General features: G+C 42.6%; 10 protein-coding genes, 1 long non-coding RNA gene and 1 pseudogene across 12 annotated transcripts; 11 read left to right on the top strand and 1 right to left on the bottom strand.

Moving 5' to 3' along the window:
- Window positions 1-4,720: 4,720 nt before the first annotated feature.
- On the top strand, window positions 4,721-6,058 carry LOC100346338 (olfactory receptor 7E178). Its single transcript, XM_089316015.1, has one exon. It carries the CDS (start codon window positions 4,867-4,869, stop codon window positions 5,806-5,808), a length of 942 nt encoding a protein of 313 aa, XP_089172141.1. The 5' UTR covers window positions 4,721-4,866; the 3' UTR covers window positions 5,809-6,058.
- Window positions 6,059-8,101: 2,043 nt separating this feature from the next.
- On the top strand, window positions 8,102-13,384 carry LOC149121547 (olfactory receptor 7E178-like). Its single transcript, XM_089315589.1, has 2 exons — window positions 8,102-8,114; window positions 12,333-13,384. The coding sequence occupies exons 1-2, from the start codon at window positions 8,102-8,104 to the stop codon at window positions 13,382-13,384; spliced, it is 1,065 nt and encodes a 354-aa protein (XP_089171715.1).
- Window positions 13,385-43,671: 30,287 nt separating this feature from the next.
- Window positions 43,672-44,560, top strand: LOC100340560 (olfactory receptor 7E178-like). The gene is given in 2 exon segments (XM_089315588.1): window positions 43,672-43,874; window positions 43,876-44,560. Coding segments are annotated over 2 exon segments (888 nt in total).
- Window positions 44,561-52,922: 8,362 nt separating this feature from the next.
- Window positions 52,923-53,959, top strand: LOC127486340 (olfactory receptor 7E178-like; annotated as a pseudogene).
- A 5,380-nt stretch (window positions 53,960-59,339) lies between these two features.
- On the top strand, window positions 59,340-60,226 carry LOC100340817 (olfactory receptor 7E24-like). Its single transcript, XM_089315587.1, has 2 exons — window positions 59,340-59,662; window positions 60,100-60,226. Exons 1-2 carry the CDS (start codon window positions 59,340-59,342, stop codon window positions 60,224-60,226), a joined length of 450 nt encoding a protein of 149 aa, XP_089171713.1.
- Window positions 60,227-70,346: 10,120 nt separating this feature from the next.
- LOC149121546 (olfactory receptor 7E24-like) lies at window positions 70,347-71,327 on the top strand. The gene has a single exon (XM_089315585.1). The coding sequence runs from the start codon at window positions 70,347-70,349 to the stop codon at window positions 71,325-71,327; it is 981 nt and encodes a 326-aa protein (XP_089171711.1).
- Window positions 71,328-73,755: 2,428 nt separating this feature from the next.
- LOC138845763 (olfactory receptor 7E178-like) lies at window positions 73,756-74,334 on the top strand. Its single transcript, XM_089315584.1, has one exon. It carries the CDS (start codon window positions 73,756-73,758, stop codon window positions 74,332-74,334), a length of 579 nt encoding a protein of 192 aa, XP_089171710.1.
- Window positions 74,335-79,505: 5,171 nt separating this feature from the next.
- On the bottom strand, window positions 79,506-133,531 carry LOC127489333 (uncharacterized). Of its 2 annotated transcripts, none has more exons than XR_016222961.1 (3): window positions 133,136-133,531; window positions 85,739-85,819; window positions 79,506-79,689 (listed from the first exon to the last, which is right to left on the bottom strand). It is a non-coding gene; the product is annotated as an uncharacterized LOC127489333 (long non-coding RNA). The 2 variants fall into 2 exon arrangements; XR_016222962.1 differs by having other exon boundaries at window positions 85,739-85,816.
- On the top strand, window positions 83,080-84,057 carry LOC127486339 (olfactory receptor 7E178-like). The gene has a single exon (XM_051830184.3). It carries the CDS (start codon window positions 83,080-83,082, stop codon window positions 84,055-84,057), a length of 978 nt encoding a protein of 325 aa, XP_051686144.3.
- LOC149121545 (olfactory receptor 7E178-like) lies at window positions 87,182-91,363 on the top strand. The gene is made up of 3 exons (XM_089316280.1): window positions 87,182-87,283; window positions 88,315-88,334; window positions 90,313-91,363. The coding sequence occupies exons 1-3, from the start codon at window positions 87,182-87,184 to the stop codon at window positions 91,361-91,363; spliced, it is 1,173 nt and encodes a 390-aa protein (XP_089172406.1).
- LOC100346416 (olfactory receptor 7E178-like) lies at window positions 117,643-121,863 on the top strand. Its single transcript, XM_089316279.1, has 4 exons — window positions 117,643-117,725; window positions 117,806-117,944; window positions 118,329-118,432; window positions 120,855-121,863. Exons 1-4 carry the CDS (start codon window positions 117,643-117,645, stop codon window positions 121,861-121,863), a joined length of 1,335 nt encoding a protein of 444 aa, XP_089172405.1.
- Window positions 133,532-143,027: 9,496 nt separating the features above from the next.
- LOC149121544 (olfactory receptor 7C1-like) lies at window positions 143,028-143,968 on the top strand. The gene has a single exon (XM_089316014.1). It carries the CDS (start codon window positions 143,033-143,035, stop codon window positions 143,966-143,968), a length of 936 nt encoding a protein of 311 aa, XP_089172140.1. The 5' UTR covers window positions 143,028-143,032.
- The last annotated feature ends 211 nt before the right edge of the window (window positions 143,969-144,179 follow it).

Below are 144,179 nucleotides of genomic sequence, written 5' to 3'. Positions count from 1 at the left end.
TTCAGCTGAAAGGCAGCTGGGTCATTTCATAATCTTGGTGCATACAGATGTTAGCACTTAAAGTGTTCAAGATCACACGAGCATCAGTATCAGGCTGTGCTTTTAGGCTATCAGAATTCTGCTCCTAGGGGTGAGCATTTAGCACAGCGATGCCTGAATCCTGTGCTGAGGTGCTAGGTTTGTGTTCCATCTCTGCTTCTTCAATCAACTTCCTGAAAATGCACTTGATGGGAGGCAGCAGATGATGGCTCAAGTATTTGGGTTCCTTCTACTTATGTGGGAGACCCACACTAACTTCTATGCCTTGGGTTAGTCCTGGCCCTGCCCTAGCTATTGGGGACACCTGGGGAGTAGACTACAAGATGGGTTTTATCATTGTCTGATAATTTATCATTATCTTACCTTTGTCTCTCTCTGCCTTGCAGATAAATAAAACGGAATGAAAAATTTTAAAAGGACTGCTGGTCCCAGTCCAAGAAAAATCATATATGTGTATCCATTACCAGACTCATCTTTTTTGGGAAGTCAAGGCCCAACTGTGTTCTGAACAGTCCTGAGGAGACAGTCAGCCCTCTCTACTCACTGGGCATGGAGCGGAAATGCATTCTCACTTGCCCATCATGGGCCGCAGCAAGAGAGCCCTACCCAGTGAATTTTGTGGGATGCAGAGGCTGCAGGAGGGATTGCTGGGATCATTGTTCCCTCATATGTGGGCCAGCAGGGTAGTTGGGACAGCTAGATGAATGAGCTCCAAATTTTATAATCCAGGTGACAAGAACCAGTGGAAATTCTGCTTTCCTTTTACCCTGGTTCCTTACAGAGTGACTCAGTGCATTTACACAACTATTTACCATACAACAGGAACAATAGAAGACATTGTTATACATATGCAATTTTTAAATTTCATGCAAAATGTATATTATGAACATTTCTTTTAATTGTGTTTTTCTTCCCCCCCCCCCAGATTTATTTATTTATATGAAAGGCAGAGTTACAAAGAGGCAGAGGCAGAGGCAGAGGCAGAGAGAGGTCACTCTCCAAATGGCTGCAATGGGCGGAGTTGTGGTGATCCGAAGCCAGGAGCCAGGAGCTTCCTCTGGGTCTCCCATGTGGGTGCAGGGGCCCAGGCACTTGGGCCATCTTCCACTGCTTTCCCAGGCATTAGCAGAGAGCTGGATAGGAAGTGGAGCAGCCAGGACTCGAACCAGTGCCATATGGGATGCTGGCACTGAAGGTGGCAGTTTTACCCGCTATTCCACAGTGCCCACCCCTTAATTACATTTTTTTCTAAAAACTTTTTGAAGTACCCTTTTTTTTGCTGCTTCTAAAGTACTGAGGTGTGTTACCAAATAAACATGGAAACATCAATAATTTATGTCAATGTAATTTTATAAGAGACACTCTTAGACATACTCATTCAAATCAGTAAGAAGCCATAAGTTGCCAAGACACAAAATACCAACCCAAGCAAGTGCTTAGGAAATGAACATAGGAAGCTTGTCTATAGAGACTAATGAGGACCTAGAATCAGATTCTTGGCAAAGAAGAGTGAATTCTCCTTAGATACCACCCTTAATACAATGAATTTACAGGCAGAACAATCACACGCTGAGTTGTGGAATTCAAAATGGGAGTCTGAATTTTACATAAAAATCATGTAACTTATCAGCAGCAAGGAGCACAGGTGAACTTTCACTCTGAAAAGTTTCCAGGTACACTTAACTTTTCCTCTTCCATTAATATCAGCAAGGCCTCAGAGACTGGGATAACATGGAGTATGGCTAATGAGGAGCTCTGTGCACTGAGCCCCCAGGGTCTTCCAAGTATAAATAATGAGCCAGCACCTTTAGACCTTGACTTTGCCAGGGGAATTCTAGTAGCTCCATGCTGATTCCTACCACAGGGAGCATCAGCATCAGGAGGGCACGGCCTGACTGTCCCCTTTCCAGTCCTGAGTAAAGGACGCAAGTCTCCCATTGCACTCCCTGAAGAAGAGGAGCAGGGGACCCATCACCCTTGGTCATGCTTCAGAGACTCAACCCAGCCTGGTATGTGCAGAGGGAGACAGTGCAAGGATCTGGGAATGTCGGGACCATTGTTTCCTCATCACTAGGATGAAGTGATTGCTGTGAAAGACAGACGGGAAGCAACCAACAGGCTACGTTTCAGCTCAGGAAGTTGTGAGGTTTATGCTCTTGGTTCTCAAGGGGGTCAGACAATGGTTTTCTTTCCTCTCACACCGATTGTTCTTCCCACCAGCATCTCCTTCATGATGGCAGCAAATGAGTCTGTACAAATTACCCCTGAACACCCCAACGTGAACATGAGTTTCAGGATGAGGATATCAGTAACCAAAGCATCACAGGCCCTAAGTGCCATTGTCTGAACTCTACGTCCTGAATAGCTTGTTTCATTTCATCACATAGCCCACATTTTTGTTTTATAGAGGAGGAGAGGGGCTACACACTCTCATAGAATTCACATCAGGTTGTCAGGTAGCAGCAGCAGCGGGCAATTCTGAATCAGGTGGTCTGATTTCAGACACAAGGAACGTGGCCAGTATTCCCCTGTGACGACCCAAGAAGTCATTTCCCTTTTCTGTCCTTCCAGGGAGAGACTTCCTGTTTGCTGTGCTCTTCTTTTGGGGTTTCTTTGTAGACCATGGTGGGCAGCAGCCAGGGAAGGGTGCTGAGTTCAAAGGCAAAGATCACAGATAAACAGGCACAGGATAACTCAGGGAAGATCTTTCTCTTGAGAGTTCACTTCAGCTTTCAACTTCCTCCAGTTCTCGTTATTCTTGCCACTTACTATCAATATGAGACATTAAGATGAGGGGTTAGGTCCCATTTCCCATGCAGAGTCTGTGAAGAGATTGACAACCAACTTCAAAGGTACCTGATGTTGTAACTTAGGGAACTCTGCTTAATACATTCTGATGGTTGGGAGATAATGGAGATGCATCAGATCCAATGACCATGCAGTTTTGAATCCTGACCAATCCACTGATTATTCCTGTGCATAGAGGATGTTCCCAGGATCTTTGACACGGGCATTGTACCTGAGTTGATACCTCATTAAGTAATGAATGGATTTATAGAAGCTTCTTATGTGATGTATATGCAATAGATGAATCAAAAGTGGACAAAAGAAAATTTAGATATTGTTATTCCCATTTTAAGGTTGATCTTCATTTCACTCACTAAAATATAAGCTGCTTGACCTTGCTCATTCCTATTTCTGTAGCAGGACTTGTTACTGCTATCCTTGTACTAGAACTTTAAAACATTCATGGAAAAATGGAATGAAAAATTAGAATTTATTTTGGCCCCAATTTTTTTATTTTTATTATTTTATTTTATTTTTATTTAGTAAATATAAATTTTCAAATTACAGTTTATGGATTACAATGCCCCCCCCATAATTTCCCTCACACTCGCACCCCTCCCATCTCCCTCTCCATTCCATTCACATCAAGATTCATTTTCAATTACTTTTATATACAGAAGATCGATTTAGTATATATTAAGCAAAGATTTCACAGTTTGCATCCACACAGAAACACAAAGTGTAAAATACTGTTTTAGTACTAGTTATTACCTTACTTCACATTGGACAACACATTAAGGATGGATCCCACATGAGGAGTAAGTACACATTGACTCCTGTTGTTGACTTAACAATTTGACACTCTTGTTTACAGCGTCAGTAATCTCCCTAGGCTCTAGTCATGAGTTGCCAAGGCTATGGAAGCCTTTTGAGTTTGCTGATTCAATCTTTTTCTCACTGGCTGATAGTCAAAGTGGAAGTTCTCTCCTCCCTTCAGGAAAGGTACCTCCTTCTTTGATTGCCCCGTTCTTGCACTGGGATCTCACTCACAGAGATCTTTCATTTAGGTCTTCTTTTTTTTTTTTTCCCCAGAGTGTCTTGGCTTTCCATGCCTAAAATAAATCATGACAAGTTTTTCATAATATACATTTCCCCATATTACGACAAGACTTTTATACCCCAAAGTTCAATTCTATTAAAATTAATTGATAGTTTTAATTCCATTCCTACAAAACCTTTTAGAGTACAAATATACCCTCGTAAACATATAAGCAGTGTATTTTGGGAATAATGACATCCCCCCCCACCTTTTTTGGTTCTTCAGACCCTATTATTTGCTTGGCACAGAGGAGGCATAAAAAAAAAAAATCTCTGTTTCATATTGAATAGAGCCTCCCTGGGCTCACAATCTCTGACTTTCAAATAAAAATTTAAAAAACAGATCATGAAAAAGCTGTAAGAAGATTGAGTTCATCACTGTCAAAAAATTATTATGGGGGCTGGCACTGCAGTGTACCGGGTAAAAGCCACTGCCTGCAGTGTTGCCATCCCATATGGGCACCAGTTCAAGTTCCGGCTGTTCCACTTCTGATACAACTCTCTGCTATGGCCTGGTAAAGCAGTAGAAGATGGTCCAAGTGCTTGGGACCCTGCACTTGCATGGGAGACCTGGAAAAAGCTCCAAGCTCCTGGCTTCGGATTCGTGTAGCTCTGGCTGTCGTAGCCATCTGGGGAACAACTGGTGGATGGAAGACCTCTCTTTTTTCTCTCTGTCTCTGCCTCTCTATAACTTTGCCTTTCAAATAAACAAATAAATCTTTAAAAAATTGTATTTCACCAAAATTTGTCTCTTTAATTCAATTATTCTAAGAATCTTAGAGTTACCCATGTGCTATACACATAACTGGTTGAACTGAAAATAATAAAATGTGCTGATTGCCTGCTTGTGTGCTTCCTTTTATCAACACTGTTTTCTTTTCCAATAGGATTCCAGGACATATAGAAACACAAAATATCACACGTGTCACAGAATTCCATCTCATGGGCTTCTCAGAAGATCTACAACTGCAGTCCTTCCTCTTTGGGCTGTTCCTGTCCATGTACCTGGTCACGGTGCTCGGGAACCTGCTCCTCATCCTGGCCGTCAGCTCAGACTCCCACCTCCACACCCCCATGTACTTCTTCCTCGTCAACCTGTCCTTGGCTGATGTGGGTTTCACCTCCACCACGGTTCCCAAGGTGATTGTGGACATCCACACTCACAGCACAGTCATCTCCTATGTGGGCTGCCTGACACAGTTGTCTCTCTCTCTCATTTTTGCATGCATGGATGATTTGCTTCTGACCATGATGGCATATGACAGGTTTGTTGCCATCTGTCACCCCCTGCATTACCAGGCCATCATGAATCTTGGCTGCTGTAGCTTCTTAGTTTTGGTGTCCTTTGTGGCCAGCCTTTTGGATTCTCTGTTGAATAATCTGATGGTGTTAAAAGTTACCTGCTTCAAGCAAGTAGAAATTGCTAGTTTCTTCTGTGACCCTTCTGAACTTCTCAGTCTTGCCTGCTCTGACTCCTTCACCAATGTCATAGTCAGGTATCTTGTTGGCATCATATATGGTTTTTTCCCTATCTCAGGGATCCTCTTCTCTTACTATAAAATCATTTCTTGCATTCTGAGAGTCCCATCACCAGGTGGGAGGTACAGAGCCTTCTCCACCTGTGGCTCTCACCTGTTGGTTGTTTGCTTATTTTATGGAACAGCCATTGGGGTGTATTTCAGCTCAGCTTTCTCAGTGTCTACTGGAAAGGGTGCCTTGGCCTCAGTGGTGTACACTGTGGTCACCCCCATGCTCAACCCCTTTATCTACAGCCTGAGGAACAGGGACATCAAGAGGGCCCTGTGGAGGCTCCTCAGGAAAACAGGCTCATCTCAGTCCCTACACCATGCGTCTGGACTCTTGGTGGGAGCTGCAGCAAAATGAAGCTCTCGACCTACAAATCTCACTTTTCTCCATACATGATGTGTGAGGCTGGTGCTCTGCAGATTTTGTGTTGGTTATTGTTTCTTTTGGTCCTTTTAATGAGGCATATTATAGATTTTTTATACATTTTTCATACATAACCAGAGACTGGGAGGAATGAAGTGACAAAAGGCTTTTGGAGAAAACTAAGAGAAGCTGTGTGTGGATCCATAATTGTGACTAAGACATTAATGAACTATTAATACAGGAAATGATGAGCTGAGGGGTGTAGGGGAATTCTTCGTATGACTACCTCACAATTTATGTTGTATAAATTTAAACCTATTCTGAAATAAAATGTTAAAAATACAGAACTGTCAATAAAACTTATTTGAAAAGTTAAAAAAAAGCCACTGATTCTTCTTGATACCTGCTGAACACTCCACTGAATATCCCAATAAAGGTATGGTGTTCTTCATCTTCTATATTTCTGCTCATTTTTCCTTTTAGAGTTTATGTCTCTGTATTTTTATTACCATTTTGCTAGTTCATCATTTTCCTGATTGCTTTTTTTTATGTTTCATCTGTGTTATCTGTTAGCATACTGATAACCTTTAAGTGGTTATTGTGAGCTTGCTGTGGGATGATCAAATATCTTCATTCCTTTAGGAAGATGTACTACTTTATCTCTGGAGATGCAGTTTGTTAATTTGATTAGGTGATATTTCCTTGATTATATGCATTCTCGTACTCTCCATGGATATTTGAGCATTGGGGAAAAACATCTCCCAGTCCTTATGTATGAGCTTCCAACAGGGAAAGACCTTCACAACAAATGTCTAAAGATTGTGGGTGACACCCAAAACTTCCCTGGGCTTCTGTGTGAGATTTGTGCAATGAAAGGGGTTAGCCTTTGTTCTCCAGAGCTCATCGCCTCAACCTCCCCCTAGTGTCTGTTTGTGGTACTGCACTACCTCCGAGGGAAGTTAGCACTATTTAATGCCATTACCATGCGAGCTCCAAGGCAGGCAAGGTATGAACCAGTTCCTCAGGCAGCCCTGAGAAGACAGAACTTTGGATGAATGCTCCACCTTCTCTTTCCCTTCCATGAGAGATTGGAACTCCCTCCTAGGAGTTGGGATTCTTCTCATTCTGCTATGCTGTTTCTGGGACAGGGAGCTCTGTAGTGGGAAAATGCAACAAATGTGTTTTTTTTTTCAACTTTTATTTAATGAATATAATTTTCCAAAGTACAGCTTATGGATTACAATGGCTTCCCCCCCATAACTTCCCTCCCACCCACAACCCTCCCATCTCCCCTTACTCTCCCCTTCTATTCACATCAAGATTCATTTTCAATTCTCTTTATATACAGAAGTTCAATGTAGCATATATTAAGTAAAGCTTTCAACAGTTTGCACAGAAACACAAAGTGTAAAGCTTTCAACATTTTACACAGAAACACAAAGTGTGAAATACTGCTTGAGTACTAGTTATAGCATTAACTCACAATGTACAGCACATTAAGTATCCTACATGAGGAGTAAGTGCACAGTGACTCCTGTTGTTGACTTAACAAATTGACACTCTTGTGTATGGTGTCAATAATCACCCCCTAGGCTCCAGTCATGGGTTTCCAAGGCTATGGAGGCCTTCCGAGTTCACCGACTCTCATCGTATTTAGACAAGGTCATAGTCAAAGTGGAAGTTCTCTCCTTCCTTCAGAGAAAGGTACCTCCTTTGATGACCTGTTCTTTCCACTGGGATCTCACTCACAGAGATCTTTCCCTTAGGTCATTTTTTTTTGCCAGAATGTCTTGGCTTTCCATGCCTGGAAAACTCTCATGGGCTTTTCAGCCAGTTCTGATTGCCTTAAGGGCTGATTCTGAGGCCAGAGTGCTGAACAAACATATTTTGATACACTTCTCCCTGGCTTTGCACTCATCTAGGCTGACACAATCTCTGAACTCTTTGTGGAGTTCTAACAAAGGCAATTTGGTCCAAAATGTTGGTAAATCCAATCCCAATGAGGGAAATGAAGACCTAGAGTTTCCTATTCCATCACCTTCTTGATGTCACTAATCTCCAAAGTATACTGCATTAAAGTCGTAATGACATAATAACACACATTAAAAACCTAAGGAAAATACATTCTGGTGTGCAAGGATCACTTACGTGGAGAACAAACATCAGAGGCCCCTGTACTGGCAGCATTTGTTGAATGGCTACATCTGTTTGTGACATCATAGGGAGATGCTGCTGGAAGAAGAGAAATCATGGTTATTTCTTTGGACTACATGACTGATGATACACCATGGAGCAGTATGGTAAACTGTGTAACTACAAGATGCAGAGATACACCCACCCAACTGACAGTTCTGCAGGAAGATGTGGCTGAGAGCACGTCATTTTACATGCTGGCGTGAAGACCTAAAGATGCACAGTCTTGTGGTGTTTACACATCAATGTCAGAGACCCACTGTTCAGGGCTAAAGTGCCCAAGAAATTCTGAGAAAATATCCTGTGCAATCTTAATGTTAGTGCACGGGGCAAGCATTTGGCATGGCAGTTGAGATGCCACTGGGGATGCAGGCATCTTAGTTTTGAGTGCCTGGGTTTGAGTCCTTGCTCTGCTTCCAGTTTTACTTCTTGTTACTGTTCAATACTGATGCCTGGGAAGCATCAGATGATGGCTCAAGTACTTCTGGCTCTGCCACCTACATGGCAGACCCAGGATGAATCATCAGTTCCTGGCTTTGCCTGACTCAGCACTGGGTTTTGTGGGCTTCTGGGGAGTGAATGAGTCAATAGAAAATTTCCCCCTTTGTCTTTCTGTTCTTGTTTGTCATTCAAATACAAAGAATGACTTCTTTTTGACTTTTATTTAATGAATATAAATTTCCAAAGTACAGAATATGGATTACAATGGCTTCCCCCCATACTGTCCCTCCCACCTGTAACCCTCCTCTTTCCCACTCCCTCTCCCCTTCCATTCACATCAAGATTCATTTTCTATTCTCTTTATATACAGAAGATCAGTTTAGCATACATTAAGTAAAGATTTCAACAGTTTGTTCCCACACAGAAACATAAAGTGTAAAATACTGTTTGAGTACTAGTTATAGCATTAAATCTCAATGTACAGCACACTAAGGACAGAGACCCTACATGAGGAGTAAGTGCACAGTGACTCCTGTTGTTGACTTAACAAATTGACACTCTTGTTTATGGCCTCAGTAATCACCCTAGGCTCTTGTCATGAGCTGCCAAGGCTATGGAAGCCCCCTGAGTTCACTGACTCTGATCATTTTTAGACAAGACCATGGTCAAAGTGGACGCTCTCTTCCCCCTTCAGAGAAAGGTACCTCCTTCTTTGATGACCCATTCTTTCCACTGGGATCTCACTCGTGGAGATCTTTCATTTAGGCTTTTTTTCCTCACAGGGTGTCTTGGCTTTCCATGCCTGAAATACCCTCATGGGAATTTCAGCCAGATCCGAATGCCTTAAGGGCTGATTATGAGGCCAGAGTACTGTTAGGACTTTTGCCATTCTATGGGTCTGCTGTATATCTCACTTCCCATGTTGGATCATTATCTCCCTTTTTTATTTTATCAGCTAGTATTTGCAGACACTATTGTTGTTTATGTGATCCCTTTGATTCTTAGTCCTATCATTATGATCAATTGTGAACAGAAATTGATCACTGGGACTAGTGAGATGGCATTGGTACATGCCACCTCGATGGGATTCAATTCGAATCCCCTGGTATGTTTCTAACTCTACTGTTTGAGGTAAGTCAGCTTGAGCATGTCCCGAATTGCACATCTCTTCCCTCTCTTATTCCCACTCTTATATTTAACAGTGATCACTTTTCAGTTAAGTTTCAGCACTTAAGAAGAATTGTGTATTGATTACAGTATTCAACCAAAAGTATTAAGTAGAACAAACAAAAAAAAATACTAAAAGGGATAACATATTAACCTGCTCATCAACAGTCAGGGTGAGGGCTGATCAAGTCACTGTTTCTCATAGTGTTCATTTCACTTTAACAGGTTTCCTTTTTGGTGCTCAGTTAGTTGTCACCTATCAAGGAGAACAAGTGGTATTTGTCCCTTTGGGATTGGCTTATTTCACTCAACATAATGTTTTCCAAATTCCTAACAGGGATCACTTTTCAGTTAAAATTTAAACACCTAAGAATAATTGTGTGTTAATTACAGCGTTCAACCAATGATACTAGAACAAAAAAAAATACTAAAATGGATAAAGTATTACATTGTACATCAACCGTCAGGAAAAGAGCTGATCAAGTCACTGTTTCTCACAGTGTCCATTTCACTTCAACAAGTTTCCCCTTTGGTGCTCAGATAGTTGTCGCCAATCAGGGAGAACATATGATATTTGTCCCTTTGGGACTGGCTTAATTCACTCAGCATGATGTTTTCCAAATTACTCCATCTTGTTGCAAATGACTGGGTTTCGTTGTTTTTGACTGCTGTATAGTATTCTATAGAGTACATGTCCCATAATTTCTTTATCCAGTCTACTGTTGATGGACATTTGGGTTGGTTCCAGGTCTTAGCTATTGTGAATTGAGCTGCAATAAACATTAATGTGCAGAGAGCTTGTTTGTTTGACAATATAATTTCCTTTGGGTAAATTCCAAGGAGTAGGATGGCTGGGTTAAATGGTAGGGTTATATTCAGGTTTCTGAGGAATCTCCAAACTGACTTCCACAGTGGCTTGACAAGTTTGCATTCCCACCAACAGTGGGTTAGTGTCCCTTTTTCCCCACATCCTCTCCAGCATCTATTGTTGGTAGATTTCTGAATGTGAGCCATTCTAACCGGGGTGAGGTGAAACCTCATTGTGGTTTTGATTTGCATTTCCCTGATTGCTAGTGATCTTGAACATTTTTTCATGTGTCTGTTGGCCATTTGGATTTCCTCTTTTGAAAAATGTCTATTGAGGTCCTTGGCCCATCTCTTAAGTGGGTTGTTTGTTTTGTTTTTTTGTGGAGTTTCTTGATTTCTTTGTAGATTCTGGTTATTAACCCTTTATCAGTTGCATAGTTTGCAAATATTTTTTCCCATTCTGTCGGTTGTCTCTTCACTTTCCTGACTGTTTCTTTTGCAGTACAGAAGCTTCTCAATTTGATGCAATCCCAAATGTTAATTTTGGCTTTGACTGCCTGTGCTTCTGGGGTGTTTTCCAAGAAGTCATTGTCGGTACCTATATCTTGCAGGGTTTTTCCAATGCTCTCTAATAATTTGATGGTGTCAGGTCATAGATTTAAATCTTTAATCCATGTTGAGTGGATTTTTGTGTAAGGTGAAAGATAGGGGTCTTGCTTCATGATTCTGCACGTGGAAATCCAATTTTCCCAGCACCATTTATTGAATAGACTGTCCTTACTCCAGGGATTGGTTTTGGACCCTTGATCAAATATGAGTTGGCTGTAGATGTTTGGATTGATTTCTGGTGTTTCAATTCTGTTCCATTGGTCTATCCATCTGTTTCTGTACCAGTACCATGCTGTTTTGATTACAACTGCCCTGTAGTATGTCCTGAAGTCTGGTATTGTGATGCCTCCAGCTTTGTTTTTGTTGTACAAGATTGCTTTAGCTATTCGAGGTCTCTTGTGCCTCCATATGAATTTCAGCACCATTTTTTCCAGATCTGAGAAGAAGGTCTTCGGTATCTTGATTGGTATTGCATTGAATCTATAAATTGCTTTTGGGAGAATGGACATTTTGATGATATTGATTCTTCCAATCCATGAGCATGGAAGATTTTTCCATTTTTTGGTATCCTCTTCTAATTCTTTCTTTAAGGTTTTGTAATTTTCATCGTAGAGATCTTTAACGTCCTTGGTTAAGTTTATTGCAAGGTATTTGATTGTTTTTGTAGCTATTGTGAATGGGATTGATCTTAGTTCTTCCTCAGCCATGGCATTGTCTGTGTATACAAAGGCTGTTGATTTTTGTGCATTGATTTTATACCCTGCTACTTTGCCAAACTCCTCTATGAGTTCCAATAGTCTCTTAGTAGAGTTCTTTGGGTCCCCTAAATAAAGAATCATATCGTCTGCAAAGAAGGATAGTTTGAGTTCTTCCTTCCCAATTTGTATCCCTTTAATTTCTTTTTCTTGCCTAATAGCTCTGGCTAGAACTTCCAGAACTATATTGAATAGCAGTGGTGAGAGTGGGCATCCCTGTCTGGTACCAGATCTCAGTGGAAATGCTTCCAACTTTTCCCCATTCAATAGGATGCTGGCCATGGGTTTTTCATAGATTGCTTTGATTGTATTGAGGAATGTTCCTTCCAAACCCAGTTTGCTTAGAGTTTTCATCATGAACGGGTGTTGTATTTTATCAAATGCTTTCTCGGCGTCTATTGAGATAATCATATGGTTTTTCTTCTGCAGTCTGTTAATGTGGTGTATCACATTGATTGATTAGCGAACACTGTGTGTGTACCAGTATAAACCTTAGAGTTACTCTTGAACTATCTGCATGACTAGTTTAATTGAAAACATATACAGAGTGCTGGGTGCCTGTTCATCAGTTTCCTTTTACCAACACTATTTTCTTTTCCAGAAGGAATGCAGGTTATATTGAAACACAAAATCTTACACGTGTCTCAGAATTCCATCTCTTGGGATTCTCGGAGGATCCAGACCTACAGCCCCTCATTTTTGTGCTGTTCCTGTACATGTATTTGGTCACAGTGCTTGGGAATCTGCTCATCATCCTGGCTGTCACCTCAGACTCCCACCTCCACAGCCCCATGTACTTCTTCCTCTGCAACCTATCCTTGGCTGATGTGGGTCTCACCTCCACCACGGTTCCCAAGGTGATTGTGGACATCCACACTCACAGCATAGTCATCTCCTATGTGGGCTGCCTGACACAGATGTCTTTTTCCATCATCTTTGAATGCGTGGATGATTTGATTCTGACAGTGATGGCCTATGACAGGTTTGTTGCCATCTGCCACCCTCTTCATTACCAGGTCATCATGAACCCCCAATGCTGTGGCTTCTTAGTTTCAGTGTCAGTTGTGGCCAGCCTTTTAGATTCCCTGCTGCACAGTTTGATGGTCTTGCAAGTTACCTGCTTCAAGGATGTTGACATTTCCAGTTTCTTCTGTGACCCTTCTCAGCTTCTCAACCTCACCTACCTTGACACAATCATTCATGACATATTTGTATGTTTTGTTGGTGTCGTATATGCTTTTCTCCCTATGTCAGCACTCTTCTTCTCTTATTATAAAATTGTTTCCTCCATTCTGAGGGTCCCATCACCAGGTGGGAAGTACAAAGCCTTCTCTACTTGTGGCTCTCACGTGTCAGTCATTTGCTTATTTTATGGAACAGGCCTTGGGGTCTATCTCAGTTCAACTTTCTCACTTTCTCCGGTGCAGGATGCCTGGGCTTCAGTGGGGTACACTCTTGTCACCCCCATGCTCAATCCCTTTATCTACAGCCTGAGGAACAGGGCCATCAAGAGGGCCATCTGGAGGCTCCTCAGCAACACAGTCTCAGTGCCATCCATTTGGAGTACTGGTTGGAAAAGCAGAAAAACTGAGTCCTAGAACTACACATCTCACCTCCCTCATTCCATGGCATTTGAGGCTCTTTTCTCTCCATACATGTGCCTTAAAGTGGCCTCTTTTGGTGTTTTTGTTGGAGAGCATTATAGAATTTTTGTTCATGTTAACCACAGGATGTCTGAATCCTATGATACTATAGGTTCCTGTTGCTAATGCAGACATCCTAGACTGATGAACAACTCTTTTTTTTTAAATTTTTTATTTGACAGGAAACTTATAGACAGAGAGGGAGAGAGGGGGAGAGGGAGATAGGGAGAGAGGGAGAGAGGAGAGAGAGAGAAAGGTCTTCCTTCCATTGGTTCACTCCCCAAATGGCCACTATGGCTGGTGATGCGCCTATCTGAAGCCAGGTACCAGGAGCTTCCTCCCGGTCTCCCATAAGGGTGCAGGGCCCAAGCACTTGGGCCATCTTCCACTGCTTTCCCAGGCCACAGCTGAGAGCTGGATTGGAAGAGGAGCAATCCAGACTAGTACTGGCACCCATATGGGATGCCAGTGCTGCAGGAGGAGGATTAACCAAGTGAGCCATGGCGCTGGCTTCATTTCTTTTTTAAGATTTATTTACTTGGAAGTCAGAGTTACACAAAGAGAGGAGAGGCAGGAAAGAGAGGGGGGGGAGAGAGAGAGGTGTCTTTCATCTGCTGGTTCACTCCCCAGTTGGCCACATGGCCAGAGCTGTGTCAATCCAAAGCCGGGAGCCAGGAGCTTCTTCCAGGTCTCCCACATGGGTGCAGGGGCCCAAGCACCTGTGCCATCCTCCACTGCTTTCCAAGGCCATAGCAGAGAGCTGGATTGGAAGTGGAGCAGCTGGGACTAGAACTGGTGCCCACATGGGATGCTGGCACTCCAGGTAGCGGCTTTACCTGCTATGCCACATTGCCAGCCCCTCCTTTTGTGTTTTCAACGTTTCCATATTTTCCAAAATTCATATGTATCTTACACATATGTGTGTCACCCTTCATTATCTGTGAGAATGTGTGCAGTGCTGCTTACTTTTAGGGAACACCAGGGAGCTTTAGCAATACTCAGGCCTGGACCTCTCCACCAGAGATTCTGATTTCTTCAAGTGTATGAAGACCGAGAAGAGAATTTCTAAGGATCCTAAGTGTATGATGAAAACTGACAACAATTCTTTAGGAGCTTCATTGTAGGTGATGAGCTACTTTTCTCTCACTGTTTCAGGATTTTCTTTCTTTGTGTGACTTTGCACAGTTTGATTATAATTTGTTTTGGTGTTAAGTCTTTTGGATTTATTATAATTGGAGTTCATTGAGCTTCTTGAATGTTTGTCTGCTTCCTACTTCAAATTTGGGAAGTTTTACATTTTAGTCATTATTTCATCATGTTGGTTCTCTGCCACATGCTCTCCATCTTCTTATTGTGGAACTCCCAGAACGTATACTTGGTCTGCCCATAGTATCCCTTAAATCTCTCTGCCTCTTTACTTCTCTTCATTCTTTTTTCCTCCATTCTTTTGATAATAGTTGGAAAAAAAAACAACTCAGTCTGAAAAAGTTTTGATTAGCTGAGTCTAGCAGTGAGTGTAAACTAAACACGTTTTGGAGTTAAAAACAGGGGAAGCTGGGTATGATTCATTAATTGGGACAAAGTGTGGGGAGCAATTCGGACTATACTGTTACTGGAATTAAGATTTATTCTATGCATCTGCTCTCCCACAATATGGCGCTGGGAGAGAAGTAAACAGCTTCTACCCAGCTGCCTCTCACCAACTTGACAAGCTGCAGGAGCTGCTCCTGATTGGAGGAGAGCGGCGTGCTCGGCGTGTGGGCAGCCGAGTTGGGATTGGTGGAGAGGACTATATAGGAGGAGAGAGACGGCATGGTGGTGTGGGTTGGTTGGAGAGTGCATTGGAGAGTTCGCGGGGAAGTTCGTTACTTCGTTCTTTCTCATTTCTCTACTCATTCTTGCTTTGGAAGTTTGCTGTTTACTTATTCTTACTTTACTATAGAAAGGACTTGTAAAAAAAGGGAACAACAAGCGCCCGGTCCGGTGCGGCTCCTCCGCGTGCGGAGGAGCAGCAAGTGGTGCCGTGACTCGGATAGGAAACCTAGGAGGGAAAGACCGGGAAGAAGTGGGAAATTACCGGAGAGAGAGACTAGTAAAGAGCCTAGGGGAAGGCTGGACGGAAAGAGTGCCGGTGAAAAGCTAGTTAGAACCTAGGAAAAAAGCCGCGGGGGAAGAAAATTAGAAGCTAGGAAGGAGGTATTAACTGGGAACGTCTGGGAGACTCAGTCTTCCATTACGCCCACTGCTCCAACATGTCACAGACGGTACAGACAATGGAGTTCTTTGGCTACTCTTTGCCCACTGGCTACCTCTTCCTCCTGCTGGGCACCATCCTCTGTTTCTCCCTAAAGATCATCCATGGGCTAAATATGGTTTCTCTCTCTCTCTCTTCCTACTTCCCACCTCCTCGCAGCTTTTCCTCTAAGCAAGCGAAACGAGGGGGGAGGAAAATTCATGCATTCGTAAGAGCAATCGTAGAGACGTCCCCCTGGTTTCTACAGCAGTGGAGGCAGGTGGGACGGAAAATGCGCGAGGCTGGGGAATCGATAGAAGTGCTGAAGCTGTGGCAACTCGTTGATCAGGTGCTTCAGAACCCCACGGAAGGGATCGAGTTGTTGCTTAATGAGAGGAGTGAATTGCAGGAAGAATTATGGCAGGGCAGCCAGGCGAGCAACTATTGTAACGAACAAGTGAGAAGAAAATCAAAGAATGATTTAGAGAGCCAGGAAGCTTATGGGGGGGAGAAGGAAGCTGAGGAGGGAACCTCGCCCCCGAGAGAGATGCCTGGCCATACAAGGCTGGCAAATTCAACCATAAAGGATGAATCACCACCCCGGTATCGCCCATTGGTACTACCAAAGTTTCCCCCTGTAAAGAAAAGCCCCTTTTTTCCATATGAGATTGAAGAAGAGTGGGAGGAAGAAGAAGGAGTGATGGAGGGAGTAGGTATGCAGGAGGAGCTAGAAAGGCCAAGAACCGAAAACAAGCAAAGGGGAGCTGTTTATAGAAAACCTGCTTGGGAGCAGTACCAGGAACCAGGCCAGGTGTTTCCTGTAATTCAGGATCCACAGGGAAACAGGGGATGGACGCCTCTTGACCATAAATTACTTAAAGAGTTGCAGCAATCAGTACAATTGTATGGGCCCCATGCAAGTTACACTCAGGCAATCCTTGATAACATTGGGCAGCAAGGCCTAATACCTGAGGATTGGAGAAACTTAGTAAAGGCGGTGTTAGGCGGGGGTGACTTCCTCTTGTGGTTAGCTGCTTATAAAGAATTTGCACGAGAATATTAAAAGCAGAACTATCAAACAGGGAATCAAGCATGGGATGAGGAAATGTTAAATGGAGAAGGGCGATTTGCCAGTCCCGATGAGCAGGCCCGATTACCAACAGCTGTCCTCTTACAGGTGAGAGAGATAGCAAGAAGAGCCTGGAAGGTGATACCCAGAAAAGGAGAAGTAAGACACAGCCTAACTAAGATAGTACAGGGCCCTACCGAACCTTACGCTGATTTCGTGAACAGATTAATGGAAGCAGCAGGAAACATTTTCGAAACCGTGGAAGAAGCAATGCCCTTAGTCAAAAGATTGGCGTATGAACAGGCCAATAAAACATGTCGGGAAGCTCTTAGACCATGGCAGCATAAGGACATCCCTACCTTTTTGAAAATCTGTAGGGATGTCATGGATGATGTAGTTTCTGGATCACATGCTGCAGTAGCAGTAACCCGACAATTTAGACAGAACATGAGGGGACGTATATGCTTTAGATGTGGTTGAGAAGGGCATCTAATGAGGGAATGTAGGGCCAGATTTCCAGCCCGAGATCGGCAGGGCATAGAGAACTCGAGAAGACCAGGCCTTTGCCCACGCTGTAGAAGAGGGAATCATTGGGTCAGTGAATGTTACTTTAAAATAAACAGCGCAGGCAATCCCCTGAGGATGCCAAATGAGCCAGGCCCCATAAGAAGATCAGGTGTATATGGTCAACAGCAAAAAAACGGAATGTGGGCCCCTGCACCCCGGGGCCAAAACAATCGGTGGGTGCCACGGTCCCAAAACCAAATATTTACCGCGCAGAGTTACGAGCCACCGAATATTCGGTACTAACACCTCAAATGGGGCCACAAGCAATAGAGGTGAGGGCAGAAACAATTTCAGCGGAGCATAACGGACTTGGAATAATCGTAGGAAAAGAAACAAATGCTTTGAGAGGCCTAATGGTCATCACCGGAGTCATTCAATTACCTTTTGATAAGTTAAAAGTGCTAATACAATCTACAAAGGGTATTATTCAAATCAAACCAGAAGAACCTGTGGCTCAAATACTGATCATGATTGGAGCGCAGGATGTTCATGGACCCCAAGGGGAGAAATTTGCAGCCTTGTCCCTATCTCTAGCAGATCGACCTCTGTGGACCTTAACCATTAGAGGAAAGTCGATTCAGGGCCTGCTAGACACAGGTGCGGATGTAAGTATAATTTCGGAAAATGATTGGCCGAAGTCATGGCCCCTTCAGCTAGGAGATAATACTTTAGTAGGCCTAGGTGCAGCCATGACACCATCAAGGAGTGCTCAGGTGCTTCATTGGCAGGATCAAGAAGGGAACAAGGGAAATGTGCAACCTTATGTTAGTGCACTCCCCATCACATTATGGGGAAGAGACATTTTAGAACAATTGGGACTGACGTTAACAAATGAGGATCAATTGGAGAGTTCTACAGAACGGCGTATTATGTATAAAAAGGGATATCAGGAGAGAGGATTAGGCTCCAGAGAAGGCAGAAGGGACCTAGCCCAGCCCAAAGGCGATTTTAAAAGACAGGACACGGGTTTTTCATGGGGGCCACTGAGATGCAGCCGCTGCCATTGTCATGGCTGGACAACAAGCCAAAGTGGATACCACAGTGGCCCCTTACCCAGGAAAAGCTGGCTGCAGTAAATGATATAGTATCACAACAATTAGAGGCAGGCCATTTGCAACCATCAACCTCCCCATGGAATACGCCAATATTCGTGATAAAGAAAAAATCAGGGAAATACCGGTTGTTGCATGATTTACGGGCTGTTAATCAGCAGATGCAACCCATGGGGGCATTGCAACCCGGACTCCCGGTTCCTACTATGATCCCAAAGCATTGGCCACTAATAGTACTCGATCTGAAGGACTGCTTTTTTAGCATACCTCTACATGAACAAGACACTCAGAGGTTTGCTTTCACCGTACCTTCCATTAATCATCAAGGTCCCGACAAAAGATATGAATGGAAGGTGCTTCCCCAAGGAATGACTAACAGTCCTGCCATATGCCAGCTATATGTTGACCAGGCAGTAGAGCCGGTTCGACAACAGTGCCCAAAAGTACAAATTTTACACTACATGGATGACTTGTTAATAACGGCTGAAAGTGAAAGTCACCTAATGGAAGCATATAAGCTGCTGCTATTATATTTGGAAAGAGTTGGGTTACAAGTAGCGCCAGAGAAGATACAAAAAGGGGAAGTAGTACAGTACTTAGGACTTAAAGTAACTTCTGAAAAGGTAACCCCATTAGAATTTGAAATTGCAATAGATGGGTTACAGACCCTTAATGACTTCCAAAAATTATGTGGCAATTTAAATTGGTTGAGGCCCTATTGTAAATTAACTACCGAAGATATGATGCCATTATTCAATATTTTAGAAGGAGATGCCCAGCTTGATTCCCCTCGTAGATTGACAATAGAAGCCCGCTTGGCGTTACAGAAAATTGAAAAACAAATTAAAGCAATGCAGATGGAAAGATGTGATCCACAAAAAGCCCTAGAAATATTAATTTTTATGGAACAGCTGTATCCCTTCGCAGTCATTTGGCAAGGAGGACCCTTGTTGTTTGTATACCCACATTCACATGCACCACGTGTACTATACACCCAAGGCATTGCGGTGGCTGATTTAATATTAACAGCAATAAAAAAGGCGACAGAAATGGCGGGGAAGACTCCAAAGCGATGTGTAGTTCCCTTTGCTCAAGAGGCAGTAGAAGCCTTTACAAGGGAATGCTGGCAATGGGCATACATAGTTCTCATTCTACAAATAGAGATTGACAATCACTACCCTCGCCATCCATTTGTTAACTTCTGCACACAGGTTTCAATAAAACGGGTGCAGAAGGTGCGAAGGGATCCAATTCAAGGGGCAGTTACCGTATTTACGGATGGAGCTAAAGGCGGAACAGGAGCAGCTATATTTAACAATCAATGATATTTTGTTTTAACAGCATCCCCTTCTCCACAACATGCAGAATTAGCTATTATCGCACCAGTATTACGCAGAGAGAGCGCACCCATGAATATTTTGTCTGATAGTGCATATGTGGTGAATGCAGTTCAGATGCTCGCTACACAGTGCCTTATTCTTAAATCCTCCTCAGTCTATTCTTATCTAAGTGAAATTCAGGGGTTATTAAATCAAAGAGAGCATGCTATTTACATAGGCCACATAAGAGCTCATTCTAATTTACCTGGCCCACTTACTCGAGGAAACATGATGGCAGATCACTATTCAAGATTCTTGCTTGCATGCACCGCTTTGGAACAAGCTAAAGAATATCACTCTAAATGGCATGTTAACACCCACACTTTAAGTTTTAAATTTAATATTCCCCGCAAGCAAGCAGAAGATATCATTAGATCCTGTGAAAAGTGCGTTGTTACCATAGTTCCAAAGATTCCTGCGGGAGCCAATCCCCGTGGCCTTAAACCAGGACATATCTGGCAGATGGACGTTACACATATCCCCTCTTTTGGGCGACAAAGCTGTGTTCACGTCACTGTAGATACATACTCAGGTGTAATTATGGCCACAGCCATGAATAAAGAAGGAGTACAACAAGTAATCCAACACTGCTTGCAGGCTTTTGCAGCCTGGGGAGTTCCTCATGTGATCAAAACGGATAACGGCCCAGCGTATACATCAAAGCGTTTTGCTGCATTTTTGAAAGAATTCGGAATCTCCCATATTACTGGTATTCCATACAATCCACAGGGGCAAGCTGTGGTAGAACGCGCTCACTTATATTTAAAAAATTTAATAATTAAACAAAAAGGGGGAATAGGGGAAATGGCCACATCCAACAAGGACGTCTTGGCCCTAGCTCTTTATACAATTAATTTTTTGAACAAGAAAAAGAACGGTAAAACACCTGCAGAAATGCATACTCAATCAGCTGATAAGGAATCAATACAGTGGGTAATGTGGAAGGATTTACAGGACAACCAATGGAAAGGCCCGTTCCCCTTACTCAGAAGAGTACGAGGCGCCGTTTGTTTTTTTCCACAGGGTGCGGCACAACCAATATGGACCCCTGAGAGAAGAATTCGGTTGATAAACCTGCCAGCAGAAGATCTAGAAGAAGAAAACTCCATTTGAGGAAGAAAACAATGAATAACCAATCCCTGAGATCTCTGGAATACGGGACATTTTTCAACAAACTCTGAAGTAGCACGACAAACAAGAGTCAATAGCATGAAGATCACACTGAACTTTACACAGGCGCGTATCAACGCCAAAAAATAAAAAGAAAGGGGGATCTGTGGGGAGCAATTCGGACTATACTGTTACTGGAATTAAGATTTATTCTATGCATCTGCTCTCCCACAATATGGTGCTGGGAGAGAAGTAAACAGCTTCTACCCAGCTGCCTCTCACCAACTTGACAAGCTGCAGGAGCTGCTCCTGATTGGAGGAGAGCGGCGTGCTCGGCGTGTGGGCAGCCGAGTTGGGATTGGTGGAGAGGACTATATAGGAGGAGAGAGACGGCATGGTGGTGTGGGTTGGTTGGAGAGTGCATTGGAGAGTTCGCGGGGAAGTTCGTTACTTCGTTCTTTCTCATTTCTCTACTCATTCTTGCTTTGGAAGTTTGCTGTTTAATTATTCTTACTTTACTATAGAAAGGACTTGTAAAAAAAGGGAACAACAAGCGCCCGGTCCGGTGCGGCTCCTCCGCGTGCGGAGGAGCAGCACAAAGCAACTAATATGAGATGTTAGTGAAGGAAAAGGCATGAGGGGCATATGGGCATTACTACCTCATAATTTGTTTTGTACATTTAAATCTATTCAGATATAAAAACTTTAAAGGTATAACTGTCAGTAAAAATAATTTGGATGGTAAAAAATTGCCAGAACCTTTCTTCTCCTTGATACAGTCTGCTGTTGAACATTGTATTTCTTTACTCCCATTTAGTTATTCTTTATCTCCAGTATTTGTTTTTTTATAGTTTATGTCTCTTTATTATCATTTTGTTCATACATAGTTTTCATGATTTGTCTGTGTTATCTCTTAACATGCTGACAATATTTAAGATGGTTATTTTGAACTTGCTGTGGGATAATCAAATATCTCCATTTCTTTAAAGAAGGGTAGGTGGTTTATTTCTGCAGATGAAATTTGTTCCTTCATGCCTTATTTGTTTCTATGCATTGCTTGTGTTCTCTGCTGAGACTGGAGTCTTAGAAAAATCAGGAGGGGCTGGCACTGTGGTGTAATGGGTAAAGCAGCCACCTGCAGTGCCAGCATCCCATATGGGTGCCAGTTCAAGTCCTGGCTGCTTCACTTCTGATCCAGCTCTCTGCTATGGCTTGGAAAAACAGAAGATGGTCTCTCATGTGTGTGGGAGACCTGGAAGAAGTTCCTGGCATCGGATCGGCACAGCTCCAGCCAGTGCAGCCAATCAGGGAGTGAATCAGTGGATGGAAGACCTCTCTCTCTCTTTCTCTGTGTCTCCTCTCTCTGTGTCACTCTTTCAAATAAAATAAATCTTTTAAAAAAAAGAAAAGAAAAATGAGGCTGTCCAGTTCCTTTCAGATTGGCCTCATGAAGGGAAAGACCTTTACTGGTAGACATGTTGGACATCCTGGGGAACCCTCAAGCCTTCTCTGGGGAGGCATCATCTGTGGGCTTGTGTGTGTATGTGGTTTTGCAGTTAGAGAGTTTTGCCATTGTCCTCAAGAGTGCATCATTTTGGCCGGTGCTGTGGCTCACTAGGCTAATCCTCCGCCTAGCGGCGCCGGCACACCGGGTTCTAGTCCCGGTTGGGGTGCTGGATTCTGTCCCGGTTGCCCCTCTTCCAGGCCAGCTCTCTGCTGTGGCCAGGGAGTGCAGTGGAGGATGGACCAGGTGCTTGGGCCCTGCACCCCATGGGAGACCAGGAAAAGCACCTGGCTCCTGGCTCCTGCCATCGGATCAGCGCGGTGCACCGGCTGCAGCGTGCCGGCCGCGGTGGCCATTGGAGGGTGAACCAACGGCAAAGGAAGACCTTTCTCTCTGTCTCTCTCTCTCTCACTGTCCACTCTGCCTGTCAAAAAATAAAAATATAAAAAAAAAAGAGTGCATCATTTCCTCCTCCACTTGGTGTCTGCCTGTGGCACTGCAATTCCTCTGGGGGTTGTTCCTAGGTGCCCTTCCTTGTTCACTGTTTCCCATGTAGCACTGTCATTACCAAAAGTGCCCAAGTCAGGCCAGGTATCAACTCCTTCCTTAGGCATTTCTGAGAAGACAGGACTTTGAACACTCCACCTGCTCTTTCTCTTCCACGAGAGATGTTAGGTGTTGAGGATTTTCTCTCTGCCATACTGCCTCTGGGGCAGGGAGGGCCTGGTTGTACACATGCAGCGAGCTCTCTTACAAACTTGGACGCAGCTCTTGCTGGTTTTGTGCACACCTAGGGTGATGCAGTCTCTTAGCTGGTTTGTTAGAGGCCAGACACAGGCGTTTTGTCCCTGTATATTAAGTCTTGCCATCATGTGGGAAATGAAGACCTTGGCTTCCTATTCTGTATGTCACTGATATCACTGTGGCCAAATGCATATTTTTCAATCTTAATGAGCTGACAACACTCATTAAAAATCCAAAGAAAATGCATTATGGAGTGAAATGGGTACTACCTTGGTTATCAGAAAAAAGAAATTGCTGGGAACATTTGTTGTGGGCATTTGGGCAGTGATCCAGCAATCTTTCCCTGTTTGTCTCATCTCTCTGCATTTCAAGTGAATACAAATAAATCAAAAGACTACTAGTCTCAGCACACAGAAGACTGTACCTGTGTGTTCTCCTTCCAGAATCATGTGTGTTAGAGCAGGCAGGGCTGCACGTCATCCAACAGTCCCGAGGAGAGAGCCTCAGCCCTCTATGCTCATTTGGCATGAATGGGAAATGGACCCTCACTCTCTACTCATGCCCCACAGCAAGGAAGCCCATACTGTGAGTTCTGTAAGAGAGCTTGCAAGACGGACTATTGGAAGCATGGGTAGAATTCTGAACTCAGTGAAAATTCTGCTTTCCTTTTATAGTGCTGCTTTCAAGAGTAACTCATCATGTTTACATAACTATTTACTGCATCACAAGGTTAAATGCAGATATGTTTACATGTATGGGGTCCTTCAAAAAAACAAAGAAATACCTATTTTGATCTTTTCTTTCAATTCTATTTCCTATGAACTTTTAAAAATTATTCCTTGTCTTTCTTTCAGCTGTTCCTAAGTAACTAATCATAAGGTGCTAAATAAATATGTAATAATAGTCTTACAATACATCAAAATAATTCAGTAAAGACACAATTTAGAAGAAGACTCATTTAAAAGATTAAAATATAGATAAGTGGGACTGACATTGTAGCACAGTGGGTTAAGCTGCTGCCTGTGACACCAGCATCCCACATGTGAGACTCTGAGTTCCAGCTGCTCCATTTCTGAGCCAGCTAAGGCACCTGGAGAAGTAGCAGAAGATGGCTCAGAAACTTGGATATTTAAGAAGCTCCTGGCTCCTGGCTCTGGCTTGGTCCATCCCCAACCACTGTGGCCATTTTGGGGGTGAACCAATGGATGGAAGATCAATCGCTCTTTGTCTCTTCCTCTCTTTGTCACTCTTCCTTCCTAAGTAAATAAATAAATCTATTAAAATTAAAAACAAATCTATTTAAAATGCCCATAAATCTCCAATCCATAAAATACCAACCCAAGCAAGGGCTTAGGAACTGAAAACAGGAACCCATCTTGGGAGAATAATGTTAACTTCAAAGTGCCTTATTTCCAATCATTGACAAATGCAGAACATAGTAATGCTATATTTATAGGTGTTGATTTCATCACTATGTGTTTGCAGCTAAGATACTGTTTATCAAAATGTGAAACCCACCAAAGACAAGGTGAGGAGTTACATATTGAATGATTGTATAGGACAAACAGGATTTGGCCCATAGCTTGGCAGTGAAGATGTCCATCTCCCCCACTGTGGAGTACTGAGGTTTGATTCCTGGCTCTGATTATTGACTGCAGCTTCCTGCTAATGCATACAATGGAACGTAGCAGGGATGGGCGAAATAACTGGGTTGCTGCCACACATGTGGGAAATAAATCTGCATTGAGTTCCAAGTCCTAGATCTGTCTTGGACCAGCCACAGACACTGCAGCTTTGGGGGGAATGAACCAGTGGATGAGAGTTTTCTCAGGCCCTGTCTCTGCCCCTCAAAAAAGCAGATAAACAATATCTGAATGAGCACTTACATCTACACAGCATGGAACAGAAAAAACCAAGTACAAATGAACTTGGATGACAATGGACACAAACATTTCCTAATTGTGAACCATCTACTTCAATTTAGTGTTTAGAAAAAGCACTGGCAGCTCTTATAGAATATTTATAAACATTCTGAATCAAGGGAATATGCACCATTGTTTAGAAAATTAAGGTGTTTTGCTGCTAATTTCCTTTATGTTCATATATTTGTCAGTTCCAAATGTTCTTGGTTGCCTAACATTGTTCAGTTGAGTTTCTCTGAAGCAGGTTGAGTATAAAAGGAGCTGAATAACACAGAAGCCAATCATGGATGATCCCTAAGAAGACTGAGTTTGAAATCACTGAGAGAGGTAACAGACGTCGAACACTCCAAAGTGTAAATACGAGCAGGTCTTCAAAAACTGTGGGGGCAGGTGCTATTGTGTAGTAGGGTAAGTCTCCACCTGTAGAGCTGGCATCCTATATGGGTGCTGGTTAGTGTCCTGGCTGCTCAACTTTTGATCTAGCTCTCTGCCTATGGCCTGGAAAAGCAGTGGAGGATGACCCAAGTGCTTGGGCCCCTGCTACCCTCATGGGAGATCTGGAAGAAGCCCTTGGCTCCTTGCTTCAGATCAGCTCAGCTCTGGCTGCTGTGGCCATTTGGGGAGTAAACCAGAGGATAACAGATCTTTCTCTCTGTCTCTCCCTCTGTGTCTGTGATTGTACCTCTCAAATAAATAAAATCTGTTTTAAAATGGGGCTGGCACTGTGGTGCAGGAGGTTAATGCCCTGGCCTGAAGCACCGGCATCCCATATGGACGCTGGTTCAAGACCCAGCTGCTCCACTTCCAATCCAGCTCTCTGCTATGGCCTGGGAAAGCAGTAGAAGATGGTCCCGGTCCTTGAGCCCCTGTACCTGGTGGAAGACTAGGAAGAAGCCGCTGGCTCCTGGATTCAGATCAGCACAGCTCCGGCTGTTGTGGCCGATTGGGGAGCGAACCATAGGATTGAAGACACCTTTCTCTCTCTCTCTCTCTCTCTCTCTCTCTGCCTCTCCTCTCTGTGTAACTCTTTTTTTAAAAAACTTTTATTTAATGAATATAAATTTCCAAAGTACAGCTTATGGATTACAATGGCTTCCCTCCCATACCGTCCCTCCCACCCGCAACCCTCCCCTTTCCACTCCTTCTCCCCTTCCGTTCACATCAAGATTCATTTTCGATTCTCTTAATATACAGATCCGTTTAGCATACATTAAGTAAAGATTTCAACAGTTTGCTCCCACACAAACATAAAGTGAAAAATAATAGATGATTTTTTAAATGATGATGAAATCAGATCAGACCTATTGTCATGTTTAATCCCAGTGAGAGTCAAGTTGGGAATTGATAGTTTCTTTCTTTCTTTCTTTTTTTTTTTTTTTTTACAGAAGATAAGTTTAGTTTGCATTAAGTAAAGATTTCAACAGTTTGCACCCCCATAGAAACACAAAGTGAAATATATTGTTTGAGTACTCGTTATAGCATTAAATCTCAATGCACAGCACACTAAGGACAAAGATCCTACATGAGGAGTAAGTGCACAGTGACTCCTGTTGTTGACTTAACAAATTGACACTCTTGGTTATTTCATCAGTAATCGCCCTAGGCTCTTGTCATGAGCTGCAAAGGCTGTAACTCTTTCAAATAAATAAATTAATTAAAAAAACTTTGTGGAAGATACATATCATGAATCAAAATAGGAATTTCAAAATCACACTGCAGCAAGAAAACTTTTCATTTCATTTATTCCACACACCTACGAGTTACCTTTGTGTTATACCCATGACCAGCTGAAATGAAAATATATACAAGTGCTATGTGACCATTCATCTGCATCATTTTACCAACACTGTTTTCTTTTCCAGAAGGAGTATGGGTTACATTGGAAAACAAAATCTCACACATGTCTCAGATTTCCATCTCATGGGCTTCACAGAGGATTGAGACTTGCAGCCCCTCAGTGTCTTTTGCTGTTCCTATCTATGTACCTGATCACAGTGCTTGGGAACCTGCTCATCATCCTGGCCATCAGCTCAGACTCCCACCTGCACACCCCCATGTACTTCTTCCTTTGTAGCCTCTTCTTGGCTAACGTGGGTTTCAGCTCCTCCACAGTTCCTAAGATGATTGTGGGTGTTCACACTCACAGCACAGTCAACTCCTATGTGGGCGGCCTGACACAGACATCTTTCTTCATCATCTAAGGTTGCATGGATGATTTGATTTTGACTGTCATGGCCTATGACCAGTTTGTCACCATCGGTCACCCATTGCCTTACCAGGTCATCATGAACCCCCAACGCTGTGGCTTCTTAGTTTCAGGGTCAGTTGTGGCCAGCCTTTTGGATTCCCTGCTGCACAGTTTGATGGTCTTGCAAGTTACCTGCTTCAAGGATGTTGAAATTTCTCTTTTCTCTGTGACCCTTCTCACCTTCTCAACCTCACCTGCCTTGACACCATCACCCATTTGTTTATTTTGCTGGTATCATGTAGGTTTTTTTTTCCCCTCAGGGATCCTTTACTCTTACTATGAACATGTTTCCTACATTCTGAGAGTCCCATCACTAGGTGGGAAGTCCAAAGTCTTCTCCACCTGTGACTCTCACCTGTTGGTTGTTTCCTTGCTTTATGGAACAGGCCTTGGCGTGTATCTGATTTCAGTTTTGTCACTTTCTCTCTGGCAGTGTGCAGTGGCCTCAGTGGTGTACAGTGTGGTCACTCCCACAGTCTGAGGAGCAGGGACACCGAGAGCACTATGCAGAGGCTCCTCAATAAAAGTCTAATTTCAGTCCCTGTGCCCTCCATTGGATGGGAGTTTGGACAAGGCAGTAAAACTAGACATCTAGGGACTGGTGCTGTGGTACAGCGGGTTAATGCCCTGGCCTGAAGTGTCGGCACCTCATATGGGCACCATTTCTAGACCCAGCTGCTCCTCTTCTGATCGAGTTCTCTGCTACGGCCTGAGAAAGCAGAAGATGGTCCAAGTCCTTGGGTCTCTGCACCCGCATGGGAGAACTGGAAGAAAATCTCGGCTCCTGGCTTTGGATCAGCACAGATCTGGCCGTTGCAGCCAATGGGAAGTTAACCATAGGATGGAAGACCTCTCTCTCTGTCTCCCTCTCTCTCTCGGCCTCTCCTTTCTCTGTTTAACTCTTTCAAATAAATAAATAAAAAATAAATCTTAAAAAAAAACTTTGCACATCTTAACCAGTTCATGCCTGAGTTTTTTTTTTTTATATTATGGAGCCTTCTTCAGTATGTAATTAATAATCCAGGTATCCTGGATAAACAATTTTTTGTATCCTTAATGCTTGCCTCTTTACCATAATTCATATGTGCTTTCCATACACAGTTTTTATCTATTTTCTTTATCTGTGCTAGTGTCTGTGGGGATGCACATTGCTGCTCATCTTTAGGGAATCACCCAGGGAGCTTTAACAAATCCAGGCCTGTGTCTCACCACCAGAGATTCTCATTTATTGAACTGGTGTTAAGACTGAGTTAAGAATTTTTAAAGCACTGTAGGTATGTGCTGAAAACTATGCTGATAAAAAAACTCTGTTGTTGGTTTTTAAGCAGCTTCATTTTATGTAATGTCGCTTTTCACTCACTGCTTTCAGATTTTCACCTTTTTTTTGACTTTGGACAGTCTCTTCACTCTCCTGACTGTTTCTTTTGCAGTACAGAAACTTCTCAATTTGATGCAATCCCAATAGTTGATTTTGGCTTTGACTGCCTGTGCCTCCCGGGTCTTTTCCAGAAATTCTTTGCCTGTGCCAATATCTTGAAGGGTTTCTCCAATGTTCTCTAGTAACTTGATGGTGTCAGGTCGTAGATTTAGGTCTTTAATCCATGTTGAGTGGATTTTTGTGTAAGGTGTAAGGTAGGGGTCTTGCTTCATGCTTCTGCACGTGGAAATCCAATTTTCCCAGCACCATTTATTGAATAGACTGTCCTTGCTCCAGGAATTGGTTTTAGATCCTTGATCAAATATAAGTTGGCTGTAGATGTTTGGGTTGATTTCTGGTGTTTCAATTCTGTTCCATTGGTCTATCCATCTGTTTCTGTACCAGTACCATGCTGTTTTAATTACAACTGCCCTGTAGTATGTCCTGAAATCTGGTATTGTGATGCCTCCAGCTTTGTTTTTGTTGTACAAGATTGCTTTAGCTATTCGAGGTCTCTTGTGCCTCCATATGAATTTCAGCACCATTTTTTCCAGATCTGAGAAGAAGGTCTTCGGTATCTTGATTGGTATTGCATTGAATCTGTAAATTGCTTTTGGGAGAATGGACATTTTGATGATATTGATTCTTCCAATCCATGAGCATGGAAGATTTTTCCATTTCTTGGTATCCTCTTCTATTTCTTTCTTTAAGGTTTTGTAATTTTCATCGTAGAGATCTTTAACGTCTTTGGTTAAGTTTATTCCAAGGTATTTGATTGTTTTTGTAGCTATTGTGAATGGGATTGATCTTAGAAGTTCTTCCTCAGCCATGGCATTGTCTGTGTATACAAAGGCTGTTGATTTTTGTGCATTGATTTTATACCCTGCTACTTTGCCAAACTCTTCTATGAGTTCCAATAGTCTCTTAGTAGAGTTCTTTGGGTCCCCTAAATACAGAATCATGTCATCTGCAAAGAGGGATAGTTTGAGTTCTTCCTTCCCAATTTGTATCCCTTTAATTTCTTTTTCTTGCCTAATAGCTCTGGCTAGAACCTCCAGAACTATATTGAATAGCAGTGGTGAGAGTGGGCATCCCTGTCTGGTTCCAGATCTCAGTGGAAATGCTTCCAACTTTTCCCCATTCAATAGGATGTTGGCTGTGGGTTTCTCATAGATTGCTTTGATTGTATTGAGGGATGTTCCTTCCAAACCCAGTTTGCTTAGATTTTTCATCATGAAAGGGTGTTGTATTTTATCAAATGCTTTCTCGTCATCTATTGAGATAATCATATGGTTTTTCTTCTGCAGTCTGTTAATGTGGTGTATCACATTGATTGTCTTGCGCACATTAAACCATCCCTGCATACCAGGGATAAATCCCACTTGGTCTGGGTGGATGATCTTTCTGATGTGTTGTTGCATTCTATTGGCGAGAATTTTATTGAGGATTTTTGCATCTATGTTCATCAGGGATTGGTCTGTAATTCTCTTTCAGTGCTGCATCTTTTTCTGGCTTAGGAATTAAGGTGATGCTGGCTTCATAGAAAGAATTTGGGAGGACTCCCTCTTCTTCAATTGTTCTGAATAGTTTGAGAAGAATTGGAGTTAGTTCTTCTTTAAACATCTGGTAGAATTCAGCAGTGAATCCATCTGGTCCTGGGCTTTTCTTTGTTGGGAGGGCCTTTATTACTGTTTCAATTTCTGTCTCAGTTATGGGTCTATTTAGGTTTTCGATGTCTTCCTGGTTCAATTTAGGTAGATTGCATGTGTCCAGGAATCTATCCATTTCTGATAGCTTTCCCTGTTTGCTGGCATACAAGTCCTTGTAGTAATTTCTGATGATTCTTTTTATTTCTGTGGTGTCTGTTGTTACATTTCCTTTTTCATCTCTGATTTTATTGATTTGGGTCTTTTCTCTTCTTTTTTTAGTTAGTTGGGCCAATGGGGTGTCAATTTTGTTTATTTTTTCAAAAAACCAGCTCTTCGTTTGGCTGATTTTTTGTAATTTTTCTTGATTCAATCCTGTTGATTTCTTCTCTGATTTTAATTATTTCTCTTCTCCTACTAGATTTGGGTCTGATTTGCTGTAGGTTTTCTAGATCCTTGAGGTGAATTGAAAGCTCATCTATTTGGTGTCTTTCCAATTTCTTGATGTAGGCACCTATTGATATAAACTTTCCTCTTAACACTGCTTTTGCTGTGTCCCATAAGTTTTGGTATGTTGTGCTGTTATCCTCATTTACTTCCAGAAAGTTTTTGATTTCTCTTTTGATTTCTTCTATGACCCATTGTTCATTCAGGAGCATGTTGTTCAATCTCCATGTGTTTGCGTATGCTCTAGGGATTCCTGAGTTGCTAATTTCCAACTTCATTCCTTTATGGTCTGAGAAGCTGCATGGTATGATTCTAATTCTTTTGAATTTGCTGAGACTTGCTTTATGGCCTAGTATGTGGTCAATCCTAGAGAAGCTTCCATGTACTGCTGAGAAGAATGTAAAATCTTTAGCTGTAGGATTGAAAGTTCTGTATATATCTGTTAGATCCATTTGGGCTATAGTGTCATTTAAATCTACTGTATCCTTGTTGATCTTCTGACCGGATGATCTGTCTGTTTCTGAGAGTGGAGTATTGAAGTCCCCCAGTACTACTGTATTGCGGTCTAAGTCTCCCTTTAAGTCCGTTAATAAATCTTTTAGATAAACTGGTGCCCTGTAGTTAGGTGCATATACATTGATAATTGTTATATCTTCCTGTTGAATTGATCCCTTAATCATGATATAGTGTCCCTCTTTGTCTCTCTTAACAGTTTTTGTGGTAAAGTTTATGTTGTCCGATATTAAGATGGCTACGCCCGCTCTTTTTTCATTTCTGTTGGCATGGTATATCTTTTTCCAGCCTTTCACTTTCAGTCTGTATGGATCTTTGTTGGAAAGATGTGTTTCTTGTAAGCAGCAAATAGATGGGTTTTGTTCCTTAACCGAATCAGCCAATCGGTGTCTTTTAACTGGACAGTTCAGGCCATTCACGTTCAATGTGACTAATGATAAGTGGTAACTTTGCCCTGCCATTTGCCAAAGATAAGTTCTAATATATGCTTTGAATTCCCTGTGATCTTTTGCTGTGAGCTTTCCTTCCTTGGTTTCCTTCCTTTACCTTCTTTCATATTGATGACCGTGTTTCTGTGTTTCTGTGTGTAACACATCTTTAAGCATCTTTTGCAGGGCTGGACGAGTGGCAACAAATTCTTTCAATTTCTGTTTGCAATGAAAAGTCTTTATTTCACCTTCATTCACAAATGATAGCTTTGCAGGATATAATATTTTGGGCTGGCAGTTGTTCTCTCTTAGTACCTGGGCTATATCTCGCCATTCCCTCCTAGCTTGTAGAGTTTCTGATGAGAAGTCAGCTGTGAGTCTGATTGGAGATCCTCTGAGAGTAATCTGACGTTTCTCTCTTGCACATTTTAGGATCTTTTCTTTATGTTTCACTGTGGAGAGTTTAATTACCACGTGTCGTGGTGAGGATCTCTTTTGGTCGTGTTTATTAGGGGTTCTGTGGGCTTCCTGTACTAGGATTTCTCTGTCCTTCTCCAAACCTGGGAAATTTTCTGCTAATATCTCACTAAAAAGGCCTTCTAATCCTTTCTCCCTCTCCATGCCTTCAGGAACTCCTAGAACCCGAATGTTGGGTTTTTTAATAGTATCCTGAAGATTCCCAACAATATGTTTCAGATTTCTAATTTCCTCTTCTTTTCTTTGGTCTGACTGTATCCTTTCCTGTTCTCTGTCTTCTAAGTCCGATATTCTCTCTTCTGCTTCACCCATTCTGTTTGTAAGGCTCTCTATTGTGTTTTTCATTTGATCTATTGAATTCTTCACTTCAGTCACTATCCCAGTTTCCTGTTGTACTAGTTGTTTCATTTCATTTTGATTCCTCCTTAATATTTCATTTTCACGAGAGAGATTTTCTATCTTGTCCATTAAGGATTTCTGTAGTTCAAGAATTTGTTTTTGAGAACTTCTTAATGTTCTTATCAATTTTTTGAGATCTGCTTCTTGCATTTCTTCTATGTCATCATCTTCATAATCTTGAATTGGGGTGTCTTTTTCATTTGAGGGCGTCATGGTGACTTCCTTGTTTTTATTACCTCGGTTTTTGCGTTTGTTATTTGGCATACTGGAGATATTTGGTTTCTTCACTGTGGTGTTTTTTCTTGTTATACTATGACTCTAGATTAAGTGGACTATCTGTTTTTGATGGAGCCTTAGGGCTTGAGATGGGTGTGGCCTGAGAGCTCTGTTTGGTGTGCCAAAGGTGACACTCCCAGGTTAGGCGTGGTAAATCTCTCTCTCTCTCTCTCTTTTTTTTTTTTTTTGATTCAAAAGGGAAGTAATTCCGCACAGCTGAACGAAGCTGGAGGTAGTTAGCAGGCAAATGATATACCCACAGGAGCCAGAGATCCGAAGCTCTTTCCCAAGATCCCCACAGGGAATCTGTTCGGCCCTCAGAGTGGGCTCAAATTCTCCTTCAGCCTCCCACTGGGTTGCCAAAGTTACGGAATTGTAGCGTCTCTGGAGAGTGCTCACGTGAATTCCGTGAGTTCTCTCCCCCACCGTCTCTTTTTTCACAGTCTCAGTTCAGTAGCACCACAAATTTGCTAGCTCCTAATCTCCTGTTAATTCGCCCCGCCCAGAGTCAGGTTTTTCTGCTAGGCTCAGGGCCGGTGCAGACCTGAGGTCGCTCTGCTTATGATGTATGTCCAAGATGGCGCCTGCTCTTTGTCTTGCTCACCCTTGAGAGGTGAGCGGAGAGAGGGAAACCTGTGTCCGCACCAGTCACCCTTTTTTCTCTCTCTCTCTCTCTTCCAGTTAGCCTTGTGAACTTCCCCCCCCCCCAGGGGTCGTTCCCTCTAGTCTCCTCTCTCCGCTTGCCTGCCGGTGTCTCGGGCTATTGAGGTTCGGCTCACCTCGCGTTCCAGCGCTGGTGTGTTGAGTCTGCCGCTGATGTCCCGAACTGTGGGCTCCCACGCTCTCCACGCAGGTCCGCTGTGAGTCACGCGTTCCGGAAGAGTTTCTTCTGCTGTTTCCTCCCCTACTCTTCCTTGAACCTGCAGTATCTCCACTTTTATTAAACTATCTCTCCCCAGACTATCAGTGTGCTCCCTTCCTATTCCGCCATCTTGCCGGAAATCTCGGTTCTCTGTCCTTAATGTGCTGTGCATTGAGATTTAATGCTATAACGAGTACTCAAAAATATATTTCACTTTGTGTTTCTATGGGGGTGCAAACTGTTGAAATCTTTACTTAATGCATACTAAACTGATCTTCTGTAAAAAAAAAAAAAAGAAATTATCAATTCCCAACTTGACTCTCACTGGGATTAATCATGACAATAGGTCTGATCTGATTTCATCATCATTTGAAAAAAATCATCTATTATTTTTCACTATATGTTTCTGTGTGGGAGCAAACTGTTGAAATCCTTACTTAATGTATACTAAGCTGATCTTCTGTATATTAAGATAATCAAAAATGAATCTTGATGTGAATGGAAGGGGAGAGGGAGTGGGAAAGGGGATGGTTGTGGGTGGGAGGGACGGTATTGGGGGGGAAGCCATTGTAATCCATAAGTCGTACTTTGGAAATTTATATTCATTAAATAAAAGTTAAAAAAAAATCAGGTTCTCCTTGTCCTTAGGAATGGGTTTATGCACGGAGAGGCCTTTGCCACTAGATTTTTCAGAGATTCTGAGGGACCCTCAAATCTTTTTGGGGGAGGCATCTTCTCTGGGCTGGTGTTGCACTTTTCCTTTAAAGAGGTCTGCCATAATTCTCAAGGGCTTATCATCTCTTCCTTTAGTTGGTGTCTGTGGTACAGTAATTCCTCTAAGGTATGTAACTAGGGGCCTTCTATTATTCTCAGTGGCTCTTGAACTTGTACCCACCTAACATTGTAACTACCATTAGTGCCTGAAGAGCCAAAGTGACTCCATTTTAAAACAATAAAAAGCAGTCTCTGTTTCCCGTAGCAGACCCGAGTCTTTGTAAAAGCAGGCATTCCGGAGATATCAAAGCTTAACAAAGGGCAGTTCAGTAGACCAAGGACAGCTCAGTAGAGATTGCTAAATAAAGTAACTCCCTGAACCCAAGCCAAATGGAGCCCCCCCTTCCACTAAGAACAACCCAGAAAAGCCCTGTCCAATCACCAAAAGCCCCCATACTGTAAGCCCCCGCTGATGTAACCCTGTGGTTTTTTCCTTTAAAAGCACTCCTAAAACAAAGGCCGGGACCTCCATCCTGCCTCTGTTGTGCTGGTAGGTTGGATGGGGTCCTGGCTGCGGCTTGTACTCCCAAATAAACCTTGCTTTTGCATTTTGGTGTGATTGACTCTCTGGGGGAATCTGCGGGGATCTAGCGATCTGGGCACTTTAGTGCCCAAGTCAGCCAGGGTATCAACCAGTTCCTCAGGCAGCCCTGAGAAGACAGAAGAACACTCTACCTTCTCTGCCCCTTCCAAGACAGACTGTAGTATTTGGATATTTTCTTCTGCCTAGCTGTTTCAGGGACTTGGAGGATCTTGGTGGGCCAATGCAATAAATGTTCTTATCCATTTTGACACAGTTCTCCTTGGCTTTGCACTCACCTGGATGATACAATCTCTTAACGTGTTTGTGGCATTCTCACAAAGGCAATTGGGTCCATATATGTCGCTAAGTCCTGCGTCAATGGGGGAAGTGAGGGCCTGGAGCTTCCTATTCCATCACCTTCCTGATATCACTGTGGCCCGAAGTATATTACATTGAAGACATAATGAGCTGATAACACACATGAAAAATATCTAAAGAAAATACATTCTGATGGGAAATGAACACTTACTTGATGAGCAAACACTGGAAGCCAGTGGGAACATGTGTTTCCTTTGGACACAGAATGGCTAACACTGTCTGTGACATCATAGATTCTGTGGGAAGAAGGGAAACCATGGTTCCTCCTTTGGACTATATGATCATGGATACACCATGGAGCAGTACGATAGACACTGTGTAACTACACAATACAGAGAAACATCTGTCCATCTGGCAGTTCTTCTGTAGGAACATTTGGCTGAGAGCAGATGGTTTATGGGTTGTGTAACATGCTAGGAAGAAGAGGAATATATGTACAACCTTGTGGTGTTTACAAAACATCAAGAGTACTCGTTAGTCTCTAAAGTGCTCAAGAACAGCACGGGCAATCACAGCCAAATAGACAAATGGGATTGCATCAAGCTGAGAAGCTTCTCCACTGCAAAAGAAACAACAAAGTGAAGAGGGAACTTATAGAATGGAAGAAAACATTTGCAAACTATGAAATTGATAAAGGATTAATACCCAGAATCTACACAGAGCTCAAGAACCTCAACAACAAAGCAATCCAGTTGAGAAATGGTCAAAGAACTGGATCAGGAATTTTTCAAGAGAGGAAACTCAAATGGCCTACAGACACATGAAATAAAATGTTCAGGATCACTAACCATCAGGGAATTGCAAATCAAAACCACAGTGAGGCCTTACCTCAGCTCTGTTAGAATGGTACTGCTACAGAAATCAACAAACAGTAAGTGCTGGTGAGGATGTAGGGTAGAAGGTACCCTAATCTGTTGCTGAGAATGTAAACTAGTACAGCCATGTGACAGTCAGTATGGAGATACCTCGGAAAGCTGAAAACAGATATGCCTTATGGCCTAGCAGTCCCACTGCTGGGAATTTACCCAAATGAAATGAAATCAGCATATGAAAGTTATCTGTACCCTATGTTTATTGCAGCTCAATTCACAATAAGATATCGGATCAACCAGATGTCCATCAACTGATGACTGGACAAAGAAATTATGGTAAATATCCACTATGGAGTACTATTCAGCTGTAATACAGAATGAAATTCTATCATTTGCAACAAAATGGATGCAACTTGAAACCACTATACTTAGTGAAATAAGCTAGTCCCAAAAAGACAAATACATGTATTTTATGAACTGTAGTATTAGAGTACTGAAAATGTAATGTATAGGAAAGAAATTGACATTTTGAGCTTCAACAATTGTTTACAGCCCTTGTATTTACTGTTGAGGAACAGGTTTTTTTCTTATTATTTGTTGAACATATAATCTTATGAATATAAAGTAAACTGAAAGTAGATCATTGTAAAAATTAAGAAAAGTATTAGGAGACGAAGGAAGAGGAAGGGTGGGAGTGTGGGTGGGAATGAGGGCAGGCTAGGAAGTATCACTATGTTCCTAAATCTGTATATATGAAATTTATATACCTTAATTTTTAAAAAGCAATAAAAATAAAAAAATAACCTATGAGAAAGATATCAATCTATATTCAGTCTTTAAGATGCTGGTCCCAGGAGAAGGTGTTTTGCACAGCAGTTAAGATGCCACTTGGGATGCAGGCATCCCATAACTGAGTGCCTGGATTTGAGCCCTAACTCTGCTTCATTGTCTGCTTCATGCTAATATGCACCCTGAGGTGAAGCAGACAATGGCTCAGGTATTTCTGTCTCTGCCACCTACATGGGAATTCCTGGGTTTGCCTGGCTTAGCACTGGCTCTTATGATGTTGGGGGAGTGAATCAGTCAATGGAAATTCTCTCCCTCTCTGTCCTTGTCTCATTTTGCCATTCAAATGAAACATATTTTAAATAAGAACACTGTTTCCAGTCTAGTAAAAATTGTACCGGTGTCTCTCCCCTGAGTCACTTGTAAGAGGAAGCCAAGTCCTGGCTGTGTTCCTAGTGGTCCTGAGGAGAGAGCCTCAGCCCGCATTGCCCAATGGACATGTAAGGGAAATGGACCCTCACTCCCCAGTCATGCCCCTCAGCAAGGGAGCCCAGTGAGAGGCCTGCATCCTTGAGCAGAGTGTGTGGGTTACAGTCACAGCCCCAGTTCCAATTCCCACCTCCTGCTAATGCACACACTGTGGGGTAGCAGGTGAGAGCTTAAGCAGTGGGGTTCCTGCAACCCATGTTTGGAACTGGGTTGAGTTTTTAGATCCAGGCTTAAGCCAGAGCCATAACCAGCTGTTTTGAGCATTCGGGGAGTGAACAATAGATGGAAGTTCTTTGTATCTCTTTGTCTCTCTCTGCCACTTAAATATTAATAAATACTAAAAGAATAATTAGATATTAAAAAGAATGTTGGTCCCAAGCCAGTAAAATAGTATGTGTATGTCTTTCTCCAAGACTCACATGCATTAGGAGGCCCAGGCCTGGCTGTTTTCCTGACAGTCTTGAAGAGAAAGCCTCAGCCCTCATTGCTCACTGGGCATTATGGGGTAATGGACCCTCACCCCCCAGTCATGCCCCTCAGCAAGGGAGCCCAGTCCCATGAGTCCTCTGGGACACAGAGGATGCAGGAGGGAATGTTGGAAAACTTGTCTCCTTGACTTTAGGACCAGCAATGTGGTTGGGGTAACCAGATTGACCAGGATCAATATGAAAAGTCTCAGCCCCAAAGCATGAGGTGTATAATCTAGGTTTTTAGAGGGACTTCCTAAACCATAAGTGAGAATTCTGATTTTCTTTAACATTTTCTCTTTATAGGGCTAGTCATCACGTTTACACAACCATTTGCTACACCTCAAGAATAACTGAAGATATTTTATATACATGGGGTCTCTCAAAAATTTTATGGAAAACAGATATCATGAACATTAGTTTTAATTTTTGAAACATTTTGAAGTATCTGTTCTTCCTGTTGCTCCTATATTACTTAAGTATAAAATAACAAGTAAATATGTGATTATCAATAGTTTTATAATATATCAATTTACTTCCATAAGAGACACAACTCAGAAATGAAGACGAAATCAAACTGGTAAAAGGCCCAGAGGTCCCCAGACATGAAATATCAATCCAAGCAAGGGCTTAGGAAATAAAAGTAGGAATTTGTGTTTAGAAACTAAGAAAATGGTAAAGGCATCAGATTCTTGGCACAGAAAACCCAATTATCCTACTTTTATAATTTATATAATATTTGGACAGATGAAACAATCACACATTGAGGTGTGAAAATGTAAACCAGAAACTGAATTTGATGTAAAGATCCTACAACTTGGAAGTCAGCAGCAAGGAGCACCGATGGGTGAGCTCTCTGTGAACAGGTTCTGGGTACACTTGCTTTTCTCCTTTTCCTCTTCCAATGATATCAGAAAGTCCTCAGAGATGAGGGTGACATGGACCTATGGGCTAATTAGGAGCTCTGTGCCTTGTGCACACCCCCATCCCGAGTCCTACAAGTGCAAATAATGAGCCAGTGACTTCAGAACTTGACTTGCCAGACAAACGCAGTGGCTCTCTACTCATGTCTGGTCCTCTGGAACATCTGTGTGTCAGGAGGCCCAACCTGTCTGTATTCCTCCCACCCCTGAGTACAGAACCTGAGGCTTTTCTGCATACCATGCAAGAAGCAAGCAGTGGACCCAGCTCTTTCTGCCATGCTTCAGTGAGTGCTGAGGGACACAGTGGAAGGAGGTGGGAATATTAGCCTTGATCTCCACATCTTTGGGACAAACAGAACAATTGGAGTAGATGGATGGGAAGGAACCAGTGGGCAAAGTTCCAGCTTAGATAATTGTGAAGTTCACGTTCTTGGTTCTCAAGGGTCTCAACTTATTGAGCATTTTTCTTTCCTTCCACACTGATTCTGCTCACTAGAATCTTCTTCTTGATAGGAGCAAATGAGTCTCTGAATTTCCAAGCACTCACACGTAATCATGAAGGTGAGGAGGAGGAGGATGCAGTAACCATAAAGTCTCCAACCTTACTGAGGGCTTCCTATGGGCCAGGCTCTGAATTCTATGTCCTATTCAACCTGCTTCTTCTCATCTATGTACTCCCCCACATTATGTTGCAGATGCTACTTTTGTTTTACAGAAGAGGAGAGGAGCACAATGTTTTTTGCAACTTGTACCAGGCTGTGATGTAGAAATGGGTGAAACCACAACCGAGTCAGGTTGTCTGACTGCAGACACGAGCATGCCCAGTCTCCCTCTGACAACCCGTCCATTCATCTCTCTTTCCTGTCACTCCAGGCTGACAGCCCTGCTCACCGTGCTTTGTCTTTGGGGTTTCTTGGTAAATCACAGCAGGCAGCAGTGGGACAAGGTGACTGAGCTCACAGAGAGAGCAGACATGGGATCAGAGTCTCTCTCTCTCCACCCCACCCCACACTTCAGTCATCCATTTTCTCCCCAACTCTTGTAATCACCTCATTTGATCTCAAAGAGAGACAAGATTGGGGTCTTGGGTCCCATTTCTACTGCCAAAACTGGGAACGATTTTAAAGGAACTTGTATAACCTGTGGTTTTGATCTCTGGTGCTCTAACACTCCCTGATGGTTGGGAGAAATTGGGGGTCTTTGATAAATTGGATCCAGAGACTTTCAATGTCATTTTGACTCCTGCCTGCTCCACTGATGATTTCTTTGATGTAGGGCAGGTTGTCAGTACCCTGAGAATCTGCGTTGTCATCTGAGATGATGCCTCATTGATAGAACTTCACTGGGTAATTTTTGTACTGATAATAGATACATCCCAATCATCCAAAATCATTTTGGAGCATAGACATACCCTCACAAACGTATTTGCTGTGTATTTGCTGAAGAACTGTCTTTCATTTCAGATTCCTCAGACACTAATCTGTTGCTTGGCACAGAGGAGGCGTAAAAAAATGTTAAATAATGAATAGACCTTACTTGGCTCACAATAGCTGGCCATACTCAGTAACATGGGTCCTATAATCTCCTCAGTAGCATCTGCAGCATTACTATTGTTTATAGTTATTCAAAAATCAAGGCAGAGGTTGTTTTATATAGAATAAAAAAACCTAGAGAAGGGGCAAACATTTTGTGTGGGTGAGACTCATTTTTGAGTTGGATATCCTTGTAGCTTCCCGTGCCTTGGACAATGGTATACACTGACAAACTTGCTATCTCCATAATGAGAGAATTGTGTATTTTGTATTTTTAAAAAATATTTATTTATTTCAGAGGTGGAGTTACCGACAGAGAGGGAGTGACAGAAAAAGGTCTACCATCTGCTGGTGCACTGTCACAATGGCTAGAGCTGGGCCAATCCAAAAATCCAGGAGCCTCCCATATGGACACAGGGACCCAAGTGCTTGGTCACCTTCTACTGCCTTTCCAGGCCAGAACAGAGAGCTGAATCAGAAGAGGATCAGCTGGGACTTGAACCAGTGCCCAAATGGGATGTTGGCACCACAGGCAGAGGCTTAGTCTACTCTGTCACAGTGCCAGCCCCAAATTCTGTGTTTTAAAATGTCACAGTGACCAAATATTTTGGTTCTAAACTTCCTTAGATGCTACGCCTGTCATAGATGTGTGTGTTCTTCTTCCTGTATCCAGTAGACAATACAAGTACACAGGGGTGCAGAGATCCACACGCATTGTGCCTGTAGTGGGTGAATGATCTGGGATGGAAACATTGATTTCCTCACCCCTTCTCAGAGCACTGTCTCCTTCACTGGAGTCAAATGGAAATATTATTCTGTCTACAAGATGAAACATCTCAGTGAGTAATCATGGGGGGATTATGACTAGATATAACCCAGGGATATATATTCAATGGTATATCTTAATAAGAGGATGTAAGTTGATTACAATTGTTTTATTGGGGCAGCAGATGTAAATGATTAATAGTAAAATTGCCTGTGCACTGAATATTGCAACTCAAACAACTCTATTCCATGCACATATCTTATAGCTATTCTCATTTGTGTGATATGGAGACAAGAATTTTTGAAAGATTGTCAGAATAAATAGACAAATGAAATGATGTTCCTCTCTCAGGTAAGGACAGGAAACAATCAAAGTATATGAAGGAGACATGAGCACTTCACAGAGAGACTTAAACCCAAGCATCAATGTATGCTTGTACATTTCATGCGCAAGAGGTATAGAATTCTACTCAGATGAGCTTCAAGCACTTTGCAGGTAAGTTTTAGAGAAAACTATTTAGGGATGCAGAAATTACTGCTGACTCAGAGGGGCAGGCATTGTGATAAAGTAGGTTAAGCTGCTTCATCCATATTACATTGGGTTACTCTTCCTCCAATTCAGCCTCTTGCTAATATGCCTGGGAGGCAGCAGATGATGGTCCAAGTACTTTGGTTCCTGCTACTTGTGTGGGAGACATGGATGGGGTTCCTTATTCCTGGCTTTGGCCTGGCCCAGCCCCAGCCGTTGTAGGGATTCCGGGAATGAACCAGACGATGGAAGATCAGTCTCTATCATTTTTACTCCAGATCTCTCTGCCTTTTGAATAAAATAACAGAAATCTAATAACATATTTAAAAAATTTTTCTTACAACAGCTCTACAAGGGAGATAATTATTATTGCTATTTTACAGAGGTGGTAACTATTGAGTATCTTTACATTGTTTTCTGGAATTCTGTTTCACATTTTTTCACCATTCAATGACAGTATAACCTAGCAAAATAATAAACTAACATTGCCTTTAGGCAGCTGAAGTTAGAAAAATTCATGTACCAGGAAGTGGTGACATAAAAATCCTTGAATTATGCATAGGAAGTTTGGGACTCAGAGCTGTCTTTGGAGCTTTCCTGATATCACTCACCTCAAATGGTTTATGACCAGAAAAACAACCAAGCAGTATTGCCAGGCCATTAAGTGACACATAAGAAAAAATTTAAAAATGTTCAAAGTAAAAAGCTCTCATATATCAGGCATTTATTAAGATTCTCAGGGGACCATACAAAGAAACCTGTAGAAAATTTAAAAAATTCAAGTAGTTCTTAATAGTTCACTGTTTCTAATCATTGACAGGTCCAGAATGCACTATTGTTCCAATGGTGGTCATTGAGTTCACATGACTATGTGTATTTGACAATGACTTTTATGAAAATTCGAAGTCCACCAAAGCTAAGGACTGGAGTTATATATTAAATGGCACTAAGAGGCAAAAAGGAGTGAGTTTAAATAGCATAGTGGTTAAGGTGCCAGCTCCCACACAGTACTTAGGGTTGATTACTGGCCCTGGTTCCTGACTCTTGCTTCCTGTGAATACAGATCCTGGCAGGCAGTGGTCAGATGGTTGAGTCTCTACCCAGGGGAGACCTGGATTGAGATAGGATTAAGAACTCACAATTTCTACCTTGTTCCAGCCACAGCCATCACAGGCATCTGTGGAGTGAAGCAGTGGATGAGAGTATTCTTTCTCTCTAAGCAAATGAGCTAAACAATATTAGAGTGAGCACATACATCCATGAAGGAGGGGAGTCAGAAAAGCCAGGAATGGGTAGATCCCTGGAAGACAACAGACACACAACAGTATTTCCTGGTTGTGAACAATCAATGTTAGTTTGGGGTTCAGACAATACATTTGTAGCTTTATAGATGACTTATAAAAATTGTGACTGAAAGCAATTTGTTCCATTGTCTTAAAATAAAAAAGGCATATTTAACTGTTTTTAAATTTCCTTTAATTAGACTGTTTGTCATAAATACTAGATTGTATTAGACTCTGAACATAGACTTGTTAGTTCTAATGTTCTTGGCTTTCTAAAATTTGTGAGACTCTTTAAGGCTTTTACATAGAGAGAGGTAGCTCAGACACCAATCATAATATCTCTCACAAGATTGAGTTTGTCACCATTGAGAAAGATGACAGAATTTGGTTACTGAGTGTGAATATGAAAGTGGAGTTCCAGAAGCTACAGGGAAAATTTGTATCATGCAAAAAATGCATGAATTTCACAACTGTATTACAACAAGAAAACCCTTTTCTTTGAATTCAACTTATTCTGTGAACACTAGCGTTACCCTCATGCGATACCCATACAAACTTGACTTGAAGACATATGGAGTGCTGGGTGCCTGTTTATCTGTTTCCTTTTACCAATCCTACTTTCCTTTCCAAAAGGAGTCCAGGTTGTTTTGAAACACAAAATCTCACACAAGTCTCAGAATTTCATCTCATGGGCTTCTCAGAAGATCCAGCCTTGCAGCTTCTCCTCTTTGTGCTGTTCCTGTCCATGTACCTGATCACGTTGCTCGGGAACCTGCTCATCGCCCTGGCCATCAGCTCAGACTCCCACCTCCAGACCCCCATGTATTTCTTCCTCTGCAACCTGTCCTTGGCTGATGTGGGTTTCACTTCCACCACGATTCCCAAGATGATTGGACATCCACACTCACAGCACAGCCATCTCCTATGTGGGCTGCCTGACACAGATGTCTATCTTTATTATCTTTGGGTACATGGGTGATTTGCTTCTGACCGTGATGGCCTATGACCGGTTTGTCACCATTTGTCATCCATTGTATTACCAGGTCATCATGAACCTCTGCCGCTGTGGCTTCTTGGTTTCAGTGTCAGTTGTGGCCAGCCTTTTGGAATCCCCGCTGCAGAATTTGATGCTATTAAGAGCTACCTGCTTCAAAGATGTTGACATTTCTAATTTCTTCTGTGAACCTTCCCAGCTTCTCACTCTTGCTTTCTCTGACACTTTCACTCATGACATAGCCATATATTTTGTTGGCATCATATTTGGCTTTCTCCCTATCTCAGGGATTCTCCACTCTTACTACAAAATCATTTCCTCCGTTCTGAGAGTCCCATCAGCTGGTGGGAAGTACAAAGCCTTCTCCACCTGTGGCTCTCACGTGACTGTTGTATGTTTATTTTATGGAACATCCCTTGGGGTGTATCTCAGTTCAGCAGCCTCACTTTCTTCCAGGAAGTGTGCAGTGGCCTCAGTGATGTACACTGTGGTCATCCCCATGCTCAACCCCTTTATCTACAGCCTGAGGAACAGGGACATCAAGAGGGCCATTTGGAGACTTCTCAGTCAGCAAGCTATTTAGAGCACAGATTGGAAGGCAGCAAAACTCAGCACCCAGACACTAAAATCTAACCTGGCTCATCATATCACACTGGAGGCTCTCATGCATCTTCTTTTGTAACTGAGATTTCCTGTTTTGCTCTTTCTTTATGGAAGCATTATATCTTTACCCTTGCATACCTGACTCATATTGTACCTATGGAGCCTTCTGTAGTTCGTTATGGACAATCCAGGTATCCTGGAAAAAGAAAATATACTTTGTCTTTTTGTTATTTAAAATTGATATCTGGGCCAGCCCTGTGGCTCAATAGGCTAATCCTCCACCTTGCAGCACTGGCACACTGGGTTGTAGTCCCAGTCGGGTCGCCGGAGTCTGTTCCGGTTGCCCCTTTTCCAGGCCAGCTCTCTGCTGTGGCCTGGTAGTGCAGTGGAGGATGGCCCAGGTGCTTGGGTCCTGCACCCCATGAAGGACCAGGAGAAGCACCTGGCTCCTGCCTTTGGACAGTGCGGTGCACCGGCTGCAGCACGCCAGCTGCAGTGGCCATTGGAGGGTGAACCAAAGGCAAAAAGGAAGACCTTTATAAAAAAATAAAAAAAGAATTGATATCTGTTCCATAGTTTTAATGTACTTTCCACTCACATTTGCATTCTTATCATTGTAACTTATTTGACCTCGTTATCCATGAGGATGCATATCACTGCTCCTTTTCATGAAACCCTCTAAGGAACTTTAACAATTCTGTTGCCTGGATTTCACTACCAGAGGTTCTGATGTCTTGAAGTGATGTGTGGTCTGAGTATGGAAATTTCCAAGCACCCAGGATAAGCTGAAAAATTTGCTGACAGTTCATTAGTAACTTCATTTTATGTGATGAGTCATGTTTCCCTTGCTATTTCCATGATTTTCTCTTTGTTATTTTTACAGTTTAGTTATAAATTGTGTTGAATGTGTTATAATTGGGGTTCATGGAGCTTAAATGTGTATGTCCACTTCTTTCTTCAAATTTGGGAAGTTTCCAATTGCAGTCATTATCTCTTCAAACTGGTGCACTTGCACTCTCTCTCTCCTTTCTGTGGATCTCCCACAATACATATACTTGTCTGCTTGTGTTATCCCATAAGATCCTTCCAATAAATAAAAGCCCAGGACCAAATGGCTTCACTGCTGAATTCTATCAGATATTTAATGAGGAATTAATCCCAAAATTATTCAAGATATTCAAAGCAGTTGAAAGGGAGGGAATCGTCCCAAACTTCTTCTATGAGGCCAACATCACCTTAATTCTTAAACCAGAAAAAGATACAACAAAAAATTATAGATCAATACCCTTGAGGAATGTAGATGCAAAAGTCCTCGACAAAATACTAACTAAATGAATCCAACAACACATCAGAAAGAACATTCACCCAGATCAAGTGGGATTTATCCCTGGTATGCAGGCTGGTTCAATATTCAAAAAGGAATAAATGTGATATATGTCACATTAACAAACTGAAGAACAAAAGCCATACGATGATCTCAATAGATGCAGAGATAGCATTTGATAAAATACAACACCCTTTCATGATGGAAATCTTAAGCAAATTGTGTATGGAAGGAACACTCGTCAACAGAATCAAGGCAATATATGACAAATCCACAGCCAGCATTTTATTGAATGAGGAAAAGTTGGAAGCATTCCAACTATGATCTGGAAACAGATAAGGATGCCCATTCTCACCACTGCTATTCAATAAAGTTTCAACCAGAACCATTAGCCAAGAAAAAGAAATCACAGGGATGACAATTGGGAAGGAGGAAGTCAAACTATACCTATGTGCAGATGACATGGTTCTATATATAGGGAACAAAAGACTCACTAAGAGACTATTGGAACTCATAAAAGAGTTTATAAAGTGGCAGGATACTAAATTTTTTTTTTAGTATTTTTTTAACTTTTATTTAATGAATATAAATTTCCAAAGTACAGAATATGGATTACAATGGCTTCCTCCCCATAACGTCCCTCCCACCCGCGACCCTCCCCTTTCCCATTCCCTCTCCCCTTCCATTCACATGAGGATTCATTTTCAATTCTCTTTATATACAGAAGATCAGTTTAGCATACATTAAGTAAAGATTTCAACAGTTTGCTCCCACACAGAAACATAAAGTGAAAGATAATAGATGATTTTTTAAATGATGATGAAATCAGATCAGACCTATTGTCATGTTTAATCCCAGCGAGAGTCAAGTTGGGAATTGCTAATTTCTTCTTTTTTTTTTTAACAGAAGATCAGTTTAGTATACATTAGGTAAAGATTTCAACAGTTTGCACCCACATAGAAACACAAAGTGAAATATACTGTTTGAGTACTCGTTATAGCATTAAGCCTCAATGTACAGCACATTAAGGACAGAGATCCTACATGAGAAGTAAGTGCACAGTGACTCCTGTTGTTGACTTTACAAATTGACACTCCAGTTTATGGCATCAGTAATCTCCCTATGCACCAGTCATGAGTTTCCAAAGCTATGGAAGCCCCTTGAGTTCTCCGACTCTTATCTTGTTTAGACAAGGTTATAGTCAAAGTGGAGGTTCTCTCCTCCCTTCAGAGAAAGGTACCTCCTTCTTTGAAGACCTGTTCTTTCCACTGGGATCTCACTCGCAGAGATCTTTCATTTAGGTTTTTTTTTTTTTTTTTTTTTTTTTTGCCAGAGTGTCTTGGCTTTCCATGCCTGAAATACTCTCATGGGCTTTTCAGCCAGATCCGAATGCCTTTAGGGCTGATTCTGAGGCCAGAGTGCTGTTTAGGACATCTGCCATTCTGAGTCTGCTGAGTATCTCACTTCCCATGTTGGATCACTCTCCCCTTAATTTATTCTATCGGTTATTATTAGCAGGTACTAGACTTGTTTATGTGCTCCCTTTGACTCTTAGTCCTTTCATTATGATCAATTGTGAACGGAAATTGATCACTTGGACTAGTGAGATGGCACTGGTACATGCCACCTTGATGGGATTGAATTGGAGTCCCCTGGTATGTTTCTAACTCTACCATTTGGGGCAAGTCAGCTTGAGCATGTCCCAAATTGTACATCTCTTCCCTCTCTTATCCCCACTCTTATGTTTAACAGGGATCACATTTCAGTTAAATTTCAACACTTAAGAATAACTGTGTATTAATTACAGAATTAAACCAGTCATATTAAGTAGAACAGATTAAAAAAACTACTAAGAGGGATAATGTATTAAGTTGTTCATTAACAGTCAGGGCTATGTTGATCAAGTCACCATTTCTCATAGTGTTCATTTCACTTCAACAGGTTTCCTTTTTGGTGTTCAGTCAGTTGTCACCGATCAGGGAGAACATATGGTATTTGTCCCTTTGGGACTGGCTTATTTCACTCAGCATGATGTGTTCCAGATTCCTCCATTTTGTTGCAAATGACTGGATTTCGTTGTTTCTTACTGCGGTATAGTATTCTAAAGAGTACATATCCCATAATTTCTTTATCCAGTCTACCGGTGATGGGCATTTAGGTTGGTTGCAGGTCTTGGCTATTGTGAATTGTGCTGCAATAAACATTAGGGTGCAGACCGGTTTTTTGTTTGCCAATTTAAATTCCTTTGGGTAAATCCCAAGGAGTGGGATGGCTGGGTCGAATGGTAGGGTTATATTCAGGTTTCTGAGGAATCTCCAGACTGACTTCCATAGTGGCTTGACCAGTTTGCATTCCCAGCAACAGTGGGTTAGTGTCCCTTTTTCCCCACATCCTCTCCAGCATCTGTTGTTGGTAGATTTCTGTATGTGAGCCATTCTAACCGGGGTGAGGTGAAACCTCATTGTGTTTTGATTTGCATTTCCCTGATTGCTAGCGATCTTGAACATTTTTTCATGTGTCTGTTGGCCATTTGGATTTCCTCTTTTGAAAAATGTCTATTGAGGTCCTTGGCCCATCTCTTAAGTGAGTTGTTGGTTTTGTTTTTGTGGAGTTTCTTGATCTCTTTGTAGATTCTGGTTATTAACCCTTTATCAGTTGCATAGTTTGCAAATATTTTTCCCATTCTGTCGGTTGTCTCTTGACTCTCCTGACTGTTTCTTTTGCAGTACAGAAACTTCTCAATTTGATGCAATCCCAATAGTTGATTTTGGCTTTGACTGCCTGTGCCTCCCGGGTCTTTTCCAGAAACTCTTTGCCTGTGCCAATATCTTGAAGGGTTTCTCCAATGTTCTCTAGTAACTTGATGGTGTCAGGTTGTAGATTTAGGTCTTTAATCCATGTTGAGTGGATTTTTGTGTAAGGTGTAAGGTAGGGGTCTTGCTTCATGCTTCTGCATGTGGAAATCCAGTTTTCCCAGCACCATTTATTGAATAGACTGTCCTTGCTCCAGGAATTGGTTTTAGATCCTTGATCAAATATAAGTTGGCTGTAGATGTTTGGGTTGATTTCTGGTGTTTCAATTCTGTTCCATTGGTCTATCCATCTGTTTCTGTACCAGTACCATGCTGTTTTGATTACAACTGCCCTGTAGTATGTCCTGAAATCTGGTATTGTGATGCCTCCAGCTTTGTTTTTGTTGTACAAGATTGCTTTAGCTATTCGAGGTCTCTTGTGCCTCCATATGAATTTCAGCACCATTTTTTCCAGATCTGAGAAGAAGGTCTTCGGTATCTTGATTGGTATTGCATTGAATCTATAAATTGCTTTTGGGAGAATGGACATTTTGATGATATTGATTCTTCCAATCTATGAGCATGGAAGATTCTGTTATCTAGCAGAGAGCTAGATAACAAGTGGAGCAGCCAGAACTTGAACAGGTGCCCCTATGGGATGCTGGTGCTGCAGGATGTGAGTTGACCTGCTATGCCACAGCACTGGCCCCTACAATGTTTCTTAGTCTGAATGTTTTCATGTCTATTTACTGTATCACAAGGTTAAATGAAGATATGTTTATATATATGGGATCCTTCAAAAACGTGAGGGAAACAAACTTTGAAATTTGTTTTCATCCTGCCTTTCCACAAACTTCTATAAGTATCGCCAGCCTTTCTTACTGCTGCACTAAGCATAAGATATCAAATAAATGTGTAATTATCAATAACTTGGTAATATATATTCAATCCTAGAAACAATTGAGAAAAAGCCAGGTAAATGATTAAAATGCCCATAAACTTTAACAATTAAATGCCAGCTCAAACAAGGGCTTAGGAAATGAATATAGGAAGTTGTCTTTAGAGACTCTTGCTAACTGAGAAAATGCAGATAGTCTCAGATTCTTGGCATAGAAAATGGAATTCTCCATGCTTTTCATATTGCTGCAATGGACTCAAAGAATCACATTGGGATTTGTGAACATGGAGGACAGAAGTCTGAATTTTATGTAAAGATCCTGCATCTTGGAATTCAGCAGCAAGAAGCAGAGGTGAGCAGTCCTTGGAGAACATTACAGGTGCACTTTTCTATTTCTCTCATATTTGCATAAGCAAGTCATCAGAGACTGGGCTACATGGGCCTACAGGCTAATTAGGAGCTCTGTGCATTGAGCCCCCGAGGTCCTCCAGCACAAATGATGAGCAGAGCCTCCAGACTGTGACATTGCACTGGAAATATAATGGCCACTCCTTCCCCATGTGAGTGTCTGCATCACGAAGCCCCAGACTGAGTCTGTCTCCTTCCCTGTCCTGAGTCCAAAGCCTGAGGTTTCCTTGAACTCCAGGCAGAAGAGCAGCAGTGGAGCCATCACCCTTGGTCATGACTCTGCTCAGACTCAGCACAGCCCAGTAAGTGCTGAGGGAGACAGTGGAAGTTGATGGGGCTGTCAGGAACACTGCTGCTTCATTATCAGGACAAGCAGGACAGCTGGGCTAGACAGCTGGGAGGGAAACCATAGACAGTTTCAGCTCAGAGGCCTGTGCTAGTTTATGTTCTTGGTTCTCATCAGGGTCTGAGATTTCTCATTTTGAATTTTTCCCTCCCACAGTGATTCTCAGAACCACTGGATGTCTCTTCATGACAGCAGCCTGTGCATACCTAAAACTGTCCCCTGAGCACTCAGCAATGTCATGAAGGTGATGGTGAGGAGGAGGGGGAGGATGCCGTGACCCTAACATCACACAGTTTATTGAGGGCTTCCTAAGTGCCAGGCTCTGAACCCTAGGTTCTAAGTAGCTTGTTTCATTTCATCAACATAAAATCATGTTCCATTGCCCATATTATTTTTATCTTACAGAAGAGGTGAGGAGCCCTGAGTTTTTGTGTAACTTGTGTGAAGCTGTGGGGTAGAAATGGGTGAAATCATGTGGGAGACAAGTCGGTAGTCTGACTGTAGACACGAAGAGCATGTCTAGTATTCCCCTCTGACATAGCAGCCATCTCTTTCTCTTTCCTGTCACACCAGGATGGGGCCCCAGTTCATTGTGATCTCTCTTTGGGGTTTCTTGGTAGATCACAGTGGGCAGCAGTAGGTAAAGTATGGTTGAGTTCAAAGGGAAAGATCACAGAAATACTACAGGATCATTTTGGGGATTCCCTCTCTCTCTCTCTCTTGATCCCATTTCAAGTTTTCACCTCAGCCATCCACTTTGTCCCCAACTCTTGAAATCACTCAATCTGAGAAAGAGGCATACAGTTTGGGTCTTGGGTTCCAAGACCAAGGAATTAATTAGCATTGCCTTTAGGCAGCTGAAGTTAGAGAACTGTAATCCAACTATCAGGAAGGGGTGTCATTACAATCTTTGAATTCTACATACGATGATGGGAACTCAAAGCTGGTGCTGGGTCTTCCCTAATCTCCTCACTTCAACTACAGGCAAGGCTTATGATCAGAAAAACCATAAAGCAGAATGACCAGGCCATGAAAGGAAACAGAACAAAAGCTTTAAACTTGTTTAAAGCAAAAATCTCTTATATAGCAGGTTTTTTTTTTCTAAAAGCACCTGAGGTTATAAGGGTGTATATTAAAAAAATTAGAAAAATTCAGGTGGCCCTTAAAGTTCATTATTCTATATCATTGTCAGGTGCCTAGTGTAGTAGTGTTACATTTTAGTCTCTGATATTACATAAATATGTGTACACAGATAAACTATTTTTATCAAGATTTGAAGTCCACAAAACAAATGAAAGGAGTTATATATTAAAGGATGCTAAAAGACAAATGGGAGTGGGCATATAGAATTGTGGTTAAGATGCCTGCCTCCCACACTGGCACCCCTGGGTTGGATTCCAGGATCTGGCCCCTCACTCCAGCTTCCTGCTACTGCAGATGATAGGAAGTAGTGGTGATGATCAAATATTGGGGTTCCTGCCACACATGTGGAAGACCTGGATTGAATTCCATCTCCCAAAGCTTCTGCATGGGAAAAGTCACAGTTCACTGGGGCAGTGAACCAGTGGAGGGAAACTCTCAAATCTCTATCCGTCTGTGTCTCTGCCTCTCAAAACAAGCAGATGCATGATACTTGAATGACTACTTCCATCTACAGAGGAGGGCAATCAGAAGAGCTAAGAATGATAAAACCCTAGAGGGCAACTGACACCCAGCAATATTTCCTGATTGTGAATACCCAACTTTAATTTGGTGATTAGATAATGCAGTTCTAGCTCTTAAGGTTATTATAGTTTGTTCAAGTAAACTATACTGTTGGTTACAAGAAAATAAGGTATATAGCACACTGTTAGCAAGAATGCTTTTCTAAACAGGGAAAAGACACTTTTTATTCTTCCTTTTTAAAAACAAAGGGCGCTTCACCAAATGAAAATTTAGCAAGTAGGAAAGCAAAAAACCCCAGTTTAACAGCAATATAGGCGAGTGCTATAAATAGTAATTGAATGGAAAGATGACCATTTCACCCATAGATAGTAAATGTTAAAGTAATTACTGATCATTAAAAGTATAGTAGTATAACATAATGTTGATTACAAATATATTATCTCAAAAAGGAAAGAAAATTAGCGAGGGAGGGAATGAAGAGTGAATATTATTATATTGTATCTATGAACTAAATTAAATCTGCTAAAAACTAAAAAACTAAAAATGAATTCAAAGAACAGTTTACAATTGACTGTGATCATGGACTGAGTCCTTCTAATGTTTATGGTCTTTTAAAATTTTTCATTTGAGTGTCTCTAAAGTAGATGTGCATGGAAGGAGGTGAGTAACATGGAAACCAATCATGAAACACCCTAAGAAGCCTGAATGTGTCATGGCTAAGAAGACTGGAAGTTATATGCTCACCAGTGTGAATAAGACGGGGGAAACACATCATAAAAAATTATGAATTTCAAAATTATATAACACCAAATAACATTTTCTTTTAATTCTGTTCATTGTATCAACCTTCGAGTTACTCTTGAACTACATCTATGACTAGTTGAGTTGAAAACATATACAGAGTGCTGGATGCCTGTTTATCTGTTTCCTTTTACCAACACTATTTTCTTTTCCAGAAGGAATGCAGGTTATATTGAAACACAAAATCTTACACGTGTCTCAGAATTCCATCTCTTGGGATTCTCGGAGGATCCAGACCTATAGCTCCTCATTTTCGTGCTGTTCCTGTTATGTACCTGGTCACAGTGCTTGGGAATCTGCTCATCATCCTGGCTGTCACCTCAGACTCCCACCACCACAGCCCCATGTACTTCTTCCTCTGCAACCTGTCCTTGGCTGATGTGGGTCTCACCTCCACCACGGTTCCCAAGGTGATTGTGGACATCCACACTCACAGCATAGTCATCTCCTATGTGGGCTGCCTGACACAGATGTCTTTCTCCATCACCTTTGGATGCATGGATGATTTGATTCTGACAGTGATGGCCTATGACAGGTTTGTCACCATCTGCCACCCTCTTCATTACCAGGTCATCATGAACCCCCAACGCTGCGGTTTCTTAGTTTCAGTGTCGGTTGTGGCCAGCCTTTTGGATTCCCTGCTGCACAGTTTGATGGTCTTGCAAGTTACCTGCTTCAAGGATGTTGAAATTTCCAGTTTCTTCTGTGACCCTTCTCAGCTTCTCAACCTCACCTGCCTTGACACGATCACCCATGACATATTCATATGTTTTGTTGGTGTCGTATATGCTTTTCTCCCTATGTCAGCACTCTTCTTCTCTTATTATAAAATCGTTTCCTCCATTCTGAGGGTCCCATCACCAGGTGGGAAGTACAAAGCCTTCTCCACCTGTGGCTCTCATCTGACAGTTGTTTGCTTATTTTATGGAACAGCTATTGGGGTGTATCTTAGTTCAGCAGCCTCACTTTCTCCAAAGACGTGTGCAGTGGCCTCGATGGTGTACAGTGTGGTCACCCCCATGCTCAACCCCTTTATCTACAGCCTGAAGAACAGGGACATCAAGAGGGCCATATGGAGGCTCCTTAGCAACACAGTCTCTGTGCCGTGCATTTGGAGTACTGGTTGGAAAAGCAGCAAAGCTTAGTTCTAGAACTACACATCTCACCTCCCTCATTCCATGGTATTTGAGGCTCTTGTTCTCACCATTTTTTTATATTTTATTTTATTTAATGAACATACATTTCCAAAGTACAGCTTATGGTTTGCAATAACTCCCCCCCATAACTTCCCTCCCACCCACAACACTCCCCTCTCCCACTTCCTCTCCCCTTCCATTCACATCAAGATTAATTTTCAATAATCTTTAAATACAGAAGATTAATTTAGCATATATTAAGTAAAGATGGTCCAGGTCCTTGGTCCCCTGTACCTGGTGGGAGCCCAGGAGAAGCACCTGGCTCCTGGCTTTGGATTGGCGCAGCTCCATGTGTTGAGGCCAACTGGGAAGAAAACCATAGGATGGAAGACCTGTCTGTCTGTCTGTTTGTCTCTCTCTGCCTCTCCTCTTTCTCTGTGTAACTCTTTCAAACAAAGAAATTAATTAAAAATCTTGTGGAAGACACATATCATGAAACAATATAGGAATTTCAAAATCATACTGCACCAAGACAACTTTTCATTTCATTTATTCCACACACCTGAGAGTTACCTTTGTGTTATACCCATGACCAGCTGAATTGACAATATATACAAGTGCTATGTGACCATTCATCTGCATCATTTTACCAACACTGTTTTCTCTTCCTGAAGGAGTAGGGGTTATACTGAAAAACAAAATCTCACACATGTCTCAGAATTCCATCTTAGAGGATCGAGACTTGCAGCCCCTCATTTTGGTGCTGTTCCTGTCCATGTACCAGGTCACTGAGCATGCAAACCTGCTCACCATCCTGGCCATCAGCTCAGACTCCCACCTCCACTCCCCAATGTACTTCTTCCTCTGCAGCCTCTCCTTGGCAAACATGGGTTTCACCTCCTCCACATTTCCTAAGATGATTGTGGATGTCCATACTCACAGCACAGTCATCTCCTATGTGGGCTGCCTGACGCACATGTCTCTCTTCATCATCTATGGTTGCATGGATTTTTTGATTCTGAATATCATGGCCTGACCAGTTTGTTGCCATCTGCCATCCTCTTCATTACCAGGTCATCATGAACCCCCAACGCTCTCTTTTGTGGCTAGTCTTTTGGATTCCCTGCTGCACAGTTTGATGGTCTTGCAAGTTATCTGCTTCAAGGATGTTGAAATTTCCAGTTTCTTCTATGACCTTTCTCAGCTTCTCAACCTCACCTGCCTTGACACCATCACCCATGACATATATGTTTATTTTACTGGCATCATGTAGGTTTTTTCCCCACTCAGGGATCCTTTACTCTTACTGTGAAAGTATTTGCTACATTGTGAGAGACCCATCACTATCTAGGAAGTACAAAGTCTTCTCCACCTGTGACTCTCACCTGTTGGTTGTTTCCTTGCTTTATGGAACAGGCCTTGGGGTGTACCTGATTTCAGCTTTCTCACTTTCTCCCTGGAAGTGTGCAGTGGCCTCAGTGGTGTACAGAGTGGTCACTCCCACAGTCTGAGGAGCAGGGACATCGAGAGCACTATGCAGAGGCTCCTCAATAAAACAGTCTAATTTCAGTCCCTGTGCCCTACCTTGGATGGGAGGTTGGACAAGAAAGCCAAACTAGACATCTAAGGGCTGGAGCTGTGTTGCAGCAGGTTATTGCCCTGGCCTCAAGTGCTGGCACCTCATATGGGCACTAGTTTGAGACCAAGCTGCTCCACTTCCCATCCAGCTCTCTGCCATGGGCTGGGAAAGCAGTAGATGATGGCCCAAGTGCTTGGGCTCCTGTACCCACATGGGAGATCCAAAAGAAGCTCCTGGTTCCTGGCTTCTGATCGGCATAGCTCTGGCTGTTGTGGCCAATGAGAAGTGAACCATAGGATAGAAGACCTCTCTCTCTTTCTGCCTCTCTTTCTCTGTGTAACTCTTTCAAATAAATAAATACATCTTAAAAAAACTAGACATCTAGACACAAGAATCTCACCTCTCTCATGTTTGAGACTCTCGTGGCTTTCATCATTCTCCGTATTTCCTAAAGAAAATACATTCTGATGGGAAATGACTACTTACTTGATGAGGAAACACCAGAAGCCAGTGGGAAGCCAGTTTGGGCACAGAATGGTTAACGCTGCCTGTGACATCATAGATTGTGTGGGAAGAAGGGAAACCATGGTTCCTCCTTTGGACTATATGATCATGGATACACCATGCAGCAGTATGATAGACACTGTGTAACTGCACAATACAGAGAAACATCTGTCTATATGGCAGTTATTCTGTAGGAACATTTGTCTGAGAGCAGATGGTTTATGGGTTGTGTAACATGCTGGGAAGAAGAAAAATATATATGCAATCTTGTCGTGCTTCGAGAACGTCAAAAGTACTCTTTAGTCTCTAAAGTGCTCAAAAACAGCACAGGCAATCACAGCCAAATAGACAAATGGGATTGCATCAAGCTGAGAAGCTTCTCCACTGCAGAAGAAACAACAAAGTGAAGAGGCAACTTATAGAATGGAAGAAAATATTTGCAAACTATGCAACTGATGAAGGATTAATACCCAGAATCTACACAGAGCTCAAGAACCTCAACAACAAAGCAATCCAGTTGAGAAATGGTCAAAGAACTTGAACATGCATTTTTCAAGAGAGGAAACTCAAATGGCCAACAGACACATGAAAAATATGCTCAGGATCACTAGCATTCAGGGAAATGCAAATCAAAACCACAATGAGGCCTTACCTCAGCTCTGTTAGAATGGTACTCCTACAGAAATGAACAAACAGTAAGTGCTGGTGAGGATGTAGGGAAAAATGTACCCTAATCTCTTGGTGGGAATGTAAACTAGTACAGCCATGTGAAAGTCAGTGTGGAGATACCTCAGAGAGCGGAAAACAGATATGCCTTATGACCTAGCAATCCCACTGCTGGGAATTTACTCAAATGAAATGAAATCAGCATATGTAAGAGTTATCAGTACCCTTATGTTTATTGCAGCTCAATTCACAATAAGACAGCGAATCAACCAGATGTCCATCAACTGATGACTGGACAAAGAAATTATGGTAAATATCCACTATGGAGAACTATTCATCTGTAATACAGGATGAAATTCTGTCATTTGCAACCAAATGGATGCAACTTGAAACCACTATACTTAGTGAGATAAGCTAGTCCCAGAAAAGACAGATACATGTTTTCTCTCATCTGTGGTAATAGAGTACCAAAAATGCAATGTATAGAAAACAAATTGACATTTTGAACTTTAACAATTGTTTACAGCCCTTGTATTTACTGTTGAGGAACAGGTTTTTTTTCTTATTATTGGTTGAAATATAATGTTATGAATATAATGTAAACTGTAGATTATTGTAAAAATTAAGAGAAGGATTAGGAGAAGGAAGAGGAAGTGTGGGAGTATGGGTAGGAGGGAGGGCAGGCTAGGAAGTATCACTATGTTCCTAAATCTGTATATATGAAATGTGTATACCTTAAGCAAAATTTAAAAAGCAATAAAAATAAAAAAGAACTTATGAGAAAGACATCAACCTGTATAATCAGTCTTTAAGATGCTGGTCCCAGGAGAAGGTGTTTTGCACAGCAGTTAAGATGCCACTTGGGATGCAGGCATCCCATAACTGAGTGCCTGGATTTGAGCCCTAGCTCTACTTCCATTGTCTGCTTCTTGCTAACGTGCACCCTGAGGTGAAGCAGAGAATGGCTCAGGTTTTTCTGTCTCCACTACCTACATGGGAATTCCTGGGTTTGTCTGGCTCAGCCTGGCTCTTATGGGCATTTGGGAGTGATTCAGTCAATGGAAATTCTCTCCCTCTCTGTCCTTGTCTCATTTTGCCATTCAATTGAAACAAAGACCTTCCTGAGGAGAGAGCCTCAGGCCTCATTGCCCAGTGGGCATGAAGGGGCAATGGACACTCACTCCCTAGTCATGCCCCTCAGCAAGGGAGCCCAGTGAGAGGCCTGCATCCTTGAGCAGAGTGTGTGGGTTACAGTCACAGCCCCAGTTCCAATTCCCACCTCCTGCTAATGCACACACTGTGGGGTAGCAGGTGAGAGCTTAAGCAGTGGGGTTCCTGCAACCCATGTTTGGAACTGGGTTGAGTTTTTAGATCCAGGCTTAAGCCAGAGCCATAACCAGCTGTTGTGAGCATTTGGGGAGTGAACAATAGATGGAAGTTCTATGTATCTCTTTGTCTGTCTCTGCCACTTAAATATTAATAAATACGATTTAATGCTATAACTAGTACTCAAACAGTATTTTTCACTTTATGTTTCTGTGTGGGAGCAAACTGTTGAAATCTTTATTTAATGTATGCTAAACTGATCTTCTGTATATAAAGAGAATCAAAAATGAGTCTTGATGTGAATGGAAGGGGAGAGGGAGTGGGAAAGGGGCGGGCTGCAGGTGGGAGGGATGTTATGGGGGGAAGCCATTGTAATCCATAAGCTGTACTTTGGAAATTTATATTCAATAAATAAAAGTTAAAAATAAAAAAAATAAATAAAATAAATACTAAAAGAATAATTAGATATTAAAAAGAATGTTGGTCCCAAGGCAGTAAAATAGTATGTGTATGTCTTCCTCTAAGACTCACATGCATTAGGAGGCCCAGGCCTGGCTGTTTTCCTGACAGTTTTGAGAAAGCCTCAGCCCTCATTGCTTACTGGGCATAAAGGTGCAGTGGACCCTCATTCCCCGTCATAGCCCTCAGCAAGGGAGTCCAGCACCATTAGTTCTCAGGGACACAGAGGATGCAGGAGGCAAAGTGGGAATGTTGGAAACTTTGTCTCTTTGAGTGTAGGACCAGATTGACTAGGATCAAAATGAAAAGTCTCAGCCCCAAAGTATGAGGTGTATAATCTAGGTTCTTAGAGGGACTTCCTAAACCGTAAGTGAGAATTCTGATTTTCTTTAACATTTTCTCTTTATAGGGTTAGTCATCATGTTTACACAACCATTTGCTATACCTCAAGAATAACTGAAGCTCTATAAGGGAGATAATTATTATTGCTCTTTTGCAGAGGCGGTAACTATTGAGTGTCTTTACATTATTTTCTGGAATTCTGTTTCACATTTTTTCACCATTCAAAGACAGTATAATCTAGGAAAATAATAAACTAGCATTGTCTTTAGGCAGCTGAAGTTAGAAAAATTCATGTACCAGGAAGTGGTGACATAAAAATCCTTGAATTATTCATAGGAAGTCTGGGACTCAGAGCTGTCTTTGGAGCTTTCCTGATATCACTTGACTCGAAGACATATGGAGTGCTGGGTGCCTGTTTATCTGTTTCCTTTTACCAATCTTATTTTCCTTTCCAAAAGGAGTCCAGGTTGTTTTGAAACACAAAATCTCACACAAGTCTAAGAATGTTATCTCATGGGCTTCTCAGAAGATCCAGCCCTGCAGCATCTCATCTTTGGGCTGTTCCTGTCCATGTACCTGATCACAGTGCTCGGGAACCTGCTCATTGCCCTGGCCATCAGCTCAGACTCCCACCACAACACACCCATGTACTTCTTCCTCTGCAACCTGTCCTTGGCTGATGTGGGTTTCACCTCTACCACGGTTCCCAAGATGATTGTGGACATCCACACTCACAGCACAGTCATCTCCTATGTGGGCTGCCTGACACAGATGTCTCTCTTTATTATCTTTGGGTTCATGGGTGATTTGCTTCTGACCATGATGGCCTATGACCGGTTTGTCACCATTTGTCATCCACTGCATTACCAGGTCATCACGAACCCCTGCCACTGTGGCTTCTTTCCAGGTCCTCTGTGGCCAGCGTTTTGGAATCCCTGCTGCAGAATTTGATGCTATTAAGAGCTACCTGCTTCAAAGATGTTGACATTTCTAATTTCTTCTGTGAACCTTCCCAGCTTCTGACCCTTACTTGCTCTGATACTTTCACTCATGACACAGCCATATATTTTGTTGGCATCATATATGGTTTTCTCCCTATCTCAGGGATTCTCCACTCTTACTACAAAATCATTTCCCCCATTCTGAGAGTCCCATCAGCTGGTGGGAAGTACAAAGCCTTCTCCAACTATGGCTCTCACATGACTGTTGTATGTTCATTTTATGGAACATCCCTTAGGGTGTATCTCAGTTCAGCAGCCTCACTTTCTTCCAGGAAGTGTGCAGTGGCCTCAGTGATGTACACTGTGGTCATCCCCATGCTCAACCCCTTTATCTACAGCCTGAGGAACAGGGACATCAAGAGGGCTATGTGGAGACTTCTCAGTCAGCAAGCTATTTAGAGTACAGATCGGAAAGCCAGCAAAACTCAGCATCCAGACACTAAAATCTCACTTGACTCATCACATCACACATGAGGCTCTCATGGCTTTCATGCATCTTCTTTTGTAACTGAGATTTCCTGTTTTGCTCTTTCTTTATGGAAGCATTATATCTTTACCCTTGCATACCTGACTCATACTGTACTTATTGTACCTTCTGTAGTTCATTATGGATGATCCAGGTACCCTGGAAAAAGAAAATATACTTTGCATTTTTGTTATTTAAAATTGATATCTGTTCCATAATTTGTATGTACTTTTCACTCACATTTCCATTCTTATCCTTGTAACTTATTTGACCTCGTTATCCATGAGGATGCATATAACTGCTCCTTTTTATGAAACTCTCTAAGGAGCTTTAACAATTCTGATTCCTGGATTTCACTACCAGAGGTTCTGATTCTTGAACTGATGTATGTCCTGAGTATGGAAATTTCCAAGCACCCAGGATTTAAGCTGAAATCTTTGCTGCCAGTCCATTAGCAGCAGCTTGATTTTATGTGATTATTCATGTTTCCCTTGCTGTTTCCATGATTTTCTTTGTGATTTTTACAGTTTAATTATAATTTGTGTTGAATGTGTTATAATTGGGGTTCATGGAGCATCTTAGATGTGTATTTGTAATTCTTTCATCAAATTTGGGAAGTTTCCAGTTTCAGTCATTATCTCAAAGCAGTTGAAAGGGAGGGAATCTTCCCAAACTTCTTCTATGAGGCCAACATCACCTTAATTCTTAAACCAGAAAAAGATACAAAGAATTATAAATCAGTACCCTTCAGGAACGTAGATGGTAAAGTCCTCAACAAAATACTAACTAATTGAATCCAACAACACATCAGAAAGATCATTCACCCAGATCAAGTGGGATTTATCCCTGGTATGCAGGGGGTGGTTCAATATTCATAAATGAATAAGTGTGATATATATCACATTAACAAACTGAAGAACAAAAGCCATACAATGATCTCAATAGACGCAGAGATAGCGTGAGATAAAATACAACACACTTTCATGATGAAAACTCTAAATAAACTGGTATAGAAGGAACACTACACAACACAACAGAATCAAGGAAATATATGACAAATCCGCAGCCAGCATCTTATTGAATGGGGAAAAGTTGGAAGCATTCCAACTAAGATCTGGAAACAGATAAGGATGCCCATTCTCACCATTGCTATTCAATAAAGTTTTAACCAGAGACATTAGCCAAGAAAAAGAAATCACAGGGATGCCAATTGGGAAGAAGGAAGTTAAACTATCCCTGCGTGCAGATGACATGTTTCTGTATATAGGGGAAGCAAAGACTCACTAAGAGACTATTGGTACTCATAAAAGAGTTTTTAAAGTGGCAGGATACTAAATTAACACACAAAATTCAATAGCCTTTCTATATGAAGACAATGTCATGGCTGAGACAGAACTTCTAACATCATTGCACTTACAATAGATAGGAGAAAAATTAAATCCCTTGGAATAAATTTAAACAAGCAGGTCAAAGACCTCTATGACAGAAATTACAAAACCTTCAAGAAATAAATAGAAGAGGAGATAAAAAATGGAAAAACTTCCACGTTCATGAATTGGAAGAATCAGTATCATCAAAATGTCCATACTACCAAAAGCTATTTATAGATTCAATACAATACCAATCAAAATACCAAGGACATTCTTTTCAGAACTAGAAAAAAATGATGCTAAAATTCATATGGAAACAAAAAGAGACCCTGAATAGCTAAAGCAATCTTATAAGACACACACAAATTGAAAGCATCATAATACCAGATTTTAAGACACACTACAGGGCAGTTATTATCAAAACTACCTGGTACTGGAAAAAAATAGATGTGCATACAAATGGAACAGAATAGACACTCCAGACAACATCCATTCATCTACATCCAACATCATTGGTGAAGGAACTAAAATCAATCCCTAGAGCAAGCACAGTCTCTTGAACAAATGTTCCTGGGGAAACTGGATTTCCACATGCAGAATTATGAAACTAGACACCTTACCCAAAAACTAGACAACTTACACAAAAATCCACTCAAAATAGATCAAACACCTAAATCTATGACCTGATACCATCAAATTACTAGAGATCACTGGGGAAACTCCGCATGACATTGGCATAGGCAAAGACTTCTTGGAAAAGACACAAGAAGCACAGGGAATCACAGCAAAAATAGACTAATTCTCCTCTGCCAAAGAAACACTCAGCTACATGAAGAGGCAACTGACAGAATGGGAGACATTCTTTGCAAACTATGTAACAGATAAAAGATTAATAGCCAGAATTTTTAAAGAACTCAAGAAACTGAATAATAACAAAACAAACAATCAATTAAGAAATGGGAAGAGGACTTGGACTGACAGTTTTTTTTCCTTTTTTTTTTACGATTTTTTATTTCTTTATTTGACAGAGTTACAGATAGTGAGAGGGAGAGACAGAGAGAAAGGTCGTCTGTTCATTGGTTCACTCCCTAAATGGCCGCAATGGCCGGAGCTTTGCCAATCTGAAACCAGAAGCCAGGAGCTTCTTCCAGCTCTCCCATGTGGGTGCAGGGGCCCAAGGACAAGAGCCACCTTCTACTGCTTTCCTGGGTCACAGCAGAGCACTTGATTGGAAGAGGAGCAGCTGGGACTAGAACCGGCACCCATTTGGGATGCCGGCACTTCAAGCAGAGGGTTAACATACTGTGCCATGGCACTGGCCCCTAGACTGGCATTTTTCTTTTTTCTTTTTTTTCTTTTTTTCACATTTCTAAAAATACTTTAATGAAAAAGTTCTTTCTGTAAACATTTCATTATACTACAAATGAAACATTTGATCCATTACAGACCACCTGAAAATCTTAAAAATCAGAACATTACCAAAGTTTTAGAAATAATTTCAATTATTAGGTAGGCTTAATAACTCTTGTATTACCAACACATTTGCATGCTTGTTCACTGCTTTGTGAAATCAATTACCAGAACTCTCAATACTGTCATCAGAAATGTTTCAAATTGCAACACAATGGAACTCTTAAGGAAATTATTGTGTATACACACTATGAAATACAACACAGTGGTTAAAAAACACCAAATCCTGTTATTTGCAACAAAACAGATACAGCTAGAAACCATTATACTTAGTGAAATGAGCCAGTCCCCAAAAAACAAATACCACATGTTCTCCCTGATCGTTGTTAACTAAGAGAGCCTCTAAAAGGTAATCTATAGGATTGAAACTGACACTTTGAGATACAATGATTTTGAACAGGCTTTGTCTCAACTGTTGAGGAACAGTGTTTTTTTTTTTTTTTCTTCATACTATTTGTTGAACTCTTTACAGGGTGTAGAGTAAATCTTATGAGTATAATGTTAACTGAAAATAGATTTTTGTAAAAAGTAAGAATGGGAATAGGGGAGGGAAGAGGAAGAAGGGTGGGAGTGTGGGCAGGAAGGAGGCTAGGGTGGGAAGTATCACTATGTTCTTGAATCTGTATATAGGAAATACATGAAAGTTGTAGACCTTAAATAAAATTCTGAAAAAATCTAAATACAATTGGGAGTGAAATGAGCAATTAAGTGATAAACAAACATCAGAAGCTGCTGGGAACATCTGGTGCATTTGGACCCAGAATGGCTGCCCCTGGTTGTGATGGCATTGGAGAGATTCTTCTGGAAGAAGAGAAAGCAGGGTCACTTCTTTCGACTAGATGACCATGGATGCACCATGGAGAAGTATGGTGGAATAGGAATAAATATACCAAGCAGAGAAAATCTGCCTTTGTGAATGCTCTCCTGTAGGACAATTTGGCTGAGAGCATGATGGCTTGCTAGGTTGTCTGATATGCTGGAGAGAGAGATTAGTCACAGTCTGTGGTGCTCATACACCACCACGAAAAGCACTGTATGTCTCAGAGTGCTCAAGAGCACACAGGAGGACAGATCAGCCTGTGTCTTCAGCCTTACAGAATGCTGGTGCCAAGGGCAGGCATTCGGCAGAGTGGTTGGGATTCCCCTTGGGATGCCCACATCCCGTACTGAAGAACCTGAGTTTGACTCTTGGCTCCTCTGTCAGTTCCCTCTTCCCATTAAAGTGCTTGTTGAGAGGCAGCAGATCTTGGCTAAAGCAATTGCATTCCTGCCTCCTGTGTGGGAGACCTGGGTTGAGTTCTTAGCTCCTGGCTTTGGCCTGGCCAAGTTCTGGCTAGTGTGGGTTTTTGGGGCATGACCTGGTGAATAGAACTGTTTGTCTGCTTTGTCCCTCTACATTTAAATACAAGTGAAGAGTTAGTTTTTAAAAATGTCTGATATTAATGCAGTAAAAATTGTGCTTGTGTCTCTTCCTCTCAGAGTCATCCACATTAGGAGGCCCAGGGCTGTCTGTCTTCCCAACAGTCCTAAGGAGAGAGCCTCAGCTCTTATTGCTTACTGTGAATGATGGGGTAATGGGACCTCACTCCCCAGTCATGTCCCACAGCAAGAGAGCTCAGCCTAGTGTGTTCTATGGGATACAGATGACCCATGAGACACTGTTGGAAGCATTTTTTCCTTCCTATACCAGACCAGTAGGATGGTTGGAATAACTAGACTGAGCAGCCACCAAAATGAAAAGTATCTACCTGAAGTTTATAGTCTTAGTTCATCGGGGGCAATTCAAGAAATCTAAGTCAGAAATCTGCTTTGCCTTCACACTACTGCTATCTACTATATGACAATACACAAACTGGAGATGCTTTGGTACATATGTAGGATCTTTCATAAGTTCATGAAAATACATATTATCAACTTATCAGTTAATTACATTTTTCTGCAAACTTTTTGGAGTATGCTTTTTCACCTACTGCTTCTGAAGTATTGAAGTATAAGGACAAAGAAATATGTAACTATCAATAGTTTTGTAATCTATGAGTATAATTCAATAAGAGTCACAACCTGGAGATGAAGACTAATTCAAATTTGTAAAAAGCATGTGAGTTCCCAAGACATAAAATAGAAACCCAAGCAAAGGCTTAGGAAATGAAATAGGAAGCTCTATTTAGAGACTAATGCTAACCGAGAAAGCGAAAAGAATATCTGATTATTGGTATACAACATACAATTCTCCTTAGGTTTCATGATGCATAAAATGGATTGGCAGACATAAAAAAAGTCACATATTCAGCTGTGAAATTGAAAACAGAAGGCTGAGTTTTATGTAAAGATTTTGCAACTTGGATGTCAGCACCAAAGGGCACAGGTGACCTTCCTTGTGGACAGGTTCCAGGTACACTTATTTTCTCCTATTCCTCTTCCATGAATATAGGCAAGTCCTCAGGGACTAGGGTAACATGGACTGGCTGGCTAATTGGGAGCTCTGTGCATTGAGCACCCAAGATCCTAATAATGAACTGGCACATTCATACCTTGCCTTCCTGGTGGAAATATAGTGGCTGCACTCCCACTGTGAGCATCTGCACCAGGAGGCCCCTCTGAGTCTGTCTCCAGTCCTGAGTGCAGAGCCCGAGGCTCCCTCCATTGCACTCCAGGCAGAAGAGGAGCAGCGGAGCCATCACCCTTGGTCATGCTTCAGTTGAGACTCAGCGCAGCCCAGTAAGTGCTGAGGGATAGCAGGGAAGGAGGTTGGACTCTTAGGAACATTGTTTTCTCCTCATCAGAAGAAAAGTGAGAGTTGGGGTAGGCTTGTGGGATGGAACCAATAAGCAAAGCTTCAGCCCAGAGGACTGTGAAGTCTATGTTCTTGTTTCTGATAGGAGTCCCGGATATCTCATTCCGAGTTTGGCTTTCCTCCTGTATTAAGTCTTACTCCTTTGAAATCCTCTTCATGACAGAAGCAAATGCATCTCTAATCTGTCCCCTGAACACAGAAACATGATCATTAAGGCAATGATGAGGATGGCAGGGAGCATAACATCATGGGCATTATCAAGGGCTTCCTAAGTACCAGGCTTTGAACTCTGTTGGAAGTAGGCTGTTTCACTACATCTGCACAATCTCCCAATTTCTGTTGCATAGAGGAGCTCAGCACTTTTTTGTGTGACTTGTATCTGGTAGTCAAGTACAAAGAATTGAAGCCACATTGTAAAAAAAAAAAAAAAAACTCTTTATATTTGAAAGAGTTAGAGAGGGAGAGGCAGAGAGGGAGAGAGAGAGAGAAAGGTCTTCCATCCACTGGTTCACTCCTGAGATGGCCACATAAGCTGAGGCTGCACCAGGCTGAAGTCAGGAACTCCATCCAGCTTTCCCTTGTGGGTGCAGGGACCCAAGGGCTTGGATCATCTTATGTTGATTTCCCAGGTGTGTTAGCAGGGAAATGGATTGGAAGTGAAGCAGCCAGGAGTTGAACTGTGGCCCATATGGGATGCCAGGGCTGCAGGCTGCAGCTTTATTCAATATACCGGCCCCTGAAACCACATCTGAATCAGACACAGGGCACATGGCCACTCTACCCCTCTGGTGACCCCAGCAGCAGTTTCACTTTCCTGTCCACTGTGCTCTTTCCATGGGCTTCTCTGTCGATTGTGGGCAGTCATGGGTGAAGTGTGGCTGAGCTCAAAGGCTAAGACCACAGGAGCCCAGCCCCGCAATAACTCAGAGGAGATGGCTCTCCTGACCCCACACCTGGCTTTCACTTCTGCCTCCTTCCTCACCACTCTTGTAATCACTCCTGTATTCTCAATCAGAGACTTAAAAATGGGTGTTGGTTTCCATTTCTGACTGCAGAACTGGAAAGAGATAACCAACGGTCCTCAGAGTTTCCTGTAGTTTAGATCACTGGGGCTCTGCTCAAGTCTTTCTGAGCAGGAGGAGATAATGAAGAAGTTGAATACACCAGTTTCTGATGCTGATAATGTAGTGTTGAATCCTATCTGCTCCACTTCAAGTTGTTGGCATCTCTGAGAGTCAGCATTGTCATTTGAGTTGAGACCTCATCCACAGAGCTGACAAAGCTCTTGTCCTCCAATGAGAGGACTTCAGAATATTCATGGAAAAATGGAATGAAAAATATGAATTACTGCTTTTGAAATCTACACATAGATTTTTTCATAATACATTATTTTCCATACATTATAATTTTTTACAGATGTTTTTGTAAAATAAACACATTTTTTATGTCTAAAAAGGCTTTGAAGCTTCAATATGGCCGTGAACATGTATTTTTGAGAATGATGCACTCCCTTTCATTTCTGATTGCCCTAATGTTGTACCTTGCTTGGCAGAGTGGAGGCATCAGCAATGAACATCTCTGTTACATGTTTAGTAGACCCTTCCATGGCTCACAATAACTGGCCATCATCAGTGTGGCTTTAACACACCGGTGCTTTCTTGAAGACCCCTTTCAGGAAAGTCCCACAGAACTAGAGACCATGGAATAGCACATGCTTGCATCTCTGTGAAGTACACATGGATCCTGTAATGTCACTTAATGGAATCTACAGCAAAATCTTTGTTTCTGAGTATTCAAAAATCAAGGCAGAGCTGTGTTTCACATCTAGCATAAATGCACAGGAGAAGGGGGCAGGCAATTCTTGTGCCAGTGCTGAGGCACCATATAGATTTGGATGTCCTTGCAGCCAGCAGTACCCTTTGCCAGCATCATTTATCAAGAATTTGCTATTTCTCCACTTACAGAATCTGTATTTTGAAAAATCACAATGAACACATGCTTAAGCTCTCATTCCCCTAGATGATACCCTGTCACAGATATGGGTGTTTTTCTTCCCATGTCCAGTGGACAATACAATCATGGTTAGGTGGAGAGATTTACACATGTGTTGGCATGTATTGTAGGTGAATGATGCTGATTTCCTCACTCCCTCCATCAGCAAGCAGAAATATTATGCCAAGTAGAAAGAACTTTCCCACACAACATGAAATTTCTTGTTATTATGAAAGGAGTACTACTACATATTACAGAGAAACATTTGATGATACAAATATATAGTTGATATATATATATATATAGATAGATGGTATATCAAATATATAGTTAGTATATATAGTTGGTTTATCAAAGATGTGTTTGTTTTATTGGAATAGCAAACAGGTATTGGACAAAACTACACATGCATCAAATTTTGCTACTCAACCAGAAATCCTCACTTGTGTGATATGAAGAGAGGGACAAAGATTTTCAAAAGCTTGTCATAATAATGCACGTACAAATTAGATGATGTCCCCCTCCCAGGTCAAGATGTGAAGCAGATGAAATGTTTGAAGTGAATGTACTTCCCAGAGGGGCTGAAAACCCAACTTCAGTGCATCCTAGTCTGTTTCAGGGGCAGTAGGTGTGTATACGAGATACCTACACATTCTTTTCATGTGTGTTTTAAAGAAATCTACTTAGAGATGCACAAACTAATACGGACATGAAGGAGCATGCATTGTGGTGCAGTTGGTTGAGCCTCGGCTTGGGAAACTCATATCTCCTAGAGGAGTACCTGGTTTGAGTCCCAGTTACTCTGCTTCTGACCAAGCTTTCTACTAATATGCATGACAGACTCGGATGATGGCCCAAGTACTCAGGTTTCTGACATCACATAGGAGATCTGGATGGAATTCTGGGCTCCAGCCTCAGCCTGAGCTCTTGTGGGCATTTGGGGAGTGAAGCAGTGGAGGAAAGATACCTCTGTTTCAAATAAGATGAAAAAATGAATAAAGAAAAATAAAAAGATTTAAGAAAACTTCCTTGAAACAGTCTTGTAGGGCAAAAATACATTTCACGGATGAAGAATCTGCACAAGTATGTTTGCACTACTTCCTGGAATTCTCTGTTTTGCATTTTTCTGATTTCAACCATAATATCTCCTGCTACCATAATGAATTACAGTTGTCTTAGGGCAGATAAAGTTACAGAATTGCAACCTATGAATAAGGAAAGGTTAATATGAAAATATTTTTTATGCATAGGAAGATTGGGACTCAAAGTTGACTTTGTGCGCTCCCTGATACTAAACACTTTAACTTCGAATAAGAGGGTTTATGATCATAAAAATTGTAAAGCAGCATCACCAGGTTGCTATGAGAAAAGAAAAAAATTTAAAATATTTAAATAAGATACACCTTTCAAACACAAGATAATTTACTGAGATCTTGAGGCAAATACAAAAATTACCTGTTCAAGCTTTTGAAAATTCAGACATTTCTTTTAAAAAATCCTTATTTCTGATGACTGACAGGTGCAGAATACACTAAAGTTACACTTGATCACTGATTTTTGTATGATTATGTGCACTTATCTAAACCACATTTATCAAAATTTGACCCCCACCAGTGATCAGGATAGAAGTTATGGATCACATGGCAGACAGACACACAACAGTGGGCACACAACATGGTTAAGATAACCCCTCCACAAGGGAGTGTCTGAGCTTGATTCCTGGCTATTGTTGATTACTCAGCTTCCTCCCAGACTGTGGGAGGCAGTGGTGATGACTAAAGTACGTGGGTGACTGCTACCCATGTAGGAGACCTGGATCAATTTCCAGCTCCCAGCTTCTGTAGTAGTCCATCCAAAGCCATTGTAAGCATTTAGAAATGAATCAATGGATGGGTGCTCTTGCTTTCTTTCTCTCTCTCCCTCTCCCTCCCTGTCCATGTCTCTCTGTGTGTTTCCCTATTAAACAAAAAGGAGATACAAAAGGGAAAGCAGAAAACTGGAGAATGATGAAACCTCTGAAGGGTAACTAACACACAACAGTATCTTCCTATCATGAACGATCAACATTAAGTTAGTGTTGACATAACACAGTCCTGTCATTTAGAGTGCACTTAAGTCAATGGAATTTGTATCATTGTTAAAATAAGGTATATTTAACTGCTTCTTAATGACCCTTATTTAGAATATTATCTTTGAAGACAAAGGGGGCATTTCCTATTCTTTTTTGTTAAAAGACTTGGTTGCATTTGACTATGTTCATGGACTAGGTATGTCTAATATTCTGGGTTTCCTAACTTTTAAAGTTGCTCTAAAAAACATTTTTTTAATTATATTTCTTCTGTGGACCTTAGAGTTACCCTGATGTTCTACCCATGATTAGCTGAATTAAAACTATATACAGAAAAAACTATATGCAAACTGTGTGCCATGTCTCCCTTTTCCATCCCTATCTTCTTTTCCAGAAGGAGTGCAGGCTCTGTTGAAACACAAAATCTGACATGTGTCCTAGAATTTCATCTCGTGGGCTTCTCAGAGGATCCAACCTTCCAGTCTCTCCTATTAGTGCTGTTCCTGTCCATGTACCTGGTCACGGTGCTTGGGAATCTGCTCATCATCCTGCTTATCATCTCTGACACCCACCTGCACACCCCCATGTACTTCTTCCTTTGCAACCTGTCCTTGGCTGACATGGGTTTCACCTCCACCACGGTTCCCAAGATGATTGTGGACATCCACACTCATAGCAGAGTCATCTCCTATATGGGCTGCCTGATGCAGATGTCTCTCTTTCTCATCTGTGGATGCATGGATGATTTGATTCTGACTGTGATGGCCTATGACCGGTTTGTCGCCATCTGCCATCCACTGCATTACCAGGTCATCATGAACCCCCAACGCTGTGGCTTCTGGGTTACAGTGTCATTTGTGGCTAGCCTTTTCTATTCCCTGTTGCACAACTTGATATTATTACCAGTTACCTGCTTCAAGACAGCTGAAATTTCTAATTTCTTTTGTGACCCTTCTCAGCTTCTCAATCTTACATGTGATGACACCTTCAACCATGACATAGTCATATATCTTATTGGTATCGTATTTGGGTTTTTCCCTATCTCAGGGATCCTCTTCTCTTACTATAAAATCGTGTCCTCCATTCTGAGAGTCCCATCCCCAGACGGGAAGTACAAAGCCTTCTCCACCTGTGGCTCACACCTGTTGGTCGTTTGCTTATTTTACGGATCAGGTTTAGGCATGTATCTCAGTGCATCCTTCTCCACCTCTTCCAGAAAGAGTGCTGTGGTCTCACTGATGTACACCCTGGTCACCCCCATGTTGAACCCCTTCATATACAGCCTGAGGAACAGGGACATCAAGAGAGCTCTGCAGAGAATTATCAACAGAATAACATAATCTCACTGCCCTTGCTATCCTTGTGTTCCTAGAACTGAAATGGACAGCTCCAAGAAGTCCTGAATCAGTCCTCATGTCACAGCATGTGAAGGCATCTATCATCATCTCCATGTCTTTTGGGCTTCTTGTTACATGACCGTTCCTCTCAACATATGTGATGCTAGTGCTGTAGGCTGGGGATTTAACTTGCTGTGTCAATGTGCAGGCCCCAGGTTAGAGCTCTTAAAAATCACTACTCTACTTTCCACCTTTCTTTAATAAAACGTCACTCATGGTCACTAACCTTAACTACGTTGGAAGTGTGGTGCATTTCACTCATCTCTTCTCTCCCACTCAGGCCTCAGTGGTGGAGAGAGCCCCTTCAGTTACCATTTCTGTTCACACATTTTTCCTTCCTTGCCTTTGTCCTGCAGAATCTATTGGACCCATTGCCCATATTCTGTTCTCTCCATTATGATAATTGGATTTGTTTCTGTTTCTTGACTGATCAATACATCATGACATGGGGCAAAAGGTAGAGGATGAGCTGTGATGGGAGTATTTAAAAATGTGCACAAGGGGGTGGCACTGTTGTGTGGTAGGTTAAGCCTCTGCCAGCAGTACTGGCATCCCATAGGGTGCTGGTTCGAGTCCTGGCTGCTCCACTTCTGATGCAGCTTCCTGCTAATGGTCTGGGAAATCAGCGGTGGATGGCCTAAATGCTTGGGCTCATGCATACATGTTGGAGACCCAGAAGAAGCACCTAGCTCCTGGCTTTGGATTAGCCCATCTGCAGCTGTTGCAGCCATTTGGGGAGTGAATCAGTGGATGGAAGATCTGTCGCTCCTTCTCTTTCTGTAACTCTGCCTTTTGAATAAAATAAATAAATCATAATTTTTTTCATGTGCTCAAGAAATCAAGCCAGTTTTCAATATCAATCTTCTCATAAACATAAAAGAGGCAGAATTTAGGGTCTTCTCATTTTTGTTGATGACACTCATAATTTGAGGTGGGTGTTAGTGCCATGTGGGATGCCTGTATCCTATACTGTAGGGCCTGGTTTTTTATCTTAGCTCCACTCTGATTCTGAATTCTTACTAATGTGCATCCTTGGAGGCAGCAGGTGATAACTCAAGCAGTTGGGTCCCTGCCACACACGTGGGAGATGTGGACTGAGTTCCTAGCTTCCGGCTTTGGCCTGGCCCAGCCTTGGCTGCTGTGGGCATTTAGGAAGTGAACCAGTGGATGGATAACATTGCTCTCTTAATCTCAGTCTTTTCCTTTCAAATAAAATAAATTTTTACAACTAAAAAGGAACATTCTTCATGTGAGGGAAAAACAGCAAATGTCTTATTTTATGTGCCAACATAACTCTCCTGGGTTTCACACAGTATGTCTGGCAGGTGAGAACCTTAATTTTGTTTTAAAGAAGGTTTGCTTATTTGAAAGGGAGAGAGACAGAGAGATACAGAGACACACACACAGAGACACACACAGAGAGAGACACACACACACACAAAGAGACACAGAGAGAGACACAGAGAGATCTTCCATCTGTTGGTTCGCTGCCCATAAGGCTGCAATGGCTGGGCTACGTCAGTCCAGAGCCAGGAGCCTGGAATTCCATCCTGGTCTCCCATGTGAGTGTCACGGGTCCAGGCACTCGGACACCTTCCACTGCTTCCCCAAGTGATTTGCAAGGAGCTGGATCAGAAGCAGAGCAGCCTGGACTCGACTGGTGCCAAGATGAAATACCAGGTGGCAGGCGGCAGTTTAACCTGCTGCACCACAATGCTGTCCCTGCCCAAACACTGAACAAGGAAATAGCGTGTGCCTCCCACCCTTCAGGTTTCCAGTCCATCCAGTTGGAATTTTTCCTGCGCTTTCCATCACCGGAGGTGCCACAGGGGTTAGCTGGCCCATTCCCATGCCTGTCTTCTTGCCAGTCCTCAGGACAGAGCCTCAGCTCTTATTCGAAGAACCTTAGAGTTACTCATGTGCTATACCCATAATGGGTTGAGTTGAAAATATAGGCACAGGCCATGAGCCATTTGTTCCTTTACTAATGTTATTTTCTTTTCAAGGATTCCCAGGTTATATTGAAACACAACATGTCACATATGTCCCTGAATTCCACCTCATGGACTTCTCAGAGATGACAGAACTGCAGCCCCTCCTCTTTGGGCTGTTCCTGTCCATGTACCTGGTCATGGTGCTCGGGAACTTGCTCATCGTCCTTGCTGTCAGCTCAGTCTCCCACCTCCACTCCCCCATGTACTTCTTCCTCTGCAACCTGTCCTTGCCTGATGTGGGTTTCACCTCCACCATGGTTCCCAAGATGATTGTGGACATCCATGCTCACAGCACAGTGGTCTCCTATGTGGGCTGCCTGATGCAGATGTCTCTCTCTGTTATCTGTGGATGCATGGATGCTTTGCTTCTGACCGTGATGGCCTATGACCGGTTTGTTGCCATCTGTCACCCCCTGCATTACCAGACCATCATGAATCCCTGCCACTGTGGCTTCTTAGTTTTGGCGTCCTTTGGGGAGAGCCTTTTGTATTCCCTGCTGCAGAACTTGATGGTCTTAAGGGATTCCTGCTTCAAGAAAGTGGAATTTTCTAATTTCTTCTGTGAGCCTACTCAGCTTCTCAGCCTGACTCCCTCCGACTCCTTCACCAATGATGTATTCACATATCTTGCTGGCATCATCTATGGTTTTCTCCCTATCACAGGGATCCTCCTCTCTTACTATAATGTTGTGTCCTCCATTCTGAGAATCCCCTCAGCAGGTGGGAAGTACAAAGCCTTCTTTACCTGTGGCTCTCAAGTGTCAGTCGTTTGCTTATTTTATGGAACAGGCCTTGGGGTGTATCTCAGTTCAACTTCCTCACTTTCTCCAGGGGAGGGTGCCTGGGCTTCAGTGGTGTACACTCTGGTCACCCCCATGCTCAACCCCTTTATCTACAGCCTGAGGAACAGGGACTTGAAGAGAGCCATACAGAAGCTCCTCAGCAACACAGCCTAATTTCTGTCCTTGTGCCATGCGTTTGGACTAGAGGTTGAAAAAGGAAGCAAAACTAAGCATCTAGAAGTACAAGTCTCACCTCTAACTACATGATGTATGAGGCTCTCATCTCTCTAAATTTTGTGTCTGAATATTGCTTCTTTTGCCATTTTGAATGGAGAGTATTACAGATTTTTTATACATCTTAACCATTGCATGCCTGAATCCTACTCTAGCTCTGCAAAACTCTCTGCAGTTTATTATGGATGATCCATGAATCCTGCTCAAATGAACAACCCTTTCTGAACTTTTCAAGTTGACATCTTTTCCATAATTCTTCTGCATGTTTCATCCCATTTTGAACCTATCTAACTTATTTGTGCTGGTTTTCAGTGTGGACCCCTATCACTGCTCCATTTTTTAATGGACCACCAGGGTTGTTCACCTAACCTCAGGCCTGGGTCTTCCCACTAGAGATTCTGATTTTTTTGACTTCTGTGAAGGCTGAAGTGAAATTTATTTGGAAAGCAGAGTTACACACACATGCATGACTGGGGAGTAGCGATAGAGAGGGAGATCTTTCATCCACTTGCTCACTCCCCAAGTGGCTGCAATGGCCAGGGCTGGGCCAGGCCTAAGCCAGGGTCAGGAGCTTCTTCTTGGTCACCCCCATGAGTGGCAGGGGCCTACGCACCTGGGGCATCCTCTGTTGCTTACCCAGGTGCATTAGCAGGGAGCTGGAACAGAAGTGGAGCAGACAGGACTTGAACTGGCACCAATATGGGATGCCAGGGCTGCAGGCAGCAGCTTAACCCACTTTGCCACAGCTCCAGGCCCTGGTGTGAGAAATTTTAAGGTACCCTAGTGATAATCTGAAAAGTCTGTAGTGTTTTAGAGCTTCATTGTATGTGATAAGTTACTTCTCCTTTGCTGTTTTCAGGATTCTCATTTTCTGCAACATGGATATTTTGATTATCATTTGGCTTAGTGGTAGTTCTTTGGATTTATTTTAATGGAGTTAACTGAGCTTTCATAATGTGTATATGGACTTACTTCTTGAAATGTAGGAAGCTCCAAATAGGAGTCATTGTTTCTTAAAAATGGCTCTCTACCATACTCCATTTCCTATTTTTTTGTGTAATTTCCATAAGGCATATGGAATATAAGGCATAGGGCATATCTCCTTATGGTATCCCATACATCCCTCTAGTTTTATTTACTTCATTATTTTTCTTTTGTTCCTGTGACTAGATAATTTTAAATAAAAAATTCTGAATCTTAACACAAAAATGTTGATTACTGGAGGTTGGGAATCATGGAATAAGTGAAAGTGTTCAGGATGAAATGATAGGGGAAAAGGCTTCACTGTGGCACAGCGAGTAAAGCTGCTGCCTGCAACACCGGCATCCCACATGGGTGCCAGTTTCAGCCCTGGCTGCTCCACTTCCAGTCCAGCCCCCTATTAATGCACCTGGGAAAGCAGTGGGGGTGGGCCCATGTGCTTGTGCCCCTGTGCCTGTATGGGAGATCTGAAAGAAGCTCCTGAATCCTGGCTTTGTCCTGGCCCAGTTCCAAGCATTGCAGACATTTGGTAAGGCAAGTAGTGAATGGAAGATCTCTCTCTCTGTTTCTTCCTCTTTCTGTTAACTCTTTCAAATAAATAAATAAATAAATAAAGTTTTAAAAATAATTGGGGAAGATGTGTATGGTTCACTGTAACAATGATATTAACATGTGATGTAATAGGGGAAGTAGAATGAGGGATATATGGGGACTCACAACTTTTGTATATTTAAAACTATTCTGAAATAAAGTGTTAAAAATATAGATATAACTGTTAAATAAATTATTTGAAAAGTCCAAAAGTTCACTGATTCTTTGTTGTACTTGAACCTGCTATTGAACACTCTATAGAATGTTCCAACTTAGTTATTGTATTCTTTATCTCCAAAATTTGTGTTTTTTTTATAGTTTGTTACCTTTATTTTCTTTTTTTTAAACTTTTATTTAATGAATATAGATTTCCAAAGTACAGCTTCTGGACTACATTGGCTTCCCCCCCCCAGTGACTTCCCTCCCACCCGCAACCTTCCCCTTTCCCACTATCTCTCCCCTTCCATTCATAACAAGATTCATTTTCAATTTTCTTTATATACAGAAGATCAGTTTAGTATACATTAAGTAAAGATTTCAACAGTTTGCACCACATAGAAACACAAAGTGAAAAATACTGTTTGAGTACTCATTATAGCATTAAATCTCAATGTACGTACAGCACATTAAGGACAGAGATCCTACATGAGGAGTAAGTGCACAGTGACTCCTGTTGTTGACTTTACAAATTGACACTCCTGTTCATGGCATCATTAATCTCCCTATGCTCCAGTCATGAGTTTCCAAGGCTATGGAAGCCTTTTGAGTTCACTGACTCTTATCTTATTTAGAGAAGGTCATAGTCAAAGTGGAAGTTCTCTCCTCCCTTCAGAGAAAGGTACTTCCCTCTTTGAAGACCTGTTCTTTCCACTGGGATCTCACTCACAGAGATCTTTCATTTAGGTTTTTCTTTTTCTTTTTCTTTTTCTTTTTCTTTTCTTTCTTTTTTTTTTTTTTTTTTTTTTTTTTTTTGCCAGAGTGTCTTGGCTTTCCATGCCTGAAATACTCTCATGGGCTTTTCAGCCAGATCTGAATGCCTTTAGGGCTGATTCTGAGGCCAGAGTGAAAAGCTGAGTCTTAAGAGTTAAAAGTTGTATATGTACTTGTTTCATTTATTCCTTTTTTTCTGGTTTTACAGTTGATCTCTTTGTGTCATCATTTAGTTAGCTGACAATCTTTGAGATGATTTTAAATTTGTTTAAAAATCAAATATCCCCATATCTTTATTTTATTTAAAAGATTTTATTTATTTATTTGACAGGTAGAGTTAAAGACAGTGAGAGAGAAAGAGACAGGTCTTCCTTCCATTGGTTCACTCCCCAAATGGCTGCAATGGCTGGAGCTACACCGATCCGAAGTCAGGAGCCAGGTGCATCTTCCTGGTCTCTCATGTGGGTGTAGGGGCCCAAGCACTTGGACCATCTTCTACTGCTATCCAAGGCCACAGCCGAGAGCTGGATCCGAGGAGAGGCAACCGACCAGAACTGGCACCCATATGGGATGCCTGCACTGCAGGCAGAGTGTGCCACGGTGCCGGCCCCTCTCCATATCTTTAAAGAGGGTTTAGTAACTTATTTCTGATGAAGCAATTTGTTCCTTTGGGTCATATTTCCCAGTTTCTATGCATTCCTTTTGTTCTCTGGTTAGATGTGATCATTTGGGAAAACACCTTCCCCAAGTTTTCTGGACTGGATTCATATGGGGAAAGACCGTCACGGAGATTGTTGGGGACTCTCCAACTTTTGCTGGGAGGCACCTTCTCTGGGCTGTGTGTGTTTATATATATATATGGTATTGAAGTTGCTCTGGGAGGATAACTAGTGTTTTCCATAGTTCTCAGTGGCTCCTAATCTGGTACCCATAGGCCACTGCCATTTCCATTAGAACTCCAAGGCAGGCAAGGTATAATGCACTTCCTCAGGTAGCCCCTGAGAGGACAACACATCTTCTCTTTCCCTTCCAAGACAGATGCTAGGAGTTGCGGGGTTTCTGCTTATCCTGAGATGGTGTTTCTGGCACTGGCAGGGCCTTGGCTGACAAACACAAAGAATGCTGTCATGCACTGTGAGGAAGTACCTTTTGGCTTTGTGTTCATCTGGGCATGATGTAAAGCATTAACCAGCTTGTGGAGCTCTTACAGATAATTTGGACCATGTTGGCCCATGTATGTTAAGTCAGGACTCTGTGGGTGAAACGAAGATCTGGGACTTCCTATTCCTTTGTGTTACTGATAGCACTGTGTCCCACATTGTATTTTATTAACCACTAATGAATTGATGACACTCATTAAAAAAATCTAAAGAAAATACATTCTGTAGCAAAATGAGAACTACATGATGCACAAAAATCATACACTACTGGAATCACTTGTGAATTTTGCCACAAAATGGCTACAGCCTGTTGTGACATTGGGAGATTCTGGGGGATAAAAAAGAAACCAAGATGACCTCTTTGGACTAGTTGGCTGTGGATACATCACGAAGCAGTATGGGTAGAATCTTTATCAGTACATAGACAGAGACAGTTGTGCTGCAGATATCTGAGAGCATGATGATTTTATGGGTGTTCTGCTGAAAGGCAGCTGGGTCATTGCATAACCTCAGTGCATACAGATGTTAGCACTTAAAGTGTTCAAGATCACATGAGCATCAAATCAGGCTGTGCTTTTAGACTTTCAGTACTCCGCTCCCAGGGATTTGTGTTTAGCACAGTGATGCCTGAATCCTGTACTAAGATGCTAGGTTTGTGTTGCAGATCTGCTTCTTAATCCACTTCCTGCAAATGCATTTGATGGGAGGCAGCAGATGATGGCTCAAGTTTCAGGTTCCTTCTACTTATGTGGGAGACCCACACTGACTTCTTTGCATTGGGTTAGTCCTGGCCCTGCCCTAGGTATTGGGGGCACCTGGGGAGTAGACTACAAGATGGGTTTTATCATTCTCTGATAATTTATCATTATCTTACCTTTGTATCTCTGCCTTACAGATACATAAAAATGAATGAAAAATTTAAAAGGACTGCTAGCCCCAGTCCAACAAAAATCATAGATGTGTATCCATTACTGGACTCATCTGTTTTGGGAGGCCAAGGCCCAACTGTGTCCTGAACAGTCCTGAGGAGACAGCCTCAGCCCTCTACTCACTGGGCATGGAATGGAAATGCATTCTCACTTGCCCGCCATGGGCCGCAGCAAGAGAGCCCCACCCAGTGAATTTTGTGGGATGCAGAGGCTGCAGGAGGGATTGTTGGGATCATTGTTTCCTCATATGTGGGCCAGCAGGGTAGTTTGGACAGCTGGACAGATGAGCTCCAAATTTTATAATCCAGGTGACAAGAACCAGTGGAAATACTGCTTTCCTTTTACCCTGGTTCCTTACAGAGTGACTCAGTACATTTACACAACTATTTACCATACAGCAGGAACAATAGTATATATATACATATATATATGGAATTTTTAAAATTTCATGGAAAATGTATATTATGAACATTTCTCTTAATGACCTTTTCTTTTTTTCCCCCAGATTTATTTATTTGAAAGGCAGTGTTACAGAGAGGCAGAGGCAGAGGCAAATGCAGAGGTCACTCTCCAAATGGTTGAAATGGCCAGAGGTGTGCTGATCTGAAGCCAGGAGCCCGGAGCTTCCTCTGGGTCTCCCATTTGGTACAGGGGTCCAGGCACTTGGGATATCTTCCACTGCTTTTCCAGGCATTAGCAGAGAGCTGGATGGGAAGTGAAGCAGCCAGAATTCAAACCGGTGCCCATATGGGATGCTGGCACTGAAGGTGGCAGTTTTACCTGCTACAGCACAGCACCATCCCCTTAATTACATTTTTTTTTCTAAACACTTTTTGAAGTACTCTCTCTCTTTTTTTGCTATTTCTAAAGTACTGGGGTGTGTTACCAAATAAACATGGAAACATCAATGATTTATGTCAATGCAATTTGATAAGAGACACTCTTAGACATACTTATTCAAATTAGTAAGAAGCCATAAGTTTCCAAGACACAAAATACCAACCCAAGCAAGTGCTTAGGAAATGAACACAGGAAGCTTGTCTATAGAGACTAATGAGAACCTAGAATCAGATTCTTGGCAAGGAAGAGTGAATTCTCCTTAGATACCATCCTTAATACAATGAATTTACAGACATAACAATCACATGCTGAGTTGTGGAATTCAAAATGGGAGTCTGAATTTTACATAAATATCATGTAACTTATCAGCAGCAAGGAGCACAGGTGAGCTTTCACTCTGAAAAGTTTCCAGGTACACTTAACTTTTCCTCTTCCATTAATATCAGCAAGGCCTCAGAGACTGGGATAACATGGAGCATGGCTAATGAGGAGCTCTGTGCACTGAGCCCCCAGGGTCTTCCAAGTATAAATAATGAGCCAGCACCTTTAGACCTTGACTTTGCCAGTGGAATTCTAGTAGCTCCATGCTGATTCCTACCACGGGGAGCTTCAGCATCAAGAGGGCACGGCCTGACTGTCCCCTTTCCAGTCCCAAGTATAGGACACGAGTCTCCATTGCACTCCCCACAGAAGAGGAGCAGGGGAGCCATCACTCTTGGTCATGCTTCAGCCAAGACTCAGTGCAGCCTGGTAAGTGCTGAGGGAGATGGTGCAATGATCTGGGAATGTTGGGACCATTGTTTCCTCATCATTAGGATGAAATGATTGCTGTGAAAGACAGTTTTACTCCCCAAATAGGCCACATTTCAGCTTAGGAAGTTGTGATGTTTATGCTCTTGGTTTTCAAGAGACTCAGACAGTGTTTTTCTTTCCTCTCATGCTGATTGTTCTTCGCACTGGCATCTCCTTCATGATTGCGGCAAACAAATCTGTACAAGTTATCCCCGAACACCCCAACATGAACATGAGTTTCAGGATGAGGATATCAGTAACCAAAGCATCACAGGCCTTAAGTGCCACTGTCTGAACTCTACGTCCTTAGTAGCTCATTTCATTTCATCATGTAGCCCACATTTTTATTTTATAGAGGAGGATAGGGGCTAGGCTTTCTCATGGATTTCACATCAGGTTGTCAGGTAGAAGCAGCAGCTGGCGATTCTGAATCAGGTGGTCTGATTTCAGACACAAGGAATGTGGCCGGTATTCCCCTGTGATGACCAAGCAGTCATTTCCCTTTTCTGTCCTTCCAGGAAGAGACTTCCTGTTTGCTGCGCTCTTCCTTTGGGGTTTCTTTGTAGACCATTGTGGGCAGCAGCCAGGGAAGGATGCTGAGTTCAAAGGCAAAGATCACAGATGAACAGGCACAGGGTAACTCAGGGAAGATCTTTCTCTTGAGAGTTCACTTCAGCTTTCAACTTCCTCGACTTCTCTTGTAATCTTGCCACTTACTATCAATATGAGACATTAAGATGAGGGGTTAAGTCCCATTTCTCCTGCAGAATCTGTGAAGACATTGACAACCAACTTCAAAGGTACCTAGTGTTGTAACTTAGGGAACTCTGCTTAATACATTCTGATGGTTGGGAGATAATGGAGATGCATCAGATCCAGAGACCGTGCAGTTTTGAATCCTGAACAATCCACTGATTATTCCTATGCATATAGGATGTTCCCAGGATCTTTGACACGTGCATTATCACCTGAGTTGATACCTCATTAAGTAATGAATTGGTTTATAGAAGCTTCATATGTGATGTATATGCAATAGATGAATCAAAAGTGGACAAAAGAAAATTTAGATATTGTTATTACCATTTTAAGGTTGATCTTCATTTCACTCACTAAAATATAAGCTGCTTGACCCTGTGCATTCCTATTTCTGTAGAAGGACTTGTTACTGCTTTCCTTGTATGAGAACTTCAAAACATTCACAGAAAAATGGAATGAAAAATATGAATTTATTTTGGTCCCAATTTTTAAAAAATCATGACAAGTTTTTCATAATATACATTTTCCACATATTATGACAAGATTTTTATATCCCAAAGTTTAATTCTATTAATATTAATTGATACTTTATTTTCATTCCTACAAAACCTTTTAGAGTACAAGTATATCCTCGCAAAATATAAGCAATGTATTTTGGGAACAATGACATTCCCATTCCCTTTTCCTTTTTTGATTCCTCAGACCCTATTATTTGCTTTTCACAGAGGAGGCATAAAAATAACCTCTGTTGCATATTGAGAAGAGCATCCCTTGGCTCATAGTCTCTGATTTTCAAATAAAAAAACTTTTTAAAAAAATTTCTTTGCCAGGTAGTGTTACAGAGAGTGAGAGCGACAGAGAGAAAGGTCTTCCTTCCATTGGTTCACCCCCCAAATGGCTGCTACAGCTGGTGCTGCGCCGATCCAAAGAAAGGAGCCAAGTGCTTCTTCCTGATTTCCCGTGCAGGTGCAGGGGCCCAAGCACTTGGACCATCCTGCACTGCCCTCCTGGGCCACAGCAGAGAGCTAAACTGGAAGAGGAGCAACCAGGACTAGAACCCGATGCCCATATGGGATGCCGGTGCCACAGGTGGAGGATTACCCAGTGAGCCACGGCACAGGCCCTCAAATAAAAATTTAAAAAATAAATCATGAAAGAGCTGTAAGATTGAGTTCATCACTGTCAAGAAATTATTATAGAGGCTGGCACTGTAGTGTAGAGGGTAAAAGCCACTGCCTGCAGTGCTGCCATCCCATATGGGCACCGGTTCGACTTCCGGCTGCTCCACTGCTGATCCAGCTCTTTGCTATGGCCTGGGAAAGCAGTAGAAGATGTCCCAAGTACTTGGGACCCTGTACCCATATGGGAGACACAGAAAAACATCCAGGCACCTGGCTTCAGATTGGCTCAAGTCCTGCCATTGTAGCCATCTGGCGAGGAACTGGTGGATGGAAGGCCTCTCTCTCTTTTCCTCTCTGCCTCTGCCTCTAACTCTGCTTTTCAAATAAACAAATAAATCTTTAAGTATTGTATTGCATTAAAATTTTTCTCTTTTAATTCAATTATTCTAAGAACATCAGAGTTACCCATGTGCTACACACATAACTGGTTGAACTGAAAATAATAAAATGTGCCGATTGCCTGCTTGTGTGCTTCCTTTTACCAACACTGTTTTCTTTTCCCGTAGGATTCCAGGATATATTGAAATGCAAAATATCACACGTGTCTCAGAATTCCATCTCATGGGATTCTCAGAGGATCCAGAACTGCAGCCCTTCCTCTTTGTGCTGTTTCTGTCCATGTACCTGATCACAGTGATCGGGAACCTGCTCATCATCTTGGTCATCATCTCAGACTCCCACCTGCATACCCCCATGTATTTTTTCCTCTGCAACCTGTCCTTGGCTGATGTGGGTTTCACATCCACCACGGTTCCCAAGGTGACTGTGGACATCCACACTCACAGCACAATCATCTCCTATGTGGGCTGCCTGACGCAGATGTCTCTCTTTCTTATCTGTGGATGCATGGATGATTTGATTCTGACTGTGATGGCCTATGACCGTTTTGTCGCCATCTGTCACCCCCTGCATTACCAGGCCATCATGAATCCCAGCCACTGTGGCTTCTTAGTTTTGGCATCCTTTATGGCCAGTCTTTTGGATTCCCTGCTGCACAGTTTGATGGTCTTGCAAGTTACCTGCTTCATGGATGTTGAAATTTCTAATTTCTTCTGTGACCCTTTTCAACTTCTCAGTCTTGCCTGCTCTGACTCCTTCACCAATGACATAGTCAGGTATCTTGTTGGCATCATATATGGATTTTTCCCTATCTCAGGGATCCTCTTCTCTTACTATAAAATCATTTCTTCCATTCTGAGAGTCTCATCACCAGGTGGGAGGTACAGAGCCTTCTCCACCTGTGGCTCTCACCTGTCAGTCATTTGCTTATTTTATGGAACAGGCCTTGGAGTCTATCTCAGTTCAACTTTCTCAGTGTCTCCTGGAAAGGGTGCCTTGGCCTCAGTGGTGTACACTGTGGTCACCCCCATGCTCAATCCCTTTATCTACAGCCTGAGGAACAGAGACATGAAGAGGGCCATGTGGAGGTTCCTCAGGAAAACAGGCTCATCTCAGTCCCTGAGCCATACATCTGGACTCTTGGTGGGAACTGCAGCAAAATGAAGCTCTCAACCTATAAATCTCACTTTTCTCTGTACATGATGTGTGAGGCTGCTGCTCTCCAGATTTTGTGTCTGGTTATTATTTCTTTTGGTCCTTTTAATGAGGCATATTGTAGATTTTTTTATACATTACGAGAGGCTTGGAGAGATGAAGAGATAAAAGGCTTTTGGATAAAAAGATGAGAATCTGGGAGTGGATCAATAATTGTGACAAAGTTATTAATGAGCTTTAATACAGGAAATGATGAGGTGAGGGGTGTAGGAGAATTCTTCGTATGACTACCTCACAAGTTATGTTGTATAAATTTAAACCTATTCTGAAATAAAATGTTAAAAAATATACAACTCTCAATAAAAATTATTTGTAAAGTTAAAAAAGCCACTGATTCTTCTTGTTATTCTGCTGAACATTCCACTGAATAGTCCAATAGAGTTATTGTTTTATTCATCTTCTATATTTCTGCTCATTTTTTATCTTAGAGTTTATGTCTCTGTATTTTTATTACAATTTTGCTAACTCACCATTTTCCTGATTGCTCTGTTTCTATGTTTCTGTGTTATCTGTTATCATACTGATAATCTTTAAGTGGTTATTTTGAGTTTGTTGTGGGATGATCAAATACATGCATTCCTTTAGGAAGACATACTACTTTAACGCTGGAGATGCAGTTTATTAATTTGATTAGGTGATATTTCCCTGTTTCTATGCTTTCTCGTACTCTCCATGGATATTTGAGCATTGGGGAAAAAAAGCATCTTCCAGTCCTTACGGATGGGCTTCCTACAGGGAAAGACTTTCACAGCAGACTGTCTAGAGACTCTGGGTGACACCCAAACTTCCCTGAGTTTCTCTGTGTGTGATTTGTGCAGTTAAAGTGGTTAGCCTTTTTTTTTAGATTTATTTTTATTTTATTAGAAAGAGTTACAGAGATAGGCAGAGTGAGAGTGAGAGCAAGAATGAGAAAGATCTTCCATTCCACTGACTACTCCACAAATGGCCACAATGGCCAGAGCTAAGCCAATAAAGCCAGGAGCCAGGAGCTTCCTCCTGGTCTCCCACATGGGTGCAGGGGTCCAAGGGGTTAGCCTTTTCTCTCCAGAGCTCAGCATCTCTTCCTTCCCCTAGTGTCTGTTTGTGGTACTGCACTTCCTCTAAGGGCTGTGCCAAGGTGCCTTCCATTGTTCTCTACAGCCATTTCCATTCAATGGCATTACCATTTGAGCTCCAAGGCAGGCAAAGTATGAACCAGTGCCTCAGGCAACCCTGAGAAGTCAAAACTTTGTGTGAATGCTCCATCTTCTCTTTCCCTTCCATGAGAGATTGGAACTCCCTCCCAGGAGTTGGAAATTTTCTCCTCATTCTGCTATGCTGTTTCTGGGACAGAGAGCTCTGTAGTGGGAAAATGCAACAAACGTACTTTGATACACTTCTCCCTGGCTTTGCACTCAGCTAGGGTGACACAATCTCTTAACTCATTTATAGAGTTCTAACAAAGGTGATTTGGTTCACAATGTTGGTAAATCCAATCTCAATGGGAGAAATGAAGCCATAGAGTTTCCTATTCCATCGCCTTCTTGATATCACTAATCTCCAAAGTATACTGCATTAAAGACTTAATGACATGATAACACACATTAAAATACCTACGGAAAATACATTCTGGTGTGCAATGATCACTTACTTGGAGAGCAAACATCAGAGGCCCCTGTACTGGCAGCATTTGTTGAAAGCCTACAGCTGTTTGTGACATAGGGAGATTCTGCTGGAAGAAGAGAAATCATGGTTATTTCTTTGGACTACATGACTGATGATATACCATGGAGCAGTGTGGTAGAAACTGTATAACTACACAATGCAGAGATACATCGACACAACTGACAGTTCTGCAGGAAAATGTGGCTGAGAGCAGATCATTTTATGGGTTGTGTAACATGCTGGGGAGAAGATCGACAGATGCACAATCTTAGGGTGCATACACACCAATGTCAGAGACCCACTCTTCAGTACCTCAAGTGCTCAAGAAATTCTGAGAAAATACCATGTGCAGTCTTTAATGCTAGTGCATGGGGCAAGCATTTGGCACGGCAGTTAAGATGTCACTTTGGATGCAGGCTCTTAGTTTTGAGTGCCTGGGTTTGAGTCCTTGCTCTGCTTCCAATTTTTACTTCTTGTTACTACTGTTCACCCTGTGATTCAGCATATTGTGGCTTAAGTATTTTTGGCTCTGCCATCTACATGGGAGACCCAGGTTGGATCCTCAGTTCCTGGCTTTGCCTGACTCAGCACTGGGTCTTGAGGGCTTTTAGGGAGTGAATCAGTCACTAGAAGTTCTCTCCCTTTGTCTTTCTGTCTTTGCCTCTTTTTGTCCTTCAAATACAAAGAATGACTTATTTATTTTTTTATTTTTTATTTTTTTGACAGGCAGAGTGGACAGTGAAAGAGAGAGACAAAGAGAAAGGTCTTCCTTTGCCATTGGTTCACCCTCCAATGGCCGCCGTGGCTGGTGCGCTGCGGCTGGCGCACTGCGCTGATCTGATGGCAGGAGCCAGGTACTTCTGGTCTCCCATGGGGTGCAGGGCCCAAGTACTTGGGCCATCCTCCACTGCACTCCCAGGCCACAGCAGAGAGCTGGCCTGGAAGAAGGGCAACTGGGACAGAATCTGGCGCCCTGACCGGGACTAGAACCCGGTGTGCTGGCGCCACAAGGCGGTGGATTAGCGTAGTGAGCCGTGGCGCTGGCAGCCAAAGAATGACTTTTTAAGTAAGAATACTGGTTCCAGACTAGGAAGAACTGTGCCTGTGTCTTCTCTTTCTGGAGTCATCTGTATTAGGATGTCCCTCCTGGCTGTCTTCCTAACCGTCCTGAGGAGACAGCTCACCCCTCATTGATCACTGGCAAAAAAGGGCAGTGTACCCTCATTCCCCAGACATGTTCTACAGCAGGGGTGCCCAGCCCAGTGCACTCTGTGGGACACATTGGATGGAAGAGGTACTGTAGGAAGCAAGGTTTCCTCATGGGCAGGACTGGCAGGGCAGTTGGGATAATTAGATTGACTAGTCAGTCACTCAGTTTCAGATTCTTGGCATAGAAAATGGAATTCTCCATGGTTTTCATATTGCTGCAATGGACTCAAAGAATCACATTGGGATTTGTGAACATGGAGAACAAAAATCTGAATTTTATGTAAAGATCCTGCATCTTGGAATTCAGCAGCAAGAATCTGAGGTGAGCGGTCCTTGGAGAACATTCCAGGTGCACTTACTTTTCTCCTGTTTTTCTCCCATTAGCATCAGCAAGTCATCAGAGACTGGGCTACATGGGCCTACAGGCTAATTAGGAGCTCTGTGCATTGAGCCCCCAAGGTCCTCTCAGCACAAACAATGAGCAGAGCCTCCAGACCATGATGTTGCAGTGGAAATATAATGGTCACTCCTCTCCATGTGAGTGTCTGCATCAGGAAGCCCCAGAGTGAATCTGTCTCCTTCCCTGTCCTGAGTCCGAAGCCTGAGGCTCCCTTGAACTCCAGGCAGCAGAGCAGCAGTGGAGCCATCGCCCTTGGACATGATTCTGCTCAGACTCAGCACAGCCCAGTAAGTGCTGAGGGAGACAGTGGAAGTTGATGGGGCTGTCAGGAACACTGTTTCCTCATTATCAGGACAAGCAGGACAGCTGGGCTAGACAGCTGGGAGGGAAACCATAGACAGTTTCAGCTCAGAGGCCTATGCAAGTTTATGTTCTTGGTTCTCATCAGGGTCCAAGATTTCTCATTTTGAATTTTTCCCTCCCACAGTGATTCCCAGTCCCACTGGCAGCCCCTTCATGACAGCAGCCTGTGCATACCTAAAACTGTCCCCTGAGCACTCAGCAATGTCATGAAGGTGATGGTGAGGAGGAGGGGGAGGATGCCATGTCCCTAACATCACACAGCTTTATTGAGGGCTTCCTAAGTGCCAGGCTCTGAACCCTAGGTTCTAAGTAGCTTGTTTGATTGCATCAACATAAAACCATGTTCCATTGCCCACATTTATTTTTGTCTTACAAAAGAAATGAGGAGCCCTGAGTTTTTGTGTAACTCTTGCAATGTTGTGGAGTAGAAATGAGTGAAGTCATGTTTGAGACAAGTGAGTAGTCTGACTGTAGACACGAGGAGCATGTCTAGTATTCCCCTCTGATATAGCAGCCATCTCTTTCTCTTTCTGGTCACTCCAGGGAGGGACCCCATTTCACTGTGATCTTACCTTGGGGTTTTTTGGTAGATCACAGTGGGCAGCAGTAGGTAAAGTATGGCTGAGTTTAAAGGCAAAGAACACAGAAAGATCACAGAGTCATTCTGGGGATATTCTCTCTCTCTCTCTCTCTCTCTCTCTCTCTCTCTCTCTCTCTTTCTCTCAATCTCATTTCAAGATTTCAACTCAGCCATCCACTTTGTCCCCAACTCTTGAAATCACTCACTTAATCTGAGAAAGAGGCATGCGGTTTGGGTCTTGGGTTCCAAGACCAAGGAATGAATTAGCATTGCCTTTAGGCAGCTGAAGTTAGAGAACTGTACTCCAGCTATCAGGAAGGGGTGTCATGACAATCTTGGAATTCTACATAGGATGATGGAAACTCAAAGCTGGTGCTGGGTCTTCCCTGATCTCCCTCACTTCAACTACAGGCAAGAAAGTTTATTATCAGAAAAACCATAAAGCAGAATGACCAGACCATGAAAGTAAACAGAATAAAAGCTTTAAACAAGTTTAAAGGAAACATCTCTTATATAGCAGTTTTTCTAAAAAATAAAAACACTGAGGTTAAAAGGTGTGTATATGAAAAATATTTGAAAAATTCAGGTGGCTCTTAAAGTTCATTATTTTATATCATTGTCAGGTGCCTAGTGTAGCAGTGTTACATATGTGGTCACTGATATTACATGATTATATGTACACACATAAACTATTTTCATCAAGATTTGAGGTCCACAAAATAAATGAAAGGAGTTATGTATTAAATGATGCTAAAAGACAAATGGGAGTGGGCATATAGCATTGTGGTTAAGATGCCCACCTCCCACACTGGCATGCCTGGGTTGGATTCCCGGATCTGGCTCCTCACTCCAGCTTCCTGCTACTGCAGATGATAGGAAGTAGTGGTGATGATCAAATATTGGGGTTCCTCCAACACATGTGGAAGACCTGGATTGAATTCCATCTCCCAAAGCTTCCACATGGGAGAAGTCACAGCCATGGTAGTCATTTGGGGCAGTGAACCAGTGGAGGAAAACTCTCAAATCTCTAGCCGTCTGTGTCTCTGTTTCTCAAAACAAGCAGATACACAATGCTTGAGTGACTACTTCCATCTACAAAGGAGGGCAATCAGAAGAGCTAAGAATGATAAAACCCTAGAGGGCAACTGATACTCAGCAATATTTCCTGATTGTGAATACCCAACTTTAATTTGGTGGTTAGATAACGCAGTTCTAGCTCTTCAGGGTATTATACTTTGTTTAAGTCAAGTAAATTACACTGTTGATTACATTAAAATAAGGTATATAGCACACTGTTAGCAAGAATGTTTTTCTAAACAAGGAAAGACACTTTATATGCTTCCTTTTAAAAAGCAAAGGGTGCTTCACCAAAAGAAAATTTAGCAAGTAGAAAAGCAAAAGACCCTAGTTTAACAGAAATATAAACAAGTGTTATAGTCATTGAATAGAAAGATGACCATTTCACCCATAGATAGTAAAATTTAAAGTAATCACTGTTCATTAAAAGTATAGTAGCATAACATAATGTAGATTAAAATATATTATCTCAAAAAGGAAAGAAAGTGAGCGAGGGAGGGAATAAAAACTGAATATCATTATATTGTATCTATGAACTAAATTACATCCACTAAAACTAAAAAACTAAAAATGAATTCAAAGAATAGGTTATAATTGATTGTTATCATGGACTTAGTCCTTCTAATGTTTATGGTCTTCTAAAATTTTCATTTGAGTGTCTCTAAAGTAGATGTGCGTGGAAGGAGCTGAGTAACACGAAAACCAATCATGAAAGCACCCTAAGAAGCCTGAGTGTGTTATGGTTGAGAAGACTGGAAGAAGTTGTATGCTCACCAATGTGAATGAGAGTGGGAAAACACATCATAAAAAATTATGAATTTCTAAACTGTATAGTACCAAGTAACATTTTCTTTTAAATCCGTTTACTGTATAAACCTTAGAGTTACTCTTGAACTATATGCTTGACTAGTTGAGTTGAAAACATATACAGAGTGCTGGGTGCCTGTTATCTGTTTACTTTTACCAACATTATTTTCTTTTCCAGAAGGAATGCAGGTTATATTGAAACACAAAATCTTACACGTGTCTCAGAATTCCATCTCTTGGGATTCTCAGGGGATCCAGACCTACAGTCCCTCATTTTTGTGCTGTTCCTGTCCATGTACTTGGTCACAGTGCTCGGGAATCTGCTCATCATCCTGGCTGTCAGATCAGACTCCCACCTTCACACCCCCATGTACTTCTTCCTCTGCAACTTGTCCTTGGCTGATGTGGGTCTCACCTCTACCACGGTTCCCAAGGCGATTGTGGATGTCTATACTCACAGCACAGTCATCTCCTATGTGGGCTGCCTGGTACAGATGTCTCTCTTCATCATCTATGGATGCATGGATGATTTGATTCTGACAGTGATGGCCTATGACAGGTTTGTTGCCATTTGTCACCCTCTTCATTACCAGATCATCATGAACCCCCGCCGCTGTGGTTTCTTAGTTTCAGTGACAGTTGTGGGCAGTCTTTTGGATTCCCTGCTGCACAGTTTGATGGTATTGCAAGTTACCTGCTTCAAGGATGTTGAAATTTCCAGTTTCTTCTGTGATCCTTCGCAGCTTCTCAACCTCACCTGCCTTGACACCATCATTCATGACATATTCGTATATTTTATTGGTGTTGTATATGCTTTTCTCCCTATGTCAGCACTCTTCTTCTCTTATTATAAAATCATTTCCTCCATTCTGAGGGTCCCATCACCAGGTGGGAAGTACAAAGCCTTCTCCACCTGTGGCTCTCATCTGACAGTTGTTGGCTTATTTTATGGAACAGGCCTTGGGGTCTATCTCAGTTCAAATTTCTCACTTTCTCTGGGGGAGGGTGCCTGGGCTTCAGTGGTGTACACTCTGGTCACCCCCATGCTCAACCCCTTTATCTACAGCCTGAGGAACAGGGACATCAAGAGGGCCATCTGGAGGCTCCTCAGCAACACAGTCTCAGTGCCATGCATTTGGGGTACTAGTTGCAAAGCAGCTAAACTGAGTGTCTAGAACTACAAACCTCACCTCTCACATTCCATGGTTTTTGAGGCTCTTGTTCTCTCCATATATTGCGTGTTAAATTGGCCTCTTTTGGTCTTTTTGGTGGGGAGCATTATAGAATATTTGTTCAGGTTAACCACCACGTTTTTTTTGGACAGGCAGAGTTAGTGAGAGAGAGACAGAGAGAAAGGTCTTCCTTTGCTGTGGGTTCACCCCCCAAATGGCCACTACGGCCAGTGTGCTGCGCCAATCCGAAGCCGGGAGCCATGTGCTTCCTCCTGGTCTCCCATGAAGGTGCAGGACCCAAGGACTTGGGCCATCCTCCACTGCACCTCCTGGCTAGAGTAGAAAGCTGGACTGGAAGAGGAGCCATTGGGACTAGAACCCGGGGTGTCGGCACCACAGGCGGAGGATTAGCCAAGTGAGCCATGGCACTGGCCAACCACTGCATGTCTTAATCCTTTGATACTATGGAGCTTTCTGTAGGTTACTGTTGCTGTTGCAGACATCCTAGACAGATGAACAACTCTCTTTTTTAAAATTTATTTGACAGAGTTACAGACAGTGAGGGAGAGAGAGAGAGAGACAGACAGACAGACAGAGAGAAAGGTTTTCCTTCCATTGGTTCACTCCCCAAATGGCCATTAATGGTCAGAGATGCACCAATCCGAAGCCAGGAGCCAGGTGCTTCTTCCTGGTCTCCCAAGTGAATGCAGGGCCCAAGCACTTGGGCCATCCTCCACTGTTTTCCCAGGCTATAGCAGAGAGCTGGACTGGAAAAGGAGCAACTGGGACTAAAACTGACACCCATACAGAATGGTGGCACCACACTTTTTTTTTTATAAAAGATTTATTTACTTGAAAGTCAGGGAGAGGGAGAGGGAGAAGAAGAGGGAGAGGGAGAGAGGGAGAGAGGGAGAGAGGGAGAGAGGGAGAGGGAGGGGTGCAGTGTCCCAAGGATTTGAGCCATCTTCCATTGCTTTCCCAGGCCACAGCAAAGAGCTGAATTGGAAGCGGAGCAGCTGGGACTTGAACTGGCACCCATATGGGATGCTGGCACTGCAAGCGGTGGCTTGACCTGCTATGCCACAATGCCTGCCCCTCCTTTTGTGTTTTTACAGTTTCCATATTTTCCAAAATTTATATGTATCTTACACATGTGTGTCACCCTTCGTTATCTGTGAGAATGTGCAGTGCTGCTCATTTTTAGGGAACACCAAGGAGCTTTAGCAATATTCAGGCTTGAGCCTCTCCACCAGAGATTCTGATTTCTTCAAGTGTATGAAGACTGAGAAGAGAATTTCTAAGGCACCCGAAGTGTATGATGAAAACCGACAACAAGTTTTCAGGAGCTTCATTGTAGGTGATGAGCTACTTTTCTCTGTTTCAGGATTTTCCTTCTTTGTGTGACTTTACACAGTTTGATTATAATTTGTTTTGGTGTTAGTCTTTTGGATTTATTATAATTGGAGGTCACTGAGCTTCTTGAATATCTATGTTTACTTTCTTCTTCAAATTTGAGAAGTTTTAAATTTTAGTCATTATTTCATCATGTTGGTTCTCTGCTGCACGCTCTCTCTCTACTTATTGTGGAACTCCCAGAATGCATATGTTGGTCCTCTTATAGTATTCCTTAAATCTGACTCTTTTACTTCTTTTCATTCTTTTTCCCTCTGCTCTTTACTTAATAGTTGAAAAAAAAAACAACTCAATCTGAAGACAAAGTTTTGATTGGTTGAGTCTAGCAGTGATTGTAAAGACTAAACACGTTTTGAGTTAAAAACAGGGGAAGCTGGATATGATTCACTAATTGTGACAAAGCAATTAATATGAGATGTTAATAAAGGAAAAGGTGTGAGTGGCAAATGGGCATGCCCTGTAATACTACCTCATAATTTGTTTTATACATTTAAATCTATTCTGATATAAAAGTTTAAAAGTATAACTGTCAGTAAAAATAATTTGGATGGTTAAGAAAATGGCTGAGTCTCTCTTCTTGATACAGTCTGCTTTTGAACACTGTATTTTTATTCCAATTTAGTTATTTTATGCTTTATCTCCAGTATTTGTTTCTTTTATAGTTTACATCTCTTTATTTTATTATCATTTTGTTCATACATAGTTTTCATAATTTCTCTGTGTTATCTGTTAATATATTGACAATCTTTAAGACGGTTATTTTGAACTTGCTGTGGGATAATCAAAATATCTCCATTTCTCTGCAGGTGGTTTATTTCTGCAGATAAAATTTGTTCCTTCATGTCTCATTTGTTTCTATGCATTGCTTGTGTTCTCTGCTGAGATTGGAGTCTCAGAAAAATCAGGAGGGGCTGGCTCTGTGTCGTAATGGGTAAAGCCACCGCCTGCAGTGCCGGCATCCCATATGGGTGCTGGTTCAAGTCCTGGCTGCTCCACTTCTGATCCAGCTCTCTGCTATGGCTTGGAAAAACAGTAGATGGCCCAAGTCATGTCTGTGGGAGACCTGGAAGAAGCTTCCAGCTCCTGGCATTTGATCGGCACAACTCTGGGAAGTGCTGCCAATTGGGGAGTGAACTAGTGAATGGAAGACCTCTCTTTCTCTGAGTCTCCTCTCTCTCTGTCACTCTTTTAAATCAAATCTTTTTTTTTTAAAAAAAGATAAATAAGGCTCTCCCAGTCCTTATGGATTGGCTTCATGAAGGGAAAGACCTTTACTGGTAGTCATGTTAGACATTCTGGGGAACCTCAAGCCTTTCTGGGGAGGCTTTGTCTCAGGGCTTTTGTGTGTGGTTTTGCAGTTAGAGTTTTACCATTGTCCTCAAGGGTGCATCATCTTCTCCTCCACTTGGTGTCTGCCTGTGGCACTGCAGTTCCTCTGGGGGCTGTTCCTAGCTGCCCTCCCTTATTCTCTGTGCCCCACATAGCAATGTCATTACCATAAGTGTCCAAGTCAGGCCAGGCATCAACTCCTTCCTCAGGCCTTTCTGAGAAGACAGAACTTTGAACACTCCACCTGCTCTTTCTCTTCCACAAGAGATGTTAGGAGTTGAGTATTTTCTCTCTGCCATACTGCCTTTGGGGCAGGGAGGGCCTTGTTGTGCACATGCAGCGAGCACTCTAATGCACTTGGACACAGCTCTTGCAGGTTTTGTGCACACCTAGGGTGACACAGTCTCTTAGCCAGTTTGTTAGAGGCCAGACACAGGCATTTTGTCCCTGTATATTAAGTCTTGCCATCATGTAGGAAATGCAGACCTGGGCTTCCTATTCTGTATGTCACTGATATCACTGTGGCCAAATGCATATTTTTTAATACTTAATGAGCTGACAACACTCATTAAAAAATTTAAAGGAAATGCATCATGGAGTGAAATGAGTACTACCTTGGTAATCAGAAAAAAGAAATCACTGGGAACATTTGTTGGGGGCATTTGGGCAGTGACCTAGCAATGGGATTTATCTTTCTCTGGTTGTCTTTGTCTCAGCCTCTCTGCATTTCAAGTGGATACAAATAAATAAAAAGAGCACTAGTCTCAGCACAGTGAAGACTGTACCTGTGTGTCCTCCTTCCAGAATCATGTGTGTTAGAGGAGGCAGGGCTGCATGTCTTCCAAAATTCCTGAGGAGAGAGCCTTAGCCCTCCATGCTCACTGGGCATGAATGGGAAATGGACCCTCACCCTCTACTCATGCCCCACAGCAAGGGAGCCCATACTGTGTGTTCTGTAAGACAGAGAGCTTGCAAGAGGGACTGTTGGAAGCATGGTTTCCTTATGCACAGGACTAGCAGGGTATTTGCAATTATTAGACTGGCAAGTCCCCAAAGAAAAGTATCAGTGCAAAGACCAAAATTTTAAGAGCTTGGTTCTTGGGTAGAATTCTGAACTATCAGTGAGAATTCTGCTTTCCTTTTATAGTGCTTCTTTCAAGAGTAACTCCTCATGTTTGCATTACTATTTACTGCATCACAAGGTTAAATGCAGATATGTTTACATGTATGGGGTCCTTCAAAAGTACAAGGAAATGCCTATTTTGAACCTTTCTTTCAACTCTATTTCCTATGAACTTTTAAAAATTATTCCTTGTCTTTCTTTCAGCTGTTCCTAAGTAACTAATCATAAGGTGCTAAATAAATATGTAATACTTAATAGTCTTATAATATATAAAAAATTCAAGGCCAGCACCACAGCTCACTAAGCTAATCCTCAGCCTTTGGTGATGGCACTCTGCGTTCTAGTCCTGGTTGAGGTGCTGGTTCTGTCCCAGTTGCTCTTCTTCCAGTCCAGCTCTCTGCTGTGGCTTGGGGAAGGCAGTGGAGGATGGCCCAAGTGTTTTGGCCCCTGCATCCACATGGGAAACCAGGAAGAAGCACCTGGCTCCCGGCTTCAGAATGGCACAGTGCACTGGCCATAGCAGCCATTTTGGGGGTGAACCAATGGAAGGAAGACCTTTCTCTCTGTCTCTCTCTGCCTAACTCTGCCTTAAAAAAATTCAGTAAAGACACAATTTATAAGAAGACTCATTTAAAAGATTAAAATACCAATACGTGGGGCTGACATTCTAGCACAGTGGGATAAGCTACCCCTTGTGACACCGGCATCCCGCATGGGAGACTGAGTCCCATCTGCTCCATTTCTGAGCCAGCTCCTTGCTAAGGCACCTGGGGAAGCACCAGCTATGGCCCAGACACTAGGATACAGAAGAAGCTCCTGGTTCCTGGCTTTGGCTTGGCCCAGCCCAAACATCTGTGGTCATTTTGGGGGTGAACCAATGTGTGGAAGATCGATCGCTCTTTGTCTCTTACTCTCTTTGTCACTCTGCCTTCCAAAGTAAATTAATAAATATATTAAAATTAAAAACAAACCTATTTTTTTTGACAGGCAGAGTGGACAGTGAGAGAGAGAGAAAGAGACAGAGAGAAAGGTCTTCCTTTGTCATTGGTTCACCTTCCAATGGCCACTGCGGCTGGTGTGCTGTGGCTGGTGCCACATCTACAAACATCTACAAACACCTACAGCCAACTTATATTTGATCAAGGATCCAAAACCAATCCCTGGAGTAAGGACAGTCTATTCAATAAATGGTGCTGCGAAAATTGGATTTCCATGTGCAGAAGCATGAAACAAGACCCCTTCCTTTCACCTTACACAAAAATTCACTCAACATGGATTAAAGACTTAAATCTATGACCCAACACCATCAAATTACTAGAGAGCATTGGAAAAACCCTGCAAGATATAGGTACTGGCAAAGACTTCTTGGAAAATACCCCAGAAGCACAGGCAGTCAAAGCCGAAGTTAACATTTGGGATTGTATCAAATTGAGAAGTTTCTGTACTGCAAAAGAAACAGTCAGGAAAGTGAAGAGGCAACCAACAAAATGGGAAAAAAATTTGCAAACTATGCAACTGATAAAGGGTTGATCACCAGAATCTACAAAGAAATCAAGAAACTCCACAACATCAAAACAAACAACCCACTTAAGAGATGGGCCAAGGACGTCAATAGACATTTTTCAAAAGAGGAAATCCAAATGGCCAACAGACACATGAAAAAACATTCAAGATCACAAGCAATTAGGGAAATGTAAATCAAAACCACAATGTGGTTTCACCTCACCCCGGTGAGAATGGCTCACATACAGAAATCTACCAACAATAGATCCTGGAGAGGATGTGGGGGAAACGGGACACTAACCCACTGTTGGTAGGAATGCAAACTGGTCAAGCCACTATGGAAGTCAGTCTGGAGATTCCTCAGAAACCTGAATATAGGCCGGCGCCGCAGCTCACTAGGCTAATCCTCCGCCTAGCGGCGCCGGCACACCGGGTTCTAGTCCCGGTCGGGGCGCCAGATTCTGTCCCGGTTGCCCCTCTTCCAGGCCAGCTCTCTGCTGTGGCCAAGGAGTGCAGTGGAGGATGGCCCAGGTGCTTGGGCCCTGCACCCCATGGGAGACCAGGAAAAGCACCTGGCTCCTGGCTCCTGCCATCGGATCAGCGTGGTGCGCCGGCCGCAGCACGCCGGCCGCGGCGGCCATTGGAGGGTGAACCAACGGCAAAGGAAGACCTTTCTCTCTGTCTCTCTCTCTCACTGTCCACTCTGCCTGTCAAAAAAAAAAAAAAAAAAAAAAAAGAAACCTGAATATAACCCTACATTCAACCCAGCCATCCCCCTCCTTGGAATTTACCCAAAGGAATTTAAATTGGCAAACAAAAGAGCTGTCTGCATCTTAATGTTTATTGCAGCTCCATTCACAATAGCTAAGACCTGGAACCAACCCAAATGCCCATCAACAGTAGACTGGATAAAGAAATTATGCGACATGTACTCTATAGAACACCATACAGCAGTCAAAAACAACGAAATCTGGTCATTTGCAACAAGATGGAGGAATTTGGAAAACATCATGCTGAGTGAATTAAGCCAGTCCCAAAGGGACAAATATCATATGTTCTCCCTTATCAGTGACAAATAACTGAGCACCAGAAGGGAAACTTGTTGAAGTGAAATGGACACTATGAGAAACAGTGACCTGATCAGCTCTTGTCCTGACTGTTGATGTACAATGTAATACTTTATCCATTTTAGTATTTTTTTTTGTTCTAGTACCATTGGTTGAACTCTGTAATTAACACAGAATTATTCTTAGGTGTTTAAATTTTAACTGAAAAGTGATCCCTGTTAGGAATCTGGAAAGCATTATGCTGAGTGAAATAAGCCAGTCCCAAAGGGACAAATACCATATGTTCTCCCTGATAAGTGAAAACTAACTGAGCACCAAAAAGGAAACCTGTTAAAGTGAAATGAACACTATGAGAAACGGTGACTTGATCAGCCCTTGCCCTGACTGTTGATGAACAACTTAATATGTTATCCCTCTTATTATTTTTTTTGTTTATTTGTTCTACTTAATACTTTTGGTTGAATACTGTAATCAATACACAGTTATTCTCAAGTGTTGAAACTTAACTGAAAAGTGATCGCTGTTAAATATAAGAGTGGGAATAAGAGAGGGAAGAGATGTGCAATTTGGGACATGGCTCAAGCTGACTTACCACAAATGGTAGAGTTAGAAACATACCAGGGGATTCCAATTCAATCCCATCAAGATGGCATGTACCAATGCCATCTCACTAGTCCCAGTGATCAATTTCTGTTCACAATTGATCATAATGATAAGACTAAGAACCAAAGGGATCACATAAACAAGACTAGTGTCTGCAAATACTAGCTGATAGAATAAAAAGGGAGAGAACAATCCAACATGGGAAGCGAGATACACAGCAGACCCATAGAATGGCAGATGTCCTAAACAGCACTCTGGCCTCAGAATCAGCCCTTGAGGCACGCAGATCTGGCTGAAAAGCCCATGAGAGTGTTACAGGCATGGAAAGCCAAGACAGTCTGGCCAAAGAAAAAAAAAAAAAAACCTACATGAAAGTTCCCCGCGAGTGAGATCCCAGTGTAAAGAACAGGTCATCAAAGAAGGAGGTACCTTTCTCTGAAGGGAGGAGAGAACTTCCACTTTGACTACGACTTTGTCTAAATATGATCAGAGTTGGTGAAATCAAAAGGCTTCCATAGCCTTGGCAACTCATGACAAGAGCCTAGGGTGATTACTGATACTATAAACAAGAGTGTCAATTTGTTAAGTCAACAACAGGAGTCATTTTGCACTTACTCCTCATGTAGGATCTCTGTCCTTAATGTGCTGTACACTGTGATTTAATGCTATAACTAGTACTCAAACAGTATTTTTCACTTTGTGTTTCTATGTGGGTGCAAATTGTTGAAATCTTTACTTAATATATGCTAAACTGATCTTCTGTATATAAAGAGAATTGAAAATGAATCTTGATGTGAATGGAAGGGGGGAGGGAGAGGGAAAGAGAAGGGTTGTGGGTGCGAGGGAAGTTATGGGGGTTGAAGGCATTGTAATCCATAAGCTGTACTTTGGAAATTTATATTCATTAAATAAATGTTTAAAAAAAGTTCCTTATTTCCAATCATTGAAAATGCAGAATGTAGTAATGCTATATTTGTAGGTGTTGATTTCATGACTATGTGTTTGCAGCTAAGATCCTGTTTATCAAAATTTGAAACCCACCAAAGACAAGGTGAGGAGTTACATATTGAATGATTGTACAGGACAACCAGGATTTGGCCCATAGCTTGGTGGTGAAGATGCCCATCTCCCCCACTGTGGAGCACTGAGCTTTGATTCTTGGCTCTGAATATTGACTGCAGCTTCCTGCTAATGCAGACAATGGAACATAGCAGGGATGGGCAAAGTCAGAAATTACTACTGACTCAGAGGGGCAGGCATTGTGGTGAAATAGGTTAAGCTGCTTCATCCATAGTTGATTGCTTGATTCCTGACTTGGCTTACTCTTCTTCCAATTCAGCCTCTTGCTAATGTGCCTGGGAGGCAGCAGATGATGGTCCAAGCACTTGGGATCCTGCCACTCATGTGGGAGACATGGATGGGGTTCCTTGTTCCTGGATTTGGCCTGGCACAGTCCCAGCTGCTGTGGGGATTTGGGGAATGAGCCAGAGGATGGAAGATCAATCTCTCCTTCTCTATCATTTTTACTCCATGTCTCTCTGCTTTTCAAAATAACAAACAGAAATTTTATAACAGATTTTAGAATTTTTTCTTACAACAGCTCTATAAGGGAGAGAATTATTATTGCTATTCTACAGAGGCTGTAACTATTGAGTGTATTTACATTATTTTCTGGAACTTTCTGTTTTGCATTTTTTCACCATTCAAAGACAGTACAACCTAGGAAAATAATAAACTAGATTTGCCTTTAGGCAGCTGAAGTTAGAAAAATTACAGTCCATGTACCAGGAAGTGGTGACATAAAAATCCTTGAATTATGCATAGGAAGTCTGGGACGCAGAGCTGTCTTTGGCCCTTTCCTGATATCACTCACCTCAAATGTAAATAAGAAGGTTAATCATCAGAAAAACAACCAAGCAGTATTGCTAGGCCACTAAATAACACATAATAAAAATTTAAAAATGTTTCAAGTAAATAGCTCTCATATATCAGGTATTTATTGATTCTAAGGGGACCGGTGTTGCGGCTCACTAGGCTAATCCTCTGCCTGCGGCACCAGCACCCCGGGTTCTAGTCCCGGATGGGGCACCGGTTCTGTCCCAGTGCTCCTCTTCCAGTCCAGCTCTCTGCTGTGGCCCAGGGAAGGCAGTGGATGATGGCTCAAGTGCTTAGGGCCCTGCACCCACATGGGAGACTAGGAGGAAGCAACTGGCTCCTGGCTTTGGACTGGTGCAGTGCACTGGCCATAGGGACCATTTGGGGGGTGAACCAATGGAAGGAAGACATTTTTCTCTGTCTCTAACTCGGCCTGTCAAAAAAAAAATTCTAAAAGGAGCATACAAAGAACCCTGTAGAAAATTTAAAATATTCAAGTAGTTCTTAAAAGTTCACTGTTTCTTTTTTTTTAACTTTTATTTAATGAATATAAATTTCCAAAGTACAGCTTATGGATTACAATGGCTTCCCCCCCATAACTTCCCTCCCACCCGCAACCCTCCCCTTTCCCTCTCCCTCCCCCCTTCCATTCACATCAAGATTCATTTTCAATTCCCTTTATATACAGAAGATCAGTTTAGCATATATTAAGTAAAGATTTCAACAATTTGCACCCACATAGAAACACAAAGTGAAAAATACTGTTTGAGTACCAGTTATAGCATTAAATCACAGTGTACAGCACATTAAGGACAGAGATCCTACATGAGGAGTAAGTGCACAGTGACTCCTGTTGTTGACTTCACAGAATGACACTCTTGTTTATGGCATCAGTAATCACCCTAGGCTCTTGTCATGAGTTGCCAAGGCTATGGAAGCCTTTTGAGTTCACCAACTCTGATCCTATTTAGAAAAGGTCGCAGTCAAAGTGGAAGTTCTCTCCTCCCTTCAGAGAAAGGTACCTCCTTTTTTGATGACCTGTTCTTTACACTGGGATATCACTCACTGAGATCTTTCATATTTTGTTTTTTTTTGACAGAGTGTTTTGGCTTTCCATGCCTGTAATACTCTCATGGGCTTTTCAGCCAGATCTGCATGCCTTAAGGGCTGATTCTGAGGCCAGAGTGCCGTTCAGGACATCTGCCATTCTATGGTCTGCTGTGTATCTTGCTTCCCATGTTGGATCGTTCTCTCCCTTTTTTATTGTATCAGCTAGTATTTGCAGACACTACATAAAGCAAGTCTTAGCAAATAAAAAAGAATTAGAATCATACCATGCAGCTTCTCAGACCTTAAAGGAATGAAGTTGGAAATTAGCAACTCAGGAATCTCTAGAGCATATGCAAATGCATGGAGATTGAACAATATGCTCCTGAATGAACAATGGATCATAGAAGAAATTAAAAGGGAAATCAAAAATTTTCTGGAAGTAAATGAGGATAACAGCACAACATACCAAAACTTATGGGATACAGCAAAAGCAGTGTTAAGAGGAAAGATTATATCAATAGGTGCCTTCATCAAGAAATTTGAAAGGCACCAAATAGATGAGCTTTCAAAGCACCTCAAGGATCTAGAAAATCTGCAGCAAACCAGACCCAAATCTAGTAGGAGAAGAGAAATAATTAAAACCAGAGCAGAAATCAACAGGATTGAATCCAAAAACACATTACAAAAAATCAGCCAAACGAGAAGCTGGTTTTTTGAAAAAATAAACAAAATTGACACCCCATTGGCCCAACTAACTAAAAACAGAAAAGTCCAAATCAATAAATCAGAGATGAAAAAGAAAATTTAACAACAGACACCACAGAAATAAGTAGAATCATCAGAAACTACTATTGTATGGCATACTGTTGTATGCCAGCAAACAGGGAAACCTATCAGAAATGGATAGATTCCTGGACACATGCAACCTACCTAAAAAGAACCAGGAAGACATAGAAATCCTAAAAAGACCTGTAACTGAGACAGAAATTGATACAGTAATAAAGGCCCTCCCAACAAAGAAAAGCCCAGGACCAGACGGATTCACTGCTGAATTCTACCAGACATTTACAGAAGAACTAACTCCAATTCTTCTCAAACTATTCAGAACAATCGAAGAAGAGGGAATCCTCCCAAATTCTTTCTATGAAGCCAGCATCACCTTAATTCCTAAGCCAGAAAAAGATGCAGTATTGAAAGATAATTACAGACCAATATCCCTGATGAACATAGATGCAAAAATCCTCAATAAAATTCTCACCAATAGAATGCAACAACACATCAGAAAGATCATCCACCCAGACCAAGTGGGATTTATCCCTGGTATGCAGGGATGGTTCAATATTCGCAAATCAATCAATGTGATACACCACATTAACAGACTGCAGAAGAAAAACCATATGATTATCTCAATAGACGCAGAGAAAGCATTTGATAAAATACAACACCCTTTTTTTTCAGATTCTATTTCTTTTTTATTTAATTTGTTTTGTGATTTTTGTTTTCATTTTTTTAACTTTTATTTAATGAATATAAATTTCCAAAGTACAGCTTATGGATTACAATGCCTTCCCCCCATAACGTCCCTCCCGACCGCAACCCTTCTCTTTCCCACTCCCTCTCCCCTTCCATTCACATGAAGATTCATTTTCTATTCTCTTTATATATAGAAGATCAGTTTAGCATATATTAAGTAAAGATTTCAACAGTTTGCACCCACATAGAAACACAAAGTGAAAAATACTGTTTGAGTACTAGATATAGCATTAAATCACAGTGTACAGAACATTAAGGACAGAGATCCTACATGAAGAGTAAGTGCACAGTGACTCCTGTTGTTGACTTCACAAATTGACACTCCTGTTTATGGCATCAGTAATCACCCTAGGCTCTTGTCAGGAGCTTCCAAGGGTATGGAAGCCCCCTGAGTTCACAGACTCTGATCATATTTAGACAAGGCCATGGTCAAATGAAAGTTCTCTCCACCCTTCAGAGAAAGGTACCTCCTTCTTTGATGACCTGTTATTTCCACTGGGATCTCACTCACTGAGATCATTCATGTAGGTTTTTTTCTTCCCCAGAGTGTCTTGGCTTTCCATGCCTGTAATACTCTCATGGGCTTTTCAGCCAGATCCGCATGCCTTAAGGGCTGATTCTGAGGCCAGAGTGCTGTTTAGGACATCTGCCATTATATTGGTCTGCTGTGTATCCCACTTCCCATGTTGGATCATTCTCTCCCTTTTTGATTCTACCAGCTAGTATTTGCAGACACTATTCTCGTTTATGTGCTCCCTTTTGTTCTTAGTCCTATCATTATGATCAATTGTGAACAGAAATTGATCACTGGGAGTAGTGAGATGGCATTGGTACATGCCACCTTGATGGGATTGAATTGCTCATCAACAGTCAGGTTGAGGGCTGATCAAGTCACCGTTTCTCCTAGTGTTCATTTCACTTTAACAGGTTTCCTTTTTGGTGCTCAGTTAGTTGTCACTTATCAGGGAGAACATATGGTATTTGTCCCTTTGGGATTGGCTTATTTCACTCAGCATAATGTTTTCCAAATTCCTAACAGGGATCACTTTTCAGTAAATTTAAACACCTAAGAATAATTGTGTTAATTAAAGAGTTCAACCAATGGTACTAGAACAAAAAAAATACTAAAATGGATAAAGTATTGCATTGTACATCAACCGTCAGGACAAGAGCTGATCAGGTCACTGTTTCACATAGTGTCAATTTCACTTCAAGTTTCCCTTCTGGTGCTCAGTTAGTTGTTGCCAATCAGGGAGAACATATGATATTTGTCCCTTTGGGACTGGCTTAATTCACTCAGCATGAAGTTTTCCAAATTCCTCCATCTTGTTGCAAATGACCAGATTTTGTTGTTTTTGACTGCTGTATAGTATTCTATAGAGTACATGTCCCATAATTTCTTTATCCAGTCTACTGTTAATGGGCATTTGGGTTGGTTCCAGGTCTTAGCTGTTGTGAATTGAGCTGCAATAAACATTAAGGTGCAGACAGCTCTTTTGTTTGCCAATTTAATTTCCTTTGGGTAAATTCCAAGGAGTGGGATGGCTGGGTTGAATGGTAGGGTTATATTCAGGTTTCTGAGGCATCTCCACACTGACTTCCATAGTGGCTTAACCAATTTGCATTCCCACCAACAGTGGGTTAGTGTCCCTTTTTCCCCACATCCTCTCCAGCATCTATTATTGGTAGATTCTTGAATGTGAGCCATTCTAACTGGGGTGAGGTGAAACCTCATTGTGGTTTTGATTTGCATTTCCCTGATTGCTAGTAATCTTGAATATTTTTTCATGTGTCTGTTGGCTATTTGGATTTCCTCTTTTGAAAAATGTCTATTGAGGTCCTTGGCCCATCTCTTAAGTGGGCTGTTTGTTTTGATGTTGTGGAGTTTCTTGATTTCTTTGTAGATTCTGGTGATCAACCCTTTATCAGTTGCATAGTTTGCAAATATATTTTCCCATTCTGTTGGTTGCCTCTTCACTTTTCTGTTTCTTTTGAAGTACAGAAATTTCTCTTCAAACTGGTGCACTTGAACTCTCACTCTTTCTGTGGAACTCCCACAATACATATACTGGTTTGCTTGTGTGATCCCATAAGACCCTCCCAATAAATAAAAGCCCAGCTCACTTGTTTAATCCTCCGCCCATAGCACCAGCACCCAGTGTTCTAGTCCCGGTTGGGGCACCAGATAATAGTCCCAGTACTAGCCCTCTTCCATTCCAGCTCTCTGCTGTGGCCCGGGAGGGCAGCGGAGGATGGCCCAAGTGCTTGGGTCCCTGCATCCTCATGGGAGACTGGGAAGAAGTATCTGGCTCCTGGCTTTGGATCGGCACAGCTCTGGCTTAGCGGCCATTAGGGGAGTGAACCAATGTTAGGAAGACCCTTTTCTCTGTCTCTCTCCCTCTGTCTATAATGCTACCTGAAAAATAAAAAAAAAAGCCCAGGACCAAATGGCTTCACTGCTGAATTCTTTCAGATATTTAATGAACTAATCTCAAATCTATTCAAGATATTTAAAGCAGTTTAAAGGGGGGGGGAATCTTCCCAAACTTCTTTTATGAGACCAACATCACCTTAATTTTTAAACCAGAAGAAGATACAACAAAGAATTATAGATCAGTGTCCTTCAGGAACGTAGATGCAAAAGTCCTCAACAAAATTCTAACTAAATGAATCCAACAACACATCAGAAAGATCATTCATCCAGATCAAGTGGGATTTTTCCCTGGTATGCAGGAGTGGTTCAATATTCACAAAGGAATAAGTGTGATGTATATCACAATAACAAACTGAAGAACAAAAGCCATACGATGATCCCAATAGATGCAGAGATAGCATTTGATAAAATACAACAGCCTTTCATGATGAAAAACTTAAGCGAATTGTGTATGGAAGGAACACTCCTCAACAGAATCAAGGCAATATATGACAAATCCGCAGCCAGCATCTTATTGAATGGGGAAAAGTTGGAAGCATTGCAACTAAGGTCTGGAAACAGATAAGGATGCCCATTCTCACCACTGCTATTCAATAAAGTTTCAACCAGAGCCATTAACCAAGACAAAGAAATCACAGGGATGCCAATTGGGAAGGAGGAAGTCAAACTATACCTATGTGCAGATGACATGGTTCTATATATAGGGGAACAAAAGACTCACTAAGAGACTATTGGAACTCATAAAAGCTTGTAAAGTGGCAGGATACTAAATTGACACACAAAAATGAATAGCCTTTCTATATGAAGACAATGTCATGGCTGAGACAGAACTTCTAAGATCATTCCATTTACAATAGATAGGAGAAAAATTAAATCCCTTGGAATAAATTTAAACAAGGAGTTTAAAGACCTCTATGATAGAAATTACAAAACCTTCAAGAAAGAAATGGAAGAGGAAACAAAAAATGGAAAAACTTCCATGTTAATGAATTGGAAGAATCAATATCATCAAAATGTCCATACTACCAAAAGCAATTTACAGAGTGGATGCAATACCAATAAAAACACCAAGGACATTCTTTTTAGAACTAGAAAAATGATGCTAAAATTCATATGGAAACAAAAGAGATCCTGAATAGCTAAAGCAATCTTGTAAGACACACAAATGGAAAGCATCATAATACCAGGTTTCAAGACATACTACAGGGCAGTTATTATCAAAACTACCTGGTACTGGAAAAAAAAAGATCCTTATACCAATGGAACAGAATAGACACTCCAGACATCATCCATGCATCTACAACCAACATCATTGATGAAGGAACTAAAATCAATCCCTAGAGCAAGCACAGTCTCTTGAATAAATGGTCCTGGGGAAACTGGATTTCCACATGCAAAATTATGGAACTAGACCCCTTACACAAAAACTAGACACTTACTCAAAAATCCACTCAAAATAGATCAAACACCTAAATCTATGACCTGATACCATCAAATTACTAGAGATCACTGGGGAAACTCTGCATGACATTGGCATAGGCAAAGATTTCTTGGAAAAGACACAAGAAGCACAGGGAGTCACAGCAAAAAATAGACTAGAATCGGCACCCATTTGGGATGTCGGCACTGCAAGTGGAGGGTTAACCTACTGTGCCACAGCACCAGCCCCTAGACTGGCATTTTTCAAAAGAGGAAATTAAAATGGCCAATAGACACTTGAAAAAATGCTCAGGAACATTAGGGAAATGCAAATCAAAACCACAGTAAGGTTCCATTTCACCCCAGTTAGGATGGCTTTCATACAGAAATTTAACAAACAATAAATGCTGGTGAGGATGTGGGTAAAAGGTATCCTGGTGCACTGTTGGTAGGAATGTAAACTGGTACAGCACTGTGGATGACAGTATGGAGATACCTCAAAAACCTGAATATAGACCTACCATATGATCTAGCCATTCCATTCTTGGGAATTTAAACAAACCAAAAGAAATTAGCATATGAAACAATTATCTGTACCCTCATGTTCATTGCAGCTCAATTCACAACAGCTAAGATATGGAATCAACCCAGATGTCCATCATCACAAGACTCAATAGGGAAATTATTGTGTATACACACTATGAAATATAACACAGTGGTTAAAAAATACCAAATCCAGCCGGCACCGTGGCTCACTAGGCTAATCCTCCACCTTGCGGCACCGGCACACTGGGTTCTAGTTCTGGTCGGGGTGCCGGTTTCTGTCCCGGTTGCCCCTCTTCCAGGCCAGCTCTCTGCTGTGGCTAGGGAGTGCAGTGGAGGATGGCCCAAGTACTTGGGCCCTGCACCCCATGGGAGACCAGGAGAAGTACCTGGCTCCTGCCATTGGATCAGCACGGTGCACTGACAGCAGCACACCAGCCACGGAGGCCATTGGAGGGTGAACCAATGGCAAAGGAAGACCTCTCTCTCTCTCTCTCTCTCACTGTCCACTCTGCCTGTCAAAAAAAATACCAAATCCTAGAAGTAGAAACGTGCCAGGGGATTCCAATTCAATCCCATTAAGGTGGCATGTACCAATGCCATCTCACTAGTCAAAGTGATCAATTTCAGTTCACCATTGATCATAATGTGGAAATAATGGGACATCAAAGAAGGAGGTACCTTTCTCTGAAGGGAGGAGAGAACTTCCACTTTGACTATGACCTTGTCTAAATAGGATCAGAGTCAGCAAACTCCGAAGGCTTCCATAGCCTTCGGAACCCATGACAAGAGCCTAGGGTGATTACTGATGCCATAAACAAGAGTGTTAATTTAAGTCAACAATAGGAGTCACTGTGCACTTACTCCTCATGTAGGATCTCTGTCCTTAATGTGTTGTACAATGTGAATTAATGCTATAACTGGTACTCAAACAGTACTTTACACTTTGTGTTTTTATGTGGGTGCAAACTTTTGAAATCTTTACTTAATATATGCTAAACTGATCTTCTGTATATAAAGAGAATTGAAAATGAATCTTGATGTGAATGGAATGGGAGAGTGAGTGGGAGATGGGAGGGTTGCAGGTGGGAGGAAGTAATGAGGGGAAAAATGGCATTGTAATCCATAAGCTGTACTTTGGAAATTTATATTTTTTAAATAAAAGTAAAAAAAAAATACCAAATCCTGTTATTTGCAAAAAAATGGATGCTACTAGAAACCATTATACTTAGTGAAGTGAGCCAGTCCCAAAAAAACAAATACCACATGTTCTCCCTGATCTGTGTTAACTAAGAGAGCCCCTAAAAGATAGTCTATAGGAGTGAAACTGACATTTTGAGATGCAATGCTTTTGAGCAGCCCTTGTCTCAACTGTTGAGGAACAGTGGGTTTTATTCTTTATATTATTTGCTGAACTCTTTACAGAGTGAAGAATAAATCTTACGAGTATAATGTTAACTGAAAATAGATCTTTGTAAAAAGCAAGAATGGGAATAGGAGAGGGCAGAGGAAGAAGTGTGGGAGTGCGGGCAAGAAGGGGGCTAGGGTGGGAAGTATCACTATGTTCTTGAATCTGTATACAGCAAATACATGAAAGTTGCAGACCTTAAATTAAATTTAGAAAAAAATCTAAATACAATTGTGAGTGAAATGAGCACTTAAATGATAAACATCAGAAGCTGCTGGGAACATCTAGTGCATTTGGACCCAAAATGGCTGCCCCTGGTTGTGATGGCACTGGAGAGATTCTGCTGGAAGAAGAGAAAGCAGGGTCACTTCTTTCGACTAGATGACCATGGATCCACCATGGAGAAGTATGGTGGAATAGGAACAAATACACAAGGCAGAGAGAATCTGCCTTTCTGATTGCTCTCCTGCAGGACAATTTGGCTGAGAGCATGATGGTTTGCTAGGTTGTCTGACACGTTGGAAGAGGGAGATGTAGTCAGTCTGTGGTGCTCATAGACCACCACCAAAAGCTCTGTACATCTCAGAGTGCTCAAGAGCACATAGGGAGGACAGATCAGCCTGTGTCTTCAGCCTCACAGAATGCTGGTGCCAAGGGCAGGCATTTGGCCGAGCGGTTGGTATTCCCCTTGGGATGTCCACATCCCATATTGAAGAACCTGAATTTGACTCTTGGCTCCTCTGTCAGTTCCCTCTTCCCATTAAAGTGCTTGTTGAGATGCAGCAGATTTTAGCTCAAGCAACTGCATTCCTGCCTCCTGTGTGGGAGACTCGGGTTGAGTTCTTAGCTCCTGGCTTTGGCCTGGCCAAGTTCTGGCTAGTGTGGGTTTTTGGGGAGTGATCCAGTGAATAGAATAACTTTCCCTTTTTCTGTCTTTCTCCCTCTACAATTAAATACAAATGAGGAATTGATTTTTATAATCCCTTGACACTAATGCAGTTAAAAATTGTACGTGTATCTCTTCCTCAAGAGTCATCCATATTAGGAGTCATCCTAATATTAGGAGTCATCCATATTAGGAGGCACAGGGCTCTCTGTCTTCCCAATAGTCCTAAGTTGAGAGACTCAGCCCTTATTGCTTACTGGGAATGATGGGGCAATGGGCCCTCACTCCATTTCATGTCCCACAGCAAGGTAGCCCAGCCCAGTGAGTTCTATGGGATACAGATGACCCATGAGGCACTGTTGGAAGCATTTTTCTCTGCTATACCAGACAAGTAGGATGGTTGGGATAACTAGATTGACCATCCACAAATGAAGAGTGTCCACCTGAAGTTTATAGTCTTGGTTCATGGGAGGAAATTAAAGAAATCTAAGTCAGAAATTTGCTTTGCCTACACATAGTTCTTCAGAGTTAGCACATTTACATTACTATTTACTATATGACAATACACAAACTGGAGGTGCTTTTTTACATATGTAGGGTCTTTCATAAGTTCACAAAATACATATAATCAACTTATCAGTTAATTACATTTTTCTGTAATTTTTTGAAGTACCTCTTTCACCTACTGCTTCTGAAGTATTGAAGGTACCAAATATATAACTATCAATAGTTCTGTAATCTATGAATATAATTCAATAAGAGTCACAACCTGGAGATGAAGACTAATTCAAATTAGTAAAAAGCATGTGAGTTCCCAAGACATAAAATACAAACCCAAGCAAAGGCTTAGGAAATGAAATAGGAAGCTCTATTTAGAGACTAATGCTAACCGAGAAAGTGAAAAGAGTATCTGATTATTGGCATACAACATACAATTCTCCTGAGGTTTCATGATGAATAAAATGGATTGGCAGACATAAAAAAATTACATACTCAGTTGTGAAATTGAAAACAGAAGGCTGAGTTTTCTGTAAAGATCTTGCAACTTGGATGTCAGCACCAAGGGGCACAGGTGACCTTCCTTGTGGGCAGGTTCCAGGTACACTTATTTTCTCCTATTCCTCTTCCATGAATATCGGCAAGTCCTCAGGGACTAGGGTAACATGGACTGGCTGGCTAATTGGGAGCTCTGTGCATTGAGCATGCAAGGTCCTAATAATGAGCAGGCACAAACATGCTTTGGCCTTCCTGGTGGAAAGATAGTGGCTGCACTCCCATTATGAGCATCTGCACCAGGAGGCCCCTGCCTGAGTCTGTCTCCAGTCCTGAGTGCAGAGCCCGAGGCTCCATCCATTGCACTCCAGGCAGAAGAGGAGCAGTGGAGCCATCACCCATGGTCATGCTTCAGTTGAGACTCAGCGCAGCCCAGTAAGTGCTGAGGGATAGCAGGGAAGGAGGTTGGACTCTTAGGAACATTGTTTTCTCCTCATCAGAAGAAAAGTGAGAGTTGGGCTAGACTTGTGGGAGGGAACCAATAAGCAAAGCTTCAGCCCATAGGACTGTGAAGTCTATGTTCTTGATTCTCACAGGAGTCCCAGATATCTCATTCAGAGTTTGGCTTTCCTCCTGTATTAAGTCTTACTCCTTTGGAATCCTCTTCATGACAGAAGCAAATGCAACTCTAAACTGTCACTTGAACACAGAAATATGATTGTAAAGGCAATGATGAGGATGCCAGGGAGCATAACATCATGGGCCTTACCGAGGGCTTCCTAAGTACCAGGCTCTGAACTCTGTTGCAAGTAGGCTGTTTTATTGCATCTGTACAATCTCCCAATTTCTGTTGCATAGAGGAGCTCAGCACTTTTTTTGTGACTTGTATCTGGTAGTCAAGTACAAAGAATTGAATCCACACTGTAAAAAAAAACAACTTATTATATTTAAAAGAGTTACAGAGAGGGAGAGGCAGAGAGAGAGAGAAAGGTCTTCCATCGACTAGTTCACTCCTGAGATGGCCACATAAGCTGAGGCTGCAACAGGCTGAAGTCAGGAACTCCATCAAAGTTTCCCTTATGAGTGCAGGGGCCCAAGGACTTGGATCATCTTATGTTGCTTTCCCAGGTGTGTTAGCAGGGAAATGGATTGGAAGTGAAGCAGCCAGGAGTTGAACTGTGGCCCATATGGGATGCCAGGGCTGCAGGCTGTAGCTTTAGTCAATCCACCACAGCACCGGTCCCTGAAACCACATCTGAATCAGACACAGGGCACTTGGCCACTGTACTCCTCTGGTGACCCCAGCAGCAGTTTCACTTTCCTGTCCACTGTGCTCTTTCCATGGGCTTCTCTGATGATTGTGGGCAGTCATGGGTGAAGTGTGGCTGAGCTCAAAGGCTAAGACCACTGGAGCCCAGGCCCATGATAACTCAGAGGAAATGGCTCTCCTGACCCCACACCTGGGTTTCTCTTCTGCCTACTTCCTCACCACTCTTGTAATCACTCCTGTCTTCTCAATCAGAGACATAAAATGGGGTGTTGGTTTCCATTTCTGACTGCAGAACTAGGAAGAGATTACCAATGGTCCTCAGAGTTTCCTGTAGTTTAGATCACTGGAGTTATGCTTAAGTCTTTCTGAGCAGGAAGAGATAAAGAAGAAGTTGGATATATCAGTTTCAGATGCTGACAATGTAGTGTTGAATCCTATCTACTCCACACCAAGTTGTTGGCATCTCTGAGAGTTAGCATTGTCATTTGAGTTGGGACTTCATCCAGAGCTGACAAAGCTCTTGTCCTCCAATGAGGACTTCGGAATGTTCATGGAAAAATGGAGTGAAAAGTATGAATTACTGCTTTTGAAATGAACATATATTTTTTCATAATACATTATTTTCCATACATTATAATTTTTTACAGATGCTTTTTTTGTAAAATAGACACTTTTTTATGTCTAAAAAGGCTTCAAAACTTCAATATGGCCGTGAACATGTATTTCTGATTCCCTTGACCCTGTACCTAGCTTGGCAGAGTGGAGGCATCAGCAATGGAGATCTCTGTTACACGTTCAGTAGACCCTTCCATCATTCACAATAACTGGCTGTCATCAGTGTGGCTTTAACACACTGGTGCTTTCTTGAAGATCCCTTTCAGCAAAGTCCCACAGAACTAGAGACCATGGAATAGCATGTGTTTGCATCTCTCTAAGGACACGTGGATCCTGTAATGGCACTTAATGGAATCTACAGCTAGATATTTGTTTAAGAGTATTGAAAAATCAAGGCAGAGATGTGTTTCACATCTAGCATAAATGCACAGAGAGAAGAGGGCAGGCAATCCTTGTGCCCGAGCTGAGGCACATTCTAGAGTACCCTTTGCCAGCACCATTCGTTCTAGAGTACCCTTTGCCAGCAGCATTCATCAACAAACTTGCTACTTCTGCAATTACAGAGTCTGTATTTTGAAAAATCATGATGAGCACATGCTCTCCATTCTCCTAGATGATAACCTGTCACAGATATGGGTGTTATTCTTCCTATGTCCAGTGGACAATACAATCATGGGGAGGTGGAGATTTACACACGTGTTGGCATACATTGTAGGTGAATGATGCTGATTTCCTGACTCTCTCCATACAGCAAGCAGAAATAATGTTATGCCAAGTAGAAATAACGTTCCCACACAACATGAAATTTCTTATTAGGAAAGGATCACTACTAGATATTACCCAGAGAAACATTTGATGATACTAATATAGAGTTTATATAGATCTATAGATAGATAGATGGTGTATCAAATATATAGTTAGTATATATAGTTGGTTTATCAAAGATGTATTTGTTTTTTTGGAATAGCAAACAGGTGTTGGACAAAACCATATGTGAATCCAATTTTTCTACTCAACCAGAAATCCTCACTTGTGTGCTATGAAGAGAGAGGCATAGATTTTCAAAAGCTGTGGGAGGCAGAGCCCGTCTCCCACAACATGGCGCTGAGAGGAAGCAAACAAATTTTACACAGCTGCTTCATCAATTTGAATGCTAGAAGCTGCAGGAGCTGATCCAACCTCTGATTGGAAGAGAACTGCGTGCTCAGCCGTGGACAGCAGAGCACAGATTGGTGGGAGAGGACTATAAAGGGGGAGAGAGACGGCACAGGGGGAGAGTTTGTTGGGGAGTTTGTTAGAGAGTTCGTTGGTGCGTTTGCTCCTTTTTTCTTCTCTTTACTTGCTCTTGCTTTACTGTAATAAAAACCCTACTGAAGGGGGATCAACGGCGTCTGCCTGGCTCCTCGGCAGGCAGGGGAGTGACAAGTGGTTCCGTGACTCAGATACGGACTGCTGGAAGAAAGCCACAAAGTATTGGAGAGAGAAAAAAGAAAAAAAAGTAAAAGAAAAAGCTAGGGGAAAACCTAGGAAACAAAGAGAAAAAGCTAGGGAAAACCTAGGAAGCAAAGAAGCTAGGGAAAACCTAGGAAGCAAAGAAGCTAGGGAAAACCTAGGAAGCAAAAATCTAGGGAAAACCTAGGAAGTAAAGTTAGGGAAAACCTAGGAAGAATTAGTTAGAACAAGGTGCAATGGGTAACGTACCATCCATTGTCGGGCTGTAACTGCTCTTAAGCGCTTGCTAGGAACAGCAGAGACTCCAGTAAAGGCGGCTACCGTTTGTGCACTCACAAGAGCAGTTGCAAAAACGTCTCCATGGTTTGTACAACAGTGGAGACGAGTGGGGTGACAATTGTGTGCAGCTGGGGAATCAGTGGAAGTGCTGAGGCTGTGGCAGCTCATTGATCAAGTGCTCCAGGACCCCATGGAGAGGACAGGATTACTGCTTGGCAAGGGGAGTGAGCTGCTGGAAAGGGTTCAGGAGGAGTCATGGCAGGGTAGTCAGGTGAGCAACTGTGATAGTGAACGAGAAAGGAAAAAATTAAAGAAGGACTCAAGAGAGAGCCAGAAAGCTTGCGGGGAAGAGGAGGAAGCTGAGGAGGGAGCCTCGCCCCTGAGAGAGATACCAAGATTATATCCTAGCTTGACAAGGCTGGTGAATTTAACCATAGAAGATGAACTGCTGCCCCGGTATTGGCCATTAGCATTACCAAAGTCTTCACCAATAAAAAAAGTTCCCTTTTTGCTGCAACAGTGTGAGACTGAAGAAGAATGGGAGGAGGGGGAAGAAGGAATGCTGGAGGAGGAAGAAAGGGCAAGAACCAAAAGCAAACAAAGGGGAGCTGTTTATAAAAAACCTGCTTGGGAGCAATACCAGGAACCAGGCCATGTGTTTCCCGTACTACAAGATCAGCAGGGAAATAGGGGTTGGACCCCTCTTGATCACAAATTTCTTAAAGAATTACAGCAGTCAGTGCAGCTGTATGGTCCCCATGCAAATTTTACGCAGACAGTTCTTGAAAATATAGGACAGCAAGGCTTGATACCTGATGATTGGAGGAACTTGGCAAAGGCAGTTTTAGGTGGGGGTGACTTCCTCTTATGGTCAGCTGCTTATAGGGAACTTGCTCGGGAGCAATCTAAGCAGAACCATAGAACAGGAAATCAAGCATGGAATGAGGAAATGTTAAATGGGGAAGGGCGATTTACCAATCCCAATGATCAGGCCCGACTACCAATAGCTGTCCTTCTACAAATAAGGGAGATAGCAAGAAGAGCCTGTACCTTCCATTAATCACCAGGGTCCTGATAAAAGATATGAATGGAAAGTGCTTCCCCAAGGAATGACTAATAGTCCTACCATATGTCAGTTTATATTGATCAGGCCATGGAACCTGCTCGACAACAATACCCAGAGGTGCAAATTTTTCATTATATGGATGATTTGTTGATAATGGCTGAGAATGAAAGTCACCTTATGGGAGCATATAAGCTGCTGCTATTATATTTGGAAAAGGCTGGATTACAAGTAGCGCCAGAGAAGATACAAAAAGGGGAAGTTGTGCAGTATTTAGGACTTAAAGTAACTTCTGAAATAGTGACTCCGTTAGAATTTGAGATTGCAACAGATGGATTGCAGACCCTTAATGATTTTCAAAAATTATGTGGCAATTTAAATTGGTTGAGGCCCTACTGTGAGTTAACCACCGAAGATATGATGCCTTTATTTAATATTTTAGGGGGAGATGCCCAGCTTGATTCCCCTCATAGGTTGACAAAAGAAGCCCATTTAACTTTGCAGAAAATAGAAAAACAGATTAAAGCAATGCAAATGGAAAGATGTGATTTATAGCAAGCCCTAGAAATATTAGTTTTTGTGGAACAACTTTATCCCTTTGCAGTTATTTGGCAAGGAGGACCCCTGCTGTTTGTGTATCCACCTTCACATGCACTGCATGTGTTATATGCCCAAGGCACTGCAGTGGCTGATTTAACAGCTGTAAAAAAGATGACAGAAATTGAGGGGAAGACTCCAAAACGATGTGTAGTTCCCTTTGCTCAAGAGGCAGTAGAAGCCTTTACAAGGGAATGCTGGCAGTGGGCATACATAGTTCTTATTTTACAAATAGAAATTGACAATCATTACCCTCACCATCCATTTATTAACTTCTGCACACGGGTTTTAATAAAACGGGTGCAGAAGTTGTGAAGGGATCCAATTCAAGGGGCTGTTACCGTGTTTACGGATGGAGCTAAAGGCAGAACAGGAGCAGCTATACTTGGCAACCAACGATATTTTGTTTTAACAACATGCAGAATTAGCCATTATTGCGACAGTATTATGCAGAGAAAATGCACCCATGAATATTTTGTCTGATAGCGCATATGTGGTGAATGCAGTTCAGATGCTTGCTACACCGTGCCTTATTCTTAAATCTTCTTCGGTATATTCTTATTTAAGGGAAATTCAGGAGTTATTAAATCAGAGAGAGCATGCTATTTACATAGGCCACATAAGAGCACATTCCAATTTACCCGGCCCACTTACTCGAGGTAATATGATGGCCAATCATTATTCAAGATTTTTACTTTCATGCACCGCCTTGGAACAAGCTAAAGAATATCACTCTAGTTAGTTGTCACCGACAACGCCTACACTTTAAGTTTTAAAATTTAATATTCCCCCCAAGCAAGCAGAGGGTATTATTAGGTCCTGTGAAAAGTGCGTTGTTGCCATAGTTCCAAAAATTCCTGCAGGAGCCAATCCCCGCGGCCTTAAACCAGGACATATTTGGCAGATGGATGTTATACATATTCCCTCTTTTGGATGACAAAGTTGTGTTCATGTCACTGTGAATACATATTCAGGTGTAGTTATAGCCACAGCTATGAATAAAGAAGGAGCACAACAAGTTATTCAACATTGCTTGCAGGCCTTTGCAGCCTGGGGAGTTCCTCATGTGATCAAAACAGGTAACGGCCCGGCGTATACATCAGCTCACTTTGCTGCGTTTTTAAAGGAATTTGGAATTTCCCATATTACGTGTATTCCATATAATCCACAAGGGCAAGCTGTGGTAGAATGCACTCATTTGTATTTGAAAACTTTAATTATTAAACAAAAAGGGGGAATAGGAGAAATAGCTGTAGCCAATAAGGATGCTTTGGCCTTAGTTCTTTATACAATTAATTTTTTGAACAAAAAGAAAAATGGTGAGGGACGTTATGGGGGGGAAGCCATTGTAATCCATATTCTGTACTTTGGAAATTTATATTCATTAAATAAAAGTTAAAAAAAAGAAAAATGGCAAAATGCCTGCAGAAATGCATGCTCAATCAGCTGATAAGGAATCAGTACAATGGATAATGTGCAAAGATTTGCAAGATAACCAATTGAAAGGCCCATTCCCCTTACTTAGAAGGGTATGAGGCACTGTTTGTTTTTTTCCCACAGGGTGCAGCACAACCAATTTGGACCCCTGAGAGAAGAATTCGCTTGGTGAATCCATTGGTGGAGGAACTAGAAGAAAGTGCACAATTTGAGGAAGGAAACAATGGATAAGACTGCAAAGCTGACCAAAATGGGACATTTCCAGGGTATAACTGGACTCATGCAAACCCTACTCCTTGGATTATGTGCAGTGCTGGTGGGGGTTGCATGGATTTATCACCCCTAGTGGTATTGAAAGGATGGGACATTTTCAATGGATCCTGGAGCATGATGGTAAACGAGATAGCCAATAAGCATGAAACAATTCCCCCTACTTTTGTTTGCCTTGCACCCCTTATAAACTTGCACTCAAGGTAACTTGACACAATGTTGGGATGGCAATGATACAGCAGTTGTAGTGCAAATTCCAACGTGGGTTCTGGTACCTGTGAAGGTTGAAGAAAAAAGATTTTGCGGTGCTGTTAAGATCATGCAGAGATTTTGGAGTAACGGCCGCGGTGGTTACGGCGGTGACAGCCGCCCTGGCGGCAGGGACAGCTGCTGTGGCCATGGCAGTAGCTCAGGGGGCCATGGTAGCACATATAAATAATATTACTGGTCAAACCGCCAGGGCTCTTGAATCACAGGCAGGGTTAGATGAGCATTTGCGAGCCGGAATTCTATTGTTATCTAGTACAGAAGCAATTAACTATTTTGGCGCAATTGATGGGTACTCCATGTTTGGTTCAAACACCATCAGTTTGTGTTCTTCCTTTTCAGTTTGAGAACTTTACACAGGCCGCAAATATGTCTTTAAAATTAGCACAAATGATTAATGGGACCTGGAATCAAGGATTAGCTTCCTTTGGTAATTGGATTTTGGATAAATGGATACACTGAAGTAATAGGTTGCTATGGCATTGTCGGGCTTAGCCTTGATTGTAGGATTTGGTGTTCTTGTACGTATAATATTGAAGCTGCTTCAACGACAGCAGCAGTCAGAGGTTGTCATCAAACAGGCGATGCTCGCCATGCAGTACTCTATGGGCACCTCTGAGGTGTGGCTTAGCATGTTGGATCGGTAGTCAAAGATGGGTAAGCACCTGCGGGCAACTCTAGCAACCTAAGACAGAGGACAGAACATGCTTCCTGTATCCTTGATGATGGGTAAGCAGAGTATGCGCTGCAGGGCACCTAAGACAGGCACGTATCCATGCCACAAAGAATAAAAAGAAGGGGGATCTGTGGGAGGCAGGGCCCGTCTCCCACAACATGGTGCTGAGAGGAAGTAAACAAATTTTACAGCTGCTTCATCAATTTGACTGCTAGAAGCTGCAGGAGCTGATCCAACCTCTGATTGGAAGAGAACAGCATGCTCAGTGTGTGGACAGCAGAGTACGGATTGGTGGGAGAGGACTATAAAGGGGGAGAGAGATGGCACAGGGGGAGAGTTCATTGGGGAGTTCGTTAGAGAGTTCGTTGGTGCGTCCACTCCTTTTTTCCTTACTGCAATAAAAACCCTACTGAAGGGGGATCAACAGCATCCGGTGTTGTTCATCTAGGGGTGGAGGAGCAACAAAAAGCTTGTCATAATAATGCACGTACTAATTAGATGATGTCCCTCCTCCCAGGTAAAGATGTGCAGTAGATGAAATGTTTGAAGTGAATGTACTTCCCAGAGGGGCTGAAAACCCAACTTCAGTGCATCCTAGTCTGTTTCGGGGTGTAGGTGTGTATACTAGATACCTTCATGTACTTTTCAGGTGAGGTTTAAAGAAATCTACTTAGAGATGCACAAACTAATACGGACAAGAAGCAGCATGCGTTGTGGTGCAGTTGGTTGAGCCTCGGCTTGGGAAACTCATATTTCCTAGAGGAGTACCTGGTTTGAGTCCCAGTTACTCTGCTTCTGACCAAGCTTTCTACTAACATGCATGACAGACTCGGATGATGACCCAAGTACTCAGGTTTCTGACATCACTTAGGAGATCTGGATGGAGTTCTGGGCTCCAGCCTCAGCCTGCGCTCTTGTGGGCATTTGGGGAGTGAAGCAGTGGGGGAAAGATACCTCTGTTTCAAGTAGGATGAAAAAGGAAGAAAGAAAGATAAAAAGATTTAGAAAACTTCCTTGCAACAGTCTTATAGGGCAAACATCCATTTCATGGATGAAGAATCTGCACAAGTATGTTTGCATTACTTTCTGGAATTCTCTGTTTTACATTTTTCTCAGTTCAATCATAGCTTCTCCTGCTACAGTAATGAACTACAGTTGTCTTAGGGCAGATAAAGTTACGGAATTGCAACCCATGAATAAAGAAAGGTTAATATGAAAATATTTTCTTCATGCATAGTACTATTGGGACTCAAAGTTGACTTTGTGTGCTCCCTGATACCAAACACTTCAACTGCAAATAGGAGGGTTTATGATCATAAAAATTGTAAAGCAGCATTACCAGGTATCTATGAGAAAAGGAAAATTTAAAAAATATTTAAATAAGATACACCTCTCAAACAAGATAATTTACTGAGATCTTGAGGCAAATACAAAAATTACCTGTTCAAGCTTTTGAAAATTCAGACATTTCTTTTAAAAAATCCTTATTTCTGATGACTGACAGGTGCAGAATACACTAAAGTTACACTTGATCACTGATTTTTGCACGATTATGTGCACTTAACTAAACCACATTTATCAAAATTTGACCTCCACCAATGAGCAGGATAGAAGTTATGGATCACATGGCAGACAGACACACAACAGTGGGCACACAACATGGTTAAGATACCCCCTCCACAAGGGAGTGTCTGAGCTTGATTCCTGGCTATTGTTGATTACTCGGCTTCCTCCCAGACTGTGGGAGGCAGTGGTGATGACTAAAGTACATGGGTGACTGCTACCCATGTAGGAGACCTGGATCAATTTCCAGCTCCCAGCTTCTGTAGTAGTCCATCCAAAGATACTGTAAGCATTTAGGAGTGAATCAATGGATGGGTGCTCTTGCTTTCTTTCTCTTTCTCCCTCTCCCTCTCCTTCCCTGTCCATGTCTCTGTGTGTTTCCCTATTAAACAATAGGAGATACATAAGGGAAAGCAGAAAACTGGAGAATGATGAAACCTTTGAATGGTAACTAACACACAACAGTATTTTCCTATCATGAACAATCAACATTAAGTTAGTGTTGACATAACATAGTCCTGTCATTTAGAGCGCACTTAAGTCAATGGAATTTGTATCATTGTTAAAATAAAGTATATTAAACTACTTCTTAATGACCCTTATTTAGAATATTATCTTTGAAGACAAAGGGGCATTTCCTATTCTTTTTTATTAAAAGACTTGGTTGCATTTGACTATGTTCATGGACTAGGTATGTCTAATATTCTGGGTTTCTTAACTTTTTTAAGTTGCTCTAAAAAACATTCTTTTAATTATATTTCTTCTGTGGACCTTAGAGTTACCCTGATGTTATACCCATGATTAGCTGAATTAAAACTATATGTAGAATAACTATATGCAAACACTGTGTGCCCCTGTCTCCTTTTTCCATCCCTATCTTCATTTCCAGAAGCAGCACAGGCTATGTTGAAACACAAAATCTGACGTGTGTCCCAGAATTCCATCTCGTGGGCTTCTCAGAGGATCCAACCCTACAGTCTCTCCTGTTTGGGCTGTTCCTGTCCATGTACCTGGTCACGGTGCTCGGGAACCTGCTCATCATCCTGCTCATCATCTCTGACACCCACCTGCACACCCCCATGTACTTCTTCCTCTGCAACCTGTCCTTGGCTGACATGGGTTTCACCTCCACCACGGTTCCCAAGCTGATTGTGGACATCCACACTCATAGCACAGTCATCTCCTATGTGGGCTGCCTGACACAGATGTCTCTCTTTCTCATCTGTGGATGCATGGATGATTTGATTCTGACCGTGATGGCCTATGACCGGTTTGTCGCCATCTGTCACCCACTGCATTACCAGGTCATCATGAACCGCCACCACTGTGGCTTCTTGGTTTCAGTGTCTTTTGTGGCCAGCCTTTTCGATTCTCTGCTGCACAACTTGATATTATTACCAGTTACCTGCTTCAAGGCAGTTGAAATTTCTAATTTCTTTTGTGATCCTTCTCAGCTTCTCAATCTGACATGCGATGACACCTTCAACCATGACATAGTCATATATCTTATTGGTATCGTATTTGGGTTTTTCCCTATCTCAGGGATCCTCTTCTCTTACTATAAAATCGTGTCCTCCATTCTGAGAGTCCCATCCCCAGATGGGAAGTACAAAGCCTTCTCCACCTGTGGCTCTCACCTGTTGGTTGTTTGCTTACTTTATGGATCAGGTTTTGGAGTGTATCTCAGTGCATCCTTCTCCACCTCTTCCCGAAAGAGTGCTGTGGCCTCACTGATGTACACCCTGGTCACCCCTATGTTGAACCCCTTCATCTACAGCCTGAGGAACAGGGACATCAAGAGAGCTCTGCAGAGAATTGTCAACAGAATAAGCTAATCTCACTGCCCTTGCTATCCTTGTGTTCCCAGAACTGAAATGGGCAGCTCTAAAAAGTCCAGAATCAGTCCTCAGGTCACAGCATGTGAAGGCATCTATCATCATCTCCACGTCTTTTGGGCTTCTTTTTCCATAACCGTTCCTCTCAACATATGGGAAGCTAATGCTGTATGCTGGGGCTTTAACTTGCTGTGTCACTGTGCAGGCCCCAGGTTGGAGCTCTTAAAAAATCTTGATCAGCCCTCACCCTGACTGTTGATGAGCAGCTTAATATGTTACCCACTTAGTAATTTTTTTGTTTGTTCTACTTAATACTTTTGGTTGGATACTGTAATCAATACACAATTCTTCTTAAGTGCTGACACTTAACTGAAAAGTGATTGCTGTTAAATATAAGAGTGGGAATAAGAGGGAAGAGATGTGCAATTCGGGACATGCTCAAGCTGACTTGCCTCAATCGGTGGAGTTAGAAACATACCAGGGGATTCGAATTCAATCCCATAGAGGTGGCATGTACCAATGCCATCTCACTAGTCCCAGTGATCAATTTCTGTTCACAATTGATCATAATGATAGGACTAAGAACCAAAGGGATCACATAAACAAGAATAGTGACTGCAAATACTAGCTGATAGAATCAAAAAGGGAGAGAATGATCCAACATGGGAAGTGAGATACACAAAAGACCCATAGAATGGCAAATGTCCTAATGGCACTCTGGCCTCATAATCAGCCCTTAAGGCATGCGGATCCGGCTGAAATGCCCATGGGACTATTTCAGGCATGGAAAGCCAAGACACTCTGGGGGAAAAAAAAACCTAAATGAAAGATCTCAGTGAGTGAGATCCCAGTGGAAAGAATGGGTCATCAAAGAAGGAGCTACCTTTCTCTGAAGGGAGGAGAGAACTTCCACTTTGACCATGGCCTTGTCTAAATATGATCAGAGTCAGTGAACTCAGGTGGCTTCCATAGCCTTGGCAACTCATGACAAGAGCCTAGGGTGATTACTGATGCCATAAACAAGAGTGTCAATTTGTTAAGTCAACAATAGGAGTCACTGTGCACTTACTCCTCATGTAGGATCTTTGTCCTTAGTGTGCTGTACATTGAGATTTAATGCTATAACTAGTACTCAAACAGTATTTTTCACTTTATGTTTCTGTGTGGGAGCAAATTGTTGAAATCTTTACTTAATGTATGCTAAACTGATCTTCTGTAGATAAAGAGAATCGAAAATGAATCTTGATGTGAATGGAAGGGGAGAGGGAGTGGATAAGGGGAGGGTTGCGGGTGGGAGGGATGTTATGGGGGGGGGGAAGCCATTGTAATCCATAAGCTGTACTTTGGAAATTTATATTCATTACATAAAAGTTAAAAAAATAAATAAATTAAATGTAAAAAACAATCACTACTCTACTTTCCACCTTTGTTTAATAAAACGTCACTCATGGTTACTAACCCTAACTATATTGAAAGTGTGGTGCATTTCACTCATCTCTTCTCTCCCCACTCAGGCCTCATTGTTGGAGAGAGCCCCTTCAGTTACCATTTCTGTTCACATGTTTTTCCCTCTTTGCCTCTGTCTTGCAGTAGCTATTGGACCCAATGCCCATATTCCATTCTCTGCATTATGATAACTGGATTTGTTTCTGTCTTGACTGATGAATACATCATGACATGGGGCAAAAGGTAGAAGATGAGCTGTGATGGGAGTATTTAAAAATGTGCATGAGGGGGTGGCACTGTTGTGTGGTAGGTTAAGTCTCTGCGAGCAGTACTGGCATCCCATAGGGTGCTGGTTTGAGTCCTGTCTGCTCCACTTCTGATGCAGCTTCCTGCTAATGGCCTGGGAAATCAGCGGTGGATGGCCTAAATGCTTGGGCCCATGCACCCATGTTGGAGACCCAGAAGAAGCACTTAGCTCCTGGCTTTGGATTAGCCCATCTCCAGCTGTTGCAGCCATTTGGGGAGTGAATCAGTGGATGGAAGATCTGTCGCTCCTTCTCTTTCTGTAACTCTGCCTTTTGAATAAAATAAATCATATTTTTTTTCATGTGCTCAGTTTTCAATATCAGTCTTTTCATAAACATAAAAGAGGCAGAATTTAGGGTCTTCTCATTTCTGTTGACGACACTCACCTTTTGAGGTGGGTGTTAGTGCCATTTGGGATGCCTGTATCCTATACTGTAGGGCCTTGTTTTGAATCTTAGCTCCACTCTGATTCTGAATTCCTACTAATGTGCATCCTTGGAGGCAGCAGGTAATGGCTCAAGCAGTTGGGTCCCTGCCACACACGTGGGAGATGTGGACTGAGTTCCTAGCTTCCGGCTTTGGCCTGGCCCAGCATTGGCTGTGTAGGCATTTAGGAAGTGAACCAGAGGATGGACAACATTGCTCTCTTTTTTTTTTTTTTTTTTTTTTTTTTTTTTTTTTTTGACAGGCAGAGTGGACAGTGAGAGAGAGAGACAGAGAGAGAAAGGTCTTCCTTTGCCGTTGGTTCACCCTCCAATGGCCGCCGCTGCAGCCGGCGCACCGCGCTGATCCTGGCAGGAGCCAGGAGCCAGGTGCTTTTCCTGGTCTCCCATGGGGTGCAGGGCCCAAGCACCTGGGCCATCCTCCACTGCACTCCCTGGCCATAGCAGAGAGCTGGCCTGGAAGAGGGGCAACCGGGACAGAATCCGGCGCCCCGACCGGGACTAGAACCCGGTGTGCCGGCGCCGCAAGGTGGAGGATTAGCCTATTGAGCCACGGCGCCGGCTCAACATTGCTCTCTTAATCTTAGTCTTTTCCTTTCAAATAAAATGAATTTTTACAACTAAAAAAAGGAATATTCTTCATGTGAGGGAAAAACAGCAAATGTCTTATTTTGTTGTGCAAACATAACTCTCCTGGGTTTCACACAGTATGTCTGGCAGGCGAGAACCTTAGTTTTGTTTTAAAGAAGGTTTGCTTATTTGAAAGGAAGAGTTAGAGACACACACAGAGAGAGACACAGAGAGAGAGAGACGCACACACACACACAGAGACAGAGAGAGAGACACACACAGAGAGACACACACACACAGAGACACACAGAGAGACACACAGAGAGACACACACACAGAGATAGAGACACACACACAGAGACACACACACAGAGACACACACATACAGACACACATACAGACACACACACACAGAGACACACACACAGAGAGAGACACACACACAGAGAGAGACACACACACAGAGACACACACACAGAGACACACACAGAGATACATACACACAGAGACACACACAGACACACACACACAGAGACACACAAAGAGACACACACACAGAGACACACAGAGACACACACACAGAGACACACAGAGACACACACACAGAGACACACACACAGAGTCACACACACACAGAGACACACACACACAGAGACACAGAGAGAGAGAGACACAGAGAGACATAGAGAGACACACACACAGAGACACAGAGAGAGAGACACAGACACACAGAGAGACACAGATTGAGAGAGACACAGATTGAGAGACAGAGAGAGAGACACACAGAGAGAGACAGAGACACACACACAGAGACACACACACAGAGACACACACACACATAGAGACACAGAGAGAGAGACACAGAGAGAGACACAGAGATAGAGACACAGAAAGACACAGAGAGAGACACACACAGAGAGATCTTCTGTCTGCTGGTTCACTGCCCAAAAGGCTGCAATGGCTGGGCTATGTCAGTCCAGAGCCAGGAGCCTGCAAGTCCATCCTGGTCTCCCATGTGAGTGTCACGGGCCCAGGCATTCAGACTATCTTCCACTGCTTTCCCAGGTGCACTGGCAAGGAGCTGATCAGAAGCAGAGCAGCCTGGACTTGATTGGTGCTGAGATGAGATACCAGGTGGCAGGGAGCAGATTAACCTGCTGCACCACAATGCCATCCCTGCCCAAACACTGAATGAGGCAATAGCCTGTGCCTCCCACCCTTCAGGTTTCCAGTCCATCCAGCGGGAATGGTTCCTGTGCTTTCCATCACCGAAGGTGCCATGAGTGTTAGCTGGCCCATCACCGGAGGTGCCACAGGGGTTAGCTGGCCCATTCCCATGCCTGTCTTCTTGCCAGTCCTCAGGACAGAGCCTCAGCCCTCACGGGTCCCTGAACACAGGAGGGAGAACAGATTTGTGCTCCTTGGCCGTGCCCCAGAGCAAGGCAGCATGGCCTGCAGGGTGCTGTGGAAGACACTGGGTGTGGCAGGATTGTCAGGAGCATATTTCCCCAGCATCAGTTCACATCAGATGGGTGGAAAAGCAAGACTTGCTGCCCCACATACCAGCTTTCAGCTCAGAAGTCTGTAATGTTTATGCTTTTCAGTCTTGCTGGGAATTTGAGAATCCAACTGGTACCAAATGCCTGCTCCATGACACCATCTTGAGAAAGGTGACACAAGTGGAATCTGTACTGCTGAAGGAGATAGAAACCCCTGTATTTCCTCATCCCTGGGGATCCACAGTCACTCCACTGTTCAGGCAAGGGGACCAAGCCTCATAAACCTAGCTAGACCCAGCAGCAACAGCGACCAACATTTTAGCCTAAGCGGTGTCCACACTACACTGGTCAGGTGGTTCTGCACAGCAAAGTGGGTCCTATTCCCAAAACCTTAAGAAGGAGTGATTACCTCTGTGGATACAGGACCATCTCCCCTACTTCCTCAACCCCCACCAGGGCAGTGCAAGCTCTGGCTTTGGTGGGTGTGAAGAGTCCTGCATGTTTGTCCCATACTCCCGCCCAGCCCTACTGTGGATCCTTCTGAGTCTGCCCTGGCTTTGAGGGGACTTCAACACCCGTCTTTTGTCAGTGTACAGATCACTAGAAAACAAGCATCAGAATTAAACTATACTATAGACCAAATGAGTCTTATAATATTAGAACATTACGTCCAACCACAGCAAGATACATCCTGTTTCCGCCAGCACATAGAATAGTCTTTAGGATAGGCCATTGATTACGCCACAAAACAAATCCCAACAAATTCAAAAAAATCAAAATCCTATCACATTATCCTCTCTGACCACAATGGAGTAAAACTAGAAATGGTCAGCCAAAGAGAAAATAACTCTAGAAGTTATCCAAACACATGGAAACGGAACAACTTGCTTTGAATGAAAAACGTTTCCTTGAAAAATAAGGAAAATTTAAAAATTCCTTGTGGGGAGCAATCCAGACTAGACTAAGTTACTCGAATTAGGACTTATTCTATGCATCTGCTCTCCCACAATATGGCGCTGGGAGAGAAGTAAACAGCTTCCGCACAGCTGCCTCCAGTTCAACCAATTAACTGTAGGACTTGCTCCTGATTGGAGGAGAGCAGCGTACTCGGCGTGTGGGCAGCCGAGTTGGGATTGGCGGAGGAGGACTATAAAGGAGGAGAGAGACGGCATGCACCAGGAACATCTATGGGGAACATCTAAGGGAACCCGTGCAGCCCCCCAGAGAGCCGGCCGGCAGTGTGCCGCTCCCCCGCAGAAGTGGGGAAAGTGGCAGGGGGAACGGAGGTGGAAGGGATAGTAGCCAACCCGGGAAGAACCAGCAGCAAACCCGGGGAGGGCCGAGCAGACAGAAAGAACAGCGCAGGGTCTTGTGTCGTTCCTCCATGAAGAGGGGGAGCGACATAATGGTGCCGTGACTCGGATAGGAAACCTAACTCGGATAGGAAACCTAGAACGGATAGCAAACTTAGGAGGGAAGAAACGGGAAGAACTGGGAAATTACCGGAGAGAGAGACTAGCAAACAGCCTAGGGAAAAGCCGGACGAAAAGAGGTGCCGGAAGAAGCTGTTGAAAGCCTAGGCATAGACTCGTATACGGACTACGGGGGGAAGCTGGGAGAAATCTCTAAGGTTGAAAGCAAAAGTGAAAGCTAGAACAAACAGACTCGGACGCGGACTGTGGGGAGAGGCCAGGAGAAATGAGGGAGGAATATCGTTGGAGGAAAGTTTGGGGAAACATACCGGGTAGAGAAAAATGTTAGGGAAATTGAAGCCGTGGGGGGCAGGCCAAGGCGGACACGAAAGCCACTTTGGGATTCTCAAGTTAGCCCGGGAATAGGGGGCGAAAAGTTGAAACCAGAAGCTGAGACGCAAGCCAGATTGGGATCCGTCTGATTAGCCCGGGGAGCAAAGGACGGGAAGCCAAACCGTGGGGCGGAGACGTACGCTGGGTTGAATTCGCCAGGCTAGCCCGGGGAACTTAGATTGAATGCTAGTGGCGGACACGTAAGCTACGCTGTGTTACTCGCGGAAGCCGCCGCGTGCAGAGAGAGCACGGGGTGTGAGTAGATAGGGAACGGGGCTGGCGAGGCCGTGGTTCAGACGCGAAAGGGTTAAGTGCGAGACCGCGGAGCGCGCGAAGCCAAGCCGCGCAAAGCCGAGCCGCGCAGATGAGGCGCGGGCTGAAGCTGCGCGGAGCCGTGAAGCTGCCGGCAGCGCGAGGCGCCGGGAAGCTGTGGGGATAAGAGAAACAGAAGTTTAGAAGTAAAGTGAGAAAAATAGGAATGCTGGAAGATAGAAGTAAAATGGGAGAAATAGGAATGCCCGGAGATAGAGAAATAGAGAAATAAAAAGGCCTCCCTACAACACTGCAATGTGAGAGCTTGGATTCGGTCTGCCTAATCAAGTGAGGCGATGAGCACCTGCGGGCAGCTAGCAGCTTATGCGCAGCAGGTCACCGAAGACAGGCACGAATTAACATCAGTAAGGCTTCCCCACAATAGAACAATATTAAGCTTGGATTCGGTCTGCCTGATTTAAGGCGGTAAGCGCCAGCAAGCAGCTCGACCAGAGTATGAGCTGCAGGTCACCGAAGATAGGCACGAACCAACACTAATAAGTCTCCCCCACAATAAGGCAATGAGAAGGCTTGGATTCGGTTTGCCTGATAGAGCTTGTAAGCCCCTGCAGGCAGAGCAAAGCATGCGCTGCAGGGCACCGAACACAGGCACGCATCAGCGCCTAAAAACCTCCTCACAACATGGCGAAGAGAGGACCCGGATTCGGTTTGCCTGATGGATAGGACTTGTAAGAGCCTGTGGCAACTCTAGCAAGTAGAGCAGAGTGTGTGCTGCGGGACACCGAAGACAGGCGCGTATCAACGCCAAAAATAAAAAGAAAGGGGGATCTGTGGGGAGCAATCCGGACTAGACTAAGTTACTCAAATTAGGACTTATTCTATGCATCTGCTCTCCCACAATATGGCGCTGGGAGAGAAGTAAACAGCTTCCGCACAGCTGCCTCCAGTTCAACCAATTAACTGTAGGACTTGCTCCTGATTGGAGGAGAGCAGCGTACTCGGCGTGTGGGCAGCCGAGTTGGGATTGGCGGAGGAGGACTATAAAGGAGGAGAGAGACGGCATGCACCAGGAACATCTATGGGGAACATCTAAGGGAACCCGTGCAGCCCCCCAGAGAGCCGGCCGGCAGTGTGCCGCTCCCCCGCGGAAGTGGGGAAAGTGGCAGGGGGAACGGAGGTGGAAGGGATAGTAGCCAACCCGGGAAGAACCAGCAGCAAACCCGGGGAGGGCCGAGCAGACAGAAAGAACAGCGCAGGGTCTTGTGTCGTTCCTCCATGAAGAGGGGGAGCGACATTCCTGAATCTTATGAAAATAGAAACACAACAACCCGAAACTTATGACATAGAGGAAGCAATTCTAATGAAAAGTTTATAACAGTAAGCACCTACACACACACACACACACACACACAAATACCACAACCTAACTACATCTTAAGGATCTTGAAAAGCAAGATACAACCAAGCCCAAAGTTATAATGAAACAAAGAAACATCAGAGCAGAAATAAATAAAATAGGAAACTAAAATAGAAAAGATTAATGAAGTAAATATTTGGTTTTTTGAAAAGGTAAAACATACATCTTTAGCTAGAGTAAAACCAGAAAGCCGACTTCAATAAATAAAAGCAGAGATGGAAAAGGAGACATTACAAATGACACCACAGAAGTATAAAGAGCCATTACAGACTATTAAGAATGACTACACACCAACAAATTGACAAACTTTGAAGAGGAGGACAAATTTCTACACCTGTAACTGACCAGGATTGAACAAAGAAAACCTGAAAGGACCAATAAAAAGTAGTGAGATGGAAGTGTAACAAGAAGTCTCTGGACAAAGAAAAGCCAAGGACCAGATGGCTTCACTGCTGAATGCTAGCAAACTCCTAAGGAAGAACTAACAGCAATTAATCTCAAAGTACTCCCAAGTAATCGAAAGGAAGGGAACCCTTCCAAATGCATTCTATGAAGCTAGCATTACCTTGATTTCAAAACCAGTCAAGGACACAACAGAAAAAAACTATAGGTCAATATCCCTGATGAACACAGATGCAAAAATTCTCAGCTGTATACTAGCAATTGACATTCAATAGACACACCAACAAAAGTCCTTTAGTATGATGAAGCATGAGTTCTATCAGGGATTCAGATATATTCAGCCTATGCAAGTCAATAAGTAATATACCACATCAACAGAAAAATGGGCAAAATTCATATGATCATCTCAGTAGATGCAGAGAGCATTTGGCAATATTCAGTATCCACTCATGACTGAAAATCTTAAATAAATTAAGTATAAAAGGAATACACCTCAACACAGTAAAGGCCAGATGGGACAAACCCATAGCCAAAGTGATACTGGAAGGAGCAAAGCTGAAACCATGTCCTCTAAGATCTGGAGCCAGAAAAGGCTGTCAACGTTCACTGCTCTTATTCAGTATAGCATTGGGATTTTAGCCAAAGCAGTTAAGCCAGGGAAAGAAATAAAAGGCAGACAAATAGGAAAGGAAGAAATCAAATTGCCCCTGTTTGTAGAGGACATGAGTTTGTATGGAAATACACCTGAATACATTCACCAGGAGACTAGTGGAACTGAAAAACAAGTTCAGTAAAGTTGCATGGTACAAATTCAGTGTGCAAAACTCAGTAGCATTTCTATACACCATAATGAACTGCACCAGAAAGAAGTAATTACAAAAAATTGTTATGCCTTGCAATCCATTTAACCAGGGGTATGAAAGATCTCTACCATGGAAATTACATAACACTATGAAAGAGGTAAAGAAAACAAAACAAAAAAGATTTGCAAGATATAATTAAACGTCCATACTACCCGAAGAGGTTTCCAGATTCAATGCAGTCTCCATGAAAATACCAACTACATTTTTCATGGAACTATTAAAAATTTATAAAATTCAATCTTGAACAAAAACAACAAAGAGGGAGGAACCAGAATACTAGATTTCAGGACATTCTACAGAGCTATTTCAACTAAAACAGCATGGAACTTGCGTAAAAATAGTCATGTAGAACCAAGGGACTGATTGGAGATCAAAAAAGTGAATCCATGAGTCTATAGTCAACTTTGACAAAGTTGTTGAAAACACACATTGGAGCATGGACTGTCTCTTCAGTTACTGGCAAGGGAAGACTGTATATCCATATGCAGTTAATTGAACTAAGATGTTCCCTTCCTCCTATACAAAAATCTACTCAAAATGGATCAGAGATCTAAATGTAAGACCCAAAACTATCAAACTGCTAGAAAGAAAAGGGAAACACTTCAATATAATACCACAGGCAATGCTTTTTTTTTGGGGGGGGGGGATAAGATCCCAAAAGCACCAAAAAGAAAAGGAAAAACATATCAGATTGTATCACAGAGAGAAACTTCTGCACAGTCAAGGAAGCAATCAGCAAAATGAAGAAACAACCAAGATAGTGTGAGAACATATTTAAGCTATTCTTCTGACAAAGGATTACTATCCAGAATATGTAAGGAACCCAGAAAACCTAATTAGAAAAGAAAAAATCCAGTTACGGAATGGGCATAGAGTATGAATAGATATTGTGCCCTTGGACTGGCCTTCAGGGAGAAATGTGCACATTTAGCCCAATTCCAGGTGTGCGTTTCTGGTTTCACATGCCTAAGGAGCTATTTGGAAGGCAAGTGGGACTTCTAATGGCAGACAATAAATAACACAAGGGGACTCTAATACTGAAGTTACTGGTGATAGCAAAGGGCTCACTGAAGCAGCAGTTATGTGTTGTCAGGGGCAGCAATCAGCCAGCAGATGAAGCAGCCAACATTTTCCTATATAAATCTCCTATCTGTATATGACACTCATTCCAATTTTTAGCTTGTCTAACAATTGCCCCTACTGATACTAATTCAGACACTCACTGAAGAGAATCATATGGGCTTCCATCAGTGTAGAAAAGGTTGGTATTATAATCCTGACAAACATGTTTTCTATACCTGACAATTGTGCCTTTCAAATTGTTGAGGCTACATGTGACCATACTCATTATGGAAAGGAGATGTATTTCAATGACTCTCAGAACAATCTGACTGGATACAAGGAATCACCGAAAAGTGTATGTTGTGTGCAAACACCAACAACCACCCCAAAGAGATGGGCTGGCATTGTTGCGCAGAGGGTTAAGCTGTGGCCAGCAACACCATCATTCCATATCTGAGTTACAGTTCGCGTCCTGGCTGCTCTGCTTCTAATCCAGCTGCTTGCTATTGCACCTGGGAAATAGTGGACAATGATTCAACTTTTGGGTTCCTGCACCCATGTGGGAGATCTGGAGGCAGTTCCAGTCTGGCCCAGCACCAGAAGTTGTGGACATTTGGGGAGTGAACCAGCAGATAGTAAACCTCTCTTTCTCCCCTTCCCTCTGTCACTCTGCCTTCCAAATAAATCTTTTTTTTTTGAAGCCCCAAACACAAAGTAACAAGAGCGCCCCAAGTCCCAGGCTCACAGTTTTGGGGACGACTACCTGGGGGTCAGCAAACTGATTTTACTGTGATGTTGACAAGCCAGGGGACGTAAGTACTTGGTAAAAGTTGTGGATATTTTTACCAGTCAGCTGGAAGCACACTTGAATCAAACCAAAAAAAGCTATGGAATTCAGTAAAAAATGACTTAACCACATCATCCCGAGGTTTGGCCTCCTTGAGGGCGACCACTGGCCAGCATTATCTGCAGCCATCCCGCAAGTTAAGATCACCTTAGAGCTTTCTCCTGGCAGAAACAAGGGGAGTCTGTGTGACCCAACAGCCCTGCTGAGTTTGGGTAAACATGTCCAGCCATGAAGTCGACCGACCAACTGGACAGCCAACAAGCGGGAGTAAGGACTGCTGAAACCTCATGCGACTGGTGGATGGAGTTCTCCAGCTTCTGCTGGATTTGGCTGACTTACCCGTCTGCTTTCCTGTTCTTGTTTTCTGCTTATTTGGTCTCCGTCTTCTTCGTTTTCCAACCATTTTCATTTGTAGCCAAGAAAGCACCAGCTAAACCTCCTACTGCAAGACCTTTCGCCTCCATAGAAACCTGCTCCCCAGTTCTTAAACTTCATTTGCATCCTAATTGAAGCCCTTTAGGTATCATGGCCCCAGTGAAGCAGGAAGTAGCCAGATGACAGTGATGCCCTTTCCCCCTTTTGATTCTATCAGTTATAAACTGCAGGAGAGCTCAACACACCTCTTTGCCCCCAAGGAAGCAAAACAATTAGCCTGGCATTGGCTAAATGCTTGCTGAGAATAACCAGGTGTTCTTGCAAATATAGGGGCGGGAAGGACCTGGGGGAGGCCGTTGATTGGATGCAGCCAAACTCAGTGGTTAACACATTTCATGCAGGAGAAGCATGCAAGTCTGATTCAGCTGTGGCCGGTTTGTGGCACCTGTGCAGAAGCCCGGCTTGGCAACTCACCATCTCCTTCCTGATATGAAGCTAACCCCTCTCTTTATGTTAAATCTTCAACACCAGATGAACATGAAATAATGTAACACACATGACACCTTAGCAGGCATGTGTGCCTACTCCTTTCTGAAATGCATAACTCTGCCTGGAACTTCCCTAAACTTAATGAATATGTATAACTTCCTTATAAGGAAGCCCCAGGACCTGTAACTTCCAGCTCCTCTGGGAGCCTAGTATGTAGTTACTGGCCTCGCGCCTGAATTGTGCAGATTTAAATATAATCTTTTCTACTCCGAGAGCAAGCATTGTGGGTATGTTTGATTGTCCAAGGCAGCTGACAAGAACCCATGGATTTTCTGCCTGGTTATAACACCACAAGGAAATAAGCTGATGGATAATTTAATTAGCCCCATTAAATTATTCCACCATGTATATATGCACAGAAACATTGCACTCTTCCCCACAAACATATAAATATAATTGCCAATTAAAATAAATTTAACTTAAAAAGGTTCCATGAAGATTATATAAAGCAAAGTTTTAGATAACTTTCCCCTTTTAGCTCTAGGACATGTGGGAAACAGATGTATAAGGAGCAAAACCTTTTTCTCTCTGTCCTTGTTATCTTTTTTATTTTCCTCGTGATGAACTATAACAACCTCAGGAGTTCTAGACTGATTCCTTGAGAGCACTAGTTGCTTAAACTTTACTTGTTAGTGGAGCTGCTTCCTTGTGGTATTTGAGGAGAAAAAGTAGTGTACTTATAAATGTTTAATTGGGGTAGGGAGATCTTGCTTTTTTAAAATTTAAATTATTGTTCACATGAGAAAGAGGGAAATAGAGAGAGGCAGAGAAAGTTGCCATCAACTCTGTTAACTCCCCCAATGGCTGCACCAGCCCAGCTGGAGGAGGGGCTAACAGCCAGGAACTCAATCTAGGTCTCCCAATTGGGTGGCAGGAACCCGATCAATTGAGCCATCACTGCTACCTCCCAGGGTCTGCATATGCAGGATGCTGGAGTCAGGAGCCAGGAAGTGCTTGATGCAGGTACTCTGCTGTGGGAAGCCAGCTTCTGAGCTCGTGTCTCAGGCTAGGCTTAATTCCCACCCTGGTCCTGTTTATTTCATTTTCAATCTCTTCTTCTCCTTAAATCTTAGGTATTCACAGTAAATATCTATTGAGAAACTGGGAGCCATGGTTGCTCACAAAAAGGTGACCCAGTAATATTTCAGGGTAGAAAGTGCTAAGGCAAAAAAAATTGGAGTATTATAAAGTGGGGACTGGAAGAAACAGTTGTGCACTCATGTTCATAGGAGCATTATCCACAATGGCCAAAAGTGGAGCAATACAGCATCCTTGGGCAGGTGAAACAATACAGCCTACACCTACAATGGAATATTTCACCCTGGAAAAGGATGGAATTTCTCACACAGCTACAGTGTGAGTGAACCATGAATATACATTATACTAAATGAAAGAAGTCAATCCCCAAGGAACAAATATTGTAGGATTGCACTTGTATCTGGAACTTACGGAAGTCAAATTCATAGAGAAAGTAGAATGGTGGGTGCCAGAGGTTGGCAGGGGCGGTGGAAGAATGGGAGTTAGTGTTTGGTGGGTACAGAGCTTCAGTTTGGGAAGATGAAAGATGTTTTGTAGATGGACATTGGTGATGGTTATGCAACAATGTAAGTAGACTCAATAGTAAACTTATAACTATTTATTGTAATACAATCTGGGAGGCAGTAGATGATAGTCCAAGTGCTTGGGCCCTTACCATACACACAGGAGACCAGTATGGAATTCTGGGCTCCTGGGTTCAGTCTGGACCAGTTCTGGCCGTTGCAGGCATTTTGGGGAGTCAATTAGTGGATGGAAGATTTCTCTTTGTCATACTGCTGTTCAAGTAGATCAAAATAACTCACAGAACTTTTTTTTTTAAAAAAGATTCATTGTATTTATTTGAAAGACCGAGTTAGAGTGAGGAAGAGACAGAGAGAGAGGTCCACTATCTGCTGGTTCACTCCCAAGATGGCCGCAGTAGCTGGAGCTGAACCGATTTGAAGTCAAAAGCCAAGAGCTTCCTCCAGTTCTCCTACATGGGTGCAGGAGCTCAAGGGCCTGGGGCATCTGCCACTGCTTTCCCAGGCCATAGCAGAGAGCTGGGTTGGAAGAGGAGCAGCCAGGACTAGAACCGGTGCCCATATGTGATGCTGAGGCTTCAGGCCTGGGCTTTAACCCACTGCACCACAACACCGGCTCCCAAGAAATATTTTTGAAAATGGTTAAAATGCTGCATTTTGTTATATATCTGTGTACACACACACACACGCGCACACATATAACCATAGATAAGTGTTAACCAAAAGTTCAAGAAATAAAACATCTAATTTTTTATTTGTGATTAACATTTACTGTATATGGGTGAAATGTTCATTTTTCCAGTTAATTATTATTTATAGTCATTGTCTATATTCCCACTACTGTCTTTTTACATTGTACTTGTTAAACTTCTTATTTGATGAAGTATTAAGCCTTTTTGATGTAATGTAAATTTTAAAGATGTAATCTCAAAAAAAAGAGGGAGAAGTATGGGATGGTGAGGGAGGGACGGAGGGAGAAATGGAATATCGTTGTTATTAGAACTATCTACAAATCACACTGAATCTGTTAAAAACTAATTGAAAATTAAAATAGAAACACTAAAAAAAGAAATAAAGGAAAACAACAACCTTGTTACATAAAAATAAAAAAAAATAACATTATTTAAAAGTTAGAGAGAGAGAATCCCAGATCTGCTATTTCATTCCCTAGATGCTCACAAGAGCTGGAGCTGGGCCAGGATGAAGCCAAGAGCCCAGAATTCATTCTGTGTCCCCCACGTGGATTGCATGGACCCAGGCACTTGAGCCATCATCAGTTGCCTACCAGTGTGTGCATTAACAGGAAGCAGGGTGGAAAATGGAGTTGGGACTCAAACCCAGGCCCTCCAAAATGGGATGCTGGTTTCCAAAGTGGTGGCTTAACCTACTAGGCCACAATGCCCATACCTACTGTAATTTTTAAACAAATAGACTCTTAGGTCTTCTGAAGAACTTGAGAAGATAAGTCTGGGATTGAATGGGAAACCATATGTTGACAGAGCCCTAGTTGATATGTTTGATAAACCTAAATTTGTGATGGTGGTTCTCAAAGGATTGTCCTTGGAACCATCAAATTTGAAACTTGTCCAACATAAAACTTGATGGACTCACGTTGATTTTTCCTGAGATAGAAACTTTGGAGTGGGCCTTAAAGATCTATGTATAAAAAAATGTTTAGGGGAAGCCATTGTAACCCATGAGTCGTACTTTGGAAATTTATATTCATTAAATAAAAGATAAAAAAAAATAATTAAAAAAAAATGTTGAGGGGCTGTCACTGTGGCATAGCAGGTAAAGCCAGCACCTGCAGTGCTGGCATCCCATATAGATGCCAGTTTGAGTCCTGGCTGCTCCACTTCTGATCCAGCTCTCTGCTATGGCCTGGGAAAGCAGTAAAAGATGGCCCAAGTCCTTGGGACCCTGCACCTGCATGAGAGAACTGGAAGTAGCTCTGGCTCCTGGTTTGGATTGGTGCAGCTCTGGCCATTCTGGCCAATTGAGGAGTGAACCAACAGATGGAATACACCCCCCCAGCCTATCTGTCTCTCTCTGTGTAACCATGACTTTCAAATAAATAAATAAATCTTTAAAAAACCACAAATCTTGAGGCAGTCCTGGTTTAGGGTAGTTTTTGACATCACTACTCCAGTGAATCCTGGAACTCTTTCTACTCAACCATCATCTTATTAGGAATCTACAAGCCTAAAAATGCTGCCATATTTGTCACAAAGAAGTGATCCAAGGAAGATTAATTTTTCCCAGAGGTGAAGAACGTAGGAGAGAGAAATTACAGATGTCACCACTGTTAGTCTCCCAGGGATAATGTATTGGCAGGTTAGAGATTCCCTGTTCTTGAGGAATCAAAATGATCAGAGAATGAACATATCACTGATCAATTTGTCTAATTAGCTTCAGAGGGGATACAGCCTCCAGGTCACAACTTGGAACTCACTAATTTATAGTCATCAAGGTCCCAATGCAAGACACTCACATCATCTCCAGAAGAAGTGATCCAGGCCCTGTGCCACATGCCTGGCTCTGTCTCCCACTCTTCTGGGGGCCAGACCTTCTGTCTTTATCACCCACTCTCTACGAAAGAAAGAGATTCTAGACATTTGGCTTTGTGTGGGTTCATGCTGCCGAGCCTGCATAGCCTGGTAAGTGTTGAGGAAACTAGGGGAGGGGAAAGGGCATTGCCTATTGTTAAGTATAAGGTAGGGTAAACTCTGTAATGTTCATGGAGAAAGACTTGCTGAAGATAATTTCTTGGAAGGAAGAATGATTAGACTACTCGGTGATAGCTGCTACTGTGTAGTGAGTTTTCACTTTGGTTGTGTTTTGTTTGTGGGCATGGTTGAGAAGATTATCAGAGGTGCTAGTCTTTGTTGGCCATTTCACTGCCCTGGACCACATGGTCTACTGTTGTGATTTCCAGTCCAAGTTGCACAGATGGATGCCCCAAGGTCCTGATAGAACTGTAGATTTTTAACAGCAAAGTCTTGGACTCTTCTAGATCTATTCTCTTATTACCTGACCCAGGAACTCCAAATCCTCCATTCTCCACCACCCCCAGACCAAGCCTTCTGAATTCTGTGACCCACACTTGCTTAGGAACATTTCCTGCTTTCCAGACAGATCTGTGCTTCCCCTTGCCTCTTAACTCTTATCCAGGGCTCTTATTAGATTCCTTCAAGAAAGCAGAGGCTGGATTCCCTAGCATCTTGGACTGTGGCACAGAAATTCTTGGGTTGGGGTGTGAGAGAGGGAAAGGGAAGGACACAGAGAATCCCAATACCATGTTCCCTCTTGACATCCCCTGCCTTAGTGCTTGGGGACATCAGGGGTGCACTGGAACCCATGATATCCCTTTCCCGTGATTCCCCTTGATTTCACCTGAACATCCTCTCTTGATGTTTGTCTTTCTTATGCAACATAATTCTTCAGTGGGTCCCTTCAATTCAAGTGATGTGAGGACACCCCATATGTTATGTCTGCCCCAAACTCATTTTTCCCTCCAGGTACCAGCAATAATTGTAATTCATATCACATTAGTCCCTTGATTATATTCATTTTCTCTGTCTGTCTGTCTCTCTTTCTGTCTCTCTCCCCTCCCCCTTAATTGTATTCTCTTCACATCCCCATTCTCTGTGCAATTTCCCTTTCCAGGTTCTCAGAGAGGTCATCTCTGCCCATCTCTCCAACATCATTCTTTTTTTTTTTTTTTTTGGCAGGCAGAGTGGACAGTGAGAGAGAGAGACAGAGAGAGAAAGGTCTTCCTTTTGCCGTTGGTTCACCCTCCAATGGCCGCCGCTGCAGCCGGCGCACCGCGCTGATCCGATGGCAGGAGCCAGGATCCAGGTGCTTTTCCTGGTCTCCCATGGGGTGCAGGGCCCAAGCACCTGGGCCATCCTCCACTGCACTCCCTGGCCATAGCAGAGAGCTGGCCTGGAAGAGGGGCAACCGGGACAGAATCCAGCGCCCCAACCGGGACTAGAACCCGGTGTGCCGGCGCCGCAAGGTGGAGGATTAGCCTATTGAGCCACGGCGCCGGCCCTCCAACATCATTCTTTATCATTCTCATCTACCACTTTCTACTTAAGCAAGAGCAAAGTGCCAGAACCCTCTGGCCTCTACTGCCTCTTGCTTTCAAACATCTCCCATTCCTCTTCTCTCTACCAGAAAGTCCTGACTCAACCCTTCTCTGAATATCTACTTTCCAGGTAGCCCTTCCTCCAGGAATGCTTCCATGACTCCATCGTCCCAGGCTGGATTTAGAGCTCCTCTCTGTATTCCACACTGCAATCCACCTTAGCACTTAATTCTCTGTGTTACAATTACTGTTTTCTGTATCTGTCTCTACACCTTGGAGGCCAGACATGAATACAAAGGCCAAACACCCTTAATCTTCATATCCCAACAGCTACCACATAGGCTGGCCCAAAGACTCCCTTCTTGCAGAATGGTTTCCAGCACTTTTTCAGTGACTGACAAGCTGCCTCATTGATTATTTTGTTTTAAAGATCTATTAATTTATTTGAAAGTCAGAGTTACACAAAGAGAAGAGTGGCGGGGGGGGAGCTCTACCATCTGCTGGTTCATTCCCCAATTGGCTGCAATGGCCAGAGCTGCACTGATCTGAAGCCAGGAGCCAGGAGCTTCCTTTGGGTCTCCCACGTGATTGCAGGGGCCCAAGGACTTGGGCCATCTTCTACTGCTATCCCAGGCCAAAGTGGAGCGGCATACTCATTTGATGCATAGTCAAAGGGGCTAGGATGAAGGAGGTGACTATCCTCCCAGTTTCTGATATCTAACCTTTGGTCTGAAGGTAGGCAGAAAGTTTCTAATATATCGGTAGCTTAAGATAAACATTCCTAACCATAATGTCATGACTCATTTGAATCATCATTTGGCTGGTGCTATTTTAAAATATATACAAAGATTCATTGATTTGAAAGGCAGAGTGACAGAGGGAGAGGGGGACGTGCATGTGCACACACACACACACACACACAGAGAGAGAGAGAGAGAGAGAGAGAGATCTTCCATCCATTTGTTCACTTCCCAAATGGCTGCAATAGTCAAGGCTGGGCCACACCAAAGCTGGGAGCCAGGAATTCCATAGGGGTCTTCCATGTGGTTGGGAGAGCTTTTCCAGGTGTATTAGCCGGGAGCTGAATTGGAAGCAGGGCAGCCAGAATGAATGATGGTAATGCAAGTGTTGTGCTACAATGCTGCACTCCACAATTATGTTTTCCACTGTATATTTTACATTGTCTCAACTTTTTAATGTAGACTGAATGAATAAGATTTTATTATCCCAGAAATAGAACCTTTCTCTGTCCAAATAATTACTTTCATGAAAATAGTTCTAAAACCTGAATGTTCACATGGACTATATGATGAAACTTCATAACTTAATGGAAAATGGAAATAAAGGACAAATTTATTTTTGTGTGGATCTACAAGTGCTTAAGGAAATAGGATAAATAAGAGAGGGCTCCCTGACTCTTAGACATCTCACATGCAATTTCTGTCATCTGTAAGCCAGCCACCTTGTTAGTGATTTTTCCCTACAGCCTCCTGAACAGAATCAGAAAGACAGTGCCAGAAAGACATCTCAAGATTTTAGGAGGAGAGTGATACAACTGGATGTTCACTTTAGAAAGATGTGTTATCAGGCTGGACACTTGGAAGGAAGTCCCTGCAATAGACCTAGTAGGGGATGGAATTGTTTTATTTTGAAATGCTGTTGATGATGTTAACATGCAGAGTACATTCCAGGGAACACCAGAATCCTGGCCATGGCCCATAGGATCTCTGCATGTCACTCACTAAAATAAGTAAGGCAGGTGGGCATTTGATGCAGTGGTTAGTTAAGATTTTTTTGGGGGATGCCTGCATCCTATATCACAGAGCCTGGGCTGAGATCTGGCTCTGCTATTCCTAGCTTCCTGCTAATGTGCATGTTCTCCCCCCCCCTTTCTTTCTTCCTTTACCTTGGGAAGTAAGTCATCATCCTACTTACCCTGCAATATTTTATCTAGATATTGTCCGTGCTCTCACATTTTCTTACTACCCAGATGTGGTTTTCTGGTTTCAGATGTGCCCCAGACAAGCAAGATGGACTATACCTTTCCTTTAGATCACTGGGCCTCTTATGTGTTAGGGACGATGTGGGCTATTTTACCCCTATGATCTAAAGTTGCTCTTTGTAGTCCTTGACTCTAAGTCAGAGATAAAAGGAATAGGTGAGGGTCCAGTGCTGTGGCATAGTGACTAAAGCTACCACCTGCAGTGCCAGCATTCCATATGGGCACTGGTTCAAATCCCGACTGCTCCACTTCCCATCTAGCTCTGATATGATCTGGGAAATCAGTGGAAGGTAGCCAAAGTGCTTGAGCCCCTGCACCCATGTGGGAAACCTGGAAGCAGCTCCTGTCTCCTGGCTTCGGATAGGCACAGCTCCCGCAGCTGTGGCCATCTGGGGAGTGGACCAGTGGATGGAAGACCTCTCTCTCTGCCTCTGCCTCTCCGTAACTCTGCCTTTCAAATAAAACAACACACACACACACACACACACACACAAACCAGAGGGAATAGATTTGTCTCCCAGAGGCTAATGGACAGAGATCGGTCAGCATTACAAAATGTTGCCTATAACAAGTGACAGACTATAGAATTCCTAATTTTATAATAGTAAGATTATTTTTCTCCCAAATGGTGGAGTTAGAATCATGCCAGGCGATCCCAATACAATCCCATCAAGGTGGCATGTACCAACGCCATCTCACTAGTCCAAGTGATCAATTTCAGTTCACAATTGATCACACTGATAGGTCTAAGAGTCAAAGGGATCACACAAACAAGACTAGTGTCTGCTAATACTAGCTGATAGAATCAAAAAGGGAGAGAATGATCCATCATGGGAAGCAGGATACACAGTAGACTCATAGAATGGGAGATGTCCTAAATAGCATTCTGGCCTCAGAATCAGCCCTTAAGGCATTTGGATATGGCTGAAGAGCCCATGATAGTATTTTAGGCATGGAAAGCCAAGACACCCTGGAAAAAAAAAGAAGACCTAAACGAAAGATCTCTGGGAGTGAGATCCCAGTGGAAAGAACGGGGCCATCAAAGAAGGAGGTACCTTTCTCTGAAGGGAGGAGAGAACTTCCACTTTGACTATGACCCTGTTGGAATAAAATCGAAGTTGGCAAACTCAAAAGGCTTCCATAGCCTTGGAAACTCATGACTAGAGCCTAGGGAGATTACTGATGCTATAAACAGGAGTGTCAAATTGTTAAGTCAACAACAGGAGTCACTGTGTACTTACTTCTCATGTGGGATCCGTCCTTAGTGTGTTGTCCAATGTGAAGTAATGCTATAACTAGTACTGAAACAGTATTTTACACTCTGTGTTTCTGTGTGGGTGCAAACTGATGAAATCTTTACTTAGTGTATACTGAATTGTTCTTCTGTGTATAAAGATGGTTGAAAATGAATCTTGATGTGAGTGGAATGAGAGAGGGAGCGGGAGATGGGAGGGGTGTGAGTGGGAGGGAAATTATGGGGGGGGGAAGCCATTGTGGTCCATTAACTGTACTTTGAAAATTTATATTTACTAAATAAAAAAAGATTGTTTTTCTCAATTCTCCACGTCAAGAATTGAAAATTCAGAGAGAATTGAGAGGCTGCTCATTGTCTATTTCACATGCCTTCTCTTCTTGAATTGTTTAGCTGATGTGTCAACAACATGGAACCAGGAAATCAAACAAGTATTTTAGGATTTCTACTCCTGGGCTTTTCTCAAGACTCAAAGCACCAACCTCTGCTATTTGGTTTGTTCCTGCTCATGCTTGTGGTCACGGTGCTTGGAAACCTGCTCATCATCCTGGCCATCGGCTCTCATGCCCACCTCCACACGCCTGTGTACTTCTTCCTCTCCAACCTGTCCTTGGCTGACATCTGTTTCATCTCTACAACCATCCCAAAGATGCTGCAGGACATCAAGACTCAGAGCTATTCCATCACCTTCGCAAGCTGCATCACTCAAATGTACTTCTTCATGGTTTTTGGGGGCATGGACACACTTCTCCTCACCTGGATGGCCTACGATCACTTTGTGGCCATCTGTCACCCCTTGCACTACCCAGTCATCATGAATCCCCGTCTCTGTGGTCTGCTGGTTCTTGTGTCCTGGTGCATCAGTCTGTCATATGCCCTGATCCAGACCCTGTTGATGCTGAGGCTGTCCTGCACCAGGTGGGTAGTTGCACACTTTTACTGTGAGCTTGCTCAGGTCCTTGTGCTTGCCTGCTCTGACACGTTCATCAATTACACCCTGCTCTACATGGTGACTGCTCTTCTTGGCTTTGTTCCCCTCTCAGGGATCCTTTTCTCCTATATGCGAATTGTCTCCTCCATTCTGAAAATTCCATCGACTGGTGGAAGATACAAAGCATTCTCCACCTGTGGGTCTCATCTAACTGTGGTTTCTCTGTTCTATGGGACAGGCCTTGGGGTGTATCTCAGTTCTGACGCCTCGTCCTCTTCCTGGAAGGGCATGGTGGCCTCAGTGATGTACACTGTGGTCATTCCCATGCTGAACCCCTTCATCTACAGCCTGAGGAACACGGACATTAAGAGAGCTTTACAAAGTCTTCTTGGGTTCACACTCCATGTTCAGTGATGGGAACGTCGTTCCTGGATTTGGGAGCTGCCGGAAGTCACAGCAGTGGGACAAAAATATTCTGCCTCTGAACTGTACAGAGTTTTGATGCTTACCCACTCTGTTTCTCTGTCTTCAGTCAAAACTACCCTGTGAGTACTTGGTGTGAAGCGTATGGTGATTCCTGTTACCCTCAGTCTACTCCCTTCTACCCTTCCCTTTACATTTTACA

The sequence above is a fragment of the Oryctolagus cuniculus genome, chromosome 16 (assembly GCF_051225735.1).
Source record: "Oryctolagus cuniculus isolate XC-2025 breed Fujian yellow rabbit chromosome 16, ASM5122573v1, whole genome shotgun sequence".
Lineage (NCBI taxonomy): Eukaryota > Metazoa > Chordata > Mammalia > Lagomorpha > Leporidae > Oryctolagus > Oryctolagus cuniculus.
This window is presented reverse-complemented; position numbering and strand designations above follow the sequence as displayed.

Excerpts from the sequence above, each read along its gene's own strand:
- LOC100346338 (XM_089316015.1), top strand. The coding sequence starts at position 4,867 with ATGGGCTTCTCAGAAGATCTACAACTGCAGTCCTTCCTCTTTGGGCTG.
- LOC100340817 (XM_089315587.1), top strand. The coding sequence starts at position 59,340 with ATGGGCTTCTCAGAAGATCCAGCCCTGCAGCATCTCATCTTTGGGCTG. Across the intron at positions 59,663-60,099 it reads ACCATGATGGCCTATGACCG|GAAGTGTGCAGTGGCCTCAG; the intron begins GTTTGTCACCAT and ends ACTTTCTTCCAG.
- LOC149121546 (XM_089315585.1), top strand. The coding sequence starts at position 70,347 with ATGTCTCCCTTTTCCATCCCTATCTTCTTTTCCAGAAGGAGTGCAGGC.
- LOC138845763 (XM_089315584.1), top strand. The coding sequence starts at position 73,756 with ATGGCCTATGACCGGTTTGTTGCCATCTGTCACCCCCTGCATTACCAG.
- LOC127486339 (XM_051830184.3), top strand. The coding sequence starts at position 83,080 with ATGCAAAATATCACACGTGTCTCAGAATTCCATCTCATGGGATTCTCA.
- LOC149121545 (XM_089316280.1), top strand. The coding sequence starts at position 87,182 with ATGGACTCAAAGAATCACATTGGGATTTGTGAACATGGAGAACAAAAA. Across the intron at positions 87,284-88,314 it reads TTCAGCAGCAAGAATCTGAG|ATCACAGTGGGCAGCAGTAG; the intron begins GTGAGCGGTCCT and ends GTTTTTTGGTAG. Across the intron at positions 88,335-90,312 it reads ATCACAGTGGGCAGCAGTAG|AGTGCTGGGTGCCTGTTATC; the intron begins GTAAAGTATGGC and ends AAACATATACAG.
- LOC100346416 (XM_089316279.1), top strand. The coding sequence starts at position 117,643 with ATGGTAAACGAGATAGCCAATAAGCATGAAACAATTCCCCCTACTTTT. Across the intron at positions 117,726-117,805 it reads CTTATAAACTTGCACTCAAG|GTTGAAGAAAAAAGATTTTG; the intron begins GTAACTTGACAC and ends GTACCTGTGAAG. Across the intron at positions 117,945-118,328 it reads CAGTAGCTCAGGGGGCCATG|CTGCTTCAACGACAGCAGCA; the intron begins GTAGCACATATA and ends ATAATATTGAAG.
- LOC149121544 (XM_089316014.1), top strand. The coding sequence starts at position 143,033 with ATGGAACCAGGAAATCAAACAAGTATTTTAGGATTTCTACTCCTGGGC.